Source organism: Dipteris shenzhenensis, chromosome 26 (assembly GCF_047967505.1).
Source record: "Dipteris shenzhenensis isolate YYH24624 ecotype China chromosome 26, Dip_SZ_1.0, whole genome shotgun sequence".
NCBI lineage: Eukaryota > Viridiplantae > Streptophyta > Polypodiopsida > Gleicheniales > Dipteridaceae > Dipteris > Dipteris shenzhenensis.
The window spans coordinates 39,628,373-39,772,551 of NC_141621.1; the positions used below are offsets into that span (position 1 = coordinate 39,628,373).

Sequence of the window (144,179 nt, forward strand, 5' to 3'; positions counted from 1 at the left end):
TGATAGAACATATTATAATTTTATATATTTTCTTTTGAATTTAAAGTTGTAATTCCTAGCACTCATAAAAACTTCAGATCTTGTTGAATGTTTCAAACCTTTATTTTTATTGGAGGATTGGAGTAGGAATGAAGTCAAAGGCTTGAAATGATCATGAGAGAAAACACCAAAGTGGTTTCATGTCTCTAGCAGTTATCTAATTTAGAGAAGAACCCTTTGCTATTGAAATGATCATGATAGAGAACACCAAAGTGGTTTCATGTCTCTAGCAGTTATCTAATTTAGAGAAGAATCCTAACTTGACTCCCTCTCTTCCTCTAAATCGATCTCCTGAATAATCTCAGGGGCCCTCTACCCTAGAAGTATCTTGTATCTCCTCCTCTCTTCTTTCCTTATCATCCTCTTTCCTTGCAGTATCATGTTTGCTCTCCTCTCTTACTTCCTGATTGTCCTCTTAAACTCCATCTTCTTCATCCACCATATGCATATAGCAGACGAAGCCATACATGTAATCAATAAGATGGAATTTTTCACTATGAACAAGACACGTCATGTCCATTGTCTTTTCATTTAGTGGCACCTTACTTACATCCTCCTTACATCTCTATTTAACGTTTATGCCTGGTTTGTTGTAGCCTGGATATTCCTGAGGTGCAGATATTGAGCACCATCAATCATCATCACGACATCCCTTGAAGTACACTCTTTAAATTTCACCTCTATCTCTTCAAATATGGGTGTGAAGATATTAGCATATCATTCATGGAGAGATCTTAGTCAAACTTATGTGAGATCCCTAGATGGTGATGATGCTAGCAAACCTTGTACAAAAGATCAAATATTTTTTCTCTCTATGTTTCTTCAATGTTTGCATTGTCACCGACCTCTAAATCGAGATTGAAAGTATCCATCTACAAGATGTTAGAAAAAGTATTGTTGGCAATAATAAAAAGTTCTTTAAGCTACTACAATGCGATATGGGGGGCCTTCCTAGATCAACGAGACTTTATCGCATTGTGGCGACTTCAAAAATGGGACATTCCCAGAGGAGATACACGTTGTAGTGATTTTGAAGGTCACAGGTAGGAAATCATATTCATGTAGCACGCTTCATCACATTTGGAAAAACTTTGATCTAAATAGGTAGGCCACAAAATGGGGCCTCACTTGCAAGTTGAGAAGCAAAATCTCTTAGCAGTGACTTGCAGGTATAAATGGAAAAATCAAGGAAGAAACTTTAACTAAAAAACCCCAATGAAACGCTTCTGGAAGGAAGCAAAAAGAAGTCAATGGGGAAGATGTTTGAACTAACAAAGAATGGCTTCATGATGGGGAAGACACTTGCACTGATAGAAAATGACTTTGTGGTGGGAAGACACTCGAGTTGAATTCTTCTAGAAGGTGACAAAAACACAAAAATGACTTCTCTAAATGATGTGAGTAGAAAAGACAACTACATGGGTGAAAAGAGTGGAGACCTTAATGTCAGACATGTGTCAAACATGAATTCGCTATTTTGTTATATTTAGCTAAATTTTTTGGATATCACTACACGTCAACTTAATTGCAACATTTTTTCTTATACTATTCAGCTAAATCCACTTGCCTCTAACATGAGATCACTACACATCAACTTAGATGCAACAGTCATTCTTGTTGTCAGTTTATGGGGCATTTAAGCCTAATCCCTCACTTTTTGGGAGCACATTTACAAGAAAATTACTACAACACCCACTAGGCTTTTTCTATTATTTTCACTGGACCTCCCTCAGACCCCCTGGGCTTTTGCTTCCTCCACTTTTGCCCCCCACTTCCCTGCTTTTGAGTTGTCTCTCACTTCCTTGGCTCCTGCTTCCTTGCTTCCAAGTTGTCTCTTACTTCCTCAGCATGGATTCAGTCTTTAGTACTATTTGGCATGGAGTCGTCTATTTGTATTGTTGTGGAGATGGCTTTTGGAAACCTGAAAGAGCAAGGGAGATAGTTTGTTCAAAATCGATTTGGCATAGATTTTAAATGATTGTTTTAAATCAGTGAATTAAAACGTTTAAAATGTTTCTTTTTGCTCCTTGTAGCATTTTAAACCGGTCCATCAAAGATTTTTTACCGGGACCACCGACTGTATTAAAATGATACACCACATGGTAACATGGAGAAAATACTACATAGTGCTTATATATACCATTGAGTATGTTGTATGATGTGTGGTATGTTTAAATTACCATCCGGGGTTACTATAACTACCTTGTGGTATTGTTACTTTGCCATGTGGTATGATTGATTATATGTAACTCTGCGACCACAATGTACAATTTGCATTCCCGAGATTCTAGTACTACTTGGAGTCTCAGTAAAAACAAAAAAAGATAAGTAAAAGGATAAACAAAGCTTTCAAAAAAATTTGTAAGCTTTTAATCCTTTTAATAAGTGTCTAGTGTCGGTGGTGGGCTCGCTTAGGCTAGCTAATATCTACCCACACTAGAATGCAAAATGGATAAATACAAGGCTCTTAGTTTACAATTTATCATTTGAGATTTGAAAAGGTTGTTTTAATAAAGAAAAACATTTTTTTGAAACATAGTGGTAAGGAATTTGAAATTACTTTCATGAAAATATGAAAAAAAAAGTTTTTTTAGTGGCATAAATTATATAGTTTTTAAATTTTGTTGGAAAAATAAAGTGTTTTTAGGTGCCATAAACTATATAGTTCTTAGTATTCATAAACTTGTAGTAAAAAATTCATATGTTTAGTAGTCATAAACTATATAGTCTTTAAAAATAGAAAAAAAGGTAGACGTTTTTGAAAGAAAGTATCTATGTGCCAGTGGGAGTCTACGTATGTGTAGTCTCGACAGTGACTCACATGTCATAGGGATCTTGAAGGAATATTGATGGAGACTCCACTCCAAGATACTCCTTGTGAGAGCAATACAAGGCATGAGCTGTCTACATGTGTCACTCAAGTGGCTACCGAATTGCTGCAATGTGTTTCCATGAGAAAGAGGGAACGGGGAGAAGAGAGAAGAGAGGAGAGAAGGGAGGGAGAAGGAGAAGGGAAGAGGAGAGTGAAGGGGGATGGAGTAGCAAACATAAAGGCACTACAAAGGAAACAAGAGAACACCCAAACCTCAAGGGGGTCCCTATGTATAAACCCTCTATATCACGTGCATTCAAGGCCTATATTTAAAATCCCTTATCGGTAAATTTTTTCATTAATAAAATGTACCCCTTTTCTATACAAATCTGTAAATTTTTTCCAAAACAATTTTAAATAGTCCCTTATGTATATTTATTTCTGTAAATTTTAGAAATAAAAAATATCCTTCTGTTGAACTCACGTGATAGGGTTACATATGATGAGCGACCCCCCCGAGACCCAAACACACTCTTGCAAGAGAAGAGGGAGCTTGTATTCCAAACTTGTGCATACAACAATGAATACCAAAGTCAACCATTTGGCCTTTTATACAAGTCACCTTTTGAAGGGAGGGCCAACCCTTTTCCTTTTAGCACTCTCCCTTTCTTTACATTAAAAGGCTCTTGGGCATGTAGGGTGCCAAGGCATATTGTTGTCCTTTCCATCTCTCACTACTAGTTGAAATAGCACTTGTGTTAACCATATAAGAGCGCTTGGGACAAGCCTAGAGTTAGGAGGTGCTCCTAACCGGCTCCCAAATAGTGCTTTTGCTAGCCTCGTGCCTCCAAGCGCTAAGCTAGAGTGGCGAGGCCGATCTTGGGCTACTTTCAGCTTGACTCCCGTGAGGCACTTAACCACTCTTTGTAGCTAGAGCTTACAACTTGTGCCCATTGCCTACAATCTTTGACCTTGGGGTATTTGGGGCTCAAACTCCCTGAGCTTGTACTATATTCCTTCCATGGCTACAACCGTTGAAGTAAATCATGAAGCCTAATCCTCTAATCACTGATTACCCTGCATTTTGAGATTGTACTCCGTGGATGTTAACATGCCCCCCTTCCTGTTGCTGAGCCACCCTCAGATCAGCCACGCTAGAGGAGGTGTGTGGAGAGGATTGTGTAGCGATCCAGCTGATGTGGAGTTAGATGAGTTAAATAGGAAAGATACTTCAAAAAGTGGGTGGCATGCATATCCTCGTACATGCGGATGCGGTGGCCATGGAGATTGCAGATGGAGAGGTAGAGGCGGAGGTCCTAAATCTTCGTAGGATCGATGTCACGGTTGAAGCCAATTTGATTGGTCAGATTGTGGAGGCGATCGTTGATGGGGCGACTGTGGGCAGGGAGGTCACAGAGGAGTAGGAGGAGGAGTGGTTGAAGTGGACACTACTATGATGGCGAGGTTGAGTACCAAGCCATACATGTCGTTGAATGACTAGAGGCAAAGAAAAATTCCTCATGAGTCAACTCTTTGGGAAACTTGTACTTTGAAAAATTGTACAACATATTAGGGTCCTGGAGCTCTCAAAATTTTGCCCACATCCATCGTCGTTCCATTGTCATGTATAAGGGTGGATCCGGCGATCGACTTGGGCACTGCGGTAGTACCGCCAAAAATGCTCCATTTTGAGGAAGCGAATGCACCAACGACGGGGTTGTAGACCAGCATTGGCATCGATCTGTGGGACTGGAGCATCGGGGGCGAGGTGGTATCCTCCTCTTGTGCGCTTTGGATGGGCACGTCACTAGTCATCGAAAGACTGGGTAATGAATTGCATGAGGGGGTGCACCTCCAAGATTTCATAGAGGTGGATGTGGGAGCCCTCAAGTTGGCACTTACAATGGTTCATAAGTGCACTATCTAGCAGTTCTTGGAACGACTGCAAGTCAGGGCACCACTGTACATTTTTGGACAAGGGGGAGGGAGGAGCTTGTGGAGCCTCATCATCCTCAATGGGCATGGGTTCCTCCTCTACTGTGTCTGCTAGCATTGTATCATCAATCATCTGGAAAAATTGGCTGCCTTGAGTAGTGTGTTGAGAGCCTCTTCATGAAGGTAGGTGAAAATGTGACAGCAGTGATCGGGATTGAGATGAAGGATTGTTTGGAGGGCATTAGGAGGGAGTGGGGCTATGAGATCTAGGTGGAATATAAGGTTTTGTGCACAGAGTGCATCGAAGTGCATTTGGAGTGTCTGGGGGATAAAGCGTGGTGCACGTGTGTATGTGGCTAATTGTGTAGAGACCTCTCTATACATCCGAAATTCTTGTTGTTCACAGTCTTCCAACCCTGAGTCTTTTGTGTGATTGGGGGTACGTTGCCACTCATTCTGCTCCTGAAGGGACACCATTAGTGCCCGTTCCTAGGCCAAGAGATCCTATAATATTTGGATTTGGTGCATGTAGTTCTCTTGAGTCCTGACATGCTGTGCCTCCGCCTGTGCCTTTTGCTCTAATGTTGTTCTAGGGCTGTTTTGAGGTCAGACTGCTTTGTTGGCCTGGTCCATGAGCATTTGGACCAAGGATTTGCTGGTAGAGAGCTCATCCTTGAGCTTTGTGATTGCCAGCTCTAGCTCTGTAGCCTTTGTTCTATACTCCTCATCTCTTCTAGGGCTGTTTGCCCTATGGCTTGGATGGCGACCATCATGGTGTGGCTGTTGCACACAGAGTTGTGCCTGGAGGAGGGTTGCTGAGAGTTGTGAGGCATAATCTTGCCTCCTTTGGAGAATTGTTTGTGCCACCTATGGGAGCTGCTCCATTGCTTTGAATAAATTTTTCTCCATCTGGTCTGCACAAGAGAGCTGTTCGACTGACATGTGGTTGTAGCCACTTTGTGCTCCATATTAGGGCACGCTGCAAAATTTTAGAGCCTCTATGAGGCTTGCACATGGAGAGGAAGAGGGGCGGGTAATGAAGAAAGTGGTCTCTTGAGGATGGGCCGTTGTTGTTGAGGCTGAGACCTGGGGTGCAGCAGGGGTTACCGAAATAGCTTGGGCTCCTAACTGGAGGCCTATTGTGATCGTTTCATCACCTGGGAGGTCATCGATTAAGATGGATTCTTGTTGAAACCTATTGCCCTTGTCTTGCGGATCTGCTCACCGAAGGCATAGTTGACGACTTGGGAACTCCTACATTTGTCGATCCTCGTATTATGCGAGCAACTGACTTTGGTCCGGTTGCACAAGATGGTTAGTCGGAGTGGCACTGAGCTTTGTTCTCGCTTGCTTGGGCTTGACCTCTGCTTCTTCTTGCTTTGTTTGTGCCAAGCCTATGGTGGACTTTTTGGCCAACCCGTAGCTGATAGGTGGATGATGCTACAATATGTGGTAAAGAATTTGGCATGTAGAGAATCGGGTTGCCAATGACCTCTCCATGTGTTTTGAGGTCCTCCCTCATTTGATTGCAGAAGTAATCTACCCGATTTGTGATCTGAGGGTCCACCAACCGCAACAAGATATTCGGTATGATTGACTGGTGGTGGTCGATGTGCCTTACTTGCAACAACCATTACAGATCCCTTGCTAGTCTTTCCATCTCTGGCTTGATAATTTCTATGAAGTGGATGTGCCCTTTTCTTTTCTTGCAATTGTAGTGGCAGATTTTGCTGAGGGCATTGGGCATCTTCTTCTTTGTTGCATACTTGTCGCTTACAACTGGCAGGCCTAGGGCGGCTCGTACCGTGTCCTGGTTGAGGTGGTAGTAGTGGGGAGTGCCCGTTGCATCTCAAAGGATGCCCACGTATGTATTGGAGTTGTAGGCTTGGAGGAGTTCTCCCAAGAGCCTCATGTCCAAGCAGCATGGAAGGCAATTTGCCACTATGCCCAAACCTACTCACAGTACTAGTGTGTCTTGCACTGCTAGCTCCTTTAGTGCCGCATAAGCTGTTGCTCTATGGTAGCGGAGGGTATAATCATGCCCCTCATAGGCATAGTGAGATTGGATGGCACATGCATCTGGTTTTTGACTCTAGGCCTCCTCAAGCAGCGAGTGCATTTGCGAGCACGTAACTTTGTACTCTCCTTGGGTGGGAGTGGGGGTGTGCTTTCTTGATGTCCTTGAGGGGGGGCATGCCTATTGTTGTCGGACCCTCCTGGGTGGCCTATCATGTAGACACTTCTTGCTCCACTCGTAAATCCTTGCTTGGAAATTTGGAGGGCATGCAGATTGTGTTCAAGGGCATACTTTGTGAGTCAAAGGGACCGGTGACCTGTGGAATAGGAGGTCGGAGGTGGAGTCCTAGTTCTGTCTCGAGCTCAAAGAATTCATTTTTTGAATCCATGGGGATGAATGAGGGAAACTGAGTGATGAGGGAATTGGTGGAAGAGGAAGAGTTTGAGGACATAAACCGAGTGCTAGATGGTTGTGTGGAAGAGGGCAGGGGACCACTATGGCGACAACCCGACAGGATAGTGCTCCTTTATATAGATTTTGCTATCCCCACGGTTGGCAGGATGGCATAACGTGCGACGGTCGGCAAGATCTATGGATGGTAACGATTGGCGGGATACAATTATGGCAGTGACTGGCAGGATCTGTGGATGGTGACGATCAGCAAGATATGGTTATGGCAGCAATCAGAGGGATCAATGGATGGCAACGGTCGATAAGATACGGATATGGCGACAATCGGTGAGATAGGGTTATGGCATCGATAGGATACAATTATGGCAATGATTGGCAGGATCTATGGATGGCAATGGTCAGCAGGATATGGTTATGGCAATGATCAGCGGGATCTGTGGATAGCGACGGTCAGCAGGATATGGTTATGGCAGAGACAGAATTTGTGGATGGCGACGGTTGGCAAGATATTGCTATATCAACAACCAGGTGGATACTATCTGAGGAGAGTAAGGAAAGGGATCGAAGGGCGAAAAGTGGGAAGTTGGGAGAGAGAAAGGAACATGTGTGGGGTACATGTGAGGAGTATGGCGGACTGTGGATTCAGAGTGTAAAATTGTGAAAAAATGCTAAAGGGACATACTAACTCTAATCACCTAGTGCTAACCGTGGATGTGCATGTGTCTATGTGCAAGGCAATGACTTGTGGGCTATGGGTGCATCGAGTGATATGCCTACCGTACTAACACACCTAGACCTGGACTCAATGATCATGTGGAATGCGGTATTGACGAATGTCGCGTTGTTGCATAACGTGTTAAAAGCCATGTAGAGCATGCATCTAGCTTGTTTCTTACCTTGGATGCCAGAGGCATTAGGGAAAAAGGGAACTCATTTTGGGGCCCTGTAAGAAATTCACTATTTTTTGATTTATTTCTCTCCTAAAAGACCTCAAAAATAGTAAAATACGGAAACGTGGCTCAGATTTGTCAGTAAGGACTATAGAACTGTCAATTCAAAAAGGAATAAGATAATCTTTTGTCTGACTAACACGATTTTGTATTAAATATCCTCTTAGATTTTTTTTTGTTTACCAAAGATTCCGCATCTCTTTGGCCGACGTGTGCAGGTCTTTCATTAAGAGTCCATCACTGAACTTAGTGATTGCAAGTTTTCAAAATATTCACATGGATACCGCCACACTTCCACGATTCATGTTACAAAACGACTATGAGATTGAAAAACAAACTTCGCAACCTGAGGAGCACAAAAAATGGCCGATACTAGTGAGTCACTATCTGAGAAGAAGCGATTACACCATCTTCACATCGACTTAGAAGAACAATATGCTCCAGCACAAAAAAGACAAAAGGATACGGTGCTGAATGCTCAACAGCGGGAAAATATGAGAAGAGAAGGGCTTCAACATATTGACTTATGGTGCGATGGAAGCATATATCCAAAATGTCAAGTAAAAAACTCTACACCTCCATTTGTCAATCCCACCACATTACTGAGGTTTGCCGGCGATGGACAAAATGGACTTCTTGGTTATATTTCAGCGCAGTCTGCATTTGCGGAAATGTATAAAATGATGTACCTACAAGAAAAGGGGGCCAAGATGGAGGATATAGCCATTCGTGCAAAATTGGAGCAGCAGTTGCAGAATGAAATTGAGGAGCATTCAAAGAGTAAAAAAGAGTTGACAAGAGCAAGAAAGAAGAGAACCGTGCTTGGAGACAGACAACGTAGCAGGAAGATTAAAAACATTGCAAATTTGAAGGTTGGGACTGGTGGATGCAAGCGACGAATTCAGGAAGCAAGGTTAGATTGAAATTTATCATTTTGTATACTCAAAAAGGCTCTCTTCCAGACTATATCTATTTCGTTGATTGTCGCAAAATAAGAATGGAGGTGCTGAATAATATAGTCATATTGTGTTGTTACTACAGGAAATTATTGGAGCCTGCAAAAGAAAATATGGACCCGAACCTTCTTCCTGTTAAACAAATGAAAGGATTGCTTTCTTGCGGTGTAGCAAAAGGTTTGATTGAGGAAAAAAAATACAAAACAGTCAAACGTAATGTTGTAGAGGACTTTGTATCCAATAATCAAGTTGATGGCACTATAATCCAAGAGGCTCTTGATGTTAGTGGAGTTAGCAGGAAGGGATATAGTTCGATTTTCCATGCGATATCCTCAACTTTGAAAGATCAAAGGATTAAATGAGTTTTACTGCCAAATCCAGCAACCGTGTGGAGGATAAGAGGTCATTTGAATGAAAGTATAGATGAATTTATTGGGCAATATATCCATATTGAAGAAATATTTCATGGTGTTAAAGGAACCATTGTGTATGATCCTTGGAACAATATATTTTTAGATCTGCAACAACTTCAGAAAAGAATGGTCGAGTTTTATGGAATAACATTTGAGGAGTGCAAAGGCATTTTGAAATTTGTTATCAAACTGGATGAGTGTGAGGTTATAAAGGAAAAGAAAATGGAAAGAGTTACTATTACATTGATGAATGGAGCGATTGATACATCATTGACTGAAGCGAGTTCGAAGTATTTTAGTGTGCAGTCAGAGAAACACATATGGTGGTTAGGCTCGTTCCAGGTATGATCATGGGTTGTTTTATACTTGATTTTGGTCATTGTTTTCAAATCTGATATAGTAATACTTTTGTTTTCTATAATCTCGCAGGTGAAGACCGAAGACCATGAAACACTAGATTGGGTGTTTCACCACACGGAAATACCAAGAATAATCAAAAGACAAGTGCAAGGCAAGAATCTCCATGTTGCAGGAAAAGGTGATTTTCAAGTAGAGTGGCACATGGCCGGGGATCTTAAAACACTTAAGTGCATGTATAACATTAGTAAAGGAGGCAACTCAAAGTCTCCTTGTCTTTACTGCAAAGAATCAGCTCAAGTAATGGATTCAAAATGGTGGAAGCGAGCACCTAATAGAGATAAAGTTGACCCTGACTTCAAGGCCATTCTGGACATTCCACTATGTAATGTTCACATCTGCACATTGCATGGTCTATGTCGAATTATTGAGAAATTGGTATTTTTATATATTGGATTTGCTTGGAAACTCCGTCCCGAAAAAAATAGAAAGGATGCTCTTCAAGCATTGGAAAAAGTGGTATCCGATATAGGTCTGCATGGAGGAGATGTTCAAATCACAAAGGATTTTAAAAAGTCTACCAATGGCAAGGAGGTACCAATCAAGCCCTCTATTGGTGGTGTTAAGGCAAGAAGATTCTTGTCTCGACCCAAACACAGTAAGGAAGTAAGGCAAGGTAGAGTAGTTTCAAAGATTAATTATGGATTGTGGAAGCAAGTCCATAATGCTGTGAAAGATCATGAGGCAGATGGGGAAGCACGAAATAGGAAGGCAGAGGTGTGGAGGTCTCTTGATCAACTCTTCATGTTCTGTGACAAAGTAACATGGACAAAGAGTGATTACAAGAACTTTGAGGAGGCAATTAAACATTTTGGAAAGTCAATGAAAGACGCGTGGACAGCCTGCAATATAAGTCACTACATGGTAAGGTAATGTCTTTTTCTTTTACTTAAGTGTGATCTTCTTTTTTTTTATTACTTACTATGCATTCTTATGTCTTACAGCATATCATATACAACCACCTTCCCTATTTTGTCAAAAAGTATGGATGCCCAGCTATTTGGTCTACCCAAGGCATGGAGAAGTCTCACTACAAGGCACGTAATGCATTTTTTAGACACACACAACACTATGGAGGGAGTCAGAAGGCGAATAGTCTGAAGGAAGTCTTCCAACGGTTTTACCGAGGCATACTACAGAGGCTGCATGCTAAAAGAAAAGTTGCTAGCTCCAAAATCAAGCTTGCTTTTCTTCTAGCCCAAAAGCAAAGACGAAGACAAGCTCTAGACAATTCAATTGCAGCAGAGAGACATAGACAATGGAGGGAATCGAAGATATTTAGAAACCATAAATGGACAAGTAAACATGAATAGGACTCATTTGTAACTTATTGGTGTTATGTCCACATGTTTTCAAACTCATTCAATAGAAATTTTTTTAGTGGAACAAGTGACTCTTGGTGTTATGCATGAAAAGTATTTCAATGTGAAACATATGATCTGAACTTAATACAATTTGTTTACAATTTCAATATATTGTTCATTTAATATTTAACGACACCACTCTATGTAAATGTACAAATCATTTCATCATCAACTTATTAATCATTTATACAAGATCATACCAGATATCAAAGACTTTATACAAATCAGTTCAAATTTAATATAATGTTTGTGCTATATTCGATGACTAAATCCTATTTCTCCCAGGGCAATGCCGATCAGAACTCTCTTTTTGATCTTGATTGGAGTCTTTTTCTTCTTTATTGGCTTGATGTCGACTGTCTCTTTATCCTTTTCTTCAGCTCTCTCCACCTGTTCCTCTTCTTGGACTGTGTGACCTGATGCAATCATGGGTGGCTCTCGAAACCTTACGAGCTGGTATTTTCCATAGCCCTCCAGATATTTGGGGTCCTTAACACCACATGCTAATGCATAAGAAGTGTAAGACAAAAAGTAAGCGGCCCTAGAGGCCTGCTTATTCACATAATCTCCAAATATATCTATGGCAGACAACCTCTCTATCAAAATGATCTTTTCCTTTTGCCATGAAAGAGCATGTCCACCTAAAGCCCTGGACAAACATTTTAGGAAGTAAACAATGGCTTCTCCATTGTTGCTCAACTGCCTATGGTAAATCAAGATCTTGGCACTGCCTAGATCATGAATATAATGAGCTAGGCCTGACATTTTGTGAAACCCAACCTGCCTGCTTCCACTTGATCTCTGGAGGAATGTGTCATCCTCAATTTGTAGCTGCAACATATCAAAGGATTGGAGTGAGACAATACACAACCTACAAAACCAAAGTTAAGCAGAAGTCAAAGTATATGATTTGAAGTACCTTCTCATTTTCATCAGCAACAAGCAGTTCATCTTTCCAAAGATTTATCCCTCTCCCTTCTTGTCCAGCCTCTTCTCTAGGCTTTTCTGTGTATAGTGCTGAGAGATTCATAGCTTCCTGTGTGAGCTGGAAGGCAGCTTCATCTGGCTCTTGGAACTTTTCAGCCTCTTTGAAACAAAATGAAAGGGCCTCTACAGGATCAAACATTGTTTCCAAAGCCAGTAGTGAATGGTCATCCTCTATGCCAACCTCCTTGTCAAGCCTTGAAGCCTGGGCAATAAGGGAAATGGCATAGTCCTCCCTCAAATCAAACATACACTCTATATCATGGAGGAAAACATAATCCTTTCCACCAATCAACACACCTGGAAGCATGGGCACTGCATAGTTGCTGCTCTGAACATCAAAATCTTCAACTGGCTCTGCTCCCCTCAGAGTTTTTGTCCTCAGTTGAACAAGGTCAAGAGCAGCCACTTGCAGCCCCTCATCCTGAAGGTTGATATCTTCTTCTTGCTCTGCCATTTCTGTGACCAAAGAAACATCCTCCTTTTCAGAAGCTTCAGATGTGTCTTCTTCTTCTATTTCCTGCCCTTGTTCATCCAAAGACTCCTGATGACTGAAGACAATGTACATAAGAAATGCCATGCTCTCCTCCAGCACTCTGCACTTTCTGGTGTGCAAAGTACAATTGAATTTATAGTGATCAGGTAGGCTATCAAATCTTCTGTTCACATGGTACCTCAGCCTGTCATTGGAGACAATATGATTTAGGTGCACAAAAACCTTTTCTCCTCCCACAATTCTTCCTGCATCTGTCAGTTCTTTGAAGGCATCCCAATAGTCTGAAAGAAAATCTTTGTGCTGCTCCAGTACAGAGCTCATTGTGAACTCCATGTTGAAAATACTGTGGTATATATGGAAGTTACTCTGAGCCTTGCATTTGTGAAGAAACTCAAATAGGAGCAAATCTGGAGAACTGTCCTCTTCTGGTTCCATTTGTTTTTTGATGGAAGAATCAGCACTCTGCTCCAGCCTCTTCTTTTTGCCTGTTCAAAAACTTATATACTATGAATTCTATATGCTGACATATGCAATCAGTGAATGCATTGTATATCACCAGATAATTCCTTCATGACATCTCATCACTCACCTGGTGATTGCTGTGGTCTAATAATAGTAGCAGAAAAGTCCAGCTTCCTCTTGAAAGGTGGGGCCTGGGAGCCAGCTGTTCCAAAACAAAAACATTTCTCATCATCAAGGAAGATTTCCACAGGGCTAAAGATAGCAAATTAATGAGGTAGAAGTGAGAAACAAATAATACACAGGAATTTGCAGCAAAATGCGATATGGGCTGTTTAGAGAATTGTAAACCACTCTCCTCGCATTTTGTTGCAAATTCTCAAATTCTGTTCATGTGCATGTCAAATCAAGCACTTGGTTCATCTCAGTGATTCCTGGACACTATGATCTCATATGCAAGACAAATAATGGAATGAGTGAAACTATTCATGAGGAATGTGTCAACAACAGGAATTTGCAGCAAAATGCGATATGGGCTGTTTAGAGAACTATAAACCACTCTCCTCGCATTTTGTTGCAAATTCTCAAGTTCTGTTCATGTGCATGTCAAATCAAGCACTTGGTTCATCTCAGTGATTCCTGGACACTATGATCTCATATGCAAGAGAAATAATGGAAAGAGTGAAACTTTTCATGAGCAAGGAGTCCACAACAGGAATTTGCAGCAAAATGTGATATGGGCTGTTTAGAGAATTATAAACCACTCTCCTCGCATTTTGTTGCAAATTTCTTGTTTCTATTCATATCAACCTACAATCTAATTTCTGGGTGATTTACCACATTCTTGAACAGTATTAATTGAAAATGTAAGAAGAAGGATGGAGCTGAGTGAAGACATTGGGACATCAAAAATCCAATGGATGGAAGAAATAAATGTTGAAAAACATTGAAACCAAACTAGAATTCTGACCTTTTTTTTCCTTTTCCATGCTGATTGAGTTGCACTGGTAAATCTCCTGCTCTTTCTCTAGCTTGAACTTTGCACTCTAGGTAACCTGGAGATCTGGCAGTACTGTCTTCAGGCAGGTTGCAGTCTGGATGGAGTGTGCTGGGTAGGAAAGGATCAGAGAGAAGAAAATGGAAGATGCGAGGGTCGTGGCAGGGATGAAAGATTGGAATCCAGGGGAGGGAAAAGTGGTTGTGGTATTGATGATGAAATCATGAATGGCACAAGTTCCAAGGAATAAAGTGTACTTTCACACGTGCCAAATTTCAAACTCCAAGAGATCTGGGTCCCATCCACACGTGTGAAAAACGACTAGATTCCACACGTGTGGGATTTAGTGATTCTTTAATTCTATTTGCACTTATTTGTGGTATCCTGTTTTAGACCTCTTGCCCTCCAGTCTCTGCTCTCTTGCCTCCCTACCTCCATACTCTGCAGCATCAGCATCTTGTCCAGCAGCACAGGTTCATCCTCAGCACAGATTACTCCTCAGTAGCACAGCACATACACAGATAGATTCCAGGTCAGTAACAATGGGTTCTCCCCTTAGTCTCTGCAATCTTCTTGCCTAAAATAGAAAAAATACATCCTGTATGGAAATGCATAGACTCAAACCAAGATAGAGAAATCATTGTAGGAATGTAGATCTTCAAGTGTGATATTTGCATGTGATCTTCTTGCATAACCTCCATTCATACTGTATTTGGTTGGAGAAACATAGAAATCACTGTAGGAGTGCACCAGCATGTCATTTAAAAAATTTGCAGCAAAATGCGATGTGGACCTATTTGAAATTCCAAACTGCTCATATCGCATTTTATTGCAAATTTCTCTATTTGGCTTCTTCCACCCCTGTGATTGCCTTCTCTTTGTTAGAACATGTTCTGGTTTTTTAACTTCCATAGCTGTAATCTTCTTGCATAAACTCCATTCATACTGTATTTGGCTGGAGAGACAAAGAAATCCCTGTAGGAGTGCACCAGCATGTCACTTCAAAAATTTGCAGCAAAATGCGATGTGGACCTGTTTGAAATTCCAAACTGCTCATATCGCATTTTATTGCAAATTTCTCTATTTGGCTTCTTCCACCCCTGTGATTGCCTTTTCTTTGTGAGAACATGTTCTGGTTTTGTGACTCCCCTTAGTCTCTGCAATCTTCTTGCCTAAAATAGAAAAAATACATCCTGTATGGAAATGCATAGGCTCAAACCAAGACAGAGAAATCACTATAGGAATGCAGATCTTCAAGTGTGATATTTGCATGTGATCTTCTTGCATAACCTCCATTCATACTGTATTTGGTTGGAGAAACATAGAAATCACTGTAGGAGTGCACCAACATTTCATTTAAAAAATTTGCAGCAAAATGCGATGTGGACCTGTTTGAAATTTCAAACTGCTCATATCGCATTTTATTGCAAATTTCTCTATTTGGCTTCTTCCACCCCTGTGATTGCCTTTTCTTTGTTAGAACATGTTCTTCATGTCTGTGATCTCTTTCCAATCCTTTGTATGCAGTTTTTCAGAGTGATGGCAAGAACCAAATCAACTGCAAGGCAAGTTGGCAAAGGACCAGGTCTTGCAGCAACAGCAGCTGGAGCAGGTACCAAGAAGTTTAGTGTGCCTCCAAAGGGAAAAGCTTCACATGGCAGGAAGGGTAAGCCAATGAGCTTGCTCAAGCAAAAGGCCAAAAGATTGAATAAGGGTGAAGGTGTGCTAAGGGAGATAAGGAGGCAACAGAAAGCAATAGGCTTTGCAATACCCAAAGCACCCTTTCAAAGACTGGTGAGAGAAATTTGTGACAGTTGGAACCTTGGGTTCAGGTGGAATAGAACTGCCATTCTTTCCTTGCAGGAAATGGTAGAGGATTACCTGGAGAAATATTTTGAGGATGCAGTGCTTGTAGCAGCCCATGCTCACAGGGTGACTTTGATGGCCAAATATTTCAACACTTTGTCCAGAGTGAGATGGAGGTATGACAAGCTGGTTCATCCTGTGGAATGGCAGGACATCAAAATGAGAGATATATTGCTAATTCCACCTACAAGGAAGGTGAAGGTTGATGAGGTAAAGGTTGTTGAGGTAACACACTCAAAGAACACCAGAGGGAAGGCTGCTTATGAGGACTCACTGAAGCAGCAAATAAAAGAAACAAAATCTGTTATAGATGTGGAGACTGGAAAGAAGGAGCTACACATACATAGAAGGTTGAAGGAGCTGGTGGGCCCTGATGTAGTTGTACATATTGAGGATGAAGTTTCAGTCATCAATGATTTTGATTTGACAAAACAATGCTTAGCAGCATTGGCTAACAAGAATGAGTATTGCTCAGATACTATCATTCTTGCAATGCTCTAGTAAGTGTCTTTAAATTTTACATTTTTTGCAAATCAATCCTCCTTGTAACTCCTTTATAACCTACCCTAATTATGTTATGATCCTATGCAGCATGATGAGAAGCTGGCTTCACCCCTCTGTACAACATACAGTCCATATTGTTGATCCAGCCATTTCTTCTAGATTAAGAGATGCAAAGGAGACTCCCATGAGTATTTCTAGCTAGTTCAAACACTGTAATTTTGAAGTAATTGACATTTTGCTACTTCCATACCATAGTAGGTATGTGGGTGACTACTTCTTTTAAGATTCTTCTTTAATATTGGGAACTCTTGTAGCCTTTCATTTTCTTATGCTTTTTTCCTTATGCAGTGACCACTGGAGTTTTGTGTCTATTGACATCCACAGCAGAAGCAATGCTTTCTATTCAACTCTCTAAAAAACACACACAGAGAGCTGAAATTGTAAGTGCTGGTGTGTGTGCTTTTTGAACTTAAAACTTCATTATTTTGATACCATACTAACTAAATTATACATATTTCAGTTGTATTAGAAGGCTATTAGATGCATTGGATCATTGTCCTCCAAATGTCTCTCTGTTGGATTCAATAGAGCCAATAAGTCTAGAGGTAAAAAGTCTATTAAATGCTATGTCTTTGAACTTATTGAATAATTTTGTTTTGTGCTGATGCTCACAGTTTCTAACATTTTTTTCTAACTGTACAGACACCACAACAAAATGATTCAAGTAGCTGTGGATGGAGGGTGCTGATCAATGCAAAATATATACTTTCAAGCTACTTTGAAAAGGAACAGCCAGATCTGGTAAGGAAAAATACTTTTCATTTAGCTTGAAGATAATTCATAATGATACAAAGTGTTCTAAATTATCCTCTGCCATTGCAGATGAAAGAGGATAGCTTCAGCCCCAACTATGTACATAATTTTAGAGCTCATACAATTTGGAGGTTTTTGAGCTATGCCTCCCCCAAACCTATTGTACCAGCTACTGTGGAGCTGGGTGAAAGCTCTAAAGTACAAGAAGGTGTCATACACCTTGATCCCACATATGAAGCACCTAATGCTGAGGACCAGAAGCCACAGGAGCAATCACAGAGTGCTAAGGAGAAGCAGACACAGGAGCAAAGACCTGCTGCTGATGTTGAGGAGAAGGTGGAGAAGCAGCAAAGAGAGGCTTCTGGCGCAGTGGAGGAGACAGGATGGAGCACGGACAGGATGGAGCAGCAGAGAGAAGATCCTCCAGAAAATGTAGAGCAGCCTCTGGATGAAACTGTACATAAATAGAAAATGGATGTTAGAAATATGTTCTACAGATTCAGCTAAACAATTCTGTACAAAATCTTACTTGATTGAATACAAAACCTTTCTTTATGGAGTCTGTGTTATCTCAATTTTAAAATTTTCTATGTCTTTGCATTTAACTGAGCTCTCTCTTCTTCTGAGTAACTGCAAAAAAGCAATATGAACTAGAGTGGTAAATTAAACTAATAGCAATGCTTAATGAGACTAGGATAAATCAGATGGTGTACCTTTCTGTTCTTGTAGATAAATAAAAAGTCGTTTGAGATAGAACCTTCAGTCTCAAACAGAATGTCACTGCGCAATTGAGCTAGGGAGCAACATTCTCTTAACGAGATATTGGCTACCACATCACCATTCTCAACAACATCAATATCAATAAGTTTATTTTGTGCACCAAAAGACTCTTCATCTTGGTCCATTGGGACAAGCTTTGTGCCTAGCATTCGACTGCGCTTGTAATAAAAAGATAAAATAAAATTTTGTGATGCAACCATTTATTGAGGGTGGCTATTCGGCACGCCCCTTATGGAATGATCTCAACCACATTGTAGGGAACATACCTCTATACTTGAGCTTGCGCTTGGTATTGCGGATGCTATAAAGGAGTGCGAAATCACCCTCTACAAGGTCTTTGTTCTTGAGGTTGCAGTCGAACCACTCTTTGCATCAGGCCTTCTCCACCCAGAGGCAATAGGCTACATGCAACCTTGTCTCTTCTAACTTTTTAAGGTCAATTAACCATTCTGCCAAGGCATTCTCCACGATCCTTGCTTTGATAGTAAGGCAGAGGCTAGGCACTACATACTCCATTGGCATCACCTCCTCCACCCCAAAGGCTAGGCTGAAGGGGGTGCACTGTGTGGCCACCTTGTAGGATGTTCTGTAGGCCCATAAGGCTGCAATGAGCTTATGCTTCCAGTCGATATGACTAGCCTCTACTGTGCAAGTTATGATCTTACAACAAGTTTTATTGGAGCTCTCAGCCAAGCCATTCGCCCTAGGATAGTATGGTGTTGACTGAACCCATGAATGATCATGAATTCACTAGTCAAGATTGCTATCATTTTGTTGAGGAAATGAGTTCCTCGGTCACTGACTAGCTCTAAGGGACATCCAAACCGCTTGATAACTTGTTCATATAAGAACTTGGTGGTTGATCTCGCATCTTCCTTTAGGATGGCCCTCCCTTCTACTGACTTGGTGAAGTAATCTGTGGCCCCTAAGATGATGTATCTGGCCCTGGTTCCTTTAGCTACTGGACTTATGGGTCTAATAAAATTGATGCCCCATTTCTCAAAGGACTGATTGGTTAAGATTCTTAAGGTCATCATGTCCACCTTGTGTGGGATTTCACATGCTAGTAGGGGTCACACCGCTTGATGAATTCAGCTACGTTTGCGAAGAGAGTCAACCACCAAAAGCCAGCCTGGAGCAGTTTATGTGCTGGAACATTAGCAAAAAAATGCCATCTTATAATTCCATTCATGCTCACACACACATCTTTGCATGATGCCATCCTTGCCCATGCGGTATAGTTGGCCTGTAATTAGCTGATATGGGGCTACATCCTTAATGAGTTTGCAAGCTCTATCTTTCTTAATAGCTTGGCCTAGGGGTAGGTTGTTTGCCAGGTAGTGACCGATCTCGGCGGACCAAGTATGATGTCAATGAAGAAGAGGGAAGCATCAAGGAGGTCACCTTAGACTCCTATGGGGGCTTCATCGTTTGGGATTCTCAATAGGTGCTCGGCTAGGACATGGGTCTTCCCCTTACATACAACAACTGTGAAGTCAATCTCCAAGAGGATTAACATGGTGATGCGTCCCATCATGCATGGCTTGTTGACCAAGTATAACAATGCTTGGTGGTCTATGAAGAAGATGAACTTGTTGGCCAACAAGTAATGCCTAAATTCTTAACTACATAGACCATGGCCAAACCTTCCCTCTCGACTTTTGTGTAGTTGACCTTGGCCTCATTCAGCTGACAACTTGCAAAGTACACTAGGTAGTCTAGGGTATGCTCCCCTAGTTGGGCTAGCACACACCAGATAGCAAAGTTGGAAGCATCGATATGGATGTGGAATATGATATCCCAATCAGGTGCTCTCAACACCAGTGCGATGGCTAGGTCTAGTTTGAGGGTTTTGAAGGATTTTCTAGCATTCCTCAGTCCACTCAAAGGATTCTAGCAGTTTGTATAATGGGCGGGCTATGTTCACGTAGAATAAGATGAACCTTCTGTAGTAGCTCATGTGGCCAATAAATCATTGTACTCCCTTAGCATTGGTGGGGGGTGGTAATTCCAAGATGAGGTTGATTTTGTTGTGGTCCGTGGACATTCCATTCTGGGACACTATGTGGCCAAGAATTACACCATGTTTGACCCAGAATTGGCACTTAAGATAGTTAAGGGATATGCAGTGTAATCGTCACTTCTCCAAGATGAGTTTAAGGTATTTTAGGTGATCATTCCATATTGAGCTCATGCATATGTCATCCAAGAAGACTTCCACAAAGTCTCTCAAGTACTCCTTGAAGACCGTGATTGATCATGATTCGTTGGAAGGTGGTAGGTGCATTGGTCAACCCGAATATCATTACTCTAGCTGCATACACTCCCCACTCGGTTGCAAAGGCTGTTTTATGTTGATCTTGCAGGGCGATGGACACTTGGTTGTATCCGGAGAATCCATCTAGGAATCTATAGGCTTCCTTTTTGGCTACCTTTCCTAAACATGTTCTGTGAATGGCAAGGGGTAGTGGTCACTCCTAGTGGCGATGTTAACTTTTTACAAATCCATGCACACTCTAATTTTTCCATTCTTCTTCAAGACTATCACAATGGGTGACACCTAGTCTGTATGCTTGATCTCATAGATGAATCTTGCATCTATGAGTTTCTGGATTTCCTCCCTCACTATGAGTGCCAACTGGGGAGCTTATCTTGCTCACCCTGGCTCCCCAATTAGAAGAGAACTCATGGTGAGCAGTTGTGGCACCTATGTAAGCTAGCCAGTGGAGGTCTAATTTGACCCTTACTGTCCCTTTGCTCACCTCACAGGGTCTAAGCATATTAAACATTCTAAGGGGAACTATCGAGGTCATTCCCTCAGGCTCGAGGGTTGTGATCTAGAATCCTATTCTCTCTGAAACATCAATGTTGGCTAAGATGTGCATCCAATTCTGAGAAAATTCCAGCTCAGGGAGAGGTGCATACCAGAATTCATTGGACTCTTTTCCATCTTCTTCCCCCTCATAGTGTTGGAACAGCTTCAAGGATGTGGTTTAGACGGTTGTGTCAAATTTCACAGCAAAAAGGTGTCCTGACAATGGGTGGGCCTTGTAGGTGCACAAGTCCACTCGCATGATTTGTTCCTCATGCCACAAATAGATGTTATCGATATGCCAGTCGTGTACGAGCCCGAACATTCGTAAATAAGGGTCTGCCTAGGATAGCCTCATATCTTGGCTACTGGGTGAAGTCCATGACTACGAACCTGACGGGGTATGTGAATCCAAATGCTTTAATGTTAATGCCAATAAGAACTCCCAAGGGTTCTGCAGTTCTGCCATCGACCAACTTCACCACCAGATGGGTTTGCTCGAGTGTAGGTTTTCCCCACTTTCCCTAGCATTCCTTGTTGTAGACACTCAGTCCCGCTCCCCCATCCAAGGTGGCATCAACCTTTTGGTATTGATAGGCTATGGGAATAGCAGCATTCATGTCATCACCCTCAAAGTATTGACCTAGCTTATTGATGGGAACCTTGGGTAAGTTCTACCCCTCCTCTAGTGACAATTGGTTGGCCTTAGGGCTAGCAAGGCCTAGGGGCAGGAATTGTCTGTTCATCCAGTTGGATAGGTCTTGCCAAAGGATGGGATTCCCTCTTAACAGGGAGGCAATTGGCATTTTTACCTCGATCAATAGGAAGGCAACCAACTGGCACTATTGCAGGGTTCCTATGAAGACTCTCTCCCTAGTGACAATAGGTCTTCAAAGCCATAAAGGTCTCCTGCATTACTGGGTCCTCCTAGAACATTTTCTACATCAAATTTGGAGCCTCTAATTTATCAAAGCTGAAACGTTCCTCTTCTTCCACCTTTTTCGGCACTTTAGCACCTTTGCTCCTCGATGCCTATTCAGGTGGGCTAGATGGATGGTATTGGACCCTCTGCTTGCCTTGAGTCTATGCTCCAACTTTTCCTGGCAATCCCGTACCAAGTTCTGAGCCTCTATTACATATTGCTTCTCTAGGACTGGGTCACAATAGGTTTCCTTAAAGGAGGGAAGGGGAGCTAGGCCTTGAGCTTGCACTGGCTTGTTTACATATGAGCTCAAACTTACCTCTGGGTCACTTGGGTGGAAGCATGTTCAGAGGCAAAGGAGGTGGTGAGGGTGGTTGTCTCCTCATCGGAACCATCTTGGATGAGCACCTGGTCAGACCCATCACCTATCCTTATGGCCTTCTTAAACTGGGTCCGCGGATGTTGGGGGACCTCAAGGCCTTGTAGTAGGGGCCCTTTATCCTTCCTTGCTTGTTTCCTCATTGCCCTACCTATTGCTTTGGCTTGCATCCTCGTGATGACTTTTAAGGGTACTACGGCCACCTAGCCTTGTTCAATACTAAGAAAGTTAAGGCTAGTGCTCTTAGGCAGGGTGACTAGGGTTGTCGGTCTTCTCAAGGGATAGTCCTTGAACAAATTCTCGATTTTGCACCCCTCACACAAGGGTGTAGGGCCGGTCATGGGAGGAGCGGTGGGGGTAAGATCCCTATAGGGGAAGTCCTTCAAGAAATGTATCCCCTGACACTTGAAGCATGACATAGGAGAGTTTGAAGTGCCTCTGTAGGGGCATTCATTTGCCCTGTGTGGGTCCTGGCAGGTATAGCATTGGATCGAAGGCCTTTGGGCAATAGAGTTTAGGTCTCTAGCCCTTGAGTTCACAGGAGTAGTCTAGAACATGAGGACTTGCTGATCCTCTTGCAGGAGGTAGTGACTTAGGGTGCCACTTTCATCCTTGTAGGGGTAGTAGGGGTCTGTGGTTTGGATTCTTCTCCTCCCAGTCATTGGGCACTTCCTCTACCAATACTTGATTGACCGGAGCTATACGAGGTAGTGGAGGTTAAGGGACTAGTATAGGTGGTGGTAACAAAGCCTGTTGGGCTTGCAGTGGCTTGAACTAGCCAAAGAGCCACCTTGTGCATTCAGAGGATTAGGTGGGGTCATCATCAAGGTTGATGGGGGTCTCATTTGATACATGGGTTGGGGCAGTGACCTCACAAATCGGCATTGGGAGGTATCGTGGTTTCCCCATGTATGACAATGTGCATACTAGAGTGTCGGCCTTGCCCTCAAGCGAGGACACTCATTGGAGGGATGGTTGCCATTGCATACCCCACACCAAACATTGTCTCTCTGTGGAAACAAGTGGGGGTTGCTTGGTGCCTCCTTGGAAGTTCCTGACCTCCACTATTGGCCAAGCTGATTCATAAAATTTGAGGCTAGCTCACTCATACCCAAGCCCTTGGGCTCGTTGGTCTCCTTCTTGATTGCTGGAAGACCTGACTGATGGTGCTACTTCTGATGGGATCGAGGTTTTATCCGAATTAGCCTTGTCCATCATATTGTCACTTATATGGATAGCCACCTTACTACATAGATCAAAGGAGGTAGGATTCATAACCATCAAGTGGTCATGTAGCTTTGGGTCTACCAATCTGATGAGAAAGTAGGGCAGCAATTGTTCATCACTCATCCGCTCGTACGGTTTGCAATGGGAATTGAGGTTCTTGATTCTGGCTATGTAATCCTGAAGGGATTCCTTGTCATTCTGTTTTACCTCATAGAACTGGTTAATTAGGCTCCATTTATGTCCATTGGGGGCGAACCCCACAATGAAGGCTTTTCTCAACATCTCCTAGTTGACTTTTTCTTCCTCGATGAGAGCCCTATACCATTGGCCTACTTTGCCATCCAAGCTAAGACCAAATGCATTAGCCATTTCTAGATCTTCGGGAGCTCAAAAGGCTTCACATATCTGCTCAAATCGCTCCACATGGGAGATCAGATCTCCTTCCCCAAGGAATTTGGGTCATTAACTTGGAGATGGCTATGGGTTGGCTCCTTGAGGGATTTGCGATCCCTGTAGGAAACACTAGGGTAGGTGTAGGTAGTTTGGCCCCCCTTCATAGGGCATTCACCAAGATGTGCTTGATCTCATCATTTAGCACTGTTTGGGCAACTAGCGGAGGTGGTGCCATGGTGGGCCGATAAGGTGGAACTTGTGGGGCCATGTAATTAATGAACAACGGTTGGAGGTTCATAAAATGCCCCCCCTTGAGAGCCTCTCATATCTCCTCGGTTGGGGTCTTGTTCATAGAAGTCCCTCATCCATGGATCTTCATCATCCATGCATTCCCATTGATGGTGCCTTGCAAAGGAAGAGGGTCTTGGGTTCCCAAAGGTGGTTTTAGTCCCCATCTGCGTTTCTAGAGTTGGTTGTTGCTGACCTTCCCTTTCTGCAGACATGCAGGCAAAGGGGTTTTCCATTTTTTTCGACTTTGTTCGAACTAAATGTTCGAACATGTTGGAGGATGTACCTCTTAACTTGGATGCTACAGAAGGATTGAAAGAGTTGGGAGAGGCCACACTAGTGAAGAGGGCTTCGGAAACCCTTGGCTTGAGGGGTCTTGCATTACCTCATCCAAGCTTTTCGTGGATGGATCCTCCTATCGGGGTCCTATAGTGGAGTGGGAGCTAGGAATCAAGCTTCTGGATTGGACTGATCCCCAGCTAGAGCGAAAGGTGGGCTGAGCATATCTCGAAGCATTGTCTTTAGGCATGGGATCCTTGGACAAAATTCTTCTAGACCACAAGAGCCATAGCTCATTGCCCTCATGTAAGTTGTGCCTTTGTTGCATGAGTCATCATGAAAACTTCCCCATGAAGATTGCCCCTAGATAGGTGTATGACTGCATGATCTCCATCGACTCCCCTAAGCAATTGAAGCTATGTCAATGAAGTATGACTCATGAGAGAGAGAGAACTCCCAATGATTTATTTTTTCCCCTTTTGAGTATCAAAAGAAGAGACCCTATTTGGCAATCTTAGTATCACTTGGTTTCAGTCATAAATGCTTCACTTTACATTTTTGAGGGAGAATTTCATATATACATTTATTCATAAACAAATTTTGAAAGAAAATTCAAGTTAGGTTGCTATGTGTTGGCATATGTATATTTCTAGTGAAATAGCAAGACATGGTCAAGTAGATACTTTGCCCATTGGGCAATGGGAAACAACAGGTAGTGAGGATGGCTAAAAACATTTTTGGAGTAGACGTGTTTGAGAACAAAACCTCCTTTATTTGCTAAGCTCAAGCAATACTAGTATTGTTTTTGTGTGCCTATAATCTACTCCAAATCAAAAATAGCATCAATAAGTCTTATATGGCAGTTCTCTACTTTATAGGATCCTCCTGCACCAAGTTTGTAAAATATTTTGGTGGTTGAGGCTATGGTTGGTTTTGGTTGTGTGCATGTATTTGATCCCTAATTAACACCTAATGAGCCATTTTGGCTCTTGGTTTATGCCCTAATCTAAAGATTCCCTATCTATCCACACGCAATCCATCCTCCACCACCAAAATTTGTCACATGGGTCTTGATGGTTGAGGCTTTAGTTTAAGTTTTTGTGTGCGAGTGTTCAATCCTTGATTAATGTCTAACGAGTCTTTTCAGCTCCCAATTTGGACCCTAACATGAAAACTCTCTATCTCTCCACACATAAGCCATCCTCCTCCACCAAGGTTTATAGAACCCATATGGATCTTGGTGGTTGAGGCTCTAGTTTCTGTGGTTGTTTGCATGTGTTCAATCCCTTATTGATATTTAATGAGTCATTTCATCTCTCAGTTTGTACCCTAACATAAAAACTCCCTATCTATCTAACTCAATTACTTCCCAATCTTAATGGAGATTTTCCCCTAGCTACTTATGGCACCGCTTTACAATTCTTGGTCATGGCTCTACACTTTTCTATCAACAGATTGGCTCTATATTATGGTTCACATTCCAACATGGCCCCATAAACATTTTAGAGCCACTCTTTATATGTCAAATAAGGTCATGGTGTAGACATGAATTCCAATGCCAATGCCCTAAATATTGACTCTACCTTGTATAAATTTTTCTCAAGGGATTTAGTCCTCGCCGAGGATTACCAAAAAGCGAGCAAAAATAACCGAGCAAATAAATTGAACCGAGCGACAAAAAATGAGTAAACCATCCATAATATGAGACATTATCAATTCATAAATTTAATTGAAGCTCAATTAATCTAACCAAAAAGTCTAACTTTTCTCCTCCTTTGCTCAACATATAAAATCTTTATTGAAAGTTGTTTGTGCCTCCTATTGCCTATTGTAGCTACCTTTCTTTATCACCTCTTGTCTCTAGGAGTGGAATCTGTATTTTGTTACACCTATTTCTCATTTAGAACAAATATAGTAGCACCAAAAGACCTCAATTCTTTGCATGACTCTGAAAATACATTTTTCTTTTGCTGTTTGCATGGAATCTTTGCTTGGAGAGGCCATAACTTTTGCAACAGACTTCGAGCAAGATGATGTTGAAACCCTAACCGTAGTACTCAAGCTCTTCTACACCTTCAGAGGTAAATTTTCAATAATTAGCATATATTTTTGGTTGTGCACAAGGGTACAACAATTATGCAAATAAAATAGGAATGGTATGTGAAATTGTTTTTTTCTTATTAAGTTTTATGCTTTTGATGGAAATTATCATAGTCTTTTGGCTGTGCTTAGGGATCTTAGGTTCTCAACATCCTTAACCCTAAACTTGATGATGCATGGAAAAAGGATTCATTGTTAAATTTGGACCAATTAATACTCTTGATTGGGAGTCATTTTGTCATTTTTTGTGAGAGTCCACCTTATGTTGATAAAGAAAATGAGGAGAGGACCAATCAAGATCATGGTTTAAGTAATTTCTCCTTTTTGTTGGGATATTTATCATCTTAAAATAGTGATGATTCTCTTTTCTAATAGTATGAGATTAAATTACATTTTTGTTACTAATTTCAATTGGAGTGAAAGTTGTTGTGGAAGAGATCACCAGTTATGTATTTTATCCTTTTTCACCTATGGATATCATCGTGTGTCATGGAGACAAATTGCTTTTCAATTGAGTAGTTGGGGATTAAATTTCAATGGGATTGGACTTTGCTAGTGAAAAAAACTTTGCTGGATGAAAACATCATAAGGTGGCTAGAAATAGCATGTCCCAAACACTTGCTATTTGAGTAGTAAAGCACTAATATTGAGAGTCTTCTATAATTTTCCAGTACTAAGAGTCTTTACTTTATAAAATTCACAATCAAGTCAAAGATTTTATAACTAATTATACGTACATTTTTTTATTTTTATGCTACATAGCTAAAATAGCCTTCCACCTTACCATGCTTTCACCTTGATGCTTACATGCAAGTAATGTGCTACTTGACTTTCTCCCTAGTTTTTAAATGTGTGGAGATGGGATCCCTACATGGTACCATCTCACAAAGGATCACTTAAGGTGTGCCATAGTTGTGATTGCAACAATATTGGATGATCAAGTGGTGGTTAGTCCTTATTTGCCCATTAGCAGTAGGAAATCCTTTTTTATAGTTCTATACTATTTAAGAGTTTAAGCATGGATTCTCTTTATCTATATGACTATTGTATAATTTTCCTATGAATGATCATGCATTACATAGATTGAATGATATGTTTGCATGCAATTATTAGAGTGGATCATTGTGTGTTGTTCTAGATAAAATTCTACATGGTTACCTAAACAAGAAGGAGAAGATATGCTATTTAGAAAGCTCCTTCTAATCATTGTGTGATGTAAGAGATTAAATGTACTTGATATACCTTCCTCCATGTTGCAAATGATTCCCTAGTGCTTGTTTTTTATGATGCATTTAGGCCATACACCTCCAATATTTAGTGTATATATTGAACTTGTCTTTGAGAAGTTGAATATACAACAAATGAGTAACTAGTGGACTCATTATCAAGCTTGAGGTATAGAAGGAACTGGGAGCATCATCCACCATACATTTTCAATAAGCAAGGCATCCACTAGTTTCATTGAATGTATTTTGATCCTTTTGTGTCCTCTAGGTGGCCTATGAATGGAGATGGGATGTGGTATTGTACCTCTCATCATATAATTCTTGACAAATGGGCATGCATGCTTCTCCTTTGATAATAATACTATGAATGGAGATGGGATGTGGTATTGTACCTCTCATCATAGAATTCTTGACAAGTGGGCATGCTTCTCTTTTGATAATAATACTTTGAGTGTGGTGGGTAGTGTTGTGGAGCCCCTTGTGTAGGTTGCTAGTGCCAAGAGAGCTCGATTGGATCTTGTTGATTAGGATGGTAATGATTTTACTATTTATCCTTTCAAACACCCATATGATTCATGTCTATAACACACTCATGTGATATTTCATAAAGTATAGAATCAATAAATACCGCTCTATACGACATTTATTATAATATGAAGTACAAATTCTACTATCATTTATGCAGAAGTCACTTGCCATGCTTTAGGATGAATAGAATTCAGTAGCTTCTTATGTGAAATTGAAAGATGATACACATTATTTAAGAAGATAGGTATAGATCATGGTGTTCTTAATAATATGGTCTAAGATGATTTGAGGACACTCCCAATGTGGTTGATATTTTGTAGTGATTTTTGTTTTGCATATATCTTTGATAGGATATGCATCAAACATTGCACTCAATATATATGATATAGTAAGGTTTCTTGCATTACAAAATGAATAGACTTCTCGTTATTTTTTTCATCTACTTTGGCATAATAGACATAAATCCATTCGATAAAAATATATTCTTATTAAAGAAAATTCAATGTCCATACCTTGATAATACCTTTGATTTTTTTTGGTCGTTTAGATCTATTTACAATGTAGATTATGTCTGTAGTCATCTACTAGGCTAAGCGGTAGCAATGGAAACGGTAGAGGTGAGAAGCGTGATCAAATGACCAAATAGAAGGAAAAGGATCCTTGCACATTTGTTGATGATACATACTTAGAGGCTTTGAATTGAATTTAGTTTGTCATATTGGTTATCTTTTTTTTTTTTCGCAAAAAGTAGTGCTAGTTATATTACTTGAAAGCGAGAGTATAAGAAGGCCTGAAGGCCAGCGGGCTGTAATCACAAAACGGATTCAGCCCGAGAAGTCAAAAAGCTAAATACAAGCCTCCTAGGGCATAATCATCGGAGAGTGGAAAAATAGCCACGGTGGAGGGGCGTAATGCCACTGAAGACTCTGTATGGAGTGCTGGAAGAATAGCTCCCGATGGTCCTAGTCGCGAAGGAAACGTCGTCTCTTTTCCTTCCCTGCCCGGGATTCTCCCTGAATCTGATCCCACTGACCCTTGAGCACGTGAATGATCATGCTCCAAATATCTGCGAGGGTCTGGGTGGTAGAAGAAGTCTGAGCTCCTATAGTTTGTGCGCATCTAAAAGTCCAGATATGCCAGCCTGTGATGCTCCCTATGATCTCCCAAACTAGGTGCCGAGGCGTCACTCCTGCATCTCTATCTCTGTCAAATGCCATGGGAAGCTGTCCATGTATGCCCAAGTGCCCTGCGTGATGAAAAAGACGGGATCCTGTCTAGAGAACTCATAGGCCAAGTGATGTCCTGGCTCAGTGCTGCACCAACAAACGGCTCCCCAAGTGATCGGTCCTAGCTTGGGTGTAGCCCTAGCGAAGATCCCCATGATTCCCTTCCAAACCGTCTGTGCGTGTGAGCAGCTCCAAAGGCAATGCTTCAGGGACTCCTCCTCCTGAAGACACATCTGACAATGCCCCTCCTGCCCCATCTCTCTCAGCCAGCTACCAACTGGAAGCCCCTTGTGTGCCACCATCCAAAGGAAGTAGGAGATCTTCCTCGGACGCCAACTGGCCCAAAGAGTCTTCCAGAAGGTGCGAAGAAAGACCAAGGATATTCCCTGGGCATACCACCTATGGGCCTGTGTGGGTAGCCCACACTGGAGAGCCCCAACAGCACGCCGGTGCGTGCGTGTACTGTAAGAAAAGAAGGGGGTAGGGTTCTCTGAGGTCTCCAACGGTGGCCAAAGCCACTCCCCTGGGTCCCACTCCACCTCTGACAAGGAACGGCCCTCCCATATCCAGAGTCTCCAATCCTGGTCCTGCATAATCAGGGGGTCTATATGCCAAGTCTTCCCTTGCAGCCCTACAATGCGAAGGCGCTGCCAGGGAAGCTGTGGGTCGATCACGGCCTCTCTACTCTGTAGGCGACTATCATCAGTGATGGAGAAGAAATGTACCAAAGAATCCGAGAAGAGGCCTGCCACCACCAAAGGAATGCCTCATGGAGTGAACTGTCCTAGCCATCTCTCATCTCTCGGGAAAAGCTGTCTGGTGCCTACGGGAATCCTCCAACATGCAGGGATGGCAGCATCAATCTCCGCTCGCCGAGCCTGGATCCCACGTGCCATACCTACTGCTGCTGCCAGCTCATCCAACTATAGTCGTCTGCATACTCGGAGTCCAACAACTCAGCATCCTCTCGAATAGGGAGACGCATCCCGCGAAGACCAGTGGTACGAGCTGTGGGGGTTAAAGGTCACTGTGCCTTAACCCCAGTTATGTACAATACTCAAACACATATATAAATGAATTAAAAAGAAGATTAGGGTGGTTCTGCACCCACCAAAACTTGTGTGGCTCTCTGTCTCTCTCTCTCTCACTCTCTCTCCCTCTTCCGTTCTTGCTTCCGTTGAGAGCACTCTCAACTGGTATCAGAGTCTACTATTAGACTTCAAAATATGTCTGAGGATGATTGGAATGAGTTGGATGCATTAGCAAAGTCTACTATTAGACTTCATCTTGCAGAGTCAGTTTATTTCACAGTAGTAAATGAGCAGACTACGGAAGATTTGTGGAAGAAATTGTGTGCCACTTATGAAAAGGAAACTGCCTCTAATAAAGTTTACCTCATGAAGAGGTTGTTTGAGCTGCAGATGAAGGAAGGGGTCTCCATTGCTTCTCACTTGAATGAATTCAATATTATTTTCAGCCAGCTTCAGGCTCAGAAAATGAATTTTGATGCGGAGACTAAGGCAATATTTCTCTTATGTTCATTGCCATCCTCATGGGATACCTTCCGTACAATTGTCAGTAACTCTGCACTTGGTGGAATACTGAAATTTGATGATGTTGTGGGTAGCTTGTTGGCCGAGGAGATTAGACGGAAGTCTATGGATGGCAACAAGCAGGATGCAGCCTTAAATGTGCAAAGGGGCAGATCACAGTTCAGGGGGAAGTCCCAAGAAAGAGGGAAGTCTCGTAGCAAATCCAGGGCACGTAACATTGAGTGTTACCATTGTGGCAAGAAGGGCCATATGAAAAAGGATTGCTACAAGCTGAAAAGAGAGCAAAAGGATAAGAAAAAGAATGCAAATTGGGGTGCAAATCAAAAGGAAGAGAGTCCAAGGGAGGACAAAGGAAAAGTGAAGATCGAGGAGATCAATGCAGTCACACATGATAGTGACAATGATGTTCTCTTCATGTCTAGTTTATCTACAGAGTTGCTTACCACTTCAGATGATGCATATTCCCAGGATTGGATTTTGGATTCTGGTGCTTCATTCCATGTTACTCCCCATAGGGAATGGTTCTCCACTTATGACAGTGGAAAGACAGGTTGTGTGCATCTTGGAAATGACTATGCATGTGACATAGTGGGAGCAGGTGACATAAAGTTTTCTTTTGCAAATGGGTCTGCATTTGTTTTGAAACATGTGAGACATGTGCCTAAGCTGACCAAGAGTCTTATTTCAGTGGGTCAGCTAGATGATGCTGGTTTTCACACCACTTTTGGCTTTCAGAGTTGGAAAATTCAGAAGGGCTCTATGCTTTTGGCCAGGGGTGCCAAGTGTGGGACTTTGTATCCCTTACATGTATCAGGGGTATTTGATCATGTTGTTGCAATAACCGAGCAGCCAAGCACTTCTTTGTGGCATTGCAGGTTGGGGCACATGAGCCAAAATGGAATGAAACTCTTATGCCGTTTGGGTTATGTACCGCATTTGAGTTTCTCTGATTTTGAATTTTGTGAGCACTGTCTCTATGGGAAGCAGACTAAATCAGCCCATAAAAGAAGGGGAAAGAAAGAGTTTGAAATGCTTGATTTGGTGCATTCAGACGTATGTGGTCCCATGCCTACACGGTCATTAGGCGGGGCTGAATACTATGTGACATTCATTGATGATGCAACTAGGAAAGTGTGGGCTTATGCTATAGCTCGGAAGAGTGATGTGTTCCAAGTATTTCAGAAATGGCTGGCCTTGGTTGAGAATCAGTCAGGTAGAACGCTTAAATGCCTACGGACTGACAATGGTGGAGAGTATCTCTCTCATGACTTTCAGCATTTCTATGATACACGTGGGATTAAGAGGGAGCTCACATCCCCTCGTACTCCAGAGCAAAATCCAGTTGCAGAAAAGATGAATCGTACCATTCAAGAAAGGTTGCAATGCATGCTTTCCAATGCAAGTCTTTCTGGTGGTTTTTGGGCTGAGGCAATGAAGACTGCAGTGCATGTGATCAATAGATCACCTAGTAAGAGTTTGGATGGTGGTATTCCTGAAGAGGCATGGAGTGGCAAGAAGCCAGTGTCTAGACCGCCTGATAGGTTTATTCCAGGGGTAGACTATGTGATGCTTACTGATTGCGGGGAGCCTTCTTGCTACAGAGAGGCTATGATGCGTGAGGATCAACGTAAGTGGGAGTATGCTATGCAATCAGAGATGAGTTCACTTATGAAGAATAAGACTTGGGACTTGGTTTCTTTGCCACATGGAAAGAAAGCATTGCCATGTAAATGGGTCTACAAAATGAAGGTCACAGGTGATGATGTGCCTAGGTACAAGGGCCGTTTGGTTGCTAAAGGGTTCAAGCAAGAGAAGGGTGTGGACTTTGATGAGATATTCTCTCCGGTTGTGAAGATGACCACACTTAGATGCATGCTTGGACTAGTGGCAGTAGAGGATATGGAGCTTATGCAAATGGATGTCAAGACAGCTTTCTTGCATGGGGATTTGCATGAGGACATCTACATGGTGCAGCCGGAAGGCTTTGAAGAAAAGGACAAAGAGCATTTAGTTTGCAAGCTGAAAAAGAGTCTCTATGGTCTTAAGCAAGCGCCTAGAGAATGGTATCAGAAGTTTGATGCTTTCATTCGGTCCCAGGGTTTTAGAAGGAGTGAAATTGATCACTGCCTCTACACTAAAAGGGCTAAGGATAGTAGCCTGATAATCCTGGCACTATATGTGGATGATATGCTATTGGCTAGCAAGAATACTTATGAGCTAGATGCATTAAAGGCCAAGTTGCATGAGGCCTTTGATATGAAGGATTTGGGACTTGCAGGTCATATTCTTGGTATGCGCATCACGCGTGATCGGAGTAGGAAACTCCTTTGGCTTTCACAAACAGAGTATGTTACAAAAGTATTGCAGCGTTTCAATATGGAGGGGGGGAAGGCAGTGAGTACTCCATTGCCTCCATATGTGAAACTGAGTCATACAGATAGTCCCAAATCAAATGAGGAGAGGGCCATGATGGCCAAGGTTCCTTATGCATCAGCAGTTGGGAGTCTTATGTATGCTATGATAGCTACTAGACCAGACATTGCATTTGCAGTGGGAGTTGTTAGCCGGTATATGGCTAATCCAGGAAAGAGGCATTGGGAGGCAGTTAAGTGCATCATGAGGTACATGAAGGGTACCAAGGAGATGTGCATTTGCTTTGGTAAAGGAGACATGCGTGTACTTGGGTACACAGATTCAGACTATGCAGGGCATGTGGATAGTAGGAGATCCACTTCTGGTTATGTGTTCACCTTTGCAGGTGGTGCAGTGCCGTGGATGTCTCGTGCACAGAAGTGCGTTGCTTTGTCTACCACAGAGGCTGAGTATGTTGCAGCCACAGAGGGTTGCAAGGAGGCTATATGGCTTGATCGGCTAGTGGGAGATTTGGGGATTCATACAGGTGTACCGACATTGCATAGTGATTCCATGAGTGCTATTCAGCTAGCACGGAATCCGGTCTTTCATGCAAAGACCAAACACATTGAGGTCAGGTACCATTTCATCAGGGAGGTACTTGAGGACAAGCGCATAGAGCTTGTCAAGGTTCATACAGATGATAACCCTGCAGATATGCTGACGAAGAGTCTACCTAGTCAGCGGTTTGAGTATTGTCGTGTATTGATGGGCATTGGATAGTATGCTCACTGGTTGTTCTCCCTTAAAGGCACATTGTCCTTTAAGTGGGAGGTTGTGGGGGTTAAAGGTCACTGTGCCTTAACCCCAGTTATGTACAATACTCAAACACATATATAAATGAATGAAAAAGAAGATTAGGGTGGTTCTGCACCCACCAAAACTTGTGTGGCTCTCTGTCTCTCTCTCTCTCACTCTCTCTCCCTCTTCCGTTCTTGCTTCCGTTGAGAGCACTCTCACGAGTCGAAGGAAGTGTGTCATGGCCTCCGCAAAAAATAGGAAAAGGTAAGGTGCTAGTGGATAGCCCTATCGCACCGAGCGCTCAAGTGTGAATCTCTCCCCCATCCTGCCGCTAATGATAACCCGACTGGAGGCCGATCTATAAAGGCTAGCAATACCTCTGATCCACTCATCTGGGAAACCGAACCGAGCGAGTGTACCTTCCAAGAAGGACCAGTCTACCCTGTCGTACGCCTTCTCAAAGTCGAGGAGGAGTATGGCAAGGTGCTGGCCATTGTGCTGGGCCCATTCCGTCACCTCTGAGAAAGTGAAGATGTCCAAGATGCTGCGATTTTGGACAAAACCAGTCTGGGTGTCATGAATCAAGTCGTGTAGCAGGGGGCGAATGCGACTACTGATCATCTTGGCGAGGATTTTGTAGGCGGTCGGAAAAAGGGTGATTGGGCGCCACTGTCAGATCTCCTGACGCTCCCCCCCTTTGGGGATGAGGCAAATCAGGCCTGTCGCAAGGCTCTCTGGCATCTGCCCATTGGAGAAGATGTGCTGGAAGGCTGCGAGCAAGGGTCGGTGGATCTGCTCCCAAAAGGTGGTGAAGAAAGCTCTAGAGAGGCCATCCTCACCGGGCATTTCTGTCCATCAATAGCACTCACCGCATCTTGTAACTCCGCAACAGTGAAAGGAGCGAGAAGGGTGTCGCTCATGCTGGGCTGCACGAGTCTCGGTATAGACCTCCACACCTCCTCTCTGCAAATGCAGCCACGAGGGTCAGGGGGCTCCTGCTGGAATAATGATCTTTAAAAGTCTGTTGCCAAGTCCCGAACCTCATCTGGATCTGTCCTGACACTACCATCCTGCGTCCTAAGGGAACGGAGCTGCTCCCCTGCTGACCTTTGTCCATGAGTCCTAAAGAACTCGCTGCACATCCTGTCGCCTTTCCTAGCCCAGAAAGACTTGGAAGCATGAAATGAAAACTCTGATCAACGCTGGGTAATCTCCTCTAGCATGGCTCGGGCCCGAACCTCCTGCTGTCTGAGCTCCTCAGAACCAGGAGAGGACTGCTGCATCCTTTGAATCGACGCGAGATCATGTCTGAGACCTCTCCTGTGCCTAACACCACTGTCTGACCTGAATCGCCTCCTGCTGGCAAATGCGGCTAGACTCAGCAAGCGCCTGAGCTACCTGTGCTGCCAAATCCCTGGTGGGGTCCCACTCCTGCTCCCAAAGGTCCACTATCCTGCTATGAACCGCTGCTCTGGTGTAGATGGAATCTGGGATCTGGCATGAGCGTGGAGGTGAGGACTGAGAGGTCGAGTCCAAGACTAGGATGACTGGGGCATGGTCTAAAAGTGTCGTCCCTGGAACCACTCCTGACTCTCCTCCTCTGCCAAGCGCCCAATCACTAACATAAAAACGGTCCAGCTGCTCCAGGAGTCTGCCTCCCTCCCTCCTATAGCCCCAAGAGAAGTCCAGACTCCCAGGCCATCTGCGAAAGGACGGCTCCCTCCAGCTGTCCCGACCTCCCACTGTAAAGAGGAAGGAGTCCCAATCTGCCTGCTCTGCCTGAGCTATACCGAGGAACTCTGGGCCCCTTCCCTGCTGATCCTCTAAGGTCTCAAGGTTGTTGAAGTCCCCTCCTACAATCCAAGAGTCCATCTCTGGCAACAGGTCTGTCAAGGATCTCCAAAAAACGGATCTACGTCTGAGATCAGTCGGTGCGTAGATATTGAGGATACCGATGCGGGATCCCTCAATATGCAGGCCCACCCAAAGCGCACGTCCTAGGATCAAAGTGCCAAAACCAAACACATGCTGAACTAGAGAAGCGTCGATGGAGGTGTAGACACCCCCGCTTCTCCCCTGCTCACCAATCGAAGGTTCCCAGTAAGTGTGGGAGCGTCCTGTGAGGACCTTCCCACAAATACTGGTCTGTGATGCCGAAAGCTTGTGTTCCTATAGTAGGAGCACATCTACCTTTCCCACCAAGGCTGGCTGGAGCTCCTGTCTGAGCACCATCTTCCTGGGGCCACGGGTGCCTGATGAGTGGAACCCGTTAACGTTCCAAGAGATAATGCGTAAACTCATGAGGAGGGAAGGTGGGCCACAAATAGCTATCTACTTGCAGTCGAGGTCGAAGTGGTCGGGGGATGTCCTGTGTGGAGGCGGAGGCGCTTCTATGAAGGTTTCGAAGGGGATGTCGGATCATTGGACCCATCCTCTAAAACCTTCAGCCGAGGGGAAAGGCCCTTCGTCCCGTGGTGGTAAGCTCTCTCTAACCAGCTCAACGCCTCTACCAGGGAGATGCCATAGAAGCCTGCAACCTCTGAAGTCCTCCAGGGATGAATCCCATCTGCGTAGGCCCACTCCAGCGGTGGCCTAATAATGACCAAGAGTCAGAAACATTTGGCGCTGTGGCGCCAACGCAGACGAACATCACCCTCGTGCCACTGCTACTGAAGAAGCTCCGCTGCTCTGCTACCAATCCAGTCCTGCATCTGCTCCTGGGTCTGGTCTCGTATCGTCTCCCAAACATTTTCATTCGTCCATTGCTCACTCCCTTCACTGGAGATAGTGAAGGAATAGCTACGACCATCGTGCGGAGCTAGAATGGACACCTTACCCTCCGCCCCCTTGCAGAGGAAGAAGATGCTGATGTCTAGGCATGTGGGAAAGGAGCCAATACCTGCTGCATCCAAGTAGTCCCAAGGACCTACTCGGTAGAACTCCAATGGAAGAGCTCTAGGAGCAGCCCTTGGGCTTGGGGATGAAGATGAGGAGTCTGCACTGGAGGGAGGGGAGCTGCTGGCCACCTGTGGGGAAGAGCCTCTCCCCGTCGTCGGGCCCGAAGGGATGGATGAGGATGAGGTCTGTGCTAGCTTCGAGGCTACAGGTGGTGCAGGTGGAAGAGGGGGGGGGGATTCCTTTTGTATCATGCTCGAGGAAGAGTGGCACCCCTTGGGCTGCCACCGCATCAATGTAGGTGTCCTGCATAGGCCAACCAAAGTGCGCCCCCAGGTCCTTGATGATCAGGCGAAGCTCAATTGCGAGACCTGGGAAGACAAGGGTAACTGGGTGTCGAGGAATACGAAAGCGGGCGTCGAAGTCCGCTACACTGAAGCCCCTGTACCAAGGGACCATGAGAATGATCTTCCCACCCACAGAGGTAGGGGATCGTCTGACCATGTCGCTCGCAGCCTGTGCTGAGGAGAGCTTAAGCCAAAAAATGCCACATCCCATGAGTGCAACCTCCTCAATGTGACTATCCTTGAGGTAGAGGGTGGACTGCAACCAGTCCCTGATGTCTGCTCGTGAAGGGGAGTAGCCAATGACCCTTCCATAAACTGATGTCTGGGAGAAGTCCGTGGCGGCCTGCTTCACCAAGGAGACCTGGTGCTCTGTCAAAGTGATGCGATAGGCTGATGGAGGGGGGGTCCATCTAGGCCACCGGTTCCGGGCACGTAGCCACCATATCGCTTGACTAACTGTCATATTGGTTGTCAAATGTCATATATTGATTTTTCTTGCTCGATTTTCATTGATCGCTTCATGAGACTCGCTCAATTTTCATTGCTCGGACTATAGACTGCCTCATCCTCACCTAATAGGACTGGGAGCTAGCACTCATGGTAGGCTCGGGTGTGGGTAGCACACTGGTATGGGCCTTGGCATGGGCATGTTTACATTAGGCACCGGCCTATAGGATGCAGCCATAGGAAAAGGAGGGCCTTTTGGGGCTCTGACCCAAGTTGGATATAGATTGGGACGAGGGGCCATCAGGTGTGGCAATTTCCCCAAAATCCATCTGATCATTTCCCTACCTTTTGGGACTCGGTGGCTAGAACCTGGGTACTCGGGCTCAAAGGTTCCAGTAAAGGATGGTTCACCCTCATAGAATTGAACATGAGGCCCTATAGGCTCCCTAGTGATGGGCATGGGGCTACTTTGAGAATTAATCTGATGTAGAAGTTGGTAGAGGATCTTGCTACTCTTCAGATACTCTAGGTTGCCTACCGAAGGGGTCAACTAAGTTGGGATCAAACAAGCCGAACTATCCCATAAAATTAGAGAATGACTCCCTCACTCGCTAGGCTATGGTTGAAGGTGTGGGGGATCAAGGCCTAACAGAGCTAGAACTAGGAGCCATAGTACCCCCAGGATTCGTGTTTTCCCCCATTTTGATGTCAAATCTCATGGCGTCCTCCAAACTCGAGGATTCCATGTGTGCGGGACTGTGTACCAATAGGAACTTAAAAGTTAATATCCCTTATGGAATTGACACTGCAACATTTGATGGGCCAGTTAGGATGTTGTTTGAAGCGATGTCTTCCAACTCTGGGTCGATACCTATCACCCTACCAGACCTAAATTCATGTATTTCTCACTCACCCTGGCTACCCAATCAGAATTAGTCACTGTGTCTTTCTGGCCTTAAAGCAGCAACCAATACATTAGCCCTAAAGCAATGACAGTGCATTGTTTTCGATGTTGCGATAACCTTATGGAAATAGTCGCTACATTAGCCTTATGGAAATTAATTCTTAATGCAACAGGTGAGTTAAAGCAACGACTGGTAAAGAAGTGACGATTGGTAACGCAACGAGTGAATATCATCGTGGGTAAATTATAGCAGTGACTCCTAACAGAGTGGCCTTAGAGCCGATGCATTAACCTTAATGCAACAAGTTTCTATTGATGTGACATTTGTGAGTTCATTTAATGCCATGTGTGGTTAGGTTAGGTGGCTGGGGATGGTCGTCCATCTAGCAGTCCATGTGCAACTCAGTCAATCACTGCATTAATCATAAAGTAGCAACTCAATCTGGCTGTGTCACCGACTAGTTTTTGGTGCTCCTTGTGAATTTTTTAGTTTTTGTGTTGGGTTTTTTAGCACTAGGGGAAGCTATGCTACCTATTCTACCTACTCAAAACAAAAAATCACAAAAAAGAACAAATTGAAAATGACAAACGGGGGATATTCAAAGGGGGTGTCTGGGAACTCACTCACACCTCAACCAAAATTGATTCAACATTATTTTCTAATATTTTTGAGTGAGATTTGTCACCACACACACTTTATCAATCACCCAAGCTAGCTATTCCTATGATTTGACATTAAAACACGTTAAAATGCATCAAAAACACCATAGGACCAAAAACGACAATTTCATTTTCCTAATTCAAACACACTTTCTCTCTTCAATCCAATATTATACTCCACTAAAAAATACTCCTAGTTATCTAGAAAGCATTGTACAATGTGTGGTTGACAATAGAAAGCTTATGCATCACAAAAGCATACCTTGAACTCCTCGGCAATGGCACCAAAAATGTGGTCTCCGGTGGTGACTCATGTGTCTTGGCCATCTCACAAGAATATTGTTGAAGTCTCCTCTCCTAAGAAACTCCTTGTGAGAGATTTGCATGCACAAGCCTCGCTCTTGTGTCACCCAAGCCTCTACTAGATTGTGTTCATATAATTCCACCAGAGTGAGAAGGGGAAGAGAGAAGAAGGGGAGGGGGAGAGAGGAGGGAATGAGAAATAGAGAGGAGAGTAATGTCATCAAATTCCTATAATGCCTAATCTATTGGGCTAGCTTGCAGAAAAGAAAATCAACATCCTTCTTGGGCTTGTCATAGATCCTCTCGCATAATCAAGGAGTCACGTGCTAGTGCAGACTTATAGAGGCTGAGGTAGTGAACAGACAGATGATGGCCCAAAGGCTTGAAGTAATTCTTTGGAGAGCCAAGAATCGCAGCACTAAAGGATGTGGCCAAGGCAAGCGTTTCACTCTCTAGTTTTTTTTAATGTAGACTGCTACTACGAATTGCAAATTCTAGAACATATTGGTCGGAGGGTTTTTCACATAGGTGTTTTTTGCAAAATGGTTAACGACATTCCTCATCTGATACTCTGGAGATACAACCTCTGACATTTCTGAAGATAACATCAGAAATTGCTAATTAGTTTTTAAGCATTCCATATACATCCAAAGTTTTTGCAAGTTTCTCATTGAACATTCCTATCGCTCCATGTTCTGAGCGGGGGGTGGACTTATCTTTACACCTGCATAAGAGAAACAGGTCTGTATGAGTTATTGCCCACACAATTTTCGTTCCTTTACTTACATAATGTGATGCTAGTCTCATATAGAAACATAAGTAACTAGCTGACTGCAATTAAATGCGTGTCATACTTTCTCCGTCACGAGCTAGGATCTCATGCCATTCTTGAACAAGCGCACAGTAGAAGCAACATGTGTGCGCCCAGAAATCTTCACAGCATCCACCCTGTAAGGACAAGCCACGCTTTCATCTACAGCTTGGCAGATGACTCCTGTACTTTTGCTTCCCCTTTGTAATATAAAGATCAAACTTGGATTTGTACTACAAGATTTCAACCTTCTTTGCTTAGATGAGCATCAAAAGATACATTGTAACATGCAAGCAGACAGACTATTCGAACTTTTAGGGAGAAATAAATAAATGTCTCTTTCCCGCGGAAGCCTTATCCACGCATTGGGATGTGGAAATTTTAAATGTAATCATTAAGTACAAGAGAAGACAACCGCTCGTTACAAAAGACTTTGAACTAACTTCTTGCACGTATTGCTGCAATAAAGGAGAAATAGTACAAGAAAAAACAACCGCTCGTTACAAAATTTTAAATGTAATCATTAAGTACAAGAAAAGACAACCGCTCATTACAAAAGACTTTGAACTAACTTCTTGCATGTATTGCTGCAATAAAGGAGAAATAGTTAAGGGTGAAAAGGAAGTAATGGGAGGGGACTATATATGGGTCCTATTTCGCTCTCGTGTGGGTACGTTTTGATATTGATCTCTCCTACCTTATACAAGCTCCTTCACCTCTCTCTCTCACGACCCGATCCACGCAGGCGCAAGATGGGAAGATGCCTCGAAACCTTTGGTTCGACGACGAGTGTAGAGAGGCACGAGCCCACCTCACATGGGAGCGAGCCTTGGACCATTTGACATCATCTGAGGCACAGCAGATCTTCCGACGATTTGACACGCCGTAAGATGCGGGACCTTTCTCACACATAGGATGGATGAGATTATTAGATCATTTTGAGGAGATCCGACCACTGGATGGGGGCTTTTATCGGAGGGGAAGCCACCTATTCCCATCACTGATCCAGGTGTGTGGCACACTTAAGCATGCTCTCTATATTATGTTCCGATGCGGTAACCATCGGACATGTCCTCTATGCCCAAGCTCACTACTTGTCACTTGTTCACTACACAGAATGTATGGGCTGCACTCCGTCGGCTACACAAAGGGAAAGCACGGGATCATGAGGGCCTACGTATTGAGCATTTTGCACATGGGCAGGAGGTCTTAGGCCCGTTTCTAGCACAAATGTTCAACCATGATGTATATGCTATGGCTTCCCACCTACTTGGAGCACCACTATCGTGCCGATACAGAAAGCATGAGATCCCATGGGTACTAGAACTACCGCACCCTCATGATTGTTCACACATTGGCCAAGATTTATGAATCGGTACTAGGGAGGGAGATTAGTAGTCATACAGAGGCTCAGGGGCAGCGGGCACTAGGGCAAGTAGGATTCTGAAGGCAACATTCCACTCTAGATCACATCTTCACTTTGACGGCTATCATTGAGGAGGCGAAGTCCATACACCAAAAAGTCTACGCTTGCTTTGTAGAATTTTCGACACCGCTTCACAATCCCACATGATCAGGAGACTACACGAGATGCAGATCCTAGAGATTTGATTTAGGGTGTGGTGAGCCTATATGAGTCCGTCACAGGGAGAGTTTGTGCTGTAGTAGTTTATCGGATTGGGTTGAGAGCACAATAGAGTTGAAGCAAGGCTACCCCCTCACTACTGCTAGCCTCATGATACAGATATTGCTATACACCGATGACATAGTCCTCATATCATCTTCAGGGAAGGGTTTGCAGAGACACCTGGAGGCCCTATAGGCTTTCTGCAGAGAGAGAGACCTAACAGTCAACCTTGGGAAGACCAAGGTTATAATCTTCAACACCTCACGCGCAATGCTTCACTGACATAGCTTCGCTTACCGAGGTGAGCTATGGAGATGGTACACATACTTGGTAGCAATTTTCACAAGACCCACCGTCACGATGACTCAAGCAACCACGGCATGACTCACACGAGGGCAAAGGGCTTTTGCCCGCATAGAGAGAGAGTGTTTCCAAGCACATGTTCAAGATCCACTGACGAAGGGCTAGCTCTTCAACACTCTAGTACGGCAGACTGCCATGTATGCACCACCCTTCTGGGGGGGTGATCTCCGGAGGACACAGTGGAGGAGATGAGTGACTATAGGTGACAATGGGGTCTAAGATGATTCAGAGTAAGCCCTCAGTCCCACATGAGATAGTACATGCAGAGTTCACTATGACACCTCTCCAGGTTGATGCCATCTTTCAAACAGTGACATTCATCCACAGAATCTCGGACTTACCTCACTGGAGACTATTGAGGTTGGCCCTTGAGTCATCCAGACGACTAGCAGAGAGCAGGGCAGACACATGGTATATAAATGCACGTGTATCCGCATGGTTTGCAAGGCATGGTATCTAGATGGACAGACTCCCCCCCTTTCAGTACAACATGGGCGCGTCACTTCAATCGCGATCCCATGAGATGAGATCAATCGTATCATACGGTTAGATATCCTCCAGATACATCTTGGACTTGGGAGGGGACCACGAGCTCCCCACCAAGATCCCGTTCTACCGTGACCACTTTCTGAGAGTATCAGAGGAGGGAATCATCATCAAACCCCAATATCTCGAGGACAAAGAATTCTCACATGCACTAAGGATCGCAATCGAACAAATGTGGATTTCATCCAATCAACTAAGGATTGGGGCGAGAAGAGCCGCAGGTATACCCACAGAGCAACGGATCCGCATGTTATGCAGATTGGGGTGGTTGAGACAGGGGAGCATTTTTTTGTGTGCCTGACCAGCCTACTATGAGATCCAGGGACGCTACCATTGTCATTACCTAGAGGGGAGCGGCTTCGGTCCATTCTCACGACTAATACACTTCCATAACCATCTCTGCATTGGGTTCTATCTGATGAGACATGCCAACACAAGGAGACATTACTACGACACATTAGAGAGAAGCAAGGGGTGGCTAGGCCATAGGATATAGAGGCTGACCGAGCAAAGCGACAGTTCACAGACTTCTATACATTTGAGTCAGCTCCAAGACACAATGGAGTAGAGGAGGAGGAGCTAGCTGATATGACGGCAGACCTAGATTAGCAGAGAGAGTTGACAAGGTGCCACCAAGAGAGAGACGCAAAGACCGTGTGCGAGACAGAGAGCGCCCAAAGCACATTCCATTGAGGTCCAACCTATCACAGCTTTCCTTAGCGGGTTCAGAGATCGAGGAGACTGCGTCCCCCGCCACAGCATGAGACAGCTCAACAGACGCAGATCTGAGATATCTTCACACTCACCGGAGAGCCACCACTGTGCTGGGCTTCAGTTTCTTAGTCCTAAATCTCAGATTGTTTCAGTTTATATTTGATTTTGATTTTGCATGAGCTCTTGAGCTCAGTAGATCAACATAGATTAGTACTTAGCAAGGGCCCTAGCCCGCCCTTTGCTCCAGCCCATTGAGGCTTGTATGAGTCTTCTTTTTGTGCACCATAGGCATGTGAGGCCTCTCGTGGATGTTAATACAATTGGTGACTAAACTCTAGGACATGGTTACCAATCAAGTCAAGTCAATACAACAGGAAATCACAACAGCAATGGACAATAAATTCAACAAAAGCTAAGTATATGAAGAGGTACAAGAACGAGAAAGGAGAGAGGGTAATACCCGGTGCCTACGAATTGAGGGACTACCTGAGAGTTGGCATGAAGGGAATATGGAAGAAAAGATTGACCACATCATAGCAGCAACCCCTCAGAGCGAATGGGATTAGAAGGACATAATTGGTGCTCTCCAAGTTGGGACACAAGACAAGATGGTTCTCAATGATAGGAAAGCAAGTAAGATTCTCAAGCAAACCAACAAGCTGAGAGGCACAAAAATATGGATCTCAGAGGAGTTCACTCCTACTCAACTTAAGATGAAAGCAACAGAATTGACTAAAGTGAAAGAAGCCCGCAAGGAAGGAAAATGGGCTGTTTATAGAGACAGAAAAGCACATATCAAAGACTTCAAATCCAAACCCAAAGACTTAAACTGATGTAATCCAGGTTGATTATCTTTTTAAGCAGACCATAGACCTATAATAACTTTGTGAGCGGTATACACACTCCCAAGAGACTCTCAGTCTATAACTGATGTTTGGTGTTTAGCCTTTTGGTGTGTATTTTGTCCCATAGGCCCGTGAGGCCTCCCGAGGACATTAATATAAAAATGCCTTATGCCAGGCCTAATAGGCACCCAGATGCAAAACCAGGCATAGAAGAAATCAGATATCAAGCAACATACTAGAGCCATTGTGGACAGCAAGAAGAGGGCAAACTCATGCTTTAAGTGTGGTGAGAAATGGACTCTCAAACATAGGCAAGTATGCAAAATGAGAAATGCTAGGATCACCAAACTTAGCATGATCATAGAGCTGTTGATTATGAGTAGTAGTTGGTGGAGGTCCTTGATGTGAACCCGAAGGTGACAGATGGTCCAAATGATGCAAAGGCAAACTCTAGAAATTGATGTTGGAGATGGCTCCGAGTTTCCTTTTGACCCAATTGGTACTACATAGCATGAAGAGCATGCCCAGCACACACATGGGATTCAAGTCGATGTGGGTGCTCCACATTGGACTTCCAAAGATACTTATGTTGAGCACCATATTACTATACCATTCCATGCAAAGAATGATGGAGCTGCATTGATGGGTGCCAAAAGTGCCAAGATTGAAGACACTCAGGTTGAGAGGCGGCATTGGTGTAAGGACTGCTCACATGCTAGTGAACAGAGATTGGCCATGGGTTGAGAGTTGAGGTTGCCAATGGAGAACACGTGATTAGTAGGTTATGTTGCCACAATGCATGGATCCGACTCTCTCATGACTATGATTTTGCAAGAGATCTCTTTGCCTTGGACATGGTCCCATTGACATTGTTCTAGGACGTGATTAGATGAAGTCTCTTGGGTAGTTTAGTGTTCATTTGAATGTCATGACTCTCCATTTTGCACACAAAGGAAAAGCAGTATGTTCTAGGGTGTGACAACCCCAAAGTTGCAGCTGGTTTCAATAAGGCAGCTGGCCAGGGTCCTCAAGAAAGAGATTTCTATATATGAATTGCATGTGCTTTAAGGGAGCACCCTTTGGGTGGAGGATGTTGACATGCAACCATTACTTTTAGAATGTGCTGATATTACCTTTGAGAAGAGAAGCTATAGTGGATATGGCAGCAAGCCCATCAGTAAGGTTCATTTCGCCTCTCTAAGGTGGAACGGGAGGAAGTAGCAGAGCACATAGAGGTGTTGTTTGAAAAGAAGACCATTTCTTACAGTATTTCTCCCTTTTCCTCGCCCATATTTATAGTGAAAAAGAAATATGGGTTGTCTTCATGTGCATCGATTATAGAGATCTCAACAAGGCCTTTACAAATAGCAGGTTTCCAATCCCCAACATTGATGATTTGTTTGGGAGATGTAGACGCAGTGCCGCACTACCAACCAGAAGTTTTGGCCCGCCCACCCACCCAACACTTAAGGCAACAAGGGCTATCTGTGCATGTGATAAGCACTACTCCAACATAGTATGTATGGATGCAAAGTAAGGATTTTTTTTACAATTTCAGACATGGCTGTGAAAAATCAGCAAGCTTGAGATGACTTGGAAAGGATGGAGGCTCTTCTACAATTGGCTACAAAGAACATGCAAGATGCCCAAGCCAAGCAAAAGAAGTATGTGGATGAACACAAGAGGTGTCTCAGTTTCAAGAAGGGGATGTTGACATGCAACAATTACTTTCAGAATGTGCTGATATTACCTTCGAGGAGAGAAGCTATAGTGGAGCATGGCAGCAAGCCCATCAGTAAGGTTCATTTCGTCTCTCTAAGGTGGAATGGGAGGAAGTAGCAGAGCACATAGAGGTGTTGTTTGAAAAGAATATCGTTTCTTATAGCATTTCTCCCTTTTCCTCGCCCATATTTATAGTGAAAAAGAAATATGGGTTGTCTGCATGTGCATCGATTATAGAGATCTCAACAAGGCCTTTACAAATATTTCCAATCCCCAACATTGATGATTTGTTCGGGAGATCTAGACGCAGTGCCACACTACCAAACAGAAGTTTTGGTGCGCCCACCCACCCAACAGTTGAGGCAACAGGGGCTATCTGTGCATGTGATAAAGCACTACTCGAACATAGTATGTAAGGATGCAAAGTAAGGATGTTTTTTACAATTTCAGACATGGCTGTGAAAAATCAGCAAGCTTGAGATGACTTGGAAAGGATGGAGGCTCTTCTACAATTGGCTACAAAGAACATGCAAGATGCCCAAGCCAAGCAAAAGAAGTATGTGGATGAACATAAGAGGTGTCTCAGTTTCAAGAAGGGGATTTGTGCATCTACATCTCCACAAAAATCGATATGCTTCTCTGAAGGTAACACCAACACTAAGCTGGCTCATTGAGATTCTGGCCCTTACAGGATCATCTACAAGGTTGGGGAAATAGCTTATGAGTTGGAGCTACCACCCTCCTCTAGGATCCACAATGTGTTCCATGTATCATTGCAGAAACAAATGTGGGCCGGAACATGCTTGTTCTCTTAGAGTTTCCACCTATGGATGAGGAAGGCCCTGTCCTCTATGTCCCTGAATGCCTTTCTGGGTTTCAGAGATAGAATACTTTGTAACAAGGTATGGAAGGAATTGCTGCAGCAAGAACAATCACGGCAGGCAGGGAGTATTGTGCAGAGAAACCCCATCTTTTGCCAAGCTGACCAACAGCACTTCGCTGTTTTTGCACCCGAGTTTCCACCTATGGATGAGGAAGGCCATGTCCTCTGTGTCCCTGAATGCCTTTGTGGGTTTCAGAGATAGAATACTTTGTAACAAGGTATGGAAGGAATTGCTGCAGCAAGAACAATCACGGCAGGCAGGGAGTATTGTGCAGAGAAACCCCATCTTTTGCCAAGCTGACCAACAGCACTGTTTTTGCACCCCTGCATGACAGACATATCATTAAATTTTGAGGGCAAAATTCTATGGGAAGGGATGGCTGTAATAAAGGGAAAACAGGAGGCCTACTTAGGGGTAGCCCTAGGGGCTAAAAGGGAGTTGAGAGGGCTAAAAGGACGTAATGGGGGGGGGGCTATATAGGTGCTCCTTCCCTACTGTGTGGGTACATTTTGATGTTGACATCTCCTACCTTACCTACAAGCTCCTTTGAGCTTCCTTCATCTCCATGCATCTCCCTCTCTCTCTCTCTCTCTCTCTCTCTCTCTCTCTCCCCCCCCAGGAGACCGAGACGCAAGGCACCCCTTGACGTACGCCAGCGTCCCATCACCGGCTATGCACCAGCCAGGGTGACATGACATACGGAGGATTCCGCTCCGCTCCAGTCTTTTTTCTTTTCATTGTCACACCCAGATGTATCTGATTATGTATGATCAGACTTAGGACTCAGCACGGGTGATGATGCTCGTTTAGTAGCTCCACCCTTACTGTGATTTGTATCAGGTTTTCTTTCAGTCTCATAAACCCATCAGTCTTCCGAAGACTCTAATAAATTTTATTTCTCTCTCTCTCTCTCTCTCTCTCTCTCTCTCTCTCTCTCTCTCTCTCTCTCACTTTTTTTTTTAAAGTGAAAACTTTGATTGATTATATTACAAGAATAGTCACCTCAAAAAAGAGGCACTAGAAAATACTCACACACACACACACACACAAAAAAAAAAAAAAAAAAAATTGTAGTATGCATCACTACTGCAGACATTTACCTTGATGTTGTAGCGTTTGCGCAATTTTCTTCTGAAGCAGCAAGTATAGCAAAAGCAGCTCAACACCAACGAATAGGTCATTAGATCATTGCATGCATCCTCAGGAGCTGTCAGCATAGAAATAGTCATCGCTTCAGACTTTAAAATCCCACATCTTTAAAGAATATAAATTTTACATTTTCAATGTGAGTTTTGTTGTGCAATATGCACTATTTGATCAATTACCTCCCAATCATTTCTTCACTTTCAAAGAGAAGTAAACAAAAACAAATACAGTCACCTTCCCCTAATAAAAGCAAGAGATGAAGCAAGATTATAAAGATTAACATATATTCAATCTTACAGATAACAACAGTCACATCCAAGTGGTAAGGATGCGGATATGGGCAAGTGCAACTATTGCCACAAATATGAGCATTGCATTGCAGAATCCAGGATGAGAATTGCAGCAAAGAAGCAGCAGAAAGGCTCTTCACATGGAAGTAGTAATCAAGTTACAGAAATATTAGATCTGTCAACAACGTAGTGACGGTCAAAATTTTATTGAAGATTATTTGCTGACATACAAAAGGTATTCTTTTCTTCTGATAATTGTGTCAGCTTAATGGCAGCATGGAGATGGCCAAGGGCAGGCTGCACACAAAAGTATCATAACTTTTTTTGGGAAAATCTGTAATCGCATCAGCATACAATAACAAAACATTGGTGACTCAGACCCATTTGAGGCTATGCAAGGTTATCAGCCAAAGCTTGACCAGTTCAGAGATTTTGGCAGTTGCTTAGTTGTTCTTCCACAATTAAGAATAAGATGAGGGAGTCAAATGCATTTTCCAGGGATATAGCAGGAAACCAAGGCCTGCAGGCTTTGATGTCTTGTGACCAGAACATCCTGATCATCCAAGATGTTGAGCCAAAGAGTGAGAACATGGACCCGAGTTGTCTATGAGATGAGCATGACACTCCACTTCACAAAAAATTTGATAGGCTGCCAAAGCAGCTGCTGGGTAGGGCAGATTAAGGTGACCATAATGATTTTTTACAACATATTTCCTTTTTTTTTTAATGTATACTGATTTTCTTGACAAGACATTTCACATTGGCCAACTATGACACATCAGAGCCATCGCCACACTATTTCCTTCGAGCTTTGCTTATAGCTCAAGCCCCTTGGTTGGACAGGTTCATCTACAAGTGGATATAGCAACATATTGGGCAGTTAAAAGGAAGAATATAGTTTCTTTGAGCCAAAAGAATAAGCATGAACCGATTTGTTAAAAGGAAAACATTGGAGCAATGAGCATATAACCCTAAAGTGCAGAGTAACAAGAAAACATAGCAAATAAAAAGACTATTCGTCGATGTCCATCATGCCTGTCTCTCCATATCTGCTCTATTAACTCCAGAATTTGTAGATAAAGAAATGTATCCTGTCTTTTCAGCTTCATGACCGTGGTTCTACCATCCGTCAACTGATCCAATACAGCGTCCTTTTTCCCGAGGAACAGTAAAGTTTGCTGGTTGATATCGTATAAGGAAAGGAAGACTCCCACCCATCTAGGCATCACCTGCAGTTCTTAGTTTTCTTGTAGCTTTTGGTTTCAAAGTATGGCTTTCAAGACCCCTGCTCTAGAAATCATATGTTTATTTTGGAGGTCAGATGATGCTTTGTTATTGATCAGACCTCTATTTTCGTATTGTAAGGCTGATCCTGAACTGTCGCTTTCCTCTTCATCCGAGGCCAAATCGTCTTTGTCTTTGCTGTCCATTACAATGCCATCAACATGGTTATTTCAGATTCCAATCCTGTCAGCTAGCAATTTCAACACTTTGACCTCGGGCATGCATATCACTCTTTACAAAAAATCCTGATTAGGCCATTCAATTTGCTGAAGGACGTCAAAGGCTACATTTTTAAACCCACTAAGAAAGTATAGCTGAAGTCCATCCTTTGAAGGAGTTCAAAGATATTTGTAAATCCAGTGAAGAGGTGCAGCATGAAGTCCATCCTCAGGAATAGAAGGTTGTGACTCCTCCCCCCGCCCTCACCTCCTCCACTCGCACTCAGCCTCCCCCCCTGCTTCCCCTCTTTTGTGCTGCCCCTCCCTGTGCTTGCCTTCCTGCCTCCTCCTCACACCACCTCCTTCCTTCTCCTTGGCTCTTCTCTCCTCCACCTCCCTTTCTCCTTCCCCGCCACGCTCTTCTACGACCCCCCCCCCAGGCCTCCCTTCGGTCTGCTTGAACAGCCCATGGAACTGCCTCCTGTTTTCTGACCGCCCAGCTGCTGCTTGAAGTTGCTGTGGCGCCTTTTCTCCTTGGCCTAGTTCAAGCCGGCCTGTGGGCTGGTTTGCAAGGATCCACACACACCTTTTTTACTTGATTTTGCTAAGGGGCCAGGTTAGCAGCGTCAAGCTGCCTTAGCCCCTTTTTCTCACTTCGCTGGCTGTTTTTTGCTAGTCCAGGAAGAGTGCTGACCCCGCTCCTTCCATCCCTCCGAGCAAGTGCTTTGGATGCCAATCTTCTCTCCTCGCTGTTGGATTATTGTGGGACCATATATGAAATCTATGAATTTCCATCGTCCCTTCATCCCAGTCCCCTTCTTTTTGCTAGCAGGAGCATTTTTTTGCTTTGTCTCTTTGGGGATTATAATCGGCAGTTCCCTCAACTCCCACAGCCGTTCGGATTTCCCTTCCCCAAGAGGACAAGCAATAGGTGAAGATTGCAGTTCAGTCTTTGCAAAATGGAGCAATGTTGGGCCACATTGTAGGCTCAAGCCCACCAGGAGCCAAGTTGGAGATTGAGTTTTGTGTGTAAGGGTAACCATATCCAAGACATCACCATGTATGGGAGAGGCGTCTTTCTTCTCCAGCTGAGAGTTCCCTCGACACTACCCAAGCCTTTGTGGAGCGGAGTCCTCTTTTCTTAGCTGCATCTAGTGTCCTTCATACCATGGTACCATGGTTTCATAGTTGATGATTTGGATATGACACACCCTATGTAGCAGTTCCAAATTGCTAGAATATGAAGCCAAGTTGAGTCAATTTGGTATGTTCTGGTATGTTCTAGTGTGAGTTCTAGTCTAGTGTGTCCTATGGATGCCACGTGTCACATTGGGAGTTATCCCATATGCATAGGTGTTCATATGTGTGTGTGTGCCTTCATGTGGTATCAGAGCCTCCCTTCCTACCTTCCCATTCTTGCTCTACGTAGAGGATGAGAGAAGCCTGCAAATGGAAGCTACCCTCCCCTACAAGGTAGAGTTCCCCTCCCTTAGCCTCACCATTGTTTGAAGCTTTTGGAGGAGGTGATCTACATCGACCATCATCCCGGAATGCCTCACCTTCAGCCAGAACCTATGCCTCACCATCGGCCGCTCCTTTAGCCTCAACATCAGCTGCAAACAGGCCGTACAGCCTGCTGCAAGCAGGCCGTACAGGGCCATATGGTTCAATAGACTGTTCAGAACAGTACGGACTGATCCATACTGCATCAGAGCCATACAAAGCCCGTACCAGCCCATAGGACTGCCACCAACTGCTGCTGCTCCTGCCATCGTGCACAACAGGTCTGTACCAGCCCTCCGTACTGCTTGGAATCCCACAGTACATTGGTAAACCTGACGTCAAAGGTTCTCTGCCTTGAGTAGCCCCTCTAAAATGAATGTTTGAACAGTCAATAAAGGTCCTCTGCCTTGGATTGTCCTTCTAAAATGATGTATTTCTTTTATGGTGTGTGACTCCACGTTTCTGGAGATGTACTATGGGAGCCATGTATTGGCAGTGATAGGGTCTAGTTATCAGGCCTGGCATATAAGCTCCAAGATGTTGGTGCATTGGTCTTCTAGACCTCTGAGTTGTTCATGCATCCATGCAAAGACATGAGCCTCCAGGTCATGTTTGGGACGTAAAACCATAGGAGTGCTCAGTCCGACCTCTGAACCATGCTCAGACTTCAGCCTTTGAGTTGGCATGGAAGCCATGTCTAGTTCGGACATTGCATAGTTTAGTAGTCCTGACACTGTCATGTTATGTCCTTGGTTCCATTCCAGTAGTCTCTCACCTTGCCTTCATGGAGAGGTGTTAGAATATGAAGCCAATCTGAGTCAGTTTGGTCTGTTTTAGTGTGTTCTAGTGTGAGTTCTAGTCTAGCGTGTCCTATGGATGCCACGTGTCACATTGGGAGTTATCCCATATGCATAGGTGTTCATATCTCTGTGCGCGCTCTTATATAAAGCTATACTTGTCTAGTGTCAAATCAATCAAGTATCAAGCTACAAGCTCTTTGGTCTACATGTGAGTACTTTCATTTTGGTTCATTGCTCTAGTCATTTCATTTCCATTTCATTATGTATCTCTTTGAGTATCACTTCCTCTCCTTTGGCCTACTCTCTCTCTCTCTCTCCCTTTCCACCATGTGCCTTCACAAATGACACTTCGTTTCCCGGGGCTTCCAAGGGAGTGGGAGTACATACCCATATTGATTCCATTCGAGCTTGTTTCGGTACAATGTTGGAGTCCCCGCCTACAATAGCCTCGGTCATTGCAGAGTGGATCTGCGGCTTAGGCTGATCACGGAAGACCCAAGAGATCCTTTGGAGACCTTGGATGGCGGGAGTTTGTCTAGAGAGTTGAGGTTTAAGGCCTCCCAAGTAGTCCCTCGGCTGTAGACAGATGGGACACTTGGTGATGGCTTGCCCTCACAATGCAAACTGAGCAACCAACAACCAGCAGCCCTACCAAGGTCAATGGAGGGAGGTCAAGAGGGCAAACCCCCGGCCTAGATAGATAGAAGCATGAGTCACAGACTCCTTGGGTGGTGCCATCTAAGGAAATTTAGACTCGCATGGAACGGCAAAGATCCAAGCAAGGGAACTGGGAAGAAATGTAGATCTCATGCATGGCATCAACAGCAGACAGGCGCGAGGCCCTCACCACCCCCCCCCCCCCACCTAGGGAGAGCAGACAGAGAGAGCCCCCCCAAGATGTCCCTCGATACTTGAGGGTGAGGTCTTTTCAACCTTTCGACAAACTCTCTCTGCCACCACTGCCTCAGGGTCCCCAGCCGAGATTCAAGAGGCAACCCTTCCCAATCCGCATGCCATTCCTTCCCTCCTCTACCACCTCCTGACCCTCTCCCCTTTGCCTCATGCTTCCTTCACCTTCCTACCCCTCCTCTTCCCCCCTCTCTGCCAGTCCCAATGCCCCAGCAATATAGCTGCCCCCCCCCCCCAATCATCAAGCCTTTCTCCCCCCTTGTAGCTTCGTCTTCCCACTTTCCCCACCCCACTTCTCTCGTTTTCCCTCTGGCCAAAGCGCAACTTCATCATTATAATCCTGGCCCACCCCTTCACCAATTTAGAACACACCTTTGACAGTACTAGCCGAAGACACTCCCTTGGTTTTCTCTCAATCTTTGAGACCAAATCCTCGCCTAGGTTAGGCCCTCTCAAGAGAATTCTGAAAATTGGGACCCTAGAATTATCTTGATGTTCCAAATGACCACCACATTGCACCAAAAATGTCAATCCTGATTCTATATCCCTAGAAAGCGGGTTCTATTAGAGAAATTGGGAGCCCTTCCCATCCTTTCTAGGTATTCAACTTCACAGCTCCAAGAGAGGTGCAGTGGGCCCCCGCATTTCTTCGACCTTATGATGCGGGGTCAAGTGCTCCGTATGACAGAGGAGTGGTTCGGATTGCAGGGGAAGGAGGTATGGATCACCCATGATTACACTGCCACATTGTTGGAAATGGGAACCAAAATTCTAACACACAGTATGTCACTCCCACTCTTGAAATATATCAAAACGATAAATGCCCACAAAGTATAGATTCTACCAATTCAAAGCAAAACACACTATCTTATCAAGCCAAAATTGAGAATATTAGGACGAGGCTTGTTGCTTTATTCCAAAAATTACTGACAGATGCTTCCATCAAAGTATAAACTATATGCTAGACACCACCTATCAACCATCTATTATGACTGTTGTGCAGACAACTCTCTACTGACACGACTAACAAACTCATCACAACAACACGAGTCTCCAATGAGATGCTCAAATATTAATCCACATAAACAACTAAGAAGGACATGTGCAAGAGCTGCTGAGCTCCCCGTCCTGCTCCTCCTTGCTGCCCTCCGTCCAACTCCCCTCTCCCCTCCCTCCCAGCCCTTCCCTTCCCCTCCCTCCTCCTCTCCCTTTCAACCCCTCCTCCTGGGCTGCTGCCCCCTCACCTGCTGCTGCCTCTCCCGCTCCCTTCCCTTCCCCTCCCGCTACTGTCCCCCCCGCGCTGCCTCTCCCGCTCCACTACCTCCCTCTCTTGCTGCCTAGCTCTCCCTCCCTACCCCCGCTACCTCCCCCTCCCTTCTCTGCTACCTCTCCCTCCCTACCCCGCTCCTTCTCTCCCTACCCCACTAGCTCTCCCTCTCTACCCCACTACCTCTCCCTCCCTACCCTGTTCCCTTCCCCTCTCCCTTGCTGCTCTCCCCGCCTCTCCCTGAGGTGGCATACTCTTGCTCTGAGTTTGTCTTGAGCTGCTGAGGCTCGTCTTTGGAAAAGGTAACTGTTTTTGCGGCCAGTGGAAGCGGTTGAGGATTGGCCGGATGGCAATCAAGGTGGAATCACCGACATGAACACGAAGATGCTCTGTCCGTCTGACAACCTGTTGCTAGAGAGAGAAAATCTCTCTCTTGTTCCGTCAAGGGTTGAAGAGGGGGGGGGTGGAGGGAGGGAGGTGGTGATGCAGAGGCTAAGAAAGGGGCAGAGGGAGGGGCAGAAGGAAGGGACAGGGGAGGGAAAGGGAGGCGGGGTAGGGGGAGCGGGGTGTAGAAGGAGCAAGGGGATATACAGGCTAGGGATTGGATGCTTTTGGCTTTACCTGGAGACCTCGCAGGGCACTTCACCGATGTTTGTTTGCTCGGACGAGGGTTCTTGCAGGTGGTATTTGATTCTCCAGAGTCACTAGGTTTAGTACTCATGGCTAGTCCTTTGGCATTGAGCTCCAGGAGGATATTTTTGACACCCTTCACTTTGGGTTTCGATCCAGTAGAGGAAGATAGCAGGGCTACCTCACTTTTCATCAAGTTCCCCGGCCTTTCTCAAGTCTACCATCGACTCTTACCGTCCATAGGAGCTACTTTTGGGTTGGTCACAGAGATCCCCCCCTCCCTAGCATGCCCTCTTCAGTGGCAGAAGCTGTCAGATCAGATGGGGTGCCATGAGTCAGGGTCATCGTCTTTGACACTGATAGTGCAGATGATCGCATTATGCTTCAGCAACTAGATGGTTCCTTTTTTTCAACAGACAATTGAGGTTACTAGGAGACAGGATCAGTGCAGGGTTTGTAGGACCTTTGGGCACTTCGCTACGGATTGCCAAAGAAAGAAGAAAAGGCCCAAACGGTTTATTCCCTTCTTGTCCAGGACCTTCAGGACCAGCCCCTAGACCTAGACCATCTTCTTCAGCGCGCACAGTATGATCAGTATCCCGTTCGATGCCTGGGAGGTTGTTGACACTCCACCACCTCTACGAGGCACCTCGGACCATTCTCAGTTACAGGCAAGTGATATTCCTGCAGACGTAGATGTGGTTGCCCCCGTCCCCCCACCTGCTTGTCAAGAGGGGCAACCCATTTCTTCAGGTGCTATCACTGATGCTCTTGATCAGCCCCCTCCCTCTGTTAGTCACACTTCACCTCTTAATAGAGGTAAGGGGGTTTTTTTCTCCTTCTCCCTCGGGTGCAGGGATTCTTCGCACTCCTATGCCAGTTCCCTCCTACAAGGACTCTTTTGCAGTACTGGCAAATTTGACAAAGTTTGAGACAGAGGAGGAGTTTGTACCCTCTACCCTAGGGGAGCCGATTATTGGGATTCCGTTGGACAGGGTTTCCCCCCTTGCTAGAGTGGGTTTTCTTTCACGCAAGAGAGTCTTTCTAGATGCAGAGTGGAGGTAGAGTCATGACACAAGCAGTTCTTGTCTACTCTCGGCCCTAGACATAGTAGAGAGAGTGTTTCACAATTTGTTGACTCAGACGGGATACTTCAGACACATCTAGATGCCATCATGTAGATTGTCTCCCTTCTTACTGTAGATCCTGATTCACAAGCCGGAGATGATGCTAGACAGGTTATTTGGCAACATATTCCTATGTTGGTGGATACAGGTATGAGGGCCTCACTTGATGCATGCATGCTTCACCAACATAGAGTTCAAAACCGCTCTTACTGCCCTTCATAAGGGTAGTTGTCCAGGGTCAGATGGACTTACATCCTCCCCTTATTTTTTTTTAAATCAAATTGGGGATTACATCACCTCAGTCATGCAGGGCATTTGGGACTTGAGTGAGATGCCGAAGTCACTCTCAGAGGGTCTCATTCATCTTATCCCAAAAGGAGGTTGCAGAAATTTAGTCACGGTGGAGACCGAACACCTTACTGGGCACTTTGTATAAGATCTTGGCAAAAGCCATCAACTTGCGATTGCAGCCCATCCTGTCAAATCTTATACATGACACACAAACAAGCTTTGTCCATGGCAAAAGCAGTTTTGATAACATATTCTCATTTTGGGAGGCTTCTGAGTGGGCTATGCATGAGAGATATAGATTGGCAATTCTACTCCTAGATTTTGAAAAAGCATATATGACAAGGTAGATTGGGGTTTTCTAGAGGGAACTCTTCTTCGCTTTGGATTTTCAGATTTGTGGATTAGAGGGGTTTCTGCTCTTTACACGTCAGCCCATAGCCAGGTATTCATTGGTGGAGTCAAGGAAGACAAGTTTCAGATATCCAGATCAGTCCGACAAGGATGCCCTCTAGCCCCCTTTTTATTCTTGTTTGTGGCTGAAGCTATGAGCCTCTATATTAGAGCTCAAGCTGATATTTTTGGGCTGAGACTTCCGTTGAGACAAGAAGAGGAGTTGCTGGACAATGAGCTGGCAGATGACACGGCTATTTTCTTGGATGCCACTCTACAGATACTCACCTCTTTCAGGACAGCCTTGGATTTATTTTGCATTGCAGCAGGGGCTCACATTAACTGGAACAAATCCAATGGTTTCTCCATTAGTGATGAGGACACTCCACATTGGGGTGCTGATATTGGCTTTACTTGGATCTAGAGGGGGCCTCCGTCAAGTATCTTGGATGCCAGGTTGGGGTGGGCATTTCTCCAGCACAGCAGTTCGCTCCCGTGTTGGAGAGCATCAAGAGGAAACTCCTTTTTTGGAGTTCGGCCAGACTTCACCTTGCATCCAGAGTGGTGGTTGTAAACTAGGTACTGTTGGCTACAGCCTGCTTTGTTTGCTCTTGTTGGTGCCGATCTACAAGAAGTATCGCTCAGCTCAATAGACCTATAAGGAATTTTTTGTGGAGTGGATTAGACGGCACTTCAGATGTGATAGCCAGGGTGACTTGGGAGACTCTTATTCTAGCCACTGAGGAAGGGGGCCCCAATATTATTGATCCAGACTTGCAGTGTACAACCTTGCTCTGCAAGATGGTGGTCAGAGGTTTGATGCCTGGTCAAGAACCTTGGAAGGATTTTTTCTTACGCAGTATACAGACATGCACACCTTCTCAAGGAGGAGATTGGATGGACAGCCCTAGATGGATCTTTACGTCAGCCCGTCTCAGATCTCCTACTTCCCCTCTCATGGTTGCCATTCTGAAAGCGTGAAGTACTCTTCAGAGAGTTCCACCCTCCTCTCGTGAAGAAATTGACAGGCAGCCCGTCATGTGGAATGATTGCATACTAGATGAGCATGGTAGATCACTGGGCATGTCACATTATATATGCAGTGGTCTAGATGGGAGTTGGGACCTACATCCATGGTGGGTGCTTGGAAAGCCTTTAGGATGCTTCCAGAGGATTACAGAGCTCGTTCAATTAGTCACCTCAAAGGAAGTGCAGCTAGGATGCAGCAGATAGATGCAGCCATACCAGTGGAGTGGATGGATACATACTATTTTCCTATTTCTGAGTCCACCTAGTTGGGGGATTTTTCAAGGACAGGTATCCCTCTGCAGGTCAGGTTATAAGCTTGCGGGATGCACATGAGGATACCCTTGTCTTTTAGGTTCATGCAGGAGGTAAACTCCACAGATCTTCAGAGGACATTCTTTTGGAGGCTCCTTTTCAGCCTGTTAGGATTGCACGATACATGGAGATGGGTAGAGACTCACAGTGGTATCTTGATCCAGACCCCATTCTCCTGGCTATTGGATCTTGGAGGCTTTGGTTGTATGGAGGTTCCCCTATTAGATCCTTGCAGTGGGATCCAAGGGAATGGGAGTGGATAGTTGCACGGCACCGAGAGAAGAGCATCCCCTTCTTTCGTTACACAGTCAGAAAGGCCAGGAGATTCCAGCTCAGTTGTAGAGGTTGGAGGCCCTCTAGAGCTCCTCATTGGGATACTTTTTTAGATTTCTGCAAAGATGCAGAAAAACTTTTGGAGGAGACTTTGGAAATCCCTCAAGAATAGGAAAATCACATTATTCATCTAGCTTACTATTCATGGAGGGATTGCAGTGAACCTGTGGAGATCCAGGTTCCGTGCTGACCCTACATGTCCTCCATGCCACTCAGTAGTTGAGTAAGTGTAGCACTGCATTTGGGAGTGCACTCAGGCGAGGACGGTTTGGAAGGGTGTTGCTAGGATACTTTGCACTTTTCATAGAGCACCCGTTTTCATGACCTGGGGATCAGTTGCTTGATTGTCACTCACTGGTCCACAGGCTTTCTTCGAGAGACATTGCACGAACACAGCTTTCTTTGTTCAACGACATCTTGTGGAGTCATGCTCCCTCCGGAATGTTCCATTTACTCCATTCAGAGCTCCCCACTCTTCTATAGACACATCTTGGGAGATTCTGGCTAGTGTCACAGCATGGCATATTTGGAGATCCACATGTACAGAGGCTTTGGAGGACTCCTAGGTTCACCCTTCTCAGACTATGGCCAGTATCTAGGCAGATACTATACACACTTCGATGGCCATTTGGGCGAACATACAGGGAACCTCCAGGACTGCTACTGTTAGGAGGGTTGCTTTTCTCAGAATCTGGAAGGATTGTCCTTTCTTCCCTGACTCTCCTTCAGGGATGAGGTGGCATTTTCAGCCGCCACCTGGGATTTTTGTTTGCTCATTCCGAGCTGTTTTTTCTCATGCTTGACATGATGTACTCTCGCACGCGGTTTTTATTCATACTTAATGAAGTATTTTTCTTGCAAAAGAAAAAAAAGGAAGAACTACCATCTCACAGCTCGACACCGCCTTCCCTATGGATCCGAAACCTCCCATGCATTTCATACTGCCATGTTGCGAAAGAATGGTCAGCTCTGAACCTACCAAGGTACCAATACGAGGGTAAACCTACCAAAAAAACAATACGAGGGCTACATTCCTAACAGTCCACCCCTTAAACTGAGTAGGGGAACAAAACATGATGTTGTTGAGCTCGCACATAGAGCAAAGCCCAACAACGATAGAAACAAACTGCCCAAAAGGGGCTAGGTACAAGATGAAAATATCTGAGCTACCCACATAGGGCCAAGCTTCAAAATATGAACTCTAGCCACCCACACAGTGCAGGCCCAGTAATAAAATCTGACCAACCACACAGGGCAACGCCAACAATCAAATTTGACCACCCACACAAGGCAAGGCCTACACAGGAAACTATAAAACATTTGAAAGGTTTAAAAACCGTAATGCTCTTCACTCAAAAGGCATTGAAACGATGTCATTACAATCCAAGGTCTATGAACTTACCTACAATATTGTGACCAAGTTAGCATATCATGGGGGTAGACTTGAAAGTAAGATTGCTTTGGCATCTTCGTCCTCCACCCTCGAACCAAGTGCATGCAACTGCTTTAGAATAGCTTGCATTCGACTGATGTGTACCCAAACTTGCTCCTTCAACCATGTGTAAACCAGAAATTTCTGCTCCAAAACATCTTCGAACTCTTCAATTTTGCTCCAAACAGCATCTCAAGCATATTCTAGTTCTATGCTGTTGTCTTCAATACATCAACGTGATGTTATTAGTCAGGTCCCAAAGCTCTACCAATCATGCCAATAGTCTTGTCATTCGTCTGCTTGACTTCTTTTCTATACCAAAGGCCATGCCCCAAAGCCCTTTCTCTATGAATAGGGGCCATATGGCTAACTACCAAGATTTAAAATTCTTCCCATTGAACTTAATGATGAATGCTTGAATCGTAACAAGCTTTTCCATTTGGAACCACACTCTGATACCGCTTGTTGGAAACTGTAACCAAAATTCTAAAACACAGTTTAAGTCACTCCCTCTCTCGAAATATATCGAAACTCTAAATGTCCACAAAGTCAGATTTGACCAATTGACAGCAAAGCACAGTATATTATCAAAACTGGAACAGTGACTCCGATCTGTAACGCCTCCTCATCATTTCCTTGAAGGATCATCTCTCACAACATCCTAACTTATAACCCTCATATCCCCGCAAACATGTTCTCCACACCTGTAAAACCAACAGGACTGGGTCTTCTTTCCTTTCTTTAGAGCTGATTTGTAAGTCCTCTCCCATCCACATTCTTGGTTGTTGGCTTCTCCTTGGCTACATACTTTGCCCACTTCCCTCGGACTGATTTCCCCCATGAGTCTTGAACTGCATTATTTATGGATGAAAAATTTTAGCTTTGAAAGAGTCAAAAAGCTAAAAGATATCCGGTGCCATCTCATCTCTAAAGGCTCTCCTATGTCATGGGAGTCTCCCCCTCCTTTGCCTCAAAGTGAAGTAGTCGCATTTGATCAACATGCTTCTCAATCTCCTGTTCTTCGTGCGGACAGTCTTCTTGGCTGCCAAGGTTACTTTCCTTGTTGTTCCTCCCTTGGTTCTCTTGGTATTCACCATGTTGATGTTAGAAAGAAAGTGAAGGGTATACACAGCGGAGACTAACCCTAGACGGAACTCACATGGTGGTGTATTTTAATCCCAAACTTATTTCATTAATATGCAATTAGCATAGATGTGCAGCAAGTAGACAATGCACAAGATATGTGGAACCAGCAAATATATATTTCCATACAACGTCGACACAATACAAAAAGAGAGATGTTTGGTGTGCCATCCTCCACCAGCAAAGTGCTGGCTAGATGTGGATCCTTGAAGACACAAAATATGTTCTCCTACCTCCGTGGCACTCCCAAAACACTTGGCTTGAGTGCTCATCGAGAGATTATTTGGGAATCGTAGTCCTGCCCCACACACCCACCTCCAAGCTGATCCTCTTGGACAGCTACACATAAGGCCGTGCTTGCCTTGGAATCTTGACGTCCTTGCTGCTCCAAAGCACAGCCAATGATGAGGCACAATCTCCCCCTTTTATCCATCTTCCTTGCTGCTCTTTGGACAGCCAATGATGAAGACACCTTTGAGCTTTTGATCTCTACCAATAGCCACCTCACTTGCTGCAGTACATGCTCCTGTAAAAGACCTTGGGGCAGGCTTTGTGCAGCACCAATCTGCTAGCAAAATGTATAATTAGTGAGCCCATAAGTGGCTCGTTTTATAGGGGCCAAGAGCCCCCAAAACAACTGACTGGTCAGGCCCAAATTGGCTGACCCAGTCAGTCCTTGACTCAGTCTGTAGAACCATCCACCAACATCATCAACGCCCAAAGATGGGTATAGGCCACAGCATCAACATATACTCTCACATATAAACTACGAGCATCCTTTATACAAATGTCTTTATATTGAGTTTCTGTCAGCACTCTGGAGGTAGAGCGCAGATTCAGCTGTGACAAAGGCTAGCACTAAAGGAGAAGGCTAGTCAAGCAGCAGTCCACAATCTCTTCATCCAAGCTATCACTGTCTTTGAGGACGAGTATTTCATTTTCAGCTCAAGTCGTGAAGAGGACAGCCACACCCTACCTGCGTCCATAGTTCATAGCCTAGTCTTTTTGTCCCCTGACTTGCAAGATGAGTAAGAATGGCATCTTTCTGATCTAGGGTCACTTTATATCGCCAATCATATATACAAATCTTCAATAGAGGTGCCACTGTCCACAGTGTCCCCTCCATTCTATGCATTGTGTGGTAGGGCAGCAAATTTTCGTTGCAGCGATATCTGCCACCTCCTGTTGATATGCTCCTCATTATCTTCAAAAGGATTCTGTGAGGTGACTTATGGATGGGCAAGGGGCCCAAGGACATAGAGTAGAGTGACGTGGGAGCAGAGAGGAAGGGAGAATGACATTGAGAGTCACATTACAATCTGATGCTTTGTGGCACAGCCCTCGCCCTTTTTTCAAAGCAAAGCAACATTTATTTTCCTATAGCCCTACCCATCGTTCAAACTTCATATAGCTAAAGGAATCCTAGAGCATGCCATCCTGTGAAAGCAAAATAAACCCTATGATAATCACTCACAAGACACAATCAAGTGTGGCGGATTAGGGCACCCATTAAGTCCTTGAGCATCCAACCATGAGTGCAAACCAATACATTTAATGCCACATAGGTATACAGCACAGCATTTTCAAAGCACCCAAAATCAGGACGAACAAAACAACAGATCACTTTTGGATTTTGCAATTTATATTGAAATAGAGAAAACCGGGTAGGAAGAACAATCCTGCTTTATAGACACCAGAATGGCATCCTGAAAGCAATTGTAACTTGTGTAGGAAGCAGCACATAGCAGTCACTTCTGTCTCTTTCACAAACTATCCCCCCCTCCTCTTCCCCCCCCCCCTCTCCCCTCTTTCAAAGAAAAAAGATCCTGATCTTCAGTGTGGACACAACCACATCATTTGTCTTTCATTAATACTGCATCAATGTGAAGAGACAAACTTCTCATCTGAAGCCAAAGGGAAACATCCTGATTTGTGTCAAGAAAACTCGGATCAAGGTGACTATGAACTTATCCTCTATTAATGTGAAATACAAAGTGACCTTTATGCCAGCACCCTGTCAAGCATGCGACCTAAACATGCGTTCGACTGACAGACTTTTTATTTGAACCAAAAGCTACAACAAAAACCTTTTCCAAAAGAGATTAAAAAAAAGAGGACTTGGAAATAAATTCATTACACACATGAAACGACTCAGTCAAATTCATCATATCAAAACTTGCATGTGAATTATAAATTTTAAGATCTGAACCACAGCTCTAAATTTGATTTCAGAGCTCAGGGTTGAGAAAGAGAGATTTGAAAGTTCCATCTCCAAAAACTTTAAAAGTACCTATTCAGTAGATGTTAAAAGGAACAATATGTACTCACTAACTTTTCCGCCTGAGGCAAATGCTGCTACATCCGAAAAGGTACCACAGGGGTACATACAAGTAGATATACCTGAAATTGAAAACAAACACTAATAAATATAATTGATATAAACCATAAAATTGATACTGCTTCCAATGAAAAACTCTGTGGCGAAGCGGAATGAAAACATTAAAATCAACTCACATTATGAATACATACTCCAGCATTTTCATGACTGCATGTTCTAAAATGGAATAGTCTATTGGAAGCTTGTCAATACCTTTGACTTTATTTTAAGGATTCCTACACATGATTTGGTATGCTCTTCGCAAACTCACAAGGACAAAGCCAAAGCCCTAGCAAAGTATGCGCCTTCCTGATCGAATTTACAAAATCTATAGAGCTTCAAGGTTGCTATCAAATGGCAATGGAAGTCCTGCAAGTTGCATTTTAAAAGAACGGAACTTCAAATTACCTCCAAACTCCCTGCTGCTGCTGCTCCCGTTGCTGCATGACCAGCTGCCCGCTCTGGTTCATTTCTGCCCTCCCCACCCCCCCTCTTGTTGGAATCCTAATTACTGAATACTTTCTCATCGGTCATCTCAATCCCACCCCCTCCTGAGCTGCTGGCTAAATCTGACTACAAAAAGATGTGGAACAAGAAAGTTCCACCACAATCTTTGCTTGCATCCCACCCTTCAAGAAGTTAAGCTTGGGATTAGATGCTCTCTACCTTACCTCTCGAGTCCTGACCTCTCCAAGCACTTATCCAATGTCCAACTTTTGGGAGAAAAGGACCAAGAAGAAAGAAGGAATGCTCCTCTCTCTTCTCAAGATGATCCTTCTATGTCCCTTGCTCCTCCTCGTCAGGGATGGCAGATTTGTTGTTCCTGCTCCCTCAGATCAGGCGACTCCTTTTTTCCTTCATATGCCTCTCATACTCTTGATCAGCCTCTTTCTCCATCAGTCAAGTATATTTTTCCACCTGATGGAGGACCTTGTTTGGCCATTTCTTATCTAACCAGATCTTCATACAGTGCCACTAAGTCTACCTCCTCTTAGAAAAATAAGGGATACAAACATAATTAATGCCTCTTACTGCTCTCAAATTCCTTTAAAGTGCAATCCGCTGTCACTCCTTGCTACCCTACCCTAACTTCACTCCATCATGCCGCCCTAGCTTCGTCGTTAGAGCTGAGGCAGTGATGAGCTTCCTATTGGAGTGTCACTGACCCACCTGTGAGCCCTCATATGAGAAGGACAAGGGGACAAGACACCGTAGGAGTAGGCATACCTGGACGGATAGACTGCACACAGTTTGCAGCAGGTTTGCAGGACTGGAAACACCTGGAACAAGATCTGGAACAGCCGCAATGACCCATAGCAGCTCTGTGTGGCACAACACAAGAAATGCAGCATGTAGAATGGACTGCCAGGGCTCATTTACAGCCTGGGCAGTAGGGGCCTCTCTCAAGAATCAAACGCACGTTAGAGCAGCAAAAGTCGGGCAGTTCTGGGCAGTAAAAATCCAGGCAGTTCAGTCTGTATATCTACCATCCTCAAAGACATGTACAAAGTGAACAATGCTGCAAGGATCCTCGATCTTGAAACAGAGTTTACAATGGACGAGGTGGATTCAGTTCAAGAGCACACCACCAAGATGAAGGTGATAAGAGATCAACTTTCAGCATTCGGTCGAAAGAAAGATTCAGCCCGAATTGTGAGGCTCTTGCTTGGCATGGTCCCAAGATAAAGAAGTTTCATCATGACCATTATTGCAGGGCAACGGTTGCCCCCTCTCTATGCAAGAAGTATCTCGAGAAAATAAATTCAACGGATCTATTGACAAGACCTTCCTTGCAAAAGGTAAAGGCAGAAAGGGTTAAGCCCATAGTCACAAGAAATGTTTCGTCTATTTCGCCGTTTCACTGTTTCGACAGGTTTTGTTTCGTTTCGTTTTGTGTTGTCAGACGAAATGGATAGGTTTCGAATTGATACTTAATATATACCCTTATAGGTACAAAAAGATATGTTCTATTTAAGTTAGAGTGAACAAAGAGAAATATAAAGTCAAGATACTAAAAGGAAATTCAAAACATAAACACCTTGGATTCTAGAAAAAACGGGGCAAAAACGTTTATTTTGATTTGGGCGAAACAAAGGTTTCGTTGAGAGCGTTTTGTCCTATTTCGAAACGTTTCGTCTGTTTCGCGTTTCGAGGTTTCGAAAAGGACGAAACTGGTTTTCATGTGACTATGGTTAAGCCAGGAAAAGGCAAGCTTAAAGACGACCATGATTCAAAAGGGGGTTTGTCAGATGATAGTGGAGATAAGAAGAAGATGAACCCGGATCGAAAATGTGTCTACTTGGAGAAGCCAAGCCACATAGCGAAGGACTGCCGTAAGAAGAAGGATGAAAGGAAGGAAACAAGCCCCGGGAGGAGTCAAAGTCAGGTTCAGCGAACATGGCGAAAGAGGAGCTCTTTCTAGTCATTGAGTGCTACTCAGGTCACACAGTGAGTGAGGATAGTGATGGGCAATACACGTACAGCAGAGCCTCCAAACACATGTCCAACAACAAGAATTGGTTCAAGGAACTAAAACCTGCACATTTTCCTCTTGCTAGTACTTTACCTGTTTCCTTTGACTGGATCAGCACTCTTCCATATCGAACTCAGCCTCCATCTTGTTCTTTGTTATTTGGTCGACGAAAAAAATCTTGTGTAGTTTTGGCACGTAAAGAACAGTAGTGAGAACCATTTCTTCAACTGAATCCATTGTAACTGGAATGCTCTTGATTCCTTTCAATTGAGCACTTCTTGTGTCCCCAACAGTCACGTGCGAATGATGGCTCAATCAGATGAAGGAAATTCAAAGTTGTGGCACGAAAGTTTTGGGCACGAAAGGTTTGGGCATGTGAGCTATGGAACACAGAGATGAAAACAGCAGGACTTGTGGATGGACTTCCACATATTGCAAACAGTGTTAGAGTCTATGAAGCTTGCATGGAGGGCAACCAATACACCGGGAGGCTTTCCCAAAGGAGGCTAAGGAGCGATCCAAAGTTCCACTTGAGTGGGTACACTCAAATATATGTGGAAATGTTTCTACAACGTCACTCTCAGGATCCTATCCACATTTATTGATGATTTCAGCAGAATGACAAGGCTTTATTGCATTGCTAAGAAGTCTCAAGCCTTCACCAAGTTCCAAGAGTGGAAGGCCCAGGCCGAGAAAGAGTCACTCGTATGTTGACCAACAAGTGGGAGTGTTGGAAATATAGAGGTCACCTCCCCGTCTGTGAGCCCCCATATGAGGAGAGCATTGGGGGGGTGAACCTGGGGTTTGTGAGATTGCCACATGGGCAGTCCCATGGCTGCCACATGGGCAAGGATCAGACAAAGAAAAGAGAAATACCTGGAGCATTCTGGGAGCATAGATCAGCACAGTGGGTGAGGCGACTGGTAGAGGCAATTCTAGGAGCAGATGTGTGGCTGAGTGGAGCTCCAGACAAAAGCCAAGAAGACTGCAACAGATGGCGCATCTGTTGGGAACAGGTGGTGGGGATATCAGGCCCTGGATCTGGCCTGGCAGGAGGCGAGTCAGCAGCAGCAAAAAAGCGGGGTTATCCTGGGGTTCAGGCGCATAAATGGCAAGGACTTTGGCAGGGGTTGTGGGCAGGCTGATGGCTGCAACAAGCCCATGAAGATGGCGGGAAGTGCAGCAGCAGGGTTGGCTAGATAGAGGGCTGGTTGGGCTGGTTGGAGCCAGCCAACCAGGCCATGCTGGGAGCAGACCTAGGGGCTGGGCCCCTGCATAAAACAAGAACACGATGCTGATAATTGGCATAGATATGACCCTGGATGAGGGTAGATGTGATGCAAGCCAAGAGCCAGCCTTTGGGCTGACAGGGCCCAGCAACAGAGGCCTAATGTGCAGACTTAGGGCATATAAATAGCCCGGGATGGTCCGCTGAGGCAGGTCCAGTCAGCCAGGGATTACAGGTCGCCAGGAAAAGGAGAGGGGGGGGAGGGGGGGGGGAACCAAAAGGTCGGGTAGATGGGAGATCCCCTCATTTGGGTACACCACCTTGAGGAGTTAGGGGACTATCCGCTTGGCCACTGAAGATCTTGAAGAGCATGAAGCGACAGAAGACGAACCAGTAGGAGAAGGAGCAGACACTCCCCATCTGAGATACACATCTAGCAGCACACTTGTTGCAGATGTGAGGTAACATCTGGAGGGTATTTTGCCATAGCTTGTATTAGATATTGTCCATCTTTACGGAGGTTTATATACATGTTGTTTTACTGCCTACATGCTTGGTGCATTTTGCTATATCTGTAAATGTTTACGGTTGCAACCTCTGTACACACATCTCCTATTGGTATGAACCTCAGTGTGAGTCATTCTGGTAATATTTTCAGCTGCATGGGTAAGGGTTGGGAAGCTTGGCACATCTCTGAAGTTTTTCTAACAAGCTTCTCATCTTAGTCCATTGACATAAGGCATGTGCTGAATGGTTACAAAATGTGTGAATACATATGCACAACTATTTTCCTACCTCCCAAATACATTACCAATGTACCTTCAGCAGACCAGAGTATAACAGCAGCTAGCACTTACATAAATATGGATCCATGCAGCAATCATAAAGACTGTTATGCCATGTCTCCGAGTGTTCAAACGTCTTCCTTGCTGAAGGTTCTTGCTTCAAGGATGATACTACTTCTTGCCTGAAAATGTCCACAAATGTCACAGTAGCATACCTCGACAGAAACCCAATTTAACGACAGTTACTTTGAATATCACATGTACTCCTCTTAATAGATTCTCCAACTCTATTGTATAGCATAAAGAACAAAACCACAGATAAATTTGGGTAGCTGAAGAGAGAGAACCCTTAACAAATTATATAAATTTGCATTCACCATATGCATGTTCACATGGAATAGGTGCCCTGCACATGCTTTGTCAAGAAAGCCACTGTCTTAAACACGTTTGCATTTTCAGTTTTTTAGCAAAGTGATGTTTGGATACCACATAGATGCAACAAGATTATTAGACAACACAAAAAGAGCTGATGCGGAGCTTACGATTACTTAAAATATACATACATTCTCAATTTGGTGTTCATGAATCTTAGAACATGTGCAAAGTTGTTCGGAAACTGCTTACCATAGAAGCTATGCAAAATAGGTATTTCTGATTTTCTGGATCCCTGTAAAAAATGCTGGCTGACAACACGAGCTTCATAAAGATCTAAGCAACATTATTACAGACAAATAGGAGATGCCAATATTTGCAACAGCTTTCAACTGATAAATCATATCCACAGTGAAGCATGAAGAGATTGCACTAGGTTTTAAATGTCACAAAGAAAAGAGGGTGTTATACAAAGATATGCAGAAGTCCAATACTTTGTCAGGCAATGACATGGTCACAAGGATGACACAAGCCATGGCAATGACATGGTCACAAGGATGACACAAGTCATGGAGGTTACAAGGTCACAACAGGTGGAGAGGACATGGTCACCGGGATGGCATAGCCACATGGGGACATGGTCATCAAGAGGACATATCACCCAAGCACATGGAGGTGACAGGGTCACAACAGGTGGAGAGAACATGGTCACCAGGATGGCATAGTCACATGGGGACATGGTCATCAAAAGGACATTTCACCCAAGCACATGGCCATGCATCAAGGGTCTTCATGTCACGCAGTCGCGCTCTGCCAACCTCTGTAGACCTGACTCATAGGTAGCACATTTGTTTCATCCGGCGGTGCCTTGTCAGAGACAAGGTGGCTGCAGGTGGTGCATATGGAGTAATTACAATGCACCAACACGGCACAAGCTGGCCATTGCAGAAGACATCATGAGACTCAGCGACAGGATGGCTAACGATGAGGGGACAGCCAATAGGAGAGAGGGAGGGGATTTCCCACCCGGAAGGCGAGGGTGAAGAGGGGAGATGAGGAGTATGGGGATTCATTCAACATTGTACGCGGATTGAGAGTGAGAAGGAGAGAGGAGGAGAGCTACTAGCTGCCGGTTGCATTGTTATGGTGTATTGCTACACGTTTGAGTGATCTCTGATCTCCGCTTCAAAGAGATTGGTGTATGAGGATCCTTTCATTCTATGGTGTATGAGGATCCCTTCATTCTATGTTACGCATTTGCTCGCGTTATGCTCGTCTACTGCTTTCTCCGTTATCTGTCATCAGCGTTATTCCTTCTTATCTCCTTTCTTGGTTTGTTCTTCCTGTTCCGATTCCAGCACTCAGCCATCCGTAGCACCTTCGACTAGTGTTGAGTCATAGGTTCACGCATCATGCAGTATAGTGCAGTCGACGTAGAGTTGTTTCATAGGTCTACGCATCACCCACTTTAAGCTTCTCACATCAGTGGCCTTAGGCCTCCGGTAACACCTCCAGAACTAAGCGGACCTCCCCCTGAGACACTTTATGGCGATCACAGTGGGAAAGTGTTGGTGTTGAGTAGCAAGAGTGAAGTGGCATTCGAGGGTCCTAGAGGAGAGAGTTCTTATGCCGAGTAGTTATGATATCCTTGAAGGAGCTAGTGAGAGAACTAGGAGGTACTTGAGGATAGTGGAGAGAAGACTTCCAGCTAACCAAATTCGATACAAAAAACATTATGCGAGACAGAAGTTCACGAAGTCCTCAAGGCGAGCACAAAGTGAACCCATTGGAGCAGTAGCCAGAGCAAGTAACTTCATCGAAACTCTCATCGATCTGACCAACAAGATCCCTGGTGGTCGGATCAAGACTCCAGAGGAGGAGAAGTACAAAGCGGAGAGCATGTGAAAGAGGAAAGTACGAAGGACGAGAGCTCCTCAGGAGCTCTTCAATGTCAAGAAGCACCTCTTCTCCTCTTGCAACTGTCTTCATCAAACAACCACTTCAACGGGAGTAGTGCCTACTTCAGCACCGGACTTGACATCTAGTGGTCAAGCTACTATTTCGTCTATTATGCATAACCCCGATCCGTCGAGTCTAGTTTCTACATCCATGACACTTGTGGGCTCTCATTTTGCTCCGGTCATGTCCCTACACTCTACGTTGCCATTACCATAACTATGTCCTTTCCTACTACTTGTCCATCATGCATGGCTTCAACCCCATCCTTCTCTTTCCCAATTGCCCTTGCATCCTCTTTGATCCCCATGTTTCCTATGTCCTCACCATCTACTTTCACAACGGTAGCGCCTCCAACATATACAATACCATCAATGGTGACTTCACTAGTGTGGTCCTCTACAGCTACATCAGTGGTGACTTCACCAATGTGATCCTTTGCACAAGGTGTCGCCTCATCATCCTCTCCACTGTATGTCTCCATGGCACCCACATTTAGTACTGCTCCATCAGGAGGCCCTTCATCTCTGGGGTGGGTATTGTGGTTCTTAGTCCTGCAAAAAAAGCTAGACTTCTTGAGTTACTCAACAAGGTCCATGTGAAGACTCAAAAGTTCAAGGTCACCTCCATGAGGATGCGGAAGCTCATGTGAGGAAATTTCTCACGACATGCAAAGCTAAAGGTGTGGAGAACAAGCATGCCTTCCTACACATCTTTTCATCGTCATTGGAGGATGCAACTGATGTATGGTAGAGTCAATTTCTCCTCGACCATTTTCAAACTTAGACAGCTCTAAGGGAGGAATTCTTACGGACTTTCAAATTGGAGAAGTTCAAACATGATTGTCCAGGAGTTGTCCGCTGACACTATGAAGCCTAGAGAAAGTATCTCTGAGATGCACAGAAGGATGAGGGTCTTGACCGCCAAGATGTTTGTGCCACCTAATGATTGTGTCATGAAGGGGTGGTTTTTGAAGGCATTACCTCCCACCATTGCTATAAGGATGGTTGACAAACTCCCTGAACATGCCTCACTACAAGATTTCTTGAGGGAAGCCGTGAAGATGGAACGATCGCAGTTAAGTGTTGCCTCATCGCCGACTTGACAACCCAGCCCTTGAGAGAGGAGGGATCATCAGCATGGCAGCAACTGAAGAAGGAATTAGAAGAAATCAAAGGTCTGAAAGATAGAACATGGGTGGATGGACAATCATCCAATGAGGCCCAGATCAGAAGTGGTATTTGGTGTACAGAATGCAAGGGTTCTGGCCATGGTCAGTGGGAGTGTCCCTCTAAGCGCAAGGTACCTACTTCTACCTCATTTTGTACATTTTGTGAAATCCATGGACATGATGCCTCCGAGTGTGGGTACCTCAAAGGGTTAAGGAAGCTTCTACCAGACTATTCTCCAAGGGAACCCCTAGTTGCTGCAGTCAACAGAGCTGCACTGATAGCTTCTAGTCCGGTACCTGTACCTCCTACTCTTGGAAAAGCATCTGAGCCACCTTCCCCTCCTATCATTCCACTTGCACTACTTCCTACTCCCCCTTTGCTTCAAGCTCCTACGCCTAATCCGGTTGAGGCCCCATACTTTTATCCTCAACCCTATTATGCACAGTACCAACCACCTACTCCCGAAGGTAGGTATGGACCATACTATCAACGATGTCAACGGGGTGGTTTTCGAGGAGTTCATGGAGGCGCTAGTAGAGGGACCAACCTTCGAAGACCTATCATGTGTATCGATGTGGAGAGTACGGCCACTACCAAGATGATTGTCCACACCCGTTTAGCGGACCCTCTTGCACCCAATGCAACACAAATGATCACTACAATAGAGATTGTCCCAATACCAAAGGTGAACCGGCATCCCAAGTCAACATGATTGATGTGGTAGTGGCATGGGAGGGCGACACACCCATTTGATTGGTGCAGTGTTGCAAGTTGTGACAAGGTCACAAACAAAGGATGGTGATTGTACAGACGACTCAGTCTCAACACCATAGGCCTCATCACACCAACTAGTATCAACTCCGTCCCTAGCAATGCATCCCTCCAAAGTCACCCCCTCCCTCTAGGTTAAGGTCACCCCCTCCCTCCAGGGTGGACAGTGGACCAAAGGAATGCATCCTCTCCTGTTAGTCAAACAGAAAGAGCATCAAAGTCCTCACACCCATCTAGGCCCGTCAATAGCTCTAAAGACCACCTTCAAGTGACCAATCTATGCCTTCAAGGTATCAGGCGGTGGTCAAGAGTGTCATCAATGATCTTCAAACTAGTAGTTCCGAGGAGGAGGGAAGTACACCTCAGTTTCCTTCCCGACAGTTCAAAACACTAAAGTTTGCAAAGGAGGTGACAACCATGGGACAGAACAAGGGTAAGGGGGAGCAAACAAGACCTTCTAATCTTCTCCAAGAGAGATGGCTATTGAGACATGGTATGGCACAAGACAAAGGGAGGCAGGTGATGGAAGAAACATTACATGAGTCACAAGCTGGACATTTGAGACATGGTACGGCACAAGAGAAAGGGAAGCAGGTGCTAGAAGAAACATCACATGAGTCAATGGCTGGACAGTCACATTTGCACCCTCCACATCGCATGAGCTTTGACCCTCATACAGAAGCTAGGAGAATGAGGTTACAAAAAGCAACTACCCAACCCTACTCCTTGATCCAAGACCTGGTGGAATTCAGGCGCAACATTACCTTCCGGTAACTTTGTTTGTTGTCCCCACAAACCAAGGACCAGACCATTGCATTCCTGAACCACATGCTAGGGGGTCAACAAAAGGAACCTATTCTGGGCGAGCCCACACTAGAGAGTGGATCGATTGAGGACGAAGATCACCGCTCGGCTTATGCTGCTCTAACATGTGAACAAAGTCCTAGGCTCACTGTGGGTATTAATGGCGTGGAGCTGAAGGATGTCTTCTTGGATGGGGGTGCAGCCGTGAACTTGCAGTCAGCAAAGGCCATTCAAGATTGGTCCACAGATGAAGTTAGGTTGCCCTTAGGATCCTCATCCCTAAAAAATAGATATGGGTACAGGAAAGGCACGACACTGACCCATCAAACTAGGGGAAGAGGATTTTGAAGAACAAGCTGGAATGAAAGAGGAGCGTTGGGCTCTTGGCGACTGACCCATAGAAGATGAACAAGATGGAGGAGAGGAAGCACAAGCCATGAAGGGTTGAATATCAAATCCAAGAAGTTCTATGCACACATACAGCAGAGTCAAGAGCGGACCATAAGGAGATCCACGATCGGCACTCTGCATTAAAAGATACCCATGCGATCCTAAATGCAGAGCTACTATCCCTCCAGGCAAAGCATACTACTTTGTAGTCAGAGCATGACCTGTACAGATCGAAATATCGCCGATACAAAGGGAGATATGAGAATCTTCGAAATGTGATGGACACCGTTAAGGAAGACAATGATCAACCGTCTAGAGTTTCCGCAGTGCCATCTTAGGGCAGGGATGAGTAGTGACGTATGTTTCAGCAAGAGGATTTTGTGTATAGTTAGCTTGATTCCCTCCTCACTGTGGCATCTCTTGTTAGCATGTTGGCTTCTCAGCTGGTTTTGGTATTGGGATGGTTTGGTTCCATTTTCAGCTCAAGCATTTTGTACATAGTTGGCCTCATTCATTTCTTTGGGTGATTTTCTTGGATTTCAGCAAAACTTTTGTAATCTCAAGAGACCTTTTTGTATGCCAATGGCTTATGTAGAACAATTTTTGTTAAATGCTCAGAAGATTTTGGTAGCCAGTTGGTTTAATAAAGTTTTTGGAAGGGTTTTCTTTCAAGTTAACTCTTGTAAAACTCAATGGATCTGGATTGGGGATACATCTGTGAGTTGAGTGACTCTGATATGTTTTCGATAGCACTGTTAGCTTCACCTATGATGATTCTTGTATTGAGCAAAGTAATTCTTCCTACACATCTCTCAACATGACCTATTCACCGGAACGGTGAATGATAGTGGCGGGGAACTGTTATACAAAGATCATCCAAGACTAGCTATGTCCAGTCACTTTGTCAAGCAATGACATGGTCACAAGGATGACACAACTCATAGCGATGACATGGTCACAAGGATGACACAAATCATGGAGGTGACAGGGTCACAACAGGACACAAGTCATGGAGAGGACATGGTCACCAAGATGGCATAGTCACATGGAGACATCATCATCAGGAGGACATATCACCCAAGCACATGGCCATTCACCAAGGGTCTTCGTGTCACACAATCGCGCTCTGCCAACCTCTGCAGACCTAACTCATAGGTGGCACAGATGTTTCATCCGGTGGTGCCTTGTCAAATACAGGGTGGCTACAGGCGGTGCACATGGAGTAGTTACAATGCACCGATGTGACACAAGTTGGCTGTTGCACAAAACATGAAGAGACTCAGCCGCGGGATGGCTAACGATGAGGGGACAGCCAATAGGAGAGAGGGAGGGGATTTCCCACACGAAAGGCGAGGGTGAAGAGGGGAGATGAGGAGGATGGGGTTTCATTCAGCATTGTAGGGGGATTGAGAGTAGAGCTACGAGCTCGCCGGTTGCATTGTTATGGTGTGTATTGCTACCGTGGATGAGTGATCTCTGATCTCTACTTTAGAGAGATTGGTGCATGAGGAGGATCCCTTCATTCTATGGTGTATGATCCCTTCATTCTATGTTACACACTTGCTCGCGTTATGCTCTTGTCTGATGCTTTCTCAATTATCTGCCATTAGCGTTATTTCTTCTTATCTCCTTTCTGGGTTTGTTCTTCCTATTCCGATTCCAGCACTCATCATTCCGTAGCACCTTCGACTAGTGTTGCGTCATAGGTTCACACATCACGCAATGTAGTGCAGTCAACGTAGAGTTGTGCCATAGGTCTACGCATCACCCACTTCATGCTTCTCACATCAGTGGCCTTAGGCCTCCGGTAACACCTCCGGAGTGGCCTATAGGATGAGAAAGAAACTAACATGCATCTGACTGTTCACTACAAGATTGAGAAGAGTAGGAGAATAATAGAAGACTACTGCTTTCATTCCATGAGAAGCTCGAAATATAGAGGTACCAGCTGCCTCTTCGAAGCCATGCCCTCTCTTTTCCATTTTATGAAAACTTATTTTATTGTTCTACAATATGTTGGGATAAGTGTGATCAAGGGCTTGCTCTAAGGTGCATGTGTGCATCTAGGGGAGTCACGTGTGTGTGTGTAAGCACAAAGGCCCCCACATGGAAGGTTCCTTTGATTTAGCTAGTTCCACTGATATAGGGGCTGATTGCCACTGATGTAGGGGAGGTGCCTACACCTTCCTCTCACTCTATATAATGGAGGATCTTCCTTGATCTTAATACACTCTGATTTTGCCTCACTTGAGCTCTCTCTTTGTGTCATGATGCACTTCTTCTATCCCACTCACCTCTTCATTTGGTATCAGAGCTGGTAGGCTCTAGAGAATCCACTTTGGTAGTGCCACCTCATCATCTTCTCCATCACCTCCATTTTGAAGCTCTCTCTCCCTTTCTCTTCAGAATTGGCTAAGCTCCATTCTCTTCATTCCTTGCGCCTTTTGCCAAACCCTCTTAACTCAAGATTCTACCCCTTGGGGCGCACCTTTGGCTTAAAGCATTCCTCCAGATTTGGTCTCTGTCATCCGTGCTGATCCAAACAGAGTGCGCCGACTGTTCGTCAAATTGCGCGCCTACAGAGCAAATGGCGACCTGCCCTTCAAGCACAAGTTAGCCAATGCCTAGAGCTTGTTGCTGGTGAAATCTGAGGCTATATGGTCCAGTGGTTGCAGAGAAATTAGCAAAAGAACAGTCGGCTTTTGTGAGACTCTCACAGGCAATGTGGCACACTATTTCGCCCCTCCTCTACTGTGCTTACTCTCTGGGATAAAGATATCATTCCAGCTTACAAATCTCCAAATCTGAAGATATGTGGAGTGAGAATTCAAGCTTACAAGTTACTCTGTTTCCTTGCAAGCATTTTTTACAGTTTTTGAAAATTTGATGCTAGAATAAATGCTAAGATGATGTTTGAGGTATAAAGTCGTGCTAAGCTACAGATCAGAGAGTGCAATTTCAGTTTGAGATTCAGTTGGGACTAATCTCTTGTCAAGATGCCAAGCTCTCAATGTTCTTCCAATGCTAAGCACTTGAAGAAGACTACAAAAAGGACAAAGTTCAAGGTAAAGAAGACATCGGCCAAGAAGCTTTCGGAGAAGCCAACTAGGTATGCATATGCTAAACAACTAGGCTTTTCTGAGTTTATCTCTAGCAATCTACATTAGTATGGTGAGGGAGATTTCTTTGTTCGACAAGATTAGTCATTTTGTAAGAGAGTGCCTGATAAAGGTAAGACCCTCTCATGGCTACCTATAAAATTGACAAGTTCAATGGCCAAGGCTTTCACACTTGGCAAATGAAGATAAAGTTTGTGCTTATGAAAGAGAATTTGTGGGACTTGGTCAAGTCAAAACTCAATCCTCTCAAGAAGGTGAATCAACCACAACCAAAGGTAAAGGAAGGCAACTGACTCTTCTTCTACACCTGCACATGCAAAAAGGATAGAGAAAGCTTATGCAATAATTGCATTAGGTTTGGGAGATGATTATGTGCATCACATTTCAAATTTGGAATGCCCTTTTGAGACACAGTTTAAGTTAGATGTATTATTTGGTGCTAGCTCTCATACTTCCAAATTGAATTTGAAAATTAAGTTCTTTGAACTTAAGATGGATGGAGACAATGTTGCAGCTCATGTTAATACTTTGAGGAGTCTTACGACACAATTGGCCTCAATTAACTCTCCAGTTATTGAAGATGATGCTATGGCTCAAGACTATCATTATGTTGTGACTACTTTGAAGAATCTTCCCCAACCCACACTGGAGGGCATCATCAGTGCTTTACAAGAGGAGGAAAGAAAGACCACTTCAAGAATAGGTAAAGTACACACAGAAGCACTTGTAGTAAAGTTTTCATCAAAGAGCAGGTACAAGGCATGCAAGCATTGTGGGAAAAATAATCATCTTGAAAAGGATTATTATAAAATCAACCCTTGCACTTATTGTAGCAAGAACAATCACTCATAGAAGTTTTGCAATGAGAAGAAGAAAAATATGACAAATCTCGTGAAGAGAGAGCTCCATCAACAAATGAAGAATCAAATTGTGATAGAAGACAAGGACTTTGCCTTTTGAGCACTTTGTCTTTGAAATTTTGTTTATCATCACTTAGTCAAATTTTGAGGCTCTCTGCCTGTAGTAGTATATACCTAGATGAATCCAGGAGCATTCCCAAACTCATCCTCTAAAAACACAACATAGTGCAGTTTCAATCTCACAAGAGTCACTCATAAGATTGAAAACCATTAACTCCATCACGCATAGCAGGAACTAGCTACTATGACATCCCCACCGACGCCATCAGCGCCCAACAATGGGTGTAGACCATAGTATAAAAGCATGCTCTCACACATACAAATCCACACACCCACACATACTTAAGCATCCATTTATATAAAGTCTTCGTACTGAGTTTCTGTCGGCACTACGGAGATGAAGGGCAAACTCAGCCATGACGAAGGCTAGCACTAAAGGAGAAGGCCTGGAGTAGTACTCCGAAAAGAATGTTATGTCTTTTGTAAATCACCTCTGGTCACCATATGATGTAGGCCATGTGATATGTGTATTTGGTCTATCCCATTTTTGTAAACCTTTGAATCTTGCGTGCTACCCCTTTGAGGTGACTCACAAACTGTAGTCTCTCATCCTCAGGTAACCTGATAAATGCCTTCCAAGTGCCTACTGTGTAGGCGGGGCCTCTCTCTCATCTAGACCACTACATGTAATGGGAAGTGCCCAGTGGTCTGCCATGCTCATCAAGTATACTATCTTTCCAAATGATCGGCTGCCTATCAATCTCTTCGAGAGTGGAGGACGGAACCCTTCGAAGAGTGTTCCTGAAGCTCCCCCAAGCTTTCAGGATGGCAGTCATGAGAGGAGAGGCAAGAGATTTGAGAGGGACAGAAGTAAAAATCCAATGAGGGCTGTCCACCCAATCATCTCCCAAGGTAGGTGTGCAAGCCTGAATGCGTCCAAAAAAGAAATCCTTCCAAGGTTCCTGCCCAGGCATGAGTCCCCTCACCACCACCTTACAAAGCAATGCCCTGCACTGCAAGTTCGGGTCAATGATATTAAGGCCCCCTTCACATGTAGGGAGAATAATGGTCTCCCAAGCCACCCTTGCTGCAACATCTACCATGCCATCAAGTCCACTCCATAAAAAATTCATGACTGGTCTAATGAGCTGAGTGATGCAATCCCTAGACCGGCAAGGCTCATAGCTTCAGCCACAAATAAGAATAGAAAGACGGCTAGAGGGCATCCCTGTCAGACTGATTTGGATATCTGAAACCTGTCTTTCTTGACTCCACCAATGAGTACCTGGCTATGGGCTGACCTATAAAAAGCAGAAACCCCTCTAATCCACAAATCTGAAAATCCGAGGCGAAGAAGGGTTTCCTCTAGAAAACCCCAATCTACCCTGTCATATGCTTTTTCGAAATCCAAGAGTAGAATTGCCAATCTATGGCCCTCATGCATAGCCTACTCAGAAGCCTCCCAAAATGAGAATATGTTATCAAAAATGCTTCTGCCATGGACAAAGCCTATTTGTGTGTCATGTATAAGATTTGGCAGGATGGGCTGCAATCGCAGGCTGATGGCTTTTGCCAAGATCTTATACAAAGTGCCCAATAAGGTGTTCGGTCTCCACTATGACACTAAATTTCTGCAACCTCCTTTTGGGATAAGATGAATGAGACCCTCCGAGAGTGAGTCCGGCATCTCACCCGAGTCCCAAATGCCCTGCATGGCTAAGGTGATGTAATCCCCAATCTGATCCAAAAAAAAAAAAAGGGTGTAAATCCATCTGGCCCTGGACAACTACCCTTATGAAGGGCAGTAAGAGCGGTCCTGGACTCTATGTTGGTGAAGCGTGCATCAAGTGAGGCCCTCATACCTCTATCCATCAACATGGGAATATGCTACCGAATCATCTCTGTCCTGTGAATCAGGATCTGCAGTCAGAAGGGAGGCATAGTAATTTGAAGCAATTTGCATGACGGCATCTGGATGTGTCTGAAGTATCCCGTCTAAGTTAACAAGCTGCGAAACACTCTCTCTAGGGCCGAGAGTAGAGAAGAACTGCTTGTTGACTCTACCTCTGCTCTGCATCCAGAAAGACTCTTTGGTGTGAAAGGCATACTTTGCTCTTTAATCTAAAAGTGTCTACTGATGAGCCCTTGCTGTAGCAAGGCGCTCCTAAATGCGAGCATTTGTAGGCCATTTCTGCTCCTCTCTAAAGAGCTGCCAGCTGCTGTCGAATGGCAATCTCTCTCCTACGAATCTCATCTCTCCTAATACTAGCAACAAAGTGATAAAAGCTGCTAATGTCAGTGAGGGCTACAGCCACATCTGACGGGGATGACTACCCGCTTTGCAGGTGAGAAACCCAAATCCATAGCACTATCTCTGTAAGGCCCTCCTCTACGTAGAAGGCATCTGGAATCTTGATACTGGCAAAGCGGCCTCTCACCCGAGGCTCTGAAAACACCAAAACAACTAGAAAATGATCTGAAGTGGCCACCCCAGCACTGATGCATACTGTCCCACCTCTATCCAGTGCCCAATCATCCACATAAAATCCGTCAACCCGTGCGTGGATAGGCATCCTTACTCTCCTGTTCGGCCAAGAAAACAGAAGAGACTGTGGCTAAGTGTGAAAAGCATCATCATACCAAACATCTTTGCCATTGAATTGAAAAAGGAAGGCATCCCACGCTGCTTTCTCTAGGGAGTGAATGCCACCTTCCCTACCCCCTCTTTTGTCTAAAGGCATCTCAACCATGTTGAAATTGCCCCCAATAATCCAAGAATCTGCAATATGTGACCAAGAGTGCAACTCCTTCCAAAGAGGACACGATCCCCTCTCAAGTTGGGTGCATAAAGGTTAAGGAAGCCAACCTTACACCGACCAATTATCAAAATAACCCACTGTGCTCTAGAGGGGACTATGACTCCGTGTCCAATGACCAAGGGGAGCATCGAAGAAGAGATAGAAATACAAATGCCACCCCTAGTGCCCAAGGCAGGTGACCAAAAAGTATGGCCAGAAAGAAGCTTACCTGACTTGGCACAATCTCTATCATCCAGCTTATGCTCTTGGAGCATAAGGATATCAATGGGACCACCTGAAACACCTGGATGGAGTTGGTTACGAATCAGCTGCCTACGGCGGCGATGAGGTATACCACCAAGGCCCTAAACGTTCCGACTAACGATCCTCATCGACGGGAGGAGGAGATCGGGTGAAAGGCCCTACCCAACCTGGTGGTGGAGAAAACCCTCTCCTGTGAAAGAGTCCTCCTGTCAAGCGGAGGAAAATCAACTGGTGAAAGAAAACCCACTCCAACAGAGGGGCAACCCTATCCAACGGAATCCCAATAACCGGCTTCCCCAGGGTAGAGGGTACAAACTCCTCCTCTGTCTCAAACACTGCCAAATTTGCCAGTACTGCAAAAGAGTTCTTGTAGGAGGGAACTGGCATAGGAGTGCGAATAATCCCTGCACCCGAGGGAGAAGGAGAAAAAACCCCCTTACCTCTATCAAGAGGTGAAGTGTGACTAACAAAGGGAGGGGGCTGATCAAGAGCATCAGTGATAGGACATGAAGAAATGGGTTGCCCCTCCTGATGAGCAGGTGGGGGGACTAGGACAACCACATCTACGTTTGCAGAAATATCACCTGTTTGTAACTGAGAATGGTTCGAGGTGCCTCGTAGAGGTGACGGAGTGTTAACAACCCTCACAGGCATCCAACAGGCTATTGATCCTACTGTACGCATTGAAGAAGAGGGTCCAGGTCTAGGGACTGGTCCCGAAGGTCCTGGGCGAGGAGGGGCTCTGATAGCGCATGTAGAAAAAGTAGGACAAGAAGGCAGAATAAACCGTTTGGGCCTTTTCTTCTTCCTTTGGCAATCCTTGGCGAAGTGCCCCAAGGTCTTGCAAATCCTGCAATGATCATGTCTCCCAACAACCTCGACTCTCTGTCCAAAAAAGGAACCATCTGGTCACTAAAGCATAATGTGATCATCTGTAATATCAGGGTCACAGACGATGACCCTTACTCGTGGCACCCCATCCGATCTGACAGCCTCTGCCGCTGAAGAGGACATGCCAGGGAGGAGGGGGATCTCTGTGACCAACCCAAAAGTAGCTCCTATGGACCATAAGAGTCGATGGTAGACCTGAGGAAGGCCGAGAAACCTGATAAAAAGTGAGATAACACTGCTATCCTCCTCAACTGGATCGAAACCCAAAGTGAAGGGTGTCAAAAATATCCTCCTGGAGCTCAATGCTGACTCTGGAGAATCCAATACCCTAGAAGAACCCTCGTCCGAGCAGACGAACATCGGTGAGGTCCCTACGAGGTCTCCAGGTAAAGCCGAAAGCGTCCAATCCCTAGCCTATAGCCTGGAGGGGTGGGAACCGTGGATGCAAGCAAAGAGTGAGGTGGCATACTCCTGCTCTGAGTCTGTCTTAAGTTGCTGAAGCCCGTATTTGGAAAAGATAACCGTTTTTGTGGCCGGTGGAAGCGATCAAGGATTGGCTGAATGGGAACCCATTCATCAATCAAGGTGGAATGGCTGACACGAACACGAAGATGCTCTGTCCGTCCGACAACCTGCTGCCAAAGAGAGAAAATCTCTCTTGTTCCATCAGGAGTTGAAGAGGGGGGGGGGGGGGGGGAGGGAGGTGGTGATGCAGAGGCTGAGAAAGGGGCAAAGGGAGGGGCAGAAGGAAGGGGCGGGGGAGGGGAAGGGAGGCGGGGTAGGGAGAGCGAGGGGTAGAAGGAGCAGGGGGATAGGAAGGAGGGGCAGCGGGGGGTAGGGAGAGGAGGGGAGAGGGCAGCGAGGTAGGGAGGTAGGGGTGGGTAGGGGAAGCAGGGAGTAAGGAGGGAAGGACAGCAGGGGGTAGGGAGAGGCAGGGAGAGCAGCAAGGGAGAGGGGAAGGGAGCGGGGTAGGGAGGGAGAGGTAGCAGGGTAGGGAGGGAGAGCTAGCGGGGTAGGGGGAGAAGTAGCGGGGTAGGGAGGAAGAGGTAGCAGAGTAGGGAGGGGGGGTAGCGGGGGTAGGGAGGGAGAGCTAGGCAGCAAGAGAGGGAGGGAGGGGAGCGGGAGAGACAGCGAGGGGGGAGAGCAGCGGGAGAGGGAGGGAAGGAAGCAGAAGAGGCAACAGCAGGTGAGGGGCCAGCAGCCCGGGAGGAGGGGCTGGCAGGGAGAGGAGGGAGGGGAAGGGAAGGGCTGGGAGGGAGGGGAGAGGGGTTCAGGACAGCGGGCAGCAGGGAGCAGCAGGACAGTGAGCTCAACAGCTCCTTGGTTGCCGATACCTCAGTGGGCACCAAAATATCCAATCTTACAAATTAATTACAAAAAATCATAGAAAAAGCAACAGAACAAAAGAGAGAGTTATAAAAAATGTGTAAATGAGAAAAATGAAAAAGACGCAAAAGAACTTAGTAAGCAAAGCTACACTTATGTTCTCATCAGTACCCAAGCATAAACTGCCATCTGGGTTTTGAAAGATTCCAGAATCTCTTGGGTAAACCCAGTGCTTACTAAGCTTTGAATTTGAAACCAAACAACAAAAACTTTGAAAGCAAAAAGAAAGAAACTAGTAGAAAATTAAAAGAGGAAGAGCCGAGAGAGAGAGAGAGAGAGAGAGAGAGAGAGAGAGAAGAGAGAGAGAGATAGAGAGAATTAAAGGTGCATGGTGGAGAGAGAGAGAGAGAGAGAGAGAGAGAGAGAGAGAGAGGGCAGGCTAGGGAGAGATATAATGATACCCAAAGAGAGACATAATGAAATGGAAAGGAAATAGCAAAAGCAATGAACAAAATGAAAGCACTCACATGTAGACCAAAGAGCTTGTAGACTTGATACTTGATTGATTTTATAACTAACAAGTACAGCTCTTATATAGAGCACACACACACATATGAGTACCAATGCACATGGAATAACTCCCAATATGACATGTGGCATCCATAGGACACTAGACTAAAACTCACACAAGGACTCACTAGAACTAACCAAAACGGACTCAACTTGACTCCATTTCCTAACATACCCTCATGGAGGAAAGATGAGTGACTACTGGAATGGAACCAAGAACAAAAAATGACAATGACGGTCATCGAACTGTGCAATGATGGTCTAAAACTAGACATGGCTCCCATGCTAACTCAGAGGCAAGTGAGCACAGGTCAGAGGCTAGTGAGCATGGTATAGACTCAGAGGCTCACCTAGCATGGCTCAGAATCTCATCATGCATGGATGCATGACCAACTCAGAGGTCTAGGAGACCAATGCACCAACATCCTAGAACTCACATGCCAGGCCTGACAAATAGACCTATCAAAGCCAATACATGACTCCCACGGTACATCCCCCTCTTGGCTCCAGGGACTAATGAGAAACATGGAGCCACACATGACCAATATAAAATCAATACATCATGTTAAGAGAACTATCCAAGGCTTAGAACCTTTATTGACACCTCAAACATTCATTTTAGAGGGACTAGAGAACCTTTATTGACCCCAATCATAGAAAATCAAAATATATTTCTTTCATATTATGCATAGCAAGGGCAGGGAACCCATAAATGACCCCACGTAGCTGCTGCACATAAGGGTACACATCCCGATCAGAATAAGTATGTCGGTGAAGAGTATGGCAAGAATGCCCTAAATGATATGTCGATGTCGTCCATGGGAGCAGTTACAAGGACCAATCACATAATGACTCTCAAAATGTCCCGATGTGAGTCACCAAGATCGAAGTAGAGCCTCAAATTTGAGCAATTATGCCCAAAGGAGGCAAAATGCCCAAATGAATATACTAAAATAGTAATGAAGTTACATCAATTTTGGGAAATCCCCAAAAAAAAACATGTCGGAGGCTTCAATTATGCCAAAGGACTGCAAAAGTCAGAAAAGCTCTAAATTTTGGAAATCGTGTGTTTTGTTAAAAGTTAGGGTTTTCAAAAATTTAGGGATTTTTTGCAGGAAATTGTCCTAGCAACACTCAAGAGCCCTCTGATCATGAAAGTCCGGAAAAATACTGAGTATCCAGCCTGAAATTTTAAAACTTGACTTTTAGGTCAAAAAACACAGTTTTGACTGCTTTTCTCATATTTCAACACTGGATTTGCTGTTCAGAGTGTCATTCAGCAGCAATAGAGGTGGCGACTAGAGAGATAAAGGCAATAACTGAAAAATGACCTCAACCCCGTGTCACAAGAAACGTTTCTAGAATCTTTCTAGGTTTTGCCAGGCGTTTGGTCTAGAAATGGGTTTAAAATTTTGACTTTATATAAATTATATATCAAACTTAAATAATTATCTCCAGAGTCTCTCTCTCTCTCTCTCTCTCTCTCTCTCTCTCACCTTCTTTCCTTTCCCGAGGCTTCCCCCTCTCCTAAGCGAAACGCGTTTTTTCGTTTACATGTCTTAACCAAACCCTAAATCGTCCAAAACAGTGTGGCGGCTGGTAGAGAGGCCATGAACTTGCTGAAAAAGAGGTCTAGAGTGAAGTTTTCGCGATGAAGAGCTCCAAGACCAGCAGCTTCACCAATGGCAGCAACTCCGAGCTTGAATTTGTTGAAGAAGAGCAGCTCATGGAGAGGCTAAGGGTGAGAAGAGAATAAGATGGGGAGAAAGGAGTTGAAGGGACCTCAATTATGGAGGAGAGGATGGCTTCCATTTGTGGGTTTCCTGCATCCTCTAGATTGAGCATGGAGAAGGGAAAGGTAGGAAAGGAGGCTCTGATACCACATGAAGGTGCATGGTGGAGAAGGAGAGAGAGAGAGGGTAGGCTAGGGAGAGAGATAATGATACTCAAAGAGAGACATAATGAAATGGAAATGAAATAGCAAGAGCAATGAACAAAATGAAAGTATTCACATGTAGACCAAAGAGCTTGTAGGCTATATTTACATTTACATACACACACATAGCAGAACTAAGCTAAATAGGTATCTAAGAGTACATGGACTTCAAAGATAGAACAAATCCAAGAATTAAAAAGGAAATGGGCTGTGAAGCTCCCACTTTGGATTTTGATCCTATGTTGAAGGATCCTAAGAGCAGCTCCCCGCTTGAGCTAAAGGGCTATCCCAACCCTACTAGCAGCTTGTTTTCAGGTCCCCATGAGGTTGGACTTCCATTATTTCCCGTTGAACTTAGCATTTGCCTGCCAAGCCAGCCTTTTCAAAATCTCCATCTCCAGCCTGGCCTTGGACTGCTCGACTAGAAGAACCGGTGTGAAGGCTGCATTGAATGCGGTTTTCAACTTTGGAACAAACTGGATATACCAGTTTCTTGCACCATGCAGACTGAAGAGGTTTTTTTTATGAAAGGCATCGACACAAGGGAGCGCTCAGCTTTCAACATTTGGCTACTCACTTGGCAGCCTCCCTAGCAATAGCATTGGTGCAAGGAGGCTCTCTAAGCATACTCAAAGGCAAAATTCTGAAGATATAACGACTACGACGAAGGACAGAGCAGAGTTTCTTCATTACTTTTCTTGTATTATAGCCCTTTCTAAGAAGTAATGAAATTAAATACACCTTTGTAAGACTAGAATATGTCCAATCATACAAATTTAGATTTTTTGTTGTTCTAAAGACCAAAAATCTACACAGAAAATAAAAGAGAAAACAAAAGAGAATAAAAAGTAGAGGTAAACAAAAACTTTAATGAAAAACAAAAGGAAGACATACTTAGCAAGCAAAGCAACACTTATGTCGTCATCAATGCCCAAGCATAGGCAGCTATACTGGGTTTCTAAAGACCGGCGGAGTCTCTTGGGCAAACCCAGTGCTTACTAAAATACATCAAAAAAACAAAACAAAATACAAAACGAAAAAAAACAAAAGAGAATGATAACAAGAAATAAAGAAGAAAGGAAGAAGGTAACTAAGCAAAAATAAAGAAGCAAGTCAAGAAATAAAATCTTCCAAAAAACAGGAATAAAAAATTTCTCCTTAGTCTACTCTCTCTCTCCGCTCCTGCTCACCCCTCCTCTCCGCTCCTGCTCGCTGCCCGCCTGCAGCTCCGCCCCCTCCTCTCCTCTCCTGGTCGCTGCCCCCGCTGCAGCTCCGCTCCTGCCTGCAGCTCCGCCCCCTCCTCTCCTCCCTCGCAGCTCCTCCGCCCTCGCAGCTCCTCCCCACCCGTGCAGCTCCTTCCCTGCCCGCCTTGCAGCTCCGCCTCCCTCCTGCAGCCCGCCCTGCAGCTCCACCCGCTGCCAATCCTCGCCCATCCACTCCCCCGGCGCTGCTCTCTTGCCTGCAGCCCCCCCGCCCGCTGCTCTCCGCTCCAGCCTCCCCTCCCCTCCTAGCTGCTCCGCCTCCCCTCCTTGCTGCTCCACCCTGCAGCCCGCTGCCCACTCCCCTGCAGCTCCGCCTTCACAGCTCCCCCTTCAGCCCCTTGCAGCCCCGCCTTCATTCCCCTTCAGCCCCCCCCTTCTAGCTCTCCCACTCCCCGTCATTTTCAGCCCCCAAGACTGGGTGTGCCTCCCGCCGGGGGGGGGGCTCATGCTTCCACTCCCGCTCCTGCACTAAGACCTGCACCAAACATGGGATCAGCCAAACAAAGAAATGGGGAAAGGTGGCAAAGATACGGATAAAGCCGCCAAGAAAGACGACAACAAAAACAAGAAACAAACACAACTGAAACTCGAAGATGTGAACACACGCTACAACCGCAGTGGACTCGGAGTTGACAGCAAAGCAAAGGCGGGGCAAAGGCAGGGTCCACCTCAACCTCAGCCTCAGCCTCAGCTTCAGCTTCAGCTTCAGCTTCAGTCTCAGCTTCCATCTCAGCCTCAGCTTCAGCTTCAGCACCAGCCTCAGCTTCAGCTTCAGCGTCAGCCTCAGTTTCAGTTTCAGCTCCACTTCCATCCACAGCCTCTACATCCACAACTACAGCTACTGGCACTGATATACCCCTACCCATGACATCGATTGCTCCACCCTCCCCTAGGATAGAGGGGTTGTCACTGACACCATCTCTCCTTTCTTCTCCCGCTACAATTCTCTCTCCGATTATGACACCTACTTTGGAGGGGTCATACAATGTTCCACACTACTCAACCTTTTTCTCCCCTCTGCCTCTTAGTCAGCCCACGTTCCCACACCCTACTGGGATCGCCTCCTCCAAGCCACTATCATCTCCATACCGCACCCATCTCACCCAGTCATGACCCAACCTCCAGTCTCATCCCCACACGTTCATGCCACAGTAGTGCTTTTTGACTCTTTGGTCCGTCCAACGGGGATGTATGGCAGTCCATGCTGGGGGCCAAACTACAGATTCTCATGTTATCACGGATGATCCGTGGTAAGCCATCCAGTCCTCACCAGATCATTCGGGTCACCCCCATTACAGGCAGATGCTGTCTTTCAGGTAATCACGTATCTGTACGAAGTCAAGGGAGTATGGGGATTACACCTCTGAACGTAGCAGGCTAACTTAGCTAGCACTATCCTCTTCTATGGCACTTGCAGCAGGAGGAGACTAGAGGTGCTGGTATGCAGGCATAGAGAGATGGTTCGAGGGACTGAGGCTCCCCATGGACAGACTACCCCCATTCCAGTATAACACGGATGCTCCATTTTCTCCCCTCCTATCACACGAGGTCAACCAGGTTATTCTTGAGGATCTATTACAGCTACACACATTCCAGACTTGGCTGGGCCCGAGTGATCTTCCAGTGAAGCTGGGCTTCTACACAGATCACTTCTTACATATCACAGCGGAGGGTTTCATTGACCCCTAGGATACACTCAGATCTATTTACCCCTCTCACTTAGGATCTCTCTTTTTTTTTTGCGCAAAAAGTAGTGCTAGTTATATAACTTGAAAGCTAGAGTACAAGAGGGCCTAAAGGCCAGCGGGCTGCAATCACAAAATGGATATAGCCCGAGGAGCCAAAATGCTAATTACAAGCCTCTCAGGGCATAATCATCAGAGAGTGGACAAACAGCCACGGTGGAGGGGCGTAATGCCACTGAAGACTCTGAGCAGAGTGATGGAAGAATAGCTCCCGGTGGTCCCAATCGCGAAGGAAGCGCCGTCTCTTTTCCTCCCTACCCGGGACTCCCCCTGAATCTGATCCCATTGACCCTTGAGCGTGTGAATGATCGTGCTCCAAATGCCTGCTAGGGTCTGGGTAGCAGCAGAAGCCTGATCTCCTACGGTCTGCGCGCATCTGGAAGTCCAGATATGCCAGCCTGCAATGCTCCCTATGATCACCCAAACTGGGTGCCGAGTCATCGCTCCTACATCTGTCTCTGTCAGATGCCAAGGGAAGCTGTCCATGTATGCCCAAGTGGCCTGCGTGATGAAGAAGACTGGATCCTGCCTAGAGAACTCATAAGCCAAGTGATGTCCCATCTCGGTGCTGCACCAGCAAACGGCTCCCCAAGCTCGGGTGCAGCCCTCACTAAGATCCCCATGACTCCCTTCCAAACTGTATGCGCATGTGAGCAGCTCCAAAGGCAGTGCTTCAAGGACTCCTCCTCCTGAAAACACATCTGGCAGTGCCCCTCCTGCCCCATCTGCCTCAGCCAGCTGCCAACTGGTAGCCCCTTGTGTGCCACCATCCAAAGAAAGTAAGAGATCTTCCTAAGCCACCAGCTTGCCCAAAGAGTCTTCCAGAATGTGCGAAGAAAGACCAGAGATATCCCTTGGGCATACCAACTATGTGCCTATGTGGGTAGCCCGCGCTGGAGAGCCGCAAGAGCATGCCTACCAGTACGCGCACTGTAAGAGAAGAAGGGGGTAGGGTTCTCTGAGGTCTCCAATGGTGGCCAGCGCCACTCCCCTGGGTCCCCCTCCACCTCTGTCAAGGAACGGCCCTCCCATATCCAGAGTCTCCAGTCCTGGTCCTGCATAATCAGGGGGTCTATATGCCACATTTTCCCTTGCAGTCCTACAATGCGAAGGCGCTACCAGGGGAGCTGGGGGTCGATCACGGCCTCTCTGCTCTGGAGGCGGCTATCATCGGCGACAGAGAAGAAGTGGATCGAGGAGTCCGAGAAAAGGCCTGCAACCACCAAAGGAATGCCCCGGGGTGTGAGCTGTCCTAGCCACCTCTCATCTCCCGGGAAGAGCTATCTGGTGACCATGGGAATCCTCCAACCTGCAAGAATGGTAGCATCAATCTCTGCTCGCCGAGCCTAGATCCCACGTGCCGTACCTACTGCTGCTGCCAGCTCGCCTAGGCTCAGCTGAATGTAGACGTCCCTCCAAACTCGAAGCGAGCGCACAGGCCCACGCGCCCAGAGCGCCCAAAGGATATGGAATCTTTCTCCAAGGTAGCGACCTGTATCATCTGTCACCTGGCTACTCCAAATCAGGGGCTGTCTGTCTATCTCCTCACGGCAGCTAGGGGGAACCTAGGAGAGGCTGTGTCGCAACTTCCTCTAGACCGAGACGAGGCTACGGAGGAAGGGGGAACGGGGCTGAGTCGATGGGGCAGAAGTGAAGATCCATCGGATAGATGGCTGCCAATCACCCCCTCTCTTGGGGGTACATGCGCTGAGACCATGCTGAAGCAAGAGCTTCCACATCTACCCTCCTGGGGTCGGACCGCGGATGACTAACTTGCCAAGTAGTGCCTGACTCTGCAATTCTGGATCTATGATGCCAAGGCCACCCTCTGTCTGGGGGAGAATGACCGTCCGCCAGGCGACCCGGGCTCTGGTGGTGCCGGAACCATCTGAGCCAGACCAAAGGAAGTTCCGCACCAGTCTCCTCAACTGGGCTACACATGATCTCAAGAAACACCAACAAAAGGCCATATACCAAGCGGTGGCAAGAAGGACCTGGTTGACCACAAGGGCCCTGCCTGCCAAGGATAGCCAAGCCGTGCTCCACAAGGCTAGCTTCCGTCGTATGGAGGCTAGGACCGGTAAGAACTGCTGAGCCGACGTGATGTCCAAGCCTACCTAGAATCCCAATTAACGTGTCGTCTGTCCTCTAGGGATCCAACGAAACCCCAGGAAAATACCCCACTGTGAGCTAGCTCCCGGATCCGTAAGAAAACCGACTGACTTCTGCCAATTGATTTTCGCCCTAGCGGCTAGGCAAAAAACCTCTAAGGACAGTCTCACTCGCTCCAGTGACTCGATATCATCCTGCACATATAGGGTTGTGTCGTCTGCATACTCGGAGTCCAGAAGTTCTGCATCGTCTTGAATAGGGAGACGCATCCCGTGAAGACCAATTGTACGGGCTCGTAGGAAGTGGGTCATGGCCTTCGTAAAAAATAGGAAGAGGTAGAACACAAGCGGACAGCCCTGACGCACCGAGCGCTCGAGAGTGAATCCCCCATCCTGCCGCTGATGATAACCCGGCTAGAGACCGACCTGTAGAGGCTAGCAATATCTTTGATCCACTCGTCCGGGAAACCGAACCAAGAGTGTACCTTTCAGTCTACCCTGTCATACGCCTTCTCAAAGTCAAGAAGTATGGCAAGGTGCTGGGCCCACTCCGTCACCTTTGAGAAATTGAAGATGTTGTCCAAAATGCTGCGATCTTGGACAAAACCAGTCTGGGTGTCATGGATCAAGTCGTGTAGCAGGGGGCGGATGCGGCTACTGATCATCTTGGCGAGGATTTTGTAGGCAATCAGGAGGAGGGTGGTAGGGTGCCACTGTCTGATCTCCTAACCGTCCCCCCCTTTGGGGATGAGGCATATCAAGCCTGTCGCAAGGCTCTCTAGCATTTGTCCGCTCGAGAAGATATGCTGGAAGGCTGCGAGAAAGGGCCGGTGGACCTACTCCCAAAAGGTGGTGAAGAAAGCTCTTGAGAGGCCATCCTCACCTGGGCATTTCTGCCCATCAATAGCGCTCACCGCATCCTGCATCTCTGCCACGGTGAACGGGGCGAGAAGGGAATCACTCATGCTAGGCTGCACGAGCAGCGGTGTAAACCTCCACACCTCCTCCCTGCATAGGCGGCCACGAGGGTCTGGGGGCTCCTACTAGAACAGGGATCTGTAGAAATCTGTCGCCAAGTCCCAGACCTCGTCTAGATCTGTCCTGACACTACCATCCTGTGCTCTAAGAGATCGGAGCTGTTGCCCTGCTGACCTTTGACCATGAGTCCTGAAGAACTCTCTGCACATCCTGTCGCCTTTCCTAGCCCAGAAGGACTCGGAAGCATGAAACGAGAAATCTGAGCGTCGTTGGGTGATCTCCTCTAGCATGGCTCAGGCCCGAACCTCCTGCCGTCTGAGCTTCTCAGAGCCTGGAGAAGACTGCTGCATCCGCTGAATCGAGGCGAGATCTCGTCTGAGACCCTTCTCCTTCGCCCACCACTGCTGCCTGACTTGAATCACCTCCTGCTAACAGATGAGACTAGACTCGGCAAGCACCTGAGCTACCTGTGCTGCCATATCCCCCGTGGGGTCCTAATCCTACTCCCACAAGTCCACTATCCTACTGTGAACCGCTGCTCTGGAGTAGATGGAGTCTAGGATCCGGCATGAACGTGGAGGTGAGGAGTGAGAGACTGAGTCCAAGACTAAGATGACTGGGACATGGTCTGAGAGTGTCGTCCCTGGAACCACTCCTGACTCTCCATCTCTGCCAAGTGCCCAATTGCTGACATAGAAACGGTCCAGCCGCTCCAGAAGTCTGCCTCCCTCCCTCCTGTAACCCCAAGAGAAGTCCAGACTCCCTGTCCATCTGTGAAAGGAAGGCTCCCTCCACCTGTCCCGACCTCCCACTGCGAACAGGAAGGAGTCTCAATCTGCTTGCTCTACCTGAGCTATACCGAGGAACTCTGGGCCTCATCCCTGCTGATCCTCTAGGGTCTCAAGGTTGTTGAAGTCCCCTCCTACAATCCAAGAATCCATCTCTGGCAACAAGTCTGTCAAAGAGCTCCAAAAAGCGGCTCTCCGTCTGAGGTCGGTCGGGGCATAGATATTGAGGATGCCGATACGGGATCCCTCAATATTCAAGCCCACCCAAAGTGCACGTCCTAGGATCAGAGTGCCAAAACCCCACACATGCTGAACTAGAGAAGCGTTGATGGAGGTACAGACACCCCCGCTCCTCCCCTGCTCGCCAATCGAAGGTTCCCAGTAAGTGTGGGAGCGTCCTGTGAGGACCTTTCCACAAATACTGGTCTGAGAAGCCGAAAGCTTGTGTTCCTGCAATAGGAGCACATCTACCCTTCCCACCAAGGCTGGTTGGAGCTCCTGTCTAAGCACCATCTTCCTGGGGCCACGGGTTCCTGATGAGTGGAACCCATTGACGTTCCAAGAGATAATGCGTATACTCATGAGGGAAGGTGGGCCACAAACAGCAGTCTGCTTGCGGCCGATGTCGAGGTGGTCGGAGGATGTCCAGTGTGCAGACGAAGGCGCTTCTGTGAGGGTTTCGAAGGAGAGGCCAGATCATCGAACCCATCCTCTAAAACCTTCAATAGAGGGGAGAGGCCCTTCATCCCATGGCGGTAAGCTCTCTCTAACAAGCTCGACGCCTCTGCCAGGGAAATACTATAGAAGCCTGCTACCTCTGAGGTCCTCCACAGGCGGAGACCTTCCGCATAGACCCACTCCAGAGGCGGCCGAATAATGACCAAGAGGTGCAATCGTTTGGCGCTGTGGTGCCATCTCAGACGAACGTCACCCTCCTTCCAATGCTGCTGAAGAAGCTCCGCTGCTCTGCTACTGATCCAGTCCTACACCTGCGCCTGGGACTGATCTCGTATCGTCTCACAAACATTTTCATTCGTCCATTGCTCATTCCCGTCACTGGTGATAGTGAAGGAATAGCTAGGACCATCGTGGGAGGCAAGGACGGACACCTTACCCTCCGCCCCCTTGCGGAGGAAGAAGATGCTGATGTCTAGGCATGAAGGGAAGGAGCCAATACCCGCTGCATCCAGATAGTCCCAAGGCCCTGCTCGGTAAAACTCCAAAGGTAGAGCTCTAGGAGCAGCCCTTGGGTGTGGGGACGAGGATGAGGAGTCTGAACCAGAGAGAGGGGTGCTGGGCTTCTGCGAAGAAGGGCCTCTCCCCTCCGCCGGGCCAGGAGGGATAGGCGCGGGGGAGGTCTGTGCTGGCTTCGGGACTGCAGGTGGCTCAAGCGGAGAGGGGGGTTCCCTCTGGATCGTGCTCGAGGAAGAGAGGGGAGCAGAAACCACCGGTGCTGGGGGGGATCCTGGAGGGGGTGGAGGTCGAGGGACCGACGAGGAGGGGGAAGGGGAAGGAGGGCGGGGTGAAGGATGAGGGGGAGGCTGGCTGATCTTCTCCTTCCCTTTCTCCTTCCCCTTACCGGGTTGCTACTGATTGGTGACCAGAGGGGGGGGCTCTTGCTGTAGATGGGAAGGCTTTTTTGGTCCTGCTTTGTTTCCTTTCCGTTTTCTCTGGACCTCAGTCCAACCTTCCCCTTCGGGAGGGGGTGGCGATGCCTGGTTGGGGGGATCCTGAGTTGCCTGGATGGGGGCCTTCTGAGGTTCTGTCCTCGTGAAGCGAGGGCAAGAGCGCGCCTGGTGCCCGAAGCCATGGCATCTCAGACACTGATTTGGGCGACCAGTGACCATAATGCGCTGCATCACCACACCCGTGTCCGTCTCGATCTCGAACTCCGAGGGGATACTCTGCGAATCTAAGACTGCCACTTTGACACACGGCACCCCTTGGGCTGCCGTCACATCAACGTAGGTGTCTTGCATGGGCCAACCAAAGTGCGCCCCCAGGTCCTTGATGATCGGGCGAAGCTCAGTTGCGAGGCCTGGGAAGATGAGGGTAACTAGATGGCGAGGAATGCGGAAGCGGGCATCGAAGTCCGCTACACTGAAACCCCTATACCATGGGACCATAAGAATGATCTTCCCATCCACAGAAGTAGGGGATCGCCTGACCATATCGCTCGCAGCCTGTGCTGAGGAGAGCTTGAGCCAGAAGATACCACGTCCCATGAGTGCAACCTCCTCAATGTGGTTGTCCTCAAGGTAGAGGGTGGACTGCAACCAATCCCTGATGTCTGCTCGTGAAGGGGAGTAGCCAATGACTCTCCCATAAACAGATGTCTCGGAGAAGTCCGTGGCGGCCTGCTTCACCAAGGAGACCTGGTGCTCTGTCAGTGTTACGTGGTAGGCTGATGGAGGGGGGGTCCGTATGGGCCACCGGTTCCGAGCTCGTGGCCGCCATACCGCACCGACAAACTGCGAACGCTCCAAAGTCGGGGGAAAGAGAAGGAAACAGCAGAGACGAAGGAGGGGGGGAGTGGTACGGAGGCGGGGGAGGGAAGAGGGAGGGATGGAGAGGTACGAGGAAGCGGGGGGGGGAGAGGTGGTGACGAGGGAGCGGGTGGCAGAGGGAAGGAGGAGGAGAGGGGGGGGGGGGGGCAGCACAGCGCAGGGAAGGGGAGAGGAAGGGGGAAAGGGAGGAGGTGTGGCAGTGCCGCACGAGAGGGGGTGGGGAGGAGAGGCGAGGAAGGAGGGGGAGGGGGGGGCAGCGTTGCGCCGCAGCGGGGGGGGCAAGAGGGGGCAGAGGGAGTGGTAGCGCAACGCGAGGGGGGGGAGGCAGGGGGCGAACTGAGAGCGGAGAGGGGAGGAGCGAAGCAGGGGAAGCGGGGAGGGAGCGGAGAGTGGAGAGGGGAGGAGCGGAGCGGGGGGGACGACGGACGGAGGGGGAGGAGAGGGGGACGGAGGGCCACGACGGGAGGCGACGGTGAGGGAGGAGGGGAGGGGAGGGCCGCGCAGCGCGAGGGGGGGTAGATGGGAGCGAGGGAGGGGGGGGCATTCGTAGGAGCTTAGTATCATATGCGATCAGCCTTAGGATCTCTCTTAGCCAGTTCCGGGTCTCTTCACATAGACTTCATATCGAGAGCGACAGAGCAAAGCGACTACCCAGGGAGAGGCGCATATGCACTTTGTGTGACATGCAAGAAGTTGAGACAGAGGAGCACTTCATCTTCAAGTGTCTTGTTTACTATGAGATCCGCGGGCATTTCTACTGCCTCTTCAAAGACAGCTATGGGGTTTTGGCTCGATTCATCTCCTACCCAGACCAGCGATGTTTGGCAAGCTTCGTTGGTGAGGCACTCAGACTCCGCGAGAGGATACTTCGAGCACAGAGACAAGAGCAAACTTCTTCCTTGGCTGATCCCTGATGTCTTGATGGTGATGATGATGATGATGATGATGAGATAGTTGACTACTGACATGACATGACTATGTTGTATTTAGGATTTAGTACTGACACTCTGCATATTTTGCATTTGCATTGGTGTGGATGCTCGTTTAGTAGCTCCACCACCATAGCTCGTTTGTACAAGGTTTTTCACTGTCTCATAGACCCATCGGTCTTCCGAAGACTTTAATAATCTCTCTCTCTCTCTCTCTCTCTCTCTCTCTCTCTCTCTCTCAAATCTAAATGGACCCTTTACAATTGTGTATCGCTTCCTACAAAGAGGCCAAATTGCATTCCTAACTTAGAAAGCATAAGCATACTCAATCAAACACTTTTAGGAGAAAGCTAATCAAATACAATTAAATTACTCGATTGAGAGATAAATGCACGCTTGCTTGTGCAAAGACGAGAAAATCTATGGAATTGGGAAGTAATCACTCCATATTTAGCCATATCAGAGAGGTTTGAGTCAATGTGAGGCATTTGTGCGATTCTCAACATAGCATACTCATGTTGTTATCGTTTATCATAGATATCAACTTCTAAACCTAAGGAAGATTGAGTAATTAATGCTAAGGTCCAAGAAAAAAGCTTCCACTAGCTGTACAATTAAGTTCACAAAACTCTGAAGGATAAATTCCTCCACCAAAAGAGTTTGGATCTTTGTACATAAAATCTTTAGAGTTTTGGAGTGTTTGGGACAAATAAGTCATCTATGAATCTCCTACCTGACTTGTTTATGAAGATTAATTGGACAAGTGTCACAACAGATTAAACGCTCCATAAATTCAAATTCATAATTTAAAAGGTAGAAGTTTGCTAAGAAAACAGCAAAATTAGTGCCCATTGGAATACCAATGCTTTGTTGAAATAAAGAATCTCCTAGAGCTATGAACAAATTATCTAGGAGGAAGTTCAACCAACAAAGCACATCTTCAACAGCTACAACTTTTGTGTACCTTTTCTTTTTCAAATTCAGGTCTTGCTTTTTAGATTTCATCCAACAAAAATCAAAATGCAAGGCTGATTTTTAAACTCTTAAAACTTTACATAAGTCTATCTTAGTGTAGTGTGTATGTTTCAAGCAAGATTGGAGTACACTTCCCTTCTAAACTCCGAGAGGAGTTGAAAAAGTTTATGATTGGTATAACTCCCACCGAAACCTTCAAAATCCAATGGAACATCAGCTTCTCTCAATAGGTTTCTCCAAAGTTCATGAACAGTTGGTAAAATGGCCTTGAAGCAATACCTCAACCACTTTGAGACATCTGTTAGAGAAGTCTTACAAACCGCTGCAATGAATCTAGGTTTCTTCAGATTTTTATGAAACTTCCAGGCTGCACAAAGATACAATACCACAGTATATACAATAGGGAGCAACTGAATTAAGTAAGTCACCAACAATTCTCATTCTCCTTATGATTTCTACTCCCACCTGGCACATGGGAAAGCCTCAACCTGATGTTTCAACACCACACACACACACACACCCCTTTTTTTTTTTGTGAAAACTTTGAGTGCTTTATATTACAATACAGCTATGCCAGAAAAAACTGGTAAGCTGAAATATTACATAAAGAGAAATTTTCCATGTAGGACAAATATACATCTTGATCTATGCAGTGAGTTTGCAGACAATCGAAGAGCGATTGCTGCAAAGAACGTCAAAAGAAAAAAGGAGAAAAAACTGGATCACCAAAGACTATGTGGTGTCTAGCTTTCCAGAGAGTCCAAAGTGCCCAGTAGCCAATCCAAATGAAGAACAAGTCAAAATCCGGCCGTCTAGGAAGAATCCCAAACAACCAGAAAAGCTTGCCAAAAGAAGCTTGAGAGAATCTCATTCTCAATCTATGCCGAAGGATCTCCAAGAAACTCCATGTCACACACACACACACAAAAAAGCAAAGGTGTCAAGCCCATGTAACATTCAAGGCTGAAATCAAGCCTTCGTGCATGATCTTACACATGGACAAACCCAATTTAATTTAAGGCAAATAGTAGATTAGGGCAAAGATTGGAGTAAATAGTCAGTCCCTATGGAGTAAAGATTAAACACTTCATTTAATCTTTAAACACTTCATTTAGGTGCAACGGAATAGGTGTGTGGAATCATTGTGGACGAGCTATAAAACTCTTTCCATGGAATCTTAGATAAGCATGATAGCCATTCAAGATAATGTATACATCAGAAACTGTTAACAGCACATATTATAGTAGATCCATGTTTGATAGCACTTTACTACTGAAAACAATTGGCTTTCAGTTCAGCAGGTTGAAATGCAAAACCTTGGTGAAGGAGGACCTGATTCGCTAAAATATTGAGGTTCTGATTGCTCGATGGTGTACTGGCCTTCCTGTGTTAGTACTTCATTTGTTTCCATGATGTTCTCCCTAGTCAAATCCAACTGGCCTGAGCGTTTAGACTTTGAGCTAGAATTGTGCATGCTATTTTTTTGAGGCAGGACACTCTCTGTAACATCTATAAGATGATGGATAACATCAACCTGATCCATTTCCATACTTTCTTCCATCTTTTCGAGTTCCACTCTTAGCTTGTTGTTTTCTTTTTTCAGAACCTCGTCAAAACTCAGACCTGGATAGCTCCGAGAAAGGGATTTCTCCAAGACACGGGCATCTCTTTCAGTGACCTCAGGCTTCAAAATTGCCTGATGAACCTTCATTTCTTCCTCATCCAATGTATATGTTCGCTGATCATTCTCTATGGCCCGCAAACGTTCCTGGAATGTTGATCAACATCATGATTACAACAAAATAATGGGTCCTCTCTCTCTCTCTCTCTCTCTCTCTCTCTCTCTCTCTCATGCTGAAGGAGAGTGGCTGAAATTCCCTTACAGCCTTCATATATTAACTGATTGATAGGACACCTCACAAAAATGGACATGATTTGTTTTGTATAACAAGATTTCAATCGTACGCACAAAGACGGACCTCCAGACAAGGCAGAATCACTACATTTATCTCCAGCTAAGATATTAAGAAGTTATATTGCAAATAGATTTTTTGCCATGTACAGGAAACCTTTGACATGCAATACCATCCAGCTTCGTCCTACATGTCCTCCTCCTCCACCTTCACTCTCTCTTGCCCTCCGCATGGTTATATCTTTTCGCTCTGTTCTCCTGCAGCCTTCACTAGCCCCTTCATTTCAGTTCGTTGCTTGTGGGCCAACTGGGCCCTTGCACAGGCTAGAGACCTTGGTCGGTTGGGCTGACCCAGTCAGGTCCAGGTGGTCAGCAGTATGCCAACTTTATTCCATTGACCGAGGTGGCCAACCCAGGCAGCTAGGCATACTTCATCAAGCCACTCACAGCATTTGGAGATCGTGCTTGAAGGAGTGTACCCGTGGAATAGCTGAATTTGAAGCAACATGTCTTAGTATTTATGCGTCCTAGGGACATCAGGATCCGGCAGTTGCATGCAAAAAGGATTTTTCTGTTGCAAGATGAAACCTTGGGAGGGTATTGCTAGCATTGGCTCTATTTGCAACCAAGGCTGCTTCCAGAATCAATCCATGTCACATGCATCCCTCATTTCACAATCTGATTATGCTTCCTTTGAAAGGGAACGGTGTGCAGCTGTGCACGTCTTGAAGTTAGAAACAGTACGGGTCAAGATAGACAACAATTTCTTGAGCAGTTCTTCCGACAGCAACTCATTCAGAGTGGGCATCTAAACTGGTTCTATAGTTTGAAAGTCTTGCTATGAATACATGCTGCGAGACTCTGTGCTATGTGTGTCTCTTTGTTTGCAATAAGAGTTGCCGATATGTGTCTCTTTGTTTGCAATAAGAGTGGCCGAACCAGACTTTAGGCTACGAAAGAGATTCTGGGGTAGTAAGAACCCTTGAGGCTTGTCAGGCCAGCAAGAAGCTGCTGTTTGCATGGTGTAGATGAAACGCCCATTCAATGCACTGCCTGTTTCACCAATCAGCAGTTCAATAAGCCCCTGGACAGAGGCCGCTTGATTTTCAGGAAAGGGCAGCTGCAGACAGCGATGACTCTCGGAATTTTTGCCCATCTCCTCAATCATCGAGCTCGAAATTGGCTACAGTGCCATTTTTCTAGCTTCCGAAGTTATCACATTGCCATTTTCCAGTGATGGGCCGAACGGCTCCTGGTAAAACTCTGCACAGGAAAGATATCTGCCATGCTGTCAATCTGGGCAGCCCTGGATAGATGCCTCACAAGAAACAAAATACAGAGCCAAAAGGAACGCATAGTCCTCATGTCGACCAGGTGATGCTAGCCTGAGGTTTAGTCCAACACGTGGAGCCGTTTTGAAGGAGACACCGTCTCTCCCCTCTAATCAGACACCATCTAGTTATTAGGATGCACAGAAAGACGAGGCTTATAAAGCCTCACCAAAACAGCATTTCGTTAGGACAGATGCGCGCTCGCTCGCTCGTACTCGCTCTCTCTCTCTCTCTCTCTCTCTCTGTCTGTGCTGCAGCGCTGTCTAGGTACCATCAAAATGCCAATGGGACATGATCTCATGATGCAGAAGTAAAATACCATAACACTCACCCGGTTATTGTCCACGAGAGTTATGAGAGGTATCAGCCGAAGTAATCTGTCGATCTCGTCTTGCCGTTCTTTAAACTGGGAAACAGTGGTCCAGCCCAAAGCAAGCAGGTACAAGTAACTCTTGTCTTTGCAGCTATTGACAAGAAGGTAAGCCTTCCGAAGGGCCTCTTCCAGTTCCTCCAGTGGCTCCCGAGTTTCAGGCCACTCTTTCAAATCTGAGAGCTTCAACTGCTGGAGCAAGTTTCCTATCATCTTCAAATGTTGTGCAAACTGCTTGCAGTTCTGCTTATGCATACGGGCGTTGTTGGCTGCTTGCACGATCAAAGCTATGAGTTTTAACGAATCTATACCAGTGATTTGGACCAGGTTGGCAGCATCCCCTATAGTAGTCCAGTTAAGACTGGCCATCTCTCAATGGAGGCAGCCCCCTCCTAAGCCTCCTGCAGAGCTCAAAGCACCCTGACGTCCATTTTTGGCCTATACAACTTCGCGAACAATTTGAAGCGTCCAGATAGGTGAGGATCGCAAACGAGTGAACTCCAGCTAGCCCGTGGTGATAAAGAGTCTCGATAGTCGCATCCCTTTGATAAGTTAGATATCATTAGACTGGACTACTCTGATAGAACTCCCTGAATATCTGTTGCAACCCAACGAACGGAACCACGGCGTTGCATTGTAGGCGATTGAACGTGATCTGCATTTGCAAAAACTGGCCGCCTGAACCTTAGGCTTGGCAGTGAAGACGTTTCTGCAACATTTCCATGCAGAGCATATCCGGGCACGTTTCGTCTAAAATGAGCATGGAGAACTCAAGCAGGGAAAGGAAATGGGACTGTGGAGTGAAAGGATAGCGCAGCTAGCAACATTGTCGGGTGGTGAAAAGGCGAAGGAACTGTGTCACGTTGACAGGCAAGTAAGAACCCGGTAACAACTAGTGATCGACGGGGCAGACGGAAGGTCTGCATCTGCAGAAAATTGTGGGAGCAGACCGTAAAAGGGTGCTGAATCCAAAAGAAGCGAAGCCGTGCAGAGGAGGTGGAGACTAGAATAAGGCTGGGAAAAGGGCGAAGGGTATTGGAAGGAGAAGGGATGAGGAAGAAACTGCATGTTGGAGCTAGTTCAGTTGGTTGCTGGCTGCTGGCTGGAGCCGTTTGGCCAAATCAGTGTCACGTTGTTGTTGTTGTTGTTGTGTCAGGGGACAGCTTGAGTCCAAAGGCCGCCAATCTTAGGGAGTGAATAAATCTCACTGTCTCAAGTAACGATTCCCCCAAAATCTTAAGCATCGAGAATCGAGATTATAAGCTCTCGATCGAGATTGGAGAACTTATATTAGACTCTTTCCAAAGTGGCTGCTACCATGTTTTTGCTTCCCTCTTACGAAAACCTGGGCTGTCACACACACCTTGTCAACTCATCATCCTCTGCGTTTCGCCTTGCTTTCATACTAGCCTGTACGTACTCACCCTTGTTGTCTTCACAGATACAACACACACACACACACACGCAGTGTCCGGCTCCTGCCACCCTCACCCAACGCCTCCCTTCGCCCCCACCTGCTGCCTGCCAGCGTTGCCCTCCTGTGACTCCTCCCCGTGCTCCCCAGCTTTCCCTCCTCTCTCTCTCTCTCTCTCTCTCTTTTTCTCTCTCTCTCTACTGTGTCGCCTGCCTGCTTCCCTGCCCATTGCCATAGGCTTTCTTTATAGCCATGACGCCGTGCCTTCACTCCTCACTGCCCTCTCCTTTACTCTCTCTCTCTCTCTCGAGTCTCGAGTCTCCACTTTGCAGTCTGCCTTCTTCGCTGTTCCTTGCCATCGGCTTCTGGATCGCCATGACGCACATTTCAATTTGCTCCCAGTGCCATAGCCATGACGCACATTGTCTTCACCACGTGCAGTCCACCTCGTCTCTTGGAAGTTTGGACCTCTCCTTTTCATCGCCTCGCATCAATAGGGAATCGGGAAAACCTTCTCGGCTCCGGAGTCCAGCCTAATCGTTCAGGAGCGCATCCCAAAACCCTTCGAATGACATGCCTCCAAGTCCACTCACATGGACGTTTCGGCAACTATGACATTGAAGATTTTGACGTGATCCCGATTCCCAAGGATCATCTCACTTAACTAGACCACATCAAGAGTTGGGAATTCTAAGACACATGTGTCCATCACCACCTTCTCTAGTCATGCCCTTAGAGCTCCCTTTTCCCTATTGTATTTTTAATTTTGAGTAATAAAATTTTATCTTTTTACTCTCAAAAAAAAAAGAGTTGGGAATTACAAAATAACATCTCCAATGACTCATCCCAAGGAGTTGTTACGGCTTACTCCTAGGCTAGAGATGGGATTTTCATCCACACACTATCTTTGTAAGGCAATATTGACAAGGCTAGGGTAGGTAAAGACTCAAGCAAGTAGTGGGTGAGTACTCAAAAAAAAAAAGATTAAATGCGACATGATCTCAATAACATAAGGACATTTAGGGGCACATGGATTTTTGCTATTATAAGGTACCTTCACACTTTTCATGGTCTCAATTTCATAATAGTCTTAATGGCTCCCACATTGATTATCATTGAAGGTGGGTTGTAATTATAGTGGTGGCTCATCTTTCACTCAACCATAAGCACCAACATGTAAAAAAGACACATTGTTCGGTTCTCGTTTATCGATTGTTCTTTCCTCACTTTAAGATTATCAATTTGGCTACAGTGCAGGATAGGCTACAAGTAGAGTGCCCCACGTGGTTAGCCATTTAAATTGTAGTTGGGTCAATTTTTTTAGGGGTGGAGCCCCCCATTAATATAAGCCAACACATTTCAATAATAATAATAATAAGCGACACCGTACTCTAAATAGCCTATAGCAATGCTTAAGCAATGAACATTAATTTTTTCACACATGCACCTTAGGATAAACTCTCTCTCTCCCTCTCTCTCTCTCTCTCTCTCTCTCTCTCTCTCTCTCATGAGATAATGAAAGGAATTGCCCTCTCTTCTCTAAGCATGGAGCCAATATTTTTAGTCACTAGGTGCACATCAATTTTTGACTTGACTAGGAACACACGAATTTTTGTGGTTAATACTTAAAAAGTGTTCCTCCCAAGGTTTAACAACGATACAACATCCCTACTTAGAAAGTTAGCCAATTTAAACAATTGAGATATGTGGAGAAAAGATCCACAATGATGTTGTTTGCTCAGAAGTCATATTCTTGAGAACATACACTCACTCAAGGTAGGTGCTCATAATCAAGTGAGTGAGAAATCATTGCAATTATGATTGATCCTTGCCCAAAATGCTCCTTGCTTTTGGGCAAACTCTACATTCAAAAAACTTATTATCAAATTCATAGTTTGAACATATTTTGTGGTTTGATTATTGTTTACTTTTACTTGACCTGATGCAAATGCCACCTTTAGATTATTCTATGGGTACTCCTTGAAGCTTATATAACTATGGGGATCTCCTCTCATGGGCCTCTCATGCTCTCATATGAGATTGGTTTATCTTTTTTTTAATATTTACATTCACGTAAGATGGCTCGTGTGCAACGACATGATAGATTCATTAAGACACCATTAAGAAAAAGATGGTGATGCTAGCTTCCTCAAATGACTTTCTTTCTTTATGCCTCCCTTACATGCAACTCACCTCAATTCTGACTACCTTCTTTATGGTGTCCTAGTAATGCATTCAAGGGAATATGACTTCCTTTTTCTTCCCTAAGCGCTCATTTTCTTACCTCTTATGGGATAATCTAAGAACTCTACATAGGGCTTATGGGTTTGTAGCACAAGAAGCTCTGAAATCATTTCCTCTTGCCTATACTTCATAATATTGCCTCCTTTAGAGGGAATAGGGGATGAATTACGGATTCCAAATAGCACAAGAAGGTCTCAAGTGATGATCTCATCCCTAGTAAGGAATCTCTTGTTAACATTTTTTTACTATATTAAGACAATAATCCATCTATCAATTTTGAGATTTACAATACGTTAGTGTACGTATGCATATACTTGCTCTTGCCATTATTAAGAATCCACTTGTGAACCATTTTCCATAAAACTCTATGATTCGTTTAGTTGTTGATTTACTCATTTAAGCTAGGTTAGTGATGCATACAAAACAACTTGCGCTTGCCATTACTTTCCAAGCCACATGGACTTCAAGAACATATGATGCCATTAGAGTGTGCTAATAGGACCTTCTCAACCAATGTTATATTCTCTTTGACAAATTCTCCAATATCGATAGTGTGACCTTGGGTAAATGACCTCTAAATTATCCTACATTTATCTTTTAGAAATTTGTATATTCTAACATGTACTAGCTTATGCCATGATGACATAATACGAAAGAAGGAAATACCTTGAGAAAATAAGAATATTCTAGCAAGTACTAGTCTATAATTTCATGCTTACATAAGACTGAAGGATCTAAAAATGCAACACTTTATGAATATTACAAGCATTAGAGGAGAGCCCCTTGCGAGGCTACACAAAGAAGTTATTTAGATTCAAACTTCTATATAAGCCTCAAAGCACACTTTATGAATATTACAAGCATAGAGGAGAGCCCCTTGCGAAGAAAACAAATGAGCTAAAACATTCTATCAATCTCATCATGCCATGCACACTATCATAAACTTCTAATTTGTGATATCTAGATACTTAATTAAGGAGGAAAAATATGTGAAATAGTAAGTGAAAAGCATGTGATCTACACAATGCTATGCACTTTGACTATTTAAAGTCACCCTTACATGATTTTAAGAGAGATGAAAAAATAAACAACTTCAAAAGTGTATTCTCTTTGAACTTGTGATTAGCATGTGTTTGTCCTTTTATTTGAGATTTTATAGGTGGAACCAATATAGTGTCTTTGTTTTAAACAACACACATTAAACTTTGATATTGAAATTTTTGTTGAGTGGATGGGTACACTACTATGTACACATCGACCTAACAACATGATTGAAGCGTTTATATGACTGAATTCATTCCTTATTTCTTAGGTGGACATTTACAATGTGTTGTACATCATATAAGGAATAAAAGATATAGGATCTCCCTTTTAAGATAAAAGTATTTCAACCAATAAATGTTTTTTCAATTTTGTTTATATGGATAAAATTATTCGTATTGCTCTCAATCGCTTCCTTTTGTGAAAGATACTTTGGGAATTATCTAGTTATATATAAACTTGTGATTCTTCACAAGGCAATATTTTGTGAAAGTCTCATTTGCTTTCATAACATTTAGAAAATGTAATGCATTACATGTTTTGTAAATTTTAATACCTTGTGATTGAAAATACAAGTATGCAAATGAAGTGATTGTAGTTTGTTGTTAGAATCTAGGCTTGTAGATTGTAGTATGTGTTATGCAAAATGCTATTTTGTTCTTTTGATAAGATAATGCCATAAGGTAAGGCTTGGGGCCATGTAAATGAATTAAGGCATGGCCAACATAGCTCCTACAATTATACTCATGTTCTAATTTATTTATAAGGAACACCACCCTCGCATGCATTTTGTGTTTATATCATAAAAACAAGGCAGTACTCATGAGCTTGCAAAAAAGATAGTACTCATGATATCATTTATGAGATAAAGAAAGATTCAAGATTTTGCCCCCAAAAAAAAAATTTTGATTAAGTAAAAATAGGCTCATGATCATAGGGTTCAGTAATCCAAAGCAAGTTAATTCCAAAACCTATTGAGATCAGCACTTCATGTTGACAAGGGACAAGCTATGGGAGTCGCTTGGTTGGGAATATTACTATAAAAGATATCTCTGAGTGTTCAAGGATTATTTGAGGATTTTGATGACTTGCTTGACGGTAAGTGTCTAGACAAAATCTTGTTCCTAGGTAGCCTATAGAGTCATCCAAGCCTTGAACAAATTTTGACACATGCTCGGAGAGGTGCCAAATATACATGGCTAGTCAAGAAGAGCACCTATGCGGAGGAGCAAGGAGTTGGAAATTTCTAGTTTTGGAAGCTAGAATGGCATTGAAACTAGGGATTAAAATTCGGTGGAACCAAAGTGGAGCTAGCAAAGGGCACTTGATATAGTGAAGACTTCAAGGGTGGAGAAGGCACAGCCACATGCATGGCAAGATAGCATCAGACTACTATACTAACACAAGAGTGAACTAATCCATGAGCTTCATCAGAGGCACTCCAAGGGGCTTGTCATGGGAGAGGTGGTGGCATGAAGATTTTGAGAAATTTCCTTTAGAAGGCCATGATTTTTTAGTCGTCCAACGAATCTTGTCCATGAGTTGAGCCACGAGCTTGTGTAGTTGGTTTGGATGGAGGTAGAGGTCCAACAAGATTTTTTGGAGGCTTAATAATGGGAACATATGCATATGGTGGAGATTCAAGAGTAGTGTTAACAAGTTTGGAGAAGGGACTCCAACTGAAGGACCGGGTTTGTCTTCCATGCAAGAGTACTAGATCTGTTTACTAAGGCAAGAGTACCAAGATAGGGTACTTGGCCAGTAGTCAACTTATGTCTCATACATAAATTAGGGCTAAGTTTATAGTGTACCTGGCCCTTGTTGACTGCTTGGAGTTGGGAGTCAAAAATTTTATGGCAGTGCTTGAGCCAATTAACTGCTATCTTATCCTCATAACTAGAAATCCCTTTACAAATAAGGGTATGGTGGATGTTACCTGTGCTTTTCTTCACGCCAATTTATTTTGAGAGGAATCTATTGATTCACAGTTTTGTTGATGAGGTACCCTTGGGAAGTCAAGTAGCTTCCCTCCTCAAAGTACTAGTCACAATGCATGTTGCTTGGCATGGGTGCTGTTTTGGGACCTATTGTTGGACCAGGAGATGACAAGAAGACTTGCTATAGTATAAGCTTGTTGATACTATGGTCAATGGATGTGTAGGATTTTAGGAGTTCCTCCATAGCTTTTGTGTCCCATGCTTCCTCCCATGGAAACTTGGCAAAAAGGCAAAGATCTTTGTGCTTTATCATAATCTTCATTGTATTGTTAAACTCCACTAGGTGCAGGTTGAAACACAGGGAGTAGCTTGCCAATGATAGACTAGACATCCCAAGGGCTTCCCTGTAGCTCAAGGGAAGAGGATGCCATAGTAGCAGTGATGGTGAACTATTGACATAATGCTAAAGATGGAGATAGAGGCAATGAGGTCGTATAAGGCTTGAAAATACAATAAAAAGTGTTATAGAAAAGAATTTGAAATCATGTGCCATCAAATTAATGGCTACACTTTATGCCTCGACTAGAGTGCAGCACTCCATGTCCATAGTATGATGATGCTTAGTTAAGTCCTCATTTAGTGCCTTTCCTCATAAGGTAATCCCTTATGCACACTTGGTCTCATCAGCCCACCAAGAAGGTCGATAGGGCTTTACTCAGCTTCCCATTAAAGAGCTTGAGGATTACCTCACCCTATAAATCTACTAATTGGATTGTGGCATTGTTAAACACCTCAGTGAGATTGTAGCCAAATGCACCATAGGATTAATGGATGCATGTGACACCATGATTGGAGTAAACTCCATGTCCACAATATGATGATGCTCAATTAAGGCCCGATTTAGCACATCTCCTCCATGTGGAAATCCCTCATGTATTCTTAGTCTAATCACTCCACCAAGTAGTTTGACACTTAGTAGGGCTTCCCTCGGCTTTTCCATGAAAGAGATTGATGATTACTTTCCCTGCAAATCAACTAAGTCAATTATGCCATTTGCTGCACACCTCGATGAGCTTATGAGGCCCGAGAGAGGTCTTAATCCTTTCAGAGATTTGTGAGAGTTTTTTTATTCCTAAGAGAGAGAGTACCTTGTTTTGAACCAATTCAAGCAACTTGCAAGCAACCTCTACAAAGCAAGGAGCTCTAAGAAAAAACAACATTACCCATGACTCACATCAAGAGCTGGGGTGGTAGAATCATGACTATCAACCTTGCAACTCAAAACTATACATGCTAGTTCTATTCATGGTGATGAAGAGTGGCTCTAGCGATGTCCAAGCACCTACAGTACAATAGACAACAAGCTGCAACAATGGTCTCAAACACACATACTTCTACTCAAGCCAATGCGAGATGAACCATAACTCTAGAGCCAAGCGCTAATGACCAAAGCTTTGCAAAACAATGCTCTAATGAGTTATCCACAATGACCATTCAAATGATCACCACATAGCAAGGCTCCACCAACAAAAGCAAGGTGGCTCTCAGCTACTATGACCAGCGATGCCTCCAACAAACATCATGTAATGCAATGTTTCAATGACTCTGCAATCATAGCTCCATCAATGCAACGGACATCTACAATAGTGACCCAAAATGACAATTTGGCTACAACACTCATAGACAGAGCTCTAGCTTCATTGATGGAACGTCTCAAGATTCTAGAGGATCCTAAAAGATTTTGATGAAGAATCTTATCTCCAACATGTGGCCATTTCACCACCCACTAGCCTCGGCTTTGGTGGGGATTACCAGAATTCGAGCGACTGTGTTCGAGCGAGTGCTCTTGTTGATTTTTATATTCCAATTCTTGATTTATGTTGCAAAAGTATCATGCATTTTTGTCTTTTATGTTTGATGCTTCCCCATTAAATATTGAGAAAGCATTGCTCTTACTCAATTTGCCTATATGTTGAATAGAGTGGAAAATATGATATTGTCTTTGCGTATATTAGACCTTTGCCACTACAACTTTTTGCACACACATAGAGAATATGCATTTCATTTGGACTTAATATTTTCTCTTGGATCACTTGAGGAGGAAGTTCAATGAGCCTCAGGAATCCTCTCTTGAAAGGATTTGGCTAGCTTGGATCTCTGTTTCACTATTCTATTATTGCACTGACTAGGCCAAACATGACTCATTGCTAGGGGCACATTTAAACTTTCATTCTCCTTAACCACAAAGGCAGCTTTCAGCAAGTGATCCTTTTCAAGCTTTTCAATAAAATTTCTAACAAAAAATCCCACAAATTTGTTCCTATCTCTAGGTGAACAGCCAACACATGAATGATAGATTGATCCACAATCCATGTATGGGCTATAGAGGTATTGAAAAACTGTGTAAAACCTAGTACTATTGTTCACCCTGACATTGAGAATTTAGGAATATTATGTTAGAACAATCATACCAAATATAGAATAAGTCCTTATCTCACCCTGTATATGGAATATCTACAGGAGGCACATGATACATATTTTGCATGATTGTGCTACACTCCAATAAAGATAGATGTTGAATTTGCTTCTCTACTAAAGGGGAGAAAGTGCAATACTCTTAATTTTCTCAAGAGTGATCAATTTTTTTGTAGCCTTAAAATGGAAGGAAAATACCTTTGATTTTTATATACCTCATAGCTGAGGGTCAAGGCAATGAAGGAACTATAAGACATTAACTTAGGAGTCAAAAAGCTTAGAATTCTTATGCTATCTATTATAGTTGAATGCCAAACAAAGATGTACTTTACCCTACCCATCCGATCCAATATTCTTATTTGCACTACATCAATCTCCTTTATCTGTCAGTTGCTATCTCCTCCATGAAAATATAGCTTTAATCCTCTCTAGTGCTTTCTTAACATCCTTGTTAAATTCAACCTATACCACATTGAAAATGCAAAGAGAATGTACCACCATAAAAAGATACACAATTTATGAGACAATAATCCAAAAATCAACATGGAAATAAAAAAAGACAATGGTATTGCTCTCTACTTAAAGGGTACCATCCTACATTCCCTTTCAACTCCCTAGTTCGTGCATTGTTTATGACTTGGTCCCCTTGGGAATTCCAGGAGCTCATCAAATCTTCAGCATTGCACTCACAAATGTTGTCCCTCTCTCAAGCTTTAGATCGTGGCTTTTTCTTTTAGGTTCAAGGTTGAGTAGAATGTTTACATAGTGATTGAGTTGAACGTTTACATAGTGCTTGTTCAATCTACAAGCATAAAATTTCAAAACAAAATAGGTACTCCCAGTGCAAATAGATGCTCTAAAAGTGCCCTTTGTTGATATGTACCTTGAGCATACTAAAATGCACTCTTAATTTCGGTGACATCAGTTTTTAAACCCTTGACTCTAGCATATGTAATAGGTCGCATAAAATATTCAGGAATATTATGTATGCATGCGAGGTTTTGGAATATTATGAGTGCCCAAGGGACTCTTGTGTCTACCTAAGACTCTCTACATACATTAGCACAAAAGACTCTTAGAGAGTATATGTAAGATTATTACAAAGAGTTTTTTATATATTTCCTTAGATATACAAGAGTCCCACAAGTAAGAAGCATATATATGTATAGTTACCGCTATTCATGTTCAGACATTGTTGTCATCATATGTATTTCTTATCATTCCATTAGCATTGTCATCATCCTCATTGTCCTCCATTTGTTGTCCCATTTTCTCCCATAAGCTTTCCCATAGTCCCCCCTATGTACCTCCTTTCCTTGCCTCCCTTAGCTTTCCCATCATCCTCCATCTCAAGATGCACTTGCTTCCCTTGGCTCCCTTAGCTTTCCCATCATCCTCCATCTCAAGATATACCTCTTTTCCTTGCTTCCCTTAGCTTCTCATTATCCTCCATCTGAAGATGTACCTCCCTTCCGTGTGTCCCTTAGCTTTCCCACCATCCTCCATACATTCACACATGCCCTAGTATCTCTTAAAGTCTTCTTTTAGTGGGTTGGGTGCTGACATTATGAAAACAAGTGGCTACCCATTGCCTACAGTCTAGATTGATGCGGCAGGCTTTCTCTTCTTGTTCAGGGGATCATATTGCAGTAAACTCCCTTGTTTTTTGATGATCGGCTGCTGCTACTTTGCTGAACACATTTGTAGCTCTCTACCTCCCCTTTGTCCCCTCTCTCAATTCTTCGTATGCACCAATGAGCACTGGGACCATCTCCACACAAAGGTATGCGAATGCAATGGCACTCAACTGCACACTTAGCATGAGGTTCATTACTTTGACTCTCTTGCTTTCACTTTCTCTCTCTCATTCTCTACGTCTCTCCCTCATTCTCACTCTCAAACTCCCCTCATTCTCGCTTTCCCTCTCTCATTCTCTACCAACACTCACTCACTCCCTCATTCTCACTCTCGAACTCCCTTCATTCTCACTTTCCCTTCCTTACTCTGTACTAACATCCCTCACTCTTCCTCCTTCCCATTCTCATGCTTGCTACTTCCACACTCTCATACTCCGTACTCTTCCTCCTCCCCATTATCATGCTCGCTGCTCCCTCCCACTCGTGGTTCCAAGTTCCATCACTCTTGCATCCTTGGCTCTACCCTCAACCTTGTTCCACTTGGCCAAGATGGCCTCTACCCTTGGCCTTGTTCCATACTCAATGAAGTTCGGTGGCCTCCCACAACTTGGATCCATTAGGACGTCCTCCCTCCCATCACTCGACTGGATCAATTAGAGCATGCGTTGATGTCATCTGTCATAATCATTCTCAACTCCCTTTTCTAGGCAAGTCTTTGATCTTGAAGGCTCAAAAAATTTTAATAGAGGCCAAAAGCTACTTGCATTGATTGTTCTATTCCATCAAAAAAATGAGTAGAGGGAGCTTCACAAAGCGTGCAATATCGCACCCTCCATGGAGTCATCACTCATTTTTCTTGCCCTCTAAAAGCTGCTTTAAGAGAGGAATATCCATTACCCATCATGGATAATAGGCACCATACTTAAGGGCAATATACTTGGACACCTGTTTGGGCAAGTGTAAGTGTCATTGTTGGATATAGAAGGAGACCTCAATTAAATGCCACTTAAATGTCATGGTTGCATAGCAAAAAATGAGAAAATGACATCTTTTGGAGGCCACGATATCGCGGCCTCCTTGACAACCTATTTGTCCTTTTTCCCCCCCAATCAAACACTAGACGAAATACTCATGTGTCATAGAAATATAGCCGAAAAATTGAAAAATTGGGGCTTAAAGGAGACCGTGACAGCCTCCTGGATATACTCTCAAACCATTTTGTTGGCCATTTTCTTGACCACAAAGAGTTGGATTTAGCCTCCAAATGAGCCCAACAACTGCGCACCATTTTGACTTTTCTTTACTTGAATTCCCATTCAAATCAATGGAATTTTTTTGGTTGCTTGGAAGAGGTGGAGTTAGCTAATAGAAGTTAGGGTTTGAAAGCCCAAAAAGAATGCAAATGGAGGGTCCAAAGAGGCCGCGATATTGTAGCCTCCAAATAGCCTTGGTTGGCCTTTTTTTGGGCCATCTTATTGGCCTAATAGGCATCTCCATAGGGGCTTAAAAAATGGGAAAAGGGGGCACCCAAGAGGCTACGATATCATGGCCTCTTGGAAGCCCCCTTTTTCTATTTTGTGGCCCTCATGGAGCCAGAAGCATTGCCCAAATATTCCCCCTTTAAATCAACTAGCCTCAGTTGGAAAATTTCCCCCCCACCTTCTTATCCTAATAGGTGCCTTCGTAAGGTCTACAAAAATGGGAAAAGGGGGTCCTCCTAGGACGCCGCGATCTCGCTTCTCTTGGAAGCCCCCATTTCCCATTTTTGTGGCCCTTATGGAGGTTGAAGCAACGCCTAAATATGCCCCCTTTAGATCAACTAGCCTCAATTGGAAATTTTTTTTGCCATCTTCTTGGCCTAATAGGCACCCCATGGGGGTAAAAGAAAAGGGTAAACGGGGCTCCCAAGAGGCCGCGATATTGTAGCCTCTTGGGAGCCCCCTTTAACCTATTTTTTGGCCCCTATGGAGGCTGAAGCATTGCCCAAACGGTAATGGAAGAATGCCCTTTGGAGTAGCTGATGCAAGAGCAACAATCCTTGAAATTCCCTTTGAGGAGAAATCCTAAGGCCCTTTGAATGGCAAAAGAAGGTCCCACAAAGGACCAAAAAAGGGCAAAGGGGCCTCACAGGAGGCCGTGATATCACGGCCTCCTATGGAGCCCCTTTTTCCTTATTTTTGGACTTTCACATATGCCCTTTATTTCTAAAAAATAATGATTAAATGGGGCTTCAAGAAACCTGTGACATCGTGGCCTTCAATGAGTCCTCTCCACTCAATTTCTCCCCCCTCTAAAAGATGCCTTAAGAAAGGAAAATCCCATTTCTCATCATGACCATTAATCCTATTGTGGTGGTACAAGTACTTGTATGTTGATTTCCTAGATGCATGTTCGCATTCCCTTCAAAGTGACAAAGAAAATGAAGGGTCAAAACATGAAGGACAAAGCATTCCTTCATGACACTTTAGCCCCGTATAAATGCTTTTTGAAGGGGCAAAAGAATGAGCAAAGGCGGGTCTTTGGTGATCGTGATATTGCGGCCTCCAGGAAGTCCCCTTTGCTCATCTTTTTGTCCTTTGATAGGGAATTTGTAACACATCTTGCACCTTCAAATCTATGAAAGGTTGACCACGAGACTGAGATATCATGGCATCCTAGGAGACACTTTCTTTAAATTTTGGGCTATCCAAACAAGGAAAAACAAAGAAAAGCTCATGTGGGTACTACGTGGAGGAGCTCAAGTTGAGCTGCTATTTAGGAGGAGTTGCAACTGAACTATTGCGACTTAGACTGGAGGTAGGTACTTAATACTAAAGTAACATTTACCTAGTGCTTAAGACTAACTAATAAACTTGTGACTACTAACTTACTAACTAGTTACTAAGTAGTAAACCAAGACTAACTAATAAACTTGTGATTACTAACTTACAAGCTTGTAGCTTGTAAGGTTACTAATTGGATGCTACTAACAATTTATAACTATTTTAAGAACTACTATGAGGAGGAGTATCAACTGAATTTCTGTGAGACGGGCTAGAGGTAGTTACTAAATTCTTAATGATGAGGACTAGATTCATACTTAGGACTACTAATAAACTTGTGACTTGTAACTTACTAACTAGTTACTAAGGAGTAAAAAAAGTTGTAAAACTACTACTACCGACCAAACAATAGTGAAATTAGGGTCATTCTTCCAATACCATAAAGACAAGTTTCCATATGCCAATTGCCCAGGTCCATGAGTGAGCATCCCTATTAAGGCGACATGAAGTTACATGATATGATTCAATGATTTTGGTATAGGTTATAGCCTTGGGTATGCAAGTCTTCATTTGATGCAAAGATTTTGCTTCAGGTCCAAATTTGAAGACAACCTCCATCCATAATATAGGCTTTTGCAAGACATTAGCTGCAATCTATGTGCTCATTTCTTTTGTAGCAACTGTTCCCTCTAACTTTCTATCTTTGTTCTTTCTAGCTTCATATTAATTTCATAGCAAATGTTGCACTTGGAGAATGTACTTGTCTTTGATAGACTAACTTGTTTGAATATAGTTTTCCATAATCCGCTGAATGTTGATATTGACAAAGGCTTGTACTTTAACCTCTCCATTTTTTTATTGACTTCTCGCCAAAAAATATCCACTTACTTGTATATGGACGGGATGTGACCATTTGTGTCTCATGTTCCCCTGTCATCTTTGTATGGATTTTATGGGGTATTTTATCTGCATTACACTCAACAATAGTTGAATCATAGCTTTCCCAACCTCCACATGCCTCGCTCAATTTTGTATTATCTCCTTATTTCCATGCATAGCTTTTTGCACTCCAAGATCATATTGTTTCCTACACCTATAGAAAGTAGTCTTTGGAATTACCTCTATTGTGTACCAAGCCTTGCAACAAACATTCATGTTTCCTATGAAGAACATCAATCCAGTCGTATGGCCCTCAACCGTCTTGGATGTTTGTAGGTTATTGTAAATATGATTCACGCGATCAACAAACATTGACCCTAGTAATCTTGTTGCACATTCAAAAACCATTTCTTGATCAGCAACATGACAACAATGTTCCTTACAACAATCAATACTTGCAACCCTTTGGATAGCCTTGGGGGAAGTCTTCATGGCCAACCATGTTTCACTTTCATTCTTTTCCTTATTTTTCCTATTTATAATCTTACATGGTCATTTCTTTTTGAGACATTTGATGTTTGCCCCATGTAAGTCATCAGTAGAAAGGAAAAATTGTGCAATATTGTCCTCATTTTTAGAAGGTTCTCTTACCAAGGAAAAATTGTGCAATATTATCCTCGTTTTTATAAGGTTCTCTTACCAACAACCTACTCCCATCCTCCAATGTAAGTTGTTCAATTGGCCATTTTAGCAACTTCACCTAAAGACCATCCTCTATAGACTACTTGATTGCTACTAGCACCATCTAGCATAAACACTTGAGAAGTGGCTAGCCCTAGGTGATCATCCCCTAACTCTTTAAAATCAAGTGCTTTATATGGATGCACAAGAAGTATGTGACCCTCCCCTAGCTTTGTTCCCAAATGTTGTGACCATAAGAATACTTTTCTCCCCACCCAGTCATCTCTACTCTGCATATGCCCTTTAGTATCATGTTACAAGCATGTCCTTGCATAGGTCCTTAAACAAAAAAAGATTAAAAAATGAGCCATTGCTACCCCCGCCCCCCCTTGCCGATCGCTCCTACAAACTCATCTAAGGGCCTAAGACACAAGGCGCTTGGCACACGTAGAGCCGCCTACGCTACCCTGCCATGCCAATGCCACCGTCGCTACCACGCCTCCTTCCTTCGCTCTGCTAGCGTTGCTCGTCCTGCCTTCTTCAGTCGCCCGCCTCCACCTCCTTCTTTTGCCTATGCTGCCAGAGCCTCGTCTGCCCACGGCCTCTTCCCTCGCCTCCTCCATACTATGAACCTTCACCCTCCCTGCTCCTCCCTCTACCACACCTCTCAGCCCCCCTGCCCTCAACTCCTCTTCCTTCACCTTCAACGCCCCGCCTCTGCTCACGAAACTGCCCCCCCTTCTCTGACACCACCGCACGATGCCCCCCCAAAAAGAAAAAAGAAAAAAAAAGAGAGAAAACGCTAACCTATCCTAACCAGCTAACTAACTCTAGTTAGGTTAGTGTTAACCTAAGTTAGTTAGGCTAACTATAGGTTAGTTTTAACCTAGCCTAGGTTAGATTGAACCTAGGTTAACTCTAGGTTAGTTAGACTTACAGTTAGGTTAGTATAACTGAGTTGGTTAGGTTGGCTTAACATCTTCAATTAGTAGACTAACTCTAGTTATTTGAAATAGTTACATTAGTTAAAGTAACTATTTAGTTATAATAACTAGATAGTTAGGGCAATCGTTTAGTTATACTAACTGGAATTAACCTAGTTCAAACCCATCAATTGGACTTAAAGTCCATTCACACAACCTTAAGACCAAGGACCCCCCCTCCCAAAAAAAAAAGGCCAATTTTACCTCTACTTCAACCCTTCATATCTCGCCCATTTGGGAGCCAAACTGGACACGGTTTAAACCACAATTTCACACACAAAAACAAACGCTACAGAGCATTTTTCTAGCCCATTGCACACCATTTCGGCATCCCTAGCACTCGCTCATTCGCGCCCCTGTGTGGGCCTCGTTTCGTAATAATTTGCTCATATCTTTACGCCGTGACCTCCGATTAACGATCTGTCTTTACCGGCACATTTCCCTACACACGTGGGAAAATCTTAGGCACATTATTAACATGATGGTCCCTATAAGACTAAGAAAACTCTAACCCTCCAAACACAACTACATCAACACCTGCACTTGTGGGCAGAGACACCCTTTGCAACTCTCGCCCAATCTGCATGCAGCTACGCTCCAGCCAATGCCTTTGACTCCAACACTTGCCAAATTTGCATACAACTCTACTGCAACCACCACCTCTGACAATCCTCTACCCCGACTCCCTCCCTGAAATTCAAGAAATCCCTTTGATGACTCCATGCCACAACATGGCTGGACGCCATCACGGACGATGATGGGGATATTGACCTCGATGTGGAGGCTAACAATTTCTTTAATCGTAGAAATAATAACAATCAAGGCAGGCGCCCCCTGGGAAAATTGGAACTTCTAAAATATAATGGTAGGGGAGATCTAGCCCGATTCCTACAGCATTTTGATGTTGCATGCCGAGTAGGTGGAGATTAATCCCATGAAACCAAGGTGGCTTGATTTCCCGTGGCCTTAACTGATGAAGCGTCTAAATGGTACCTAGACCTTCTAGTGGAAGAGCAAGCCACATGGGACCTGCTTCAAATAGAATTCAAAAGGTGCTTTCAAACGAAGAGGCTACAAGATGATCCTGCTCTCCCACTAAGCAAGATCGAATAAGGCCGTCGAGAAGATGTATGCATGTATCTGGGCAAGATGAAAAGATTAATTGCCAAATGTGACCCACACCCCGATGCAAAGTACCTCACAGCTTAGCACAGGTAGATCCTCCACTCACACATGAAGAACCAATCAATCTAGAGGTGCCATTCTTTATGGCTGACCTCGAGTGGGATAATGAACCTGAAGAAGGTACCCATACCAATGATGACTCATATTTTCCTTGGGACCTTGAAACTGAGGCTGAGAATGCTGAAATTGAAGATCAAGTCTATGGTCACAATGACTTAGCCATTCTGCATGCCCTAATGGTAGTCGAGCTTCCAAAATTAAACCTCCAAAGTTTAATAGTAGCAGAAGATCCCGCAAGAAAGCTAAAGGAGGAAATCACAGAAAAGCCAAGGCTGCACACTTCAATGAATTCGAACGAGTCCAAACAAGGATCGTCGAATTGTATCTTGCAAAGCCAGCTCCCTCAAAATTAGAACCACCACCTCTTGAATGGTCCCCTGAGGGACTCGAATGAGTATGCACAGCAAATGAACCCTTACTCGAAAACACCTTACCAGTGGAAAAGTTACCCCATAGTTCCCAACGTAAGAAGTTTCAAAAATATAAGCCAGATGTGTGGATGAAGCTCGATCAAGAGACTTCAAAAAAAAAAAAGATCTCCAAGAGCCAAACAAATTGGTCACAATACTATGCCACTCTGTACACATGGCACATGTTAGGTTAGTTCAACACCATCAAAGGCTGATCTTCAAGAAGTGCCGGAGTACTTCAAGAATTACACAAGTGGTAGTGTCCCCACAGCAATGCCAAGATCACTAAAAGAATCTGAAGTTCAAGCTGTGCTGCTAGAAACATTGGATGGAGTCCAATTCAACACAGTTATAAATGGGAGCCGATGGAAGCGATACAACATCATCACGTAAGCCATCCCCGACAATAATGAAGTCTTGGGAACCCCAACTCTTTAATAGTTTGCAATAGATTGTTACACACGCACTCACTAGCATATGCGCGTTTTTGCACATATAGTTTGCACTAGATTGTTACACGTGCACTCACTAGCATATGCACATTTTTGCACATATATTTTGCACTAGATTGTTAGACGCACTCACTAGCATATGAAAATTTTTGGACATTTAGGAAGACCTAATCAATTTTGTATTAGGGAGGATTGAGTCTTAGTTTCCCTATTAAATCCCACAAATAAGCATATAGTTAGTCCCTACCTAATCGACACATCACATGCATTCACATGATTTTGCATAGGCACATAATAGATTGCATCAATAATAGTATCACACACTTTCATTCCATACTCTCAAAGCATGCAATGAATTCACAAGCAAGACAAGAAGCTATGACAAATCTCAAGATGAATTGGTAAAAAAGTATGCAGCCTTAGCAACGAGACCCCCGCCAAACATCACAGTCGTCTCCTAAATGTAAAAATATCAGACTTGCATACAAACTTATCTACAAGCTCAATCATATGGGTGCAATCGCATCCAACATGTATCCAAGATAATTTTCAATAAAGATTTATATTAGAAAATTAAAAAACCTGCTTTCACATTTTTAAATTTTTATCAACTATATGAAAAAATTAGAGTTTTCCAAACATATCTTCACATTTTGGTTTTTTTTCTAAATTAATAGAAAAAAAAGGTTTTTCTTAAAAAGTTTCTACATTTTGAACAAAATGGGGTTTCCTAAAACAATTCTTCACAATTAGAATTAAAAAAAAAAACTTATAGATTTCATTTTTTTCCTAATTTTAAACCATAAGTTTAGGGCTTGGATAATGCAATTTTGACCATGGAACCATATCCGATGGGCACTATACTTTATATGCACCTCAAGATAAGTGGTATTGATGCATGTGTAAAGTATTGTAGCCATCGGATATGTGCATATTTGAATAAGACACCTCGGAGAGTGTTTTTTTACGATTGTGCATGACACTTAGTGAAAAGCATGGTCTAATGTGTTCTCAGCCATGCAAGCCAGATCTGATGGGCATGATACTTTGCATGTGCCTCAAGTAAGTGGTATTGATACACATGCAAGTATTGTGCCCATCAAACATGTGCACATTCCCCAAAGGGTGGTTTTTTACGATTGTACATGTCACTTGGTGAAAAATTAGAGTTTTGCAAACATATCTTCACATTTTGGTTTTTTTCCAAATTAATAGCAAAAATTTAGGTTTTTCTTAAAAAGTTTATGCATTTTGAATTTTTTTTCAAAGTCCAAAAGACATAATTTCACATTTGAAAATTTCCCAATTATATACCTCAAAATGGGGGTTTCCTAAACAATTCTTCACAAGTATATTTTTTAATCATATTATTAAAAAAAAGAGGGTTTATCAAAAAATACTTGTAGATTTCTTTTTTTCCTAATTTTATACCATAAATTTAGGGCTTGTATAATGCAATTTAACCATGGAACCATATTCGATGGGCACTATACTTTGTATGCACTTCAAGATAAGTGGTATTGATGCATGTGTAAAGTATTGTGGCCATCGGATATGTGCGTGTTTGAATAAGACACCACCTCAGAGCATGTTTTTTGACTATTGTGCAGCATGACACTTGGTGAAAAGCATGGTGTAATGTGTTCTTGACCATGCAAACCATATCTAATGGGCAAGATACTTTGCATGTGCCTCAAGTAAGTGGTATTGATACACATGCAAGTATCATGCCCATCATACATGTGCACATTCCATAGAGGGTGGTTTTCTACAGCTGTACATGTCACTTGGTGAAAAACATGGTATATGCCACTTCGACCATGCAAATTGTATCTAATGGCCATGATATTTTGCCAAAACCTCAAGATAGGTGGAATTCACATGCTTGAAAAGTATCGTGTCCATCGAATGCATGCGCATTTGAATAAGACACCTTGGAGCGTGTTTTTTTTGCCGTTGTGCACAACTCTTGGTAAAAAACATGCTATAATACGATTTTGACCATGCAAACCATATCCAATGGGCCCAATAGCTTTCATGCACCACATCATAGGTTGAATGGATACATGTGCAAAGGATTGTGCCCATTGGACACATGCATATTCAAATAAGACACCCCAGAGAGTGTTTTCTGATTGTTGTGCAAGACACTTGGTGAAAACCATGGTCTAATGTGAATTCAACCATGAAAACCATGTTTGATGGCCACGGTTACTTTTCATGAACCTAAAAAGTGGTGGTATTGACATGTGCGCAAAGTATAGTGGCTATTGAATATATATACGTTCGAATAATACAACCTGGAGCATGGTTGTGCATGAGACTTGGTGAAAAACATGGTATAATGCAACTTCAACCATGCAAACCGTCCCTAATACTTTGCACGCATATTAATATAAGTGGTATTAATATATGCCCAAAGTATCATTCCCATCAAACATTGGTGCATTCGAATAACATACCTCAAAGGGTGTTTTTTTGTACAATTTTGCATGACACTTGGCGAAAAACATGGGCTAATGCCATGCAAACAAAATCCAATGGCCATGATACTTTTTACACACATCAACATTTTTTGGTATTTATGCTTGTGAAAATTATCATGATCAGATATGTGTGCATTTGAATAACACAGACTAGATGTGTTTTGGAAGGATTGTGCATGACACTCGGTGAAAAACATGGTGTAATGCATCCCCAACCATGCAAACAATATTCTATGGGGGTGATACTTTGTACACACCTCATTTTAGGTGGTATTCATGTGTGTGAAAGTATCATGACCATCAGACATGTGCACGTTCAAATAAGAGACCTTGGAGTGTTTTATCGTTATGCATGGCACTTGGTAAAACACATATGAAGAAGGGAATTATATAAAGCATATATATGTGGTTAATGACATTAGAAAAAAATACATTGTTAAACATTGGGTTGAGGACAAGGGAACACCCCTAATATATTTCACACAAAGAGGGGTTATAACATTTAAAAAGAAAAAGAAATAACTCTATAAAAAAGGAGAATCCATGGGGAATTTTATGCAAATATGTACAAATATATCATCATAATCCATTAAAGAGGGTTGCTTTGAAACTAATATACATCCTAGGAATATGAGCAAAAAATATGGAAAAAATCTTTTAGAAAGGAATTTTAAAAGTGTAGTTCATTGAGACAAGTTGCCCCAAAGTTGCAAAACATCATGGGAGTAAGATCCAAGCAAGAAACTATCACCCAAAAGGAGTTGCTTCATTGTCAGGGGCGCATGTGCCTGGGTAGATTGAGATCATAGTGAAATTCTGTGTGTGTGTGTCTTAGAGAGAGAGAGAGAGAGAGAGAGAGAGAGAGAGAGAGAGAGTCTAGATTTAGAAGTCCCATCCATAAATGAGCCATACAATTAATTTCACCATTTGGATAAAAAGTAAACTATGAGACAAGTACCAAAATATTTACAACATCTAAGTAGGGAGTTCAAAAAATTGAGAGTTTGCAACAATTCTACCAAAATTAAGAATTTATAATCATATTGAGTTTGAAATAGGAACACAATATTGGAGAAGGGTGTTGAATCCATCAAGTAGTCCAAGTTCCAAGGTCAGGGTCCACTTACCTGCCACCATCCAAGAAAAACTAGGTGTTGGAACATCATAGTTTCAATTGGGTAGATAGGTATGCCTATATTCCTTGGCGTGTTATTGCTTTACCAAGGAACAAAGACATCCGTCAAGATTCACATATATCAAATTTCATGTTATCAGTGTTACAAATTCATCATCAGTTAGCCACTAAAGTGTGTGAGACAATAAGGGGGTTGTCCACTCCCTTAAAATAAGAAAAGGACGTCGTGGATACCCCACTCAGTTAGGTTATTCAATCTTAACTTTTTACTTTATAAACCACGGAATAATAACATATTAAAACGACCAAGTCTACACTAAATGAATAAAAAATCTATAGTAGAAATACTAAGGGATGAATCATCAATTTAATAGAATGCATAAGTGGGGGGTATTCCACACCCAAGGGAGATAATAAAAAATACTTACACCATGCTTGAAGAATTAAAAAATGTTAAAATTATTAAGTGAAAGGCCTTAAAGGGGTGCTAAAAAATCAAAAGAAGGGGTTACTAAAAGATCCTAAAAGAGTGCTTATGAGTTCAAGAAAAAAAAAAAAGGGAAGGGATAAGAAGGTTGATTAAGGGATTCTTATGATTTTTTAATAAAGAAACACCTCCAAAGATCCTATAGTTACCAAAGTACAATCTAAAGAGAGAATTTGCATATTCCAAAGACCCTATGAATGCCAAAGTACCAATAAAAGGGTAAAAGAGAATAGATCGGTACAACAAAAAAGAAAAAAAGGGGGAAGCAAATGGAAACCAATTATCCAATACCCAATACTTTTTAAGGAAGCAAAGGAATGCTTTAAAATGCAAGCCAGTACTCAAATACCTAACATTAATAAACAAGCTTAATAATATTGTAGACATGTTTAAAAACCAAATCAAGCAGATGTCAATGAAAAAAGAAAATATATATATGTTTTTTTTAAAGGCATATATATATATATATAAGGAAATAAACAAATGCCTTCACACAAACTTAAAGAAAGGGCTTGGAGGGCAATAAGGTAAAGGGAAGTTAAATTCCACAAAAAAGGAACTATAACTAAAACTATATATAAGTGAATGCGTAAGCAAGAAACAATAAAGAAATATAAAAGTAAAGGGTAAATAAAGTGTTACAAGAAGAAGGACGGGACTCGCTTAATAGTCGTGACAGAGCCTTGAAAAGAAGAAATGAGCAAAAGAAAGAGGTTAAGAAGGCACCAGCTAAAGAGCTTAAGAAGTCGCCAATGAAGCTAAAGGACAAAATCAGCCAAGGCACAGGTCACCTAAGCAAACAGGACGTTGAGAAACAAAGCAAGTAGAGGAAAACAAGAGCCGGTCAACATAATGGATGAGGGCTACGAGTACACGCATGAGCTTCTATAAGGATGCACAGGAGCTAAGAGCTACCTCTTCAAAAAGCTGAACTATAAGGGGAGCTAAAAAGTGAATAGTGAAAGGGGAGCCACAAACCACAACCAATCCGTAGCAGTAGGAGATGAAGTCCGTAGCAGCTGGAGAAGAAGGAGCACAATGTGCAAGATGAATAGTTCTATGCAACTAGGTCATGATAAGAGAGAAAAGCATCCTGCACAGTGTCTTCTATGAAGCATGTAGCTCATCCAATGATAGAGCTCACGCAAGAGCTAAAGGAACCTTGCGTAGAGACGAAGGTGACAAAGGGGACATGAACCATAAAGTGAGAGTGCGGTGGTAGAATCAAGAGGATTGTCTAAGTTTTATTGAAAAACAAGAACCTTCTCTAAAACAATATATGGCAAATGCCAGATGCTCTATTGTTCTCAATTTAAATTGTAAAGATTTTCAAATTTTTTCTCAAATTTAGAAATATTTAGATGAAGCTGTGGCTTGAGCCACACTTTCAAAGGAAGCCTTCTCTAAAACAACATATGGCATACACCATATGTTGTTTTCTATTGTTCTCAATTTAAAATGTAATGATTTTGAATTTTTTCTCAAAATCAGAACTATTTAGATGAAGGTGTGGCTTGAGCCACACCTTCAAAGGAAGCATTGTGTATATGCAGATGTGGAATGACCCATATGTGGAGAGTGCATTTTTTCTCTAAATAAGCTACATGTTAAAAAAGTAGATGTGGTGTATGCCATTTGTTCCACACTTGCAACTTCAGTTTCTTGAATCAAGCTCTAAGCTGTTCCATACTTTGTACCTTCATTTTGGATTTTTTTCTTCAATCAAGCTTCCCAACTGTATAATGATTGACACTATCTGACGCCATTGCTCTTTATATATTGAAAGCCCTAAGTTTTTAAAAAAACTTTTCCCACCCCCTTCCCACCAATAGCTTCTCTCTCTCTCTCTCTCTCTCTCTCACACACACACACACACACACACACACAAATTAAAAAAAAACTCTTCCCACCAATTCCTCTCTCTCTCTCTCTCTCTCTCTCTCACACACACACACACACACACACACACACACACACACAATTAAAAAAAAAACTCTTCCCACCAATTCCTCTCTCTCTCTCTCTCCTCTATAATACCTCTCCCTCCTCTCCTCTCCCCTCTACTTTCCCCTCCTCGTCCCCTCTCTTTTTCTTTTTTTTCTCTCTCCTCTCTACTACCTCCTCTCCCTCTCCCCTCATCTCTACCTCTCTCCCCTCCTCCTCTACCTCCCCTCCATCTCTCCTCTCCCCTTCTCCACTCCTCTCCATCTCTCTCCTCTCCCTCCTCTCCCTCATGCTCCCTCGCCACTTAGCTCTCCTCTCCCTCCCCTCCCTCCATTGCGCCACTCATCCCTCTCCCTCTTCCCCTCCCTCTCCCCTTAGCCCATGCTCTTTGCCTGCCACTCATCCCCTCCCCCTCGCCCATGCTCTCTCTCTCCCCTCAGCCACTCATCCCCTTCCCCTTGCCCATGCTCTCCCTCTCCCCCATCCCTTGCTGCTCCTCTCGTCTCTCCATCCCTCTCCCCTTGCCTGTGCTCTTCATCTCCCCTTAGCCCTCTCCATTCATCTCTACTCCTCTTGCCTCATCCCTCTCCATCCCCCTCCATATGCCCGTGCTCTCCCTCTCCCTTCAACCCTCTCCATCCCCCTCATGCTCTCCTTCTCCCCTCATCCCTCTCCCTCTCCGCTTCTCTCCATCCCTCTCCTCTCACTGCCCCTCCCTCCTCTCCATCCTGCTCCTCTTGATGCCCGCCTTCCATCCCTCTCCTCATGACACCCTCCCCTCTTGATGCCCCCCCTCCTCTCCATCCCACTCCTGTCATCGACAACTCCCCTTCTAGGTAATTTTTTAAACTTTTAAAATGAATATATACCTTATTAAGTCTAATATACCTTATAAGTGGTATATTAGACTTAAATTACTATGGTATATATTCATTTAAGTTATAAGTATTTTTAAAGTAAATTTAATTATAAGTATAATCTAATTTGAAATACTTTAATCAAAAGTATATTTAAAGTGAACTTACAAGTATATTTATGTTAAGATAATTTAGAATATATTTATATTACATAGTTATGTTTTATAATATATTTATTTAAATTAATATAAGTATATCAATCTTATAGTGGTTTAAAATATATTTATGTTACATAGTATTCATTTATAACATAAGCACTTAGGATACACACACACACACACACATAAGTATTAAACAAGATTAGAATAGCATACATAGGATCTAATTAAATCAATTAGGATTGATTAAATTATAAGTATCTTTAATTTAAATATTAGAATATATTAGGATTAGTTAGCATTACGTTAGGACTAGTATCTACATTAGGATTAAAATATATCTAGTTTACATATAGCTAGTATATTTATTTAAAATTAGGTATAGAACATATATTAGTTGGAATTGGAACTAAAGTATATTTCAATTACATAATATTATGATTAGAATATAAGTATTTAAATTAGTACTAGTATATAAGTATTTAAATTAGGATTAGTATATAACACCCTACCCTTACATATTCAATTAGGATTAGTATACAACACCCTACCCTTCTATTAGAATATAAGTATTTAAGTAGGATTAGTATATCTTATACACTCAATTGTCTCGACCACCAAGTTAAATATTAGGCTAAAACTTAGGTTGTAACCTTAAGTATGTTTTTAAAACTTTGTACGTTAGGTTGTAAATCGTTTGATGGGACACCATTTCTCAAAGTAACCTATCCTATCCCTTGGGAAAAAAGACTTTCACAGAACTTCTGGGTTCCCACCACCATGGGGTAGGGGTCATTGCACTAGGCAATGCTCGGGGTGTTTCAAATGAACTACAATCTTACCTTCTTACTTTTTGATGGACACCATCATCAAAGAAACCTATCCCAACCCTTGTAAACAAAGACTTTACCCACCCTTCCGGGTTCTAATTCAAATTTTAATCCTAATGCCCATGGTGGTTGAGCTATATGCCCATGGTGGTGGTTGAGCTATTTTTGACAACTATGATCCAATCATTCTTGCCTTGTTTATGGACACCATCTATGATCTACAAAACTCATTGGGATGGATAGTGCCTTGTTGATGCTCTTCTATCAACAAGGAATTCGAACCTTGGGATAAAGACTTTCCCAGTGCTTTCGGATTCCCACCACAATGGGGGAGGGAAAATTGCACTAGGCAATGCCTGTGGTGGTTTAGCTATTTTAGACAACTGCAATCCAATCATTCTTGCCTTGTTGATGGACACCATTTATTAATGAAACTCATCCCAAATATTTGGAGGAGAGTGCCTTATTGATGCTATTTTATCAACAATAAATCTAAATTTGAGTTTTTATTAATGGCCTTTTATTGTTTACATTCTTTGGTTAACACTAGTTTGGTAGGACATAAAAATATCCTAGGACACTTTTATGTCCTGGTAACCTAGCCACTTCCTAGAATTATTCAAAAGCATTGATAAGGTATTTTGGGGTTTTTATTATTTTCCATATTAGCTTATATTTTGGAAAAAACTTGAAATTATTATGGATTGGAACTTTCAACTATTACTTTGAGTTCTACCTAAAGTTTTAAGGTCAATCTAACACCAAAATTTCAAGCTGTTTCTCAGGCTTTAGGTAAAATGTCCATACTTCTTAATTAGAATGATTTTTTAAGACTTTCTAAGTCTTAGAATTTAAGGATAGCTAAAAAACATATGCTTATATTTCTTTGGAGCTAGATAATCATATTTATTATGATTTATGGCCTCAAATGTAATTTAATGAATGCTGACATTGAGGCAAAATTTGACCTTTTGCACATTCTGTGACATGTCTAACAAGTTCCAAACTCAATCATACTTTGTATATGTCTTTAATAGGACATTATGGAGTAGTATGAGTTTTTAGCACCTAATATCATGTAGAACACCAAATTCAAACCGTATTTTGGTTGATCATTATGCTATAATTCATGCTAAATTCAAGATACGAGGATTAAAGGATATCATTAAAACCTTCAAACATTTAAATTATACTTATCGAGTGCCTCTATTCATTAATGAGTGATACCAATTAAAAAAGGTTATATGCACGACACTTATATATGAGATAATTCAAAACTATAAAAGCGAGATTTAATGCGAAACCTATTTTGGTAGTTGAGATTAGGAGCACTTAATCTCTTTTAGTTTTATCCTTTAGTGTGATGTGGTATATTTCACTTATGTAATAATATTGTTATAGTAAAGTGAGAGTGCTCTCAACGGAAGCAAGAACGAAAGAGGGAGAGAGAGAAACAGAGAGCCACACAAGTTTTGGTGGGTGCAGAACCACCCTAATCTTCTTTTTCATTCATTTATTTATGTGTTTGAGTATTGTACATAACCGAGGTAAAGGCACAGTGACCTTTAACCCCCACAACCTCCCACTTAAAGCACAATGTGCCTTTAAGGGAGAACAACCAGATTTTTACTTTCACACTGTACTTTATAATCTATGCTTTGGATCCCCTTGAAGTACATCTTCCCCCTTGGAATTGAATGCATGGGGATGTACATCTTCCCCTCCCTTCCAACCGTGAGAATGTCCCTTGTAGCACTCTGAACTAGGTTTTCATTCCAATTTCCTCACAAGGACTGGCTATTCACAGGAGCAAACATGCATGCTTGGGATTTCTTTTCACTCTTCACTTCTATGGGTTGGTCTAGGACATGAGCTTCCTCCTGCATGAAAGATTATAAATGTCTACTGGCTATAGACATGAGCTTCCTCCTGCATGAAAGATTATAAATGTCTACTGGCTATAAACGGCTCTCTATACTAGGTAATTCAACCTTGAACTCAATTTCTAAACTGCATATGGTCTCCTTTTCCAACTATGGCTTCGTGATATGCTCTAGTAGCTCCCCCAAGTCTGAGCACAATAGTGTAGCACCGGGAGATCTTGGTGTGCAAAATGATGAGCGGCCTTGTATTACATTCTTTGCTTTTCATTGATCACTTACAAAGGCAAGTAGAGTTACATAGCTCTAATAGATGGGTTCACGGTGGCTACTTTAGGTCATTGCACTTGGGCATTTGGCCTCTCGTGTGGTCTAGCCACCCATCTATTTTTCGCAATGGCATCTCTAATCTCGCCACAGCAGAACTTTTCTCCTTCACTATGATGAATTCACTCTGCATCGCTCCACAAGTCTGAGAACATTTCAGAGATTGGACATAGCTCAGTAATGTTTGTCGCCTATGCTGGCTATACCTTCAGAAGTCTGAACTTGCCAGCTTTGTGGTATCAACTTCAAACTCTGTGGGTGCCAGCACTGTTAACTATTCCATTTGCTAATAGACCACAACTAAGAACATTGTTATGCCTCGTAGAGCATGTGAGTAGAGGCTGCGTGATATAATTAAAAGGAAGGCATCCTAGAACCTATTGGAGCTGATGGGATTTGAGCTTGCAGTTACAGAATCAAGAGAGCAGTTGAAGTATGGCTAGACTATATTTGGCTCACGTTTGGAGCTCCATTACGATCACATATCTTGAGCAAATAGTAAGAGCTCGGCATTGAGTCATTGCTGAATGTTTATCTTCCATAAGTCGTCCTCGATGACTTTATGAATTTACTATTGTTTTAGGCATAAGAAAGAATTTCCTTGGCTGCATTATGATGCTGAGATTGTAAGAGCTCTCTTTTGCCAAAAATCCACGAAACGCTCACTGCCAAATGACATTGTAGCTCACCATGCTATAGATCATCTTCCCTTGAGTCCCTGGCTCATTTTGTGACTCTTTCATCATGGATCTATTAGCTGATTGGAGATCTATTTTGCCCACTAATCGTTAATAGCGGACTAGGTAACTCTGTCAGCGGACTAGGCATCCATGCGGATGGAATGTGAACAGTAGTCCCTGCCTACGAAATTGCAATCCATGCAAATTAGACTGAAGTAGAGAGAGATCCATCCTACACACTCTACACACACGTGAAAAATGTCACACTTCCAGAACCCTGTATTAGAATAATAGTCCGAGGAAAGGCACTATTTCATGTGCTAGGACTGGGTTTCGGGTCACCTTCGAGCCCTTCATTTACCATTCTTGATATGTACTATGCTAGGAATGGAGGGAGTGCAGTAGCCATTCTCTTCTGAATTCTCTATTGGATATCTCTTCTTTTTTACTTGGCCCGTATTATTTGCAGCGCCTTATAAGTAAAAGCATTTTCAAATATGGTGGAAGTAAGGGAAGGTCAATACATTTTTTAGAGTTTAAATTGCGATATTTTTGAAGTAACTATCTTTTCACCATTCTTTACATTAGTAATACACTCTATTTTCTCTTGTTATTTTTTGATAATGGGAAGCGTATTAATAGGAAAAAGATAAGGAAGTCGAGTATTTCGGAGACCCTATTTTATTTCTTTGTTTTAGAAAAGCCGTAACATGAATACCGATGAACTGAGTTTCTTAGGATAATATTGATATATTAAGGGATTTCCTTTGAAGTTCCATCAGGAGGTCATGATTATATATCTTTTCCCTAAGGACTTATGAATACCTAGATTTGTCCATGTGGTAGTTATGAATGTTAGAAAAAGGGAGTATTCTCGTTGGAGTTTTGACTATTAACTAGGATTTTTCTTTTAATAAATGAGGAATATTGCCAAGAGTTTGGAGTGAAAGTCAAACTTGGAAATTCCTTTGAATTGCTCTCTTAATATGGATCTATGGGATGTCCCTAACCTAATAGATGACTTATTAAGTTTCGACCATATGATGAGATTGTTTTGGGATTCTTTAACCTAAGATGATAAACATTGTACCATTGGAACTTAGGATTTGTCTTTAAATTCGAATAAGGGAATAGCAAATATGAGGAGAAAGAGCAATGTCTTTGATGATTATTATTTCAGGATTTCTTTATGGTATTGTTTATAACAAAGTTTCCTTTATGGTGAATGGAAGGATGCTTTCATGTTCCACTTGTCTAGCCTCTATGCCATCCTCCTACCCATTGGCTTGGTTGATTGGTGACTTCAATTTCATTAGTAGCTGGGTCTGGCTTAACCATCTTTATGTACTTAGAGCACCTGGGTAATATTTTACCCTTATGATGGTATTGGGTTACAGTGTACACTTTATACTTTGATATGTTACACTTTACACTTTATACTTTGATTAATGGAAAAGGCCATCATTTGTCATGAGTCGATAACTTGCCAGTAGTGTTTTTTACATTATGTTGCATTTCTTGAGAACTTCTCCTAATGTGACTGGGGAGAGAATAACCACTGGAGTATTCTTTTATCTTATTAATTATTTCAGAGATTTACTATATACTGAATTAAGAAACGTTCATGGTGTAATTATTAATAGAAGTCAAGAATTTAGCATGATTTAAGTGTGAAATGGTGAAAAGGCCATGTAGTAGGGAGTATGTCCTTCAATTTTGACATTCTCAAGGACCTTATCACACTTTGATGTGTGCATAAATTTAATTGTGATACTGATAATTGGAAAGTGCCAACAGGAGATCGAGGAAAGGTATAAGTATATTGAGGTTATATTTGGATTTTTTGACCTTGGGAATAAGGTTATATTTGGATTTTTTGACCTTGGAAAAGGCCATCATTTGTCATGAGTCGCAGTAGTGTTTTTTACATTATGTTGCATTTCTTGAGAACTTCTCCTAATGTGACTGGGGAGAGAATAACCACTGGAGTATTCTTTTATCTTATTAATTATTTCAGAGATTTACTATATACTGAATTAAGAAACGTTCATGGTGTAATTATTAATAGAAGTCAAGAATTTAGCATGATTTAAGTGTGAAATGGTGAAAAGGCCATGTAGTAGGGAGTATGTCCTTCAATTTTGACATTCTCAAGGACCTTATCACACTTTGATGTGTGCATAAATTTAATTGTGATACTGATAATTGGAAAGTGCCAACAGGAGATCGAGGAAAGGTATAAGTATATTGAGGTTATATTTGGATTTTTTGACCTTGGGAATTCCCACTTATTACTTGGATTTCACCCAAATTTATGGTTTACTTAGGATTCCCACTTATTTCTTGGATTTCACTAACATTTTATATACATTTCTTCATATCTTTAATTGCCCACCTCATTACTATTGAATAGTAAAATGCCACGATTTGATTATGCTAATCTAGATCGAGTGACATGGATAACAACTATGTGTTGGCATTGAAGCTTATAGTCCCACAATTCATAGTGTACATGTTCTAATGTGCTATGTTTGTGGATGGATGCAGGTGAGTTGGCATACCTCTCCACCATGTTTGCATTAGAAAATCTAAGGCATGAAGACACGGTGTTGGCAACTTCGAGGAGCACTCTACAACGGATTTTCTGCAAGTATTGCTAAATATAATTAAACTCTCTATTGGAGACTATTCATTAGTATCATTATACTTTTTGCAATGTACTAACATAAATGTGAGTATAAATATTGACTCCCACTTTACAGCTTGTTAAGAGGAATGGTATGATATGGATTATTCTCACTTATGTGGTATTGAGAGGTTGGTTATTAATTGACTACTCTCACTAGTTGTTTGAAAAGGGCAATAATAGATGTTTGAAATTGATTTACTTTGATATTGAAAACTGGTCTAGTAGTATAGTAGGATAGATGTTTGATAGGTCAAACACACACACACACACACACACACACACACACATACACACACATCTTCCTCTCTTTTATATATAGACCCTGGCCCCATGCTAGCTCTTTCTCTCTCTGTCTCTCTGTCTCTCTCTCTTTCTCTCTCTCTCTCTCTATGACACACACACACACACACACACACTCACACACACACTCTTCCTACAATTTCCACTCTTTTTGTTAGACCTTGACCCCCTTCTCTCTCTCTTTCTCTCTCCCTCTCCCTCTCTCTCTCTCTCTCTCTCTCTCTCTATGGTTTTTTATTATTGTCTCCTTAATTTCTCGTTAATTTGTCTTTGTATTTTCTTTAAATTTTCTTTTTTCCTCTTAATTATTTCATATTTTTCTAATTATTTTCTTTAAAATTTCTCTCTATCTATTTTATGATGTTTTTTGTTTTTTTCCTAATTTTCCTATTTATTTCTTCTCTTTCCTAAAATTTTCTTAGTTTCTTATTTTCTTAATTATCCCCCTTCCTATTTTTTTCCAATTATTTTCTCGTTAAGTTTAAACTATTTTTCATTTTTCCTAATTATTTTCTTTAAATTTTCTCTCTATTTATTTCATGATCTTTTCTAGAATTTTCCTAATTTTCCTAATTATTTCTTCTCTTTCCTAATGTTTTCATAATTTCTTCTTTTCCTAATTACCCCCCTTTTTCTACCTTATTTTTTTCCAATTTTTTTGTTAGGTTCTAACCCTTGATTTTAATCTACTCCTAACCCCTTTAACTAAAACTACTCTTAAATCTTTCTTCTATTGCTAAACCACTTTAAATAAACCCCTAATCCTATTTACCCCTTTAATTAAACCCCTAATCCTAATCCTAAATTATATTTAAAAATGTTTTATTTTTTCATTTAAAACCTTCTACACCTATTTAGACCTCCTCCCCGCACTTTCTAAACCACCCACCTACATGCATTTTTATGCTCACCTAACCGACCCGCCTCCCTAAAATATATATATCAACCTATTATCCTAACCTACCTCGAGCCCCGACCCCCTCTCCTAACTGACCCTCCCGACTACTCTCTTCTTGCCCTATAAAAGCCCTTCTACTAATAAGCAGAACTTCTCCAAGTTCTCCACTCATGACATGATGTTGCCGCGGCCTAGTCTCCCCTCTGTGCATGTGGACTCTTTGGACCACTATGGAGGCTTTGCCGATCTGACCGTCTAGATCACTGTGAAGCTTAGCTCCTCATCAAACCATCGTAGCCCTTGAGTTCTGCTTTGATGCACTCCCCGAGTTTTTGCTATGCACGGCGACCTTGGCCTTAAAGGTTCAAACTTCAATATTTACTTTTCTTTTTTCGTCTCATATTATAAGGTATCCCCACCATTTCTCTATGTATTCCATCCATGGCCCCTCTTTACATATATATTGTTAGTAGTATACATTCTTTTTCCCCCCCATCCTCCTCTCTACTTATTTTTAATCTACACCCCTCTTCAATTAAATCTAAAACCCCTTTGTTTCCCCTTGTTTTGTTAATTCATTTCCCCCCTCTTATTTTCGTAGGAATCTACCCAACATTTCTTCATATCTTTAATTGCCCACCTCTCATTACTATTGAATAGTAAAATGCCATGATTTGATTATGCTAATCTAGATCGAGTGGCACGGATAACAACTGTGTGCCGGCATTGAAGCCTGTAGTCCCACAATTCATAGTGTACATGTTCTAACATGCTATGTTTGTGGATGGATGCATGTGAGTCGGCATACCTCTCCACAAGGTTTGCATTGGAAAATCTAAGGCATGAAGACATGGTGTTGGCAACTTCGAGGAGCACTCTACAATGGATTTTGTCCAAGTATTGCTAAATATAATTGAACTCTCTATTGGAGACTGTTCATTAGTATCATTATACTTTTTGCAATGTACTGACATAAATGTGAGTATAATAATTGACTCCCACTTTGACACCTTGTTAAAAGGAATGGTATGATATGGATTATTCTCACTTATGGGGTATTAAGAGGTTGGTTATTAACTGACTACTCTCACTAGTTGTTTGAAAAGGGCAATAATAGATGTTTGAAATTGATTTACTTTGATATTGAAAACTAGTCTAGTAGTAAAGTAGGATAGATGTTTGATAGGTCAAACACACACACACACACATGTACACATGCACACATGCACGCACACACTCATGCATGCACGCATGCACACACACACAAATGTTTCTCAGTAAAAAATTTCTCGCAAATGAAGATGTTCTTTCCCCCCGCTCCCCTCCTTTTTTTACCTCTCTTATCTTTACAAAACCCCCCCTAACTTTGTTCTTCCCCCATTTAATTTCCATCCTAACCAATCCCTAGTAAAAAATTCCCTCTCCTTAATATCTGTAGTTTAAGTACAATTTAACCCCTAGTTAAAAAGCCCCCCAACCCTCTGTAATGTTTTCTTTTTTATTATTAACTGAAAGCCCTCTTTTTATTTTTTATTATAATTCAATTTTTTTTAAACTTTTTACTAACCTTTCCCCCCCTCCCTTTTCTTTTATATTATTCCCTCCCCTCTTATGCTATTTTTACATATATATTAGCATTGATTTTTACCTACTATAGATAACTTATATTTGATGCATTTTTTCTTCTTAGCACTAATTAGTTCCCCCCACTCCCTCCCCTTCGCCTCCCTCTTTTTACTACTTAATATAAAATATAAATCCCCTTTTGTCCCACACCTTTAATTTTTCACATAAAACCCCCTTCTTTTAACCCCCACCTTCCCCTTCCCTTTTCAAATTTTACTCTACTATCCTCACTAACCACTCCTCAAACTATACCTAGCCCCAAGTCAGCTCCTTAACACCCACTGCCACCACCCTTACACATCACCACGTCATTGCCCTTGCAAGGTTCTTGATTCATGTTAAGATTTATTCATCTACTTTACACCTCTTCTCCTTACTACTACTGCTTTGCCCTCACCCCCCTACTTTTCAGTTCACCTTGCCCTTGCGCTGACTAAAACTCCCTAAGCCTAACCTAAACTACTAAACTCGAATACCTCCTTTGCTTCAACCCCTAACCTAATCTATTAAGCCTTCAAATCCACCTAAGTATATATAAGGTATATATAATGTATATTTAACATTTTTTTCTTTTTTCTTTTTATATCCCCCCCTCCCCCCCTTTTCTTTTTCCCATAAAGATTGTGGGCTAATGTTGGCTATTGTTGGGTGTCCTTCTTGTAGACCGTTTAAGACAAACTTGTTATTTCGACTTCATAGTTTCTCTACCTTATATTGGCTAATGATTGGGGTTCTTTATATCACTCACATTCTACATGAATTATTTCATAACTTTGTCTACAAATTTAATAATCTAGCTTATTAATGTTAGGTATTGGATACTTGGCTTCCAATTTGTAATCAATCATACCCATGCATCCTTAAAATTATTGGGTATTGGAATATTGGCTTCCAATTCAAACACAAACATACCCATGCATCCTTAAATTTTGTGCATTTCCGTTCTTTGGTACTATGTTACTATTCACACACAAGTACAAAAGGTTATTCACACAAACACACTCACACACACTGTCACATTTTAACACTCACACACTGTCACATTGTTCCTTTTGATTGAAAATTTATTTCCCCCCATCATCATCTTAATTATTTTAATGACGTTAGAGATAGTTCTCTTTTTCTCACAAGTGTGCGGATTATCCGACCCTTTCTTTATGAATGTTTCCACTTTCAAGGGGTGGCTCATCCCTGTAGCTTATTCTTTTATTGAATTTAAGAGTTAATAAATAAACTTATTATTATTATTTTAAAATTAATTACTTATATTTAAGCAATTAATTCATGAATTTATTTAATTCTTCAATCAAAATAATGGGTGTGGATTACCCCCCTTCATAAATTCAGCCCATTTTTCATCTTAGGGTGTGGATTACCCCCTTTCATAAATTCAGCCCATTTTTCACTCTTAGGGTGTGGACTACCCCACTTGTGATTGTTTGCATTTTTTAATGTTAGAATATGAAGGGAAGTTTTTACCAAAAAGCAACAACAAGACAGGGAGCACATGTGTTACATGTCTTCCCAAATCAAGTTACACATACGGCTTATTTGGATGTTGGCAGGTAAGTGGACCCCGACCTTGGAACCTAAACATGGATTCAACACCTTTTTCCAATCTATGTTCCTATTTCATACTCAACTTTATTATAAATTTTCAATTTTGTTGGAATTTTTGCAAACTCTCATTTTTTTGCAATTTCCAACATAGATATATTAAACATTTTTGTCCGTGTCTCATAAATAAAATTTTATCAAACTAATGGAATTAAATATATGGCTCATTTATTGATGGGACTATTAAATCTAAACACACACATTGATTTCCCAACTAGAGCCTTTGGTTGGGCTAGTGTCATACAGTTAATTCACATTCATTTGATAATTCTTTGTTAATATGTGAAATTCGTAGTCATGTTGTCATTGGTTAATTTTAGGCTTGTGATAAATATTTGTCAATAAGTAATGTTTTGATTCCCTTTAATTCGATTACTAATTATTACTTTTTAATGTGTAGAAACATGGGTGCCATCCTACTATGGAATTGGGTTACACTTATAGTATGACATCAAATTTTGACACGTATCATATTGATCCATTTTTGCTACACACACTACTAGGTGGGGAGTAAGTTCCACATGGTGGGCTTATTCCCCCACCATGTGGTCTTACCCTCTGGAATGGGGTGCGCCACATGCATGCACCCACGCGCACACACACACACACACACACACTTTTCCCATGTCCTATACATGCACACTCTTGATGCTCACAAAAATTACCCCTTCCTGTACTCCCACTCTCTCTCATACACACACACACACACACACACACACACACACACACACACACACACACATATCCAATTTATAAGAGTTTCATAAAGTTACACCTTCTCAATAAATTCTATTTTGGTAGGGTCCACTACCTTAATCGATGATTGAGTATTGGTGATTATTCTTTGGAAGGTTATTGTATTGAGACATAGTCGCCTTATGGTATTGAGATATAGTCACCTTATGGTGTAATCTACTAATCCCAAAAACCCCCATTAAATTTTTTTTTCCCTCTTTTAATTCTTTTATCTACTATACCCCTTTTTTGAACCCCTCTATTTCCCCCCCCCCCTCTCATTATTTTCCTTGTGCCTTTCTGGGAATTGAACACACACACACACCCCATACACACACACATGAATACTTCCCTAACTATGAATTATTGTTTTATGTACACACACACCACACACACACACACACACACACACACACACGCACATGAATACTTCTCTAACTATGAATTATTCTTTTATGTACCCCCCCCCCCCCCCCCCCACACACACACACACACACACATGAATACTTCCCTAACTATGAATTATTCTTTTATGTACCCCCATGAAATCTTCCCTTTACACTTTCTTTTTAACCACCCCACATACCAAGCCCACTAATCATCCCATACCTCCTCTAATCCCTTCTTAATCCATGCACTCATTCACTCCTTACTCCACTTGTAACTTAAACTTCACTTGTGGCTAAATTGTTTTTTTAATTTTCTAAGAATCCATCTGGTTGTTTATATTCATAGGTAAAGCAATAGCAAGCCGAGGAAAATAGGCATTACTTGTCTACCCAAACATAACTATGATGTTCTAACACCTAGTTTGTTTGGATGGTGGTAGGTAAGTAGACCTTGACCTTGAAGCTTGGACTACCTGATGGATTTGACACGTTTGTACTATTTCTTTGCTTAAATTTGCAACCTCAATATAATCAAAAATTCTATTGCCGATCCTATTACTCATGTCAAAGTTATGTCAATTTTGTTTTCTTAAAAATTTCAATCCATTTATTATATGCAACTTTTTATTATTATCCAAATATTGAATTAATTGTATGGTTCAATTATTGATCGGATTATTAATTCTAAACACACACACATTTTCCTCAGTAAAACACATGTACATATTCTCGCCCCCCTCTTTTTTACCTCTCTTGTCTTTACAAAACCCCCCCTAACTTGTTCCTCCCCCATTTAATTTTTGCCCTACCCAATCCCTAGTAAAAGAAATTTCCTCTCCTTTATATTTTTATTTTCAGTATGACTTAACCCCTAGTTAAAAAGCCCCCCAACCCTTTATAATGTTTTCTTTTTTATTATTAACTAAAAGCCCTCTTTTTATTTTTTATTATAATTCATTTTTATTATTTTTTTCTTTTTATTAACCTTTTCCTTTTCTTTTATATTATTCCTTCCCCTCCACCTAAGCACATAGCTTCTTGCTAAGCACAGTGTGAATGCAACATATGAACCCCTATGCCACATCATCAAAGACCTCTTCTTCACAGAATCTTCGACAAGCCATGTAACTTCCAATCCAAGAAGAATTTGCATGTGCTTCAAAAAGGAAAAGTGATAGTCTTTTTGAGCTCTACGCGCTTGTCAAGTCAGAATCATTGTTAGCAATTAAACACTGCCAATATTAAAAGAAATCAATTGGTAAGACCTTTGCAACAAATGACAAATCAAAGCATGAATGCACACATTGCTGTCAAAAAGCATTCCAAAAGCACAAGTGCATGAGATGGCCATAGCACAGAACATGGCATCCACACATAAAGCATTAAGGCACATGGAAGAACAAAGCAGCACGCATCAAGCTACATCAAGCAAAGAGGCGAACGCCATCGCCAACATGTATTGAGAAGCAAAAAAATACCTTGCCACCTTTAGCCCACATGTTTGTAAATCAAACCTGACCACCTGAGAGTAGCTATGAAAGAACCTAGGGGATGTATTGACATGTAAAAACTACATCTGACCACCTTAAGTAGCAACATTTGTATGCACTAAGGGGAGGTGATGGAATGGAAACTCACATCTGACCACCTTGCAATAGCCGATGGATCATGGCACCAAGGGAAGGTGTTGAGATATGGTGCCATGAGCACATCAATTAGAGGCAAAGGTATAAGTTAAGGAATGTGTTAAAGTGGCCACCCTAGGATGTGGACTATATGATGTGAAGATGTGATTGAGGATATCCATAAGGAGAGATGTGGATGAGAGGATCCCACATGGTTGACTATTCAAAGGGCACTCTTTATATAAGAGGCCTATCATGTATTGTTGATCTAGTACATTGGAATAGATTGAGTGTTTCATACTTCCTGTCTCTCTCCCCATGGCTTTTCGTGGTTGGTTTGATCCTCCGTAGTTCTTATGCTCATCTAGTTGCACTAGGTTTAGCATGATCTTACATTCTTTGACAAGATATGCTCATAATCTTGCACTCTTAAATTATATATGTTGAGGATTAATCTCAATATCATGTGATCATATGTGCATAGCACTAACACAAAAGAGTGCTAAAATCCACAAGGGTTGGAAACCCTAACCCTAAAGGGGTTTGTAAATATTCATTCTTTTCAACTAATTTAGTGTACAGTTAGTCATTTGTGGTGTGTGCTCTCTAGCTGTTCCCTTGCTCCTCATCTCCACTCTTCACCTCTCCCTCTCCATATTTGTTTAGCTAGACTATCTCCTGCTAAGGCGCCATTCTTGTGAGTGTGTGAGATTGAGAGATTGAGAGTTCTTGCGAACTCGATTCCATCGAGTGAAATATTTCCATTCATTCCTTCAAGAAATTTCATCCTTTTTTTGCTCATGTGAGAGAGTGATTTCTATTCATTTCTTTTGAGAGAGAAATTCTGTCATTCATTTCCATTGTTAGAATTTAGTGAGAGATTTGTGAGATGTTTCTTGAGAGATTTTTGAGGAAGAGCCTTTTGAGTATTCATTTCTGCCAGTTGAGAGAGAGAAAGGATCTCTTATACTCCTATTCTATTTCATTGGCCAACTCACAACTCTATCTTCTACAAATCTACAATGTAAGGCAATGCTACATCACTAGCTAGCGACTCATAGAATGACTTCAAGTACACAGAAATATCGACAAACTATAACTTCGCTTCTAAGGCGCAACAAGCACAATCAGTTGCAAATAGCAAAGCAAAGCACGCGAATCGAGGCAGTGCAGCATCAACCAAGACAACCACACAAGGTGATACAAGCTAAAGCCAAGGCAACATAAGTCGGAAAGCTTCAATGACACAAGTAGCGAGCTTCAGATCTGCCAGTAGCAATGGCAATGTAGGCGACTAAGGCAACTAGGGTAATCTACCTAAGTGACCCATCAACTCAACTAGTAGAGCCCCAGACTCAAGTGGCTCCAACGACACAACAAGCTATCAACTACAAAGAAACCTCCAATGACCAGGCCATCCATCTGACTCCTACAACAAAGACAATCGACTCTCAAGCAACACCTCAGTGCTCTATCCATCTACAGCGACCACTCCAACGTGACCCACACAGTCAGCAACGCTCACAAGAGGCAACACTGATTGCATACGATAGCAACACCTTCAACTTGCATCCAAGGTAGCCAATGGGCCACACAACAGTAGTAGGCAACCTCACACTACACGGATGACCACCAAGGCGACCTGAGTCTCAACCCACAAGCATACATGCAAAATTACAACCAGTGGCACAGCTGCAACAACGATCGACACCTGCGAAGCAACACTCACGTAGCTACAAAGGCAAGCACGGGGACTTGAATCGATAGAAATGCTAGACCATGGCAAAATCTCCAAGATTTTGCCAGAATCTCTTAGAATCGCTTGTAGAATCTGTGGAGATTCCAATAAAGAATCTTATCATAACCTTGGGCTTGGTTTACAAGTTGCCAGGTGGCTCTTATACTTCCACGTGGCACGTTTTCCATGTCATCCCCATCCACACACAGTGCCACATCAACCTTCTCCTCCATGTCAGCCACTGACATGTGTCAAATTTGCCACATCACTTGACAACTCAGCATTGCCATGTCAACACACACCTCATCCGTTGCCATGTTAGGAGTGACATGTAGGTAGTGCCATGTCACTACCACATCAATAAGTCCATGTCAATAGCCACATCATCATGCCATATCACTATGCCACATCATCAATCCATGTCAACAATGCCACATTAGCATCACCACATGGCACACAGTGCCACCTAGGCACAGTTATCCCTTGCCAGCCTACATCTTGGATATTACATGTACACATAGCTACCACCTCATCACAACTTGCTAGGCACAGTTGCCTCTTCGTAGGTAGACTTGTCTTTTTTCATGTGCACCCCTCTTTCCACATCATCATTTTCACCCTTTTGTGCCCCTACTTGGTGATGTGGCACTTTTAACTAACCCAGTAACCTAGCCATGGTTATTGTGGAGTTGGGTTTTGTGTGCCACATGGCAAGCTAATGACCAAGGTTCACTGACCTGAGGTTAGCTTTGCTTGGGTTACCTTTACCCAAGGTGCCACGTGTCAAAACACAGACCTCCTAGTGAACCCAAGGTTAGTTGGACCTAACCCAGGTATGTTCCTATCTGCCACGTGTCAATTGTGGAAACCTTAGGAACCTTGTGGAAAGAATTCTTAGCAAAGAAGGCGAGGATGGCATCGTAGTTTCGGAAGCTTATGCAAAATGTGTGTTAGCCAGGAGTTGTCGATGGGCTGGAATTGCAATAGTTGTTTCAACAAGAGGCATCGTTTCTTGGTTGTAGAGGTCGATGGAGGCTTCACGGTGGTAGGCAGCTTTGCTTTGTGCCTTGCTTGCTTTCTTGTCTAGTAGAGCTGGCTGCGGATGTTGATGCTCTGAAGATGCGCATGCGCATGCGTTTGCTCTTGCTAAGTGTGGAGACGGAGAGGCGCTGTGTGTTGTGGGCAGCCTCCGTGAGCGTTGCGAGCTTACCGGTAGTGTTGTGCTGCTTTGTTTGGAGCTACGCTGAAGCCGTTGTCGATGGAGAGCCGTTTGTTGCATGGCTGGTGACCTGTTGGCTGGAGCGTCCCATGTAGAGGAAGGTTCGTCGGCTGATTACAGGCTTTGGATGGTTCGCTGATCCGTTGTAGGCCGTGCGTTGGCCGTCGTGGAGGGCCGAGCTATAGGGAGCCTCTTGAAGAGCCGCGATGCTACTGTTTGGTCGTTGCGCCTGGAGGTGCCTCTGCTGTGGAGAGGTGGCCTTGTCGAAGGCTGTTGGGGGTGCGTAGAGAAGCCCGTGGAGGTCACCTGGACAATGGCCTATGCAAGGGCGTGTGGGAGCTTAAGCCAAAGATGCGCTTCTTTGCTACAAGAGAGGAGTCGCATTGCTTGTGTGGTTGTAGACGTTGGCTGGAGAGAAGTGGCCGCTCGAAAATGTTGCGCCGCATGGAGATGAAGGCTCTAACTATGGAGTAGAGCTAAGCATGGAGCATGGCATTACTTTGCTGAAGCTCCGAGTAGAAAGTCGTTGGCGAGGCTATGTGTCATCGATGGCTCCGTCCACGCATTGGACATTGTTGGTCGGCCAGCAGCCTATTGTCTGTGTTGGTTGCGTTAAGTCATTGTATCATGGAGGTGCAAGTCTAAAATATAATCATACTAAAGGAGCAAAGCTCGGCTTGCAATTCCGTCTTGGGCATTTGTTTGCTCCACCTGGTTCTGTTGCTTGTTTTGCTTGTTTGCAGTAGCCTCTTGCAAAGATAACATGACATGGTTTAAGAAGATAATACATGATGCTTGTGAAATTGTTAAGTTTTTATAATCGCATCCAACTTGAAATAGTATGCAGTTAAAGGGTTGTGTACACCAACGTTACAATTTTGTATGGGAACAAGATTTTGTACATATTAAGATCATTGAAAAAAAAATAAGACTTATTTGATGGAGACATTTTATTGTGATTTTTTCCAGACATGGGTGTCTAAGCTAGGGAATAGATTGTTACATATGCATGTGATGGCATGAAAGAAAAGATAGCATCACTAGCATTCTAGAAGTCTTTTGAGGATTTCATGATGATAATGATGCCTATCATGATTGTGCTAGGAGCTTAGGACTCAAAGTACCCAACCATTGGAAAAGATTAGATGCATTTTTTGAGGGTATACCAAGCACTCATCCACCAATGCATTCAAACAAGCAAAATGCCACAAGACCGTTCTATGCACCCAAACAAAGGGAGCCATGGAAGTTCTTTAGAAAGTGATGGGAGAAAGTTCTAGTTCATTCATAGTATTGGGTATGCCCTTGATTAAGAGTGGTGGGATATGAAATTAAAAGAGGTTCTTGGAGCTATGAATGACTTCCATAAGGTGCTTTGAGAATATTGTACATAGGATTCTACATTTACTAAGTTTTAGAATGAGCCAGCTAAGTACAAATGCAAGCACTACCAAAACTACACCTATATGGAAGTGGTAGATGATGAATGGTTGTATTTCGGAGCTCTTAAAGATCAAATTGAGAAGCTTGTATATATTTTATTATAATGAAAAAGTATTACTACCTTATGAGATGCGACATATGAGGAGCAAGCTCCAAAATGGACATATGATGTCATTCCAAATTCTACCGCTTGCAAAGAGGTTCCTCTTATCATTGAAACTAATGTTGCAATCCAAAAAAATGAAGAGAAAGAGGTATAAAGTGACACTGCTGATGAAAGCGATGACGAACGATGAGTAAGACCTGAGTGGCCTTCCAAGCCACGGAGATGATGAGCAAGATGATGGTGAATTGATGGTCAAAGCCTTGATGATTTTGGAAATTCGAGTAAATTTTTTAACTCTTTTGACAAATGAGAGAAATGTTTTTAAAGATGAATTTACGTTTGAGCTTTGTTGGCTTATTTATTTGGAAAGATAAAACTT

General features: G+C 43.5%; 1 protein-coding gene and 1 pseudogene across 1 annotated transcript; both read right to left on the reverse strand.

Annotated features, from left to right (window-relative positions):
• Positions 1-40,409: 40,409 nt before the first annotated feature.
• On the reverse strand, positions 40,410-101,473 carry LOC147885057 (protein MID1-COMPLEMENTING ACTIVITY 1-like). Its single transcript, XM_087397469.1, has 7 exons — positions 100,433-101,473; positions 98,175-98,626; positions 68,347-68,456; positions 63,740-63,811; positions 48,468-48,574; positions 40,710-40,803; positions 40,410-40,579 (listed from the first exon to the last, which is right to left on the reverse strand). Exons 1-7 carry the CDS (start codon positions 100,838-100,840, stop codon positions 40,536-40,538), a joined length of 1,287 nt encoding a protein of 428 aa, XP_087253595.1. The 5' UTR covers positions 100,841-101,473; the 3' UTR covers positions 40,410-40,535.
• LOC147885058 (uncharacterized) lies at positions 96,234-96,735 on the reverse strand (annotated as a pseudogene).
• Positions 101,474-144,179: the final 42,706 nt, after the last annotated feature.

What these genes read in the sequence shown, in the direction of transcription:
- LOC147885057 (XM_087397469.1), bottom strand. Translation starts at nt 100,840, where the DNA reads ATGGCCAGTCTTAACTGGACTACTATAGGGGATGCTGCCAACCTGGTC. An exon ending in CTGCATGGATCCATATTTAT is followed by an intron (nt 63,812 to 68,346) that starts GTAAGTGCTAGC and finishes TTTCAATTTCAG; the next exon opens with GTATATCTACTTGTATGTAC. An exon ending in CCTAGCTCGTGACGGAGAAA is followed by an intron (nt 40,580 to 40,709) that starts GTATGACACGCA and finishes TCTCTTATGCAG; the next exon opens with GTGTAAAGATAAGTCCACCC.